The sequence below is a fragment of the Agelaius phoeniceus genome, chromosome 4 (genome assembly GCF_051311805.1).
Source record: "Agelaius phoeniceus isolate bAgePho1 chromosome 4, bAgePho1.hap1, whole genome shotgun sequence".
NCBI classification, from domain to species: Eukaryota; Metazoa; Chordata; class Aves; order Passeriformes; family Icteridae; genus Agelaius; species Agelaius phoeniceus.
In genome coordinates this window covers 3,378,826-3,500,721 of record NC_135268.1, presented here as the reverse complement: position 1 = coordinate 3,500,721, position 121,896 = coordinate 3,378,826, and the positions used below count along the sequence as shown (strand labels likewise).

At 42.6% G+C, this 121,896-nt stretch overlaps 6 protein-coding genes across 9 annotated transcripts; 5 read left to right on the top strand and 1 right to left on the bottom strand.

Annotated features, from left to right (window-relative positions):
- Nucleotides 1–4,324: 4,324 nt before the first annotated feature.
- Nucleotides 4,325–37,997, top strand: TRPC3 (transient receptor potential cation channel subfamily C member 3). Of its 3 annotated transcripts, XM_054632579.2 has the most exons (13): nucleotides 4,811–5,453; nucleotides 13,342–14,113; nucleotides 22,254–22,439; nucleotides 26,848–27,012; nucleotides 29,090–29,306; nucleotides 30,353–30,586; nucleotides 31,757–32,021; nucleotides 32,534–32,729; nucleotides 33,810–34,019; nucleotides 34,511–34,594; nucleotides 35,083–35,158; nucleotides 36,963–36,998; nucleotides 37,418–37,542. In XM_054632579.2, exons 1-12 carry the CDS (start codon nucleotides 5,230–5,232, stop codon nucleotides 36,971–36,973), a joined length of 2,640 nt encoding a protein of 879 aa, XP_054488554.2. In that variant the 5' UTR covers nucleotides 4,811–5,229; the 3' UTR covers nucleotides 36,974–36,998; nucleotides 37,418–37,542. The 3 variants fall into 3 exon arrangements, with proteins under 3 accessions (XP_077032854.1, XP_054488554.2, XP_054488553.2); XM_077176739.1 differs by lacking the exons at nucleotides 4,811–5,453; nucleotides 36,963–36,998 and adding an exon at nucleotides 4,325–4,398 and having other exon boundaries at nucleotides 37,418–37,997; XM_054632578.2 differs by lacking the exon at nucleotides 36,963–36,998 and having other exon boundaries at nucleotides 4,812–5,453; nucleotides 37,418–37,997.
- Nucleotides 37,998–38,141: 144 nt separating this feature from the next.
- BBS7 (Bardet-Biedl syndrome 7) lies at nucleotides 38,142–54,764 on the top strand. The gene is made up of 19 exons (XM_054632580.2): nucleotides 38,142–38,546; nucleotides 38,704–38,769; nucleotides 40,000–40,062; nucleotides 40,886–41,061; nucleotides 41,601–41,787; nucleotides 42,445–42,517; nucleotides 43,442–43,558; nucleotides 44,382–44,512; nucleotides 45,093–45,177; nucleotides 46,588–46,690; nucleotides 47,264–47,456; nucleotides 48,435–48,509; nucleotides 49,578–49,643; nucleotides 50,551–50,690; nucleotides 51,653–51,817; nucleotides 51,894–52,003; nucleotides 52,111–52,214; nucleotides 53,669–53,792; nucleotides 54,091–54,764. Exons 1-19 carry the CDS (start codon nucleotides 38,511–38,513, stop codon nucleotides 54,222–54,224), a joined length of 2,148 nt encoding a protein of 715 aa, XP_054488555.2. The 5' UTR covers nucleotides 38,142–38,510; the 3' UTR covers nucleotides 54,225–54,764.
- Nucleotides 54,765–55,452: 688 nt separating this feature from the next.
- On the top strand, nucleotides 55,453–63,164 carry CCNA2 (cyclin A2). The gene is made up of 8 exons (XM_054633492.2): nucleotides 55,453–55,903; nucleotides 55,994–56,228; nucleotides 57,051–57,166; nucleotides 57,499–57,722; nucleotides 58,242–58,446; nucleotides 59,141–59,254; nucleotides 59,532–59,665; nucleotides 60,082–63,164. The coding sequence occupies exons 1-8, from the start codon at nucleotides 55,763–55,765 to the stop codon at nucleotides 60,131–60,133; spliced, it is 1,221 nt and encodes a 406-aa protein (XP_054489467.1). The 5' UTR covers nucleotides 55,453–55,762; the 3' UTR covers nucleotides 60,134–63,164.
- Nucleotides 63,165–63,359: 195 nt separating this feature from the next.
- EXOSC9 (exosome component 9) lies at nucleotides 63,360–68,251 on the bottom strand. Its single transcript, XM_054633209.2, has 12 exons — nucleotides 68,103–68,251; nucleotides 67,847–67,941; nucleotides 67,119–67,238; nucleotides 66,930–67,032; nucleotides 66,393–66,530; nucleotides 66,197–66,279; nucleotides 65,897–66,029; nucleotides 65,346–65,434; nucleotides 65,020–65,166; nucleotides 64,513–64,703; nucleotides 64,136–64,214; nucleotides 63,360–63,617 (listed from the first exon to the last, which is right to left on the bottom strand). The coding sequence occupies exons 1-12, from the start codon at nucleotides 68,166–68,168 to the stop codon at nucleotides 63,536–63,538; spliced, it is 1,326 nt and encodes a 441-aa protein (XP_054489184.2). The 5' UTR covers nucleotides 68,169–68,251; the 3' UTR covers nucleotides 63,360–63,535.
- A 5,289-nt stretch (nucleotides 68,252–73,540) lies between these two features.
- On the top strand, nucleotides 73,541–87,598 carry SMIM43 (small integral membrane protein 43). The gene is made up of 2 exons (XM_077176572.1): nucleotides 73,541–73,791; nucleotides 87,496–87,598. Exons 1-2 carry the CDS (start codon nucleotides 73,580–73,582, stop codon nucleotides 87,596–87,598), a joined length of 315 nt encoding a protein of 104 aa, XP_077032687.1. The 5' UTR covers nucleotides 73,541–73,579.
- Nucleotides 87,599–90,441: 2,843 nt separating this feature from the next.
- ANXA5 (annexin A5) lies at nucleotides 90,442–110,364 on the top strand. 2 transcript variants are annotated; one of them, XM_054633066.2, is made up of 13 exons: nucleotides 90,442–90,702; nucleotides 90,787–90,829; nucleotides 97,285–97,369; nucleotides 98,392–98,486; nucleotides 98,863–98,976; nucleotides 101,569–101,659; nucleotides 102,577–102,656; nucleotides 103,079–103,135; nucleotides 105,571–105,664; nucleotides 106,040–106,135; nucleotides 106,586–106,644; nucleotides 108,664–108,786; nucleotides 109,832–110,364. In XM_054633066.2, the coding sequence occupies exons 2-13, from the start codon at nucleotides 90,821–90,823 to the stop codon at nucleotides 109,892–109,894; spliced, it is 966 nt and encodes a 321-aa protein (XP_054489041.1). In that variant the 5' UTR covers nucleotides 90,442–90,702; nucleotides 90,787–90,820; the 3' UTR covers nucleotides 109,895–110,364. The 2 variants fall into 2 exon arrangements, with proteins under 2 accessions (XP_054489041.1, XP_077032853.1); XM_077176738.1 differs by having other exon boundaries at nucleotides 90,488–90,656.
- Nucleotides 110,365–121,896: the final 11,532 nt, after the last annotated feature.

The window sequence follows — 121,896 nt, the reverse complement described above, 5'->3', positions numbered from 1 at the left end:
ATAAGGGAAATTGATTCTGCAGTACCTTTCCAAGTGGCAGGTTTGCTAACTTCTAATTTCTACTAGCAGGACTGAAAAGAGAAGAATGAAACTTAATTGGCACAGGCTCAGGATCCTGTGGATTTGTTCAAAAGTGGATTGTATTTGTCTACAGACATACCTGGCTTGACTTAGGAAAAAAGGAACTAGTAGGTGCAAATATGTAAATGTACATAGAGTTGCCACTTAATGCCAAAAAAAGAAAGAGTATTTGTCCATTTTCTCTTTGAAAATGTAGCCAGTGTCTATCTCATGGTACCACTGGCACTTCATTAGCCTTTTATTATTATAAAGTAGACCACATAGCACCATTGCCACGCAGAGCTCTGAGGGCCAGGTTTGCAGTAGGTGATTTGACAGCATTTTATACCCACTCACTTCCCATGGGCCTGAATGGCTGCACAGGGTGCCTGAAATTACAGGCTCAAGTCTCAGGAATGTGTCTTTTCATCTCATGTAAAAAGCCTTAAACCATAATATTAGTTCTGAGGTTGAGATCTGCTTACAGATCAGTGACATCACATCACTGCTTCTTTTCCCTTCACGCTGATTGAACCTGTTTAGACTTTCATAGAAGTCCTTGATGTAGGAGCTAAATGTCCTTGAAAACACTGGGTTCTTGGCAAGTAGGCAAATTCCCAGTATGAGGCAAAGAAGGCCAATTTTGCTTTCATTACACTGCTGCTATTCCCACCAACTTCCCAATTTTTGTAAAAGTAGTACACACACGTTAGAGAAGGGTTCAATGTACTGCACGACCTGGATTCTATTTCTAGCAGTACCATGAGTGTCTTTTTGCTTCTCTTCACCTGTCACTTCAAGCAAATAAAAACCAGTTTTGTATCTTGAGGGAAGTTACTCTTCCTTTTTTTTTTTAATAAAGCAAAATAATAATAATTTGGCAGGTAACATACAAGTTGTTCCACAAGGGAAAGGGTTACTAGAAGTTTCTTGCACGTTGCTGGTTCTTAACTCTAAATCACTTGGTTTCAACAAGGAGATCTTAGGGTCTACAACACAATTCCCAACAAACAGGTTAGATTTGTTTTCAAATTAACAGTGTCAATGTACCTGGCAGAGAAGTTCTGGTAAGGATAACCCCAGGGCATAATTCCCTAAATGATCTTTTTCCTCATCACTTTTCCCAATCTTACTTAAGTGATTATCTGCTGATTTAGGCACCTCACAGACCTGCAAGGTCTTATTGCTATGGTAGTTTAGTCTAAGAAGCTGAATATATTTCCTGCTATTTTATTATAATAAATTCTAGCTGTGCTAGCTGTTTTCATATTTCAGGTGTTTACTTCATTCATTTAGTTGAAAGAAGCTGAAAAAGAATGGGAGATAGAAATACAGAACTTGTGTTGCTGACCATATTTGAAGGAAAGGTGTTGCTGAGGGTTCTAAGGAGACACTTGGCTTCCATTTAGAAAAGCTATCTCTTGATCATTCCCTTCCAGCTGAAGAACATTGCCAAGGGAAATTTTGAGATCTGAGTTGTATATATCTCATAATTTTGAAGAGGACACAAAAATTCTGCCAGAGAGTAATGTATCCATATAAACAATGCTCTGTCCCACTCCAATTCCACCTTGGCTTCATCAAGTCAGTTTGGTGAAAAGAATGAGGGATTGTATTTTGACTGCAATTCCAAACCAAACATGAAACAGTTATGGCATTAAATCCATGTTCTAAAAGAAAATGATGAATAATCTAGCACCTTGAGTAATAAAATACCACACCTGTTCTATTTCCCTGTTAACTGTAACTCTTTGGGGCTTTTCTGCCCCTGCTCTGTTCTCAGGGTAGCATTCCTTTCATTACTTCACTCTTGTCTAAGCAACTTCCAGGAAGCATTTTTCTAGATTAAAACAACATCCCTTCCAAACTCTGTAAATTCAACTCAGCATTCACAAAATGTACTGGATTGACAGCCTTTGACTGTAAAGTCTTTGCCCAGCTGAATCTACAGCCAGCACAAGCTTGCCTGCCTTGCTCTGCCTGGTATTTCAAATTTATTCATCTTTTCTCCCTCACTTTCTTCAACTTGGCTATGTTAACATCTATTTGATACTGTAATAACATAAAATATTTTTAAGAATAAACATTCAGAACACTGGCATTAATGAAATTATAAATGTTTCCAAAAACACGAGCCATGAAGAGAAATCAGTTTTCTGGGACATTCAGCCCTGACCAGGATTTTGTAGGTATAATTTCAGTACTCAGATTTCTCACTTGTTCTGCTGTTTCAGAAGTGCAGCTTCATGCATTTTCTTTGTCTGAATTTGGAACTTCAGAGCCTCAACCATAGCACAGCAATGATTATTAAATTCTTACTGTCAGGTAAGGCAGTGATGGCTGAAGTTTAATCATGACAGGATTCTCACATCCCGGTTCCAATGGTAACAGCCTGACACTTCCAACTGGGGTAAATTTCCTATAAAGCCCTTGACTGTGACCAAGGTATTTACCCTACACATTCCAATGAGAAATATGCATTATTTCTAACACTGTAACCATACAAAGTACATTGGAGATTTGCAGTGGAATCTCTTGTTGCCATGCTGGCTGGTTTTAGGCTGGATCTCATGGAAAGAAACAAAGGGGAGTATTACACTTAATCTAAACACATCTTAGGAACTGTGTATTTCAGCTTGGTGGCTCTGTGACAGTATGGGGAGAAAGAAAAAAGGATTTGGTAAATTGTTTTGACACCACCCTTGCCCTTCAGTATTAAGATTACTCAGGGAGTTATCATCTTACCCCTTGAAATGGAGAGACATATCATGAAGGTTTCTACAAGGATGATTTCCAAGTCATCCTTCCAAGGATGAATTCCAGGGTATTATCAGTGATAATATCTGGATAAAAAAAGAGTGGACATTACCTTTCACTATAGGGACAACAAACCAATCTCTATTACACAATACTCAAATTATGAAAAAACACAGCCCAGAGAACACAATTCAAGTTATTCATAAGAGATGCAATGGAGAAAGCAAGAATAAAACTTCCTTAAAACTAAGAACTAATATCAAAACAATTTCCTATCTATTTCTGAAAAAAAAAAAAAACCAAAAAAACCTCCAAAAAACCAAACATACCTTGATATGTGAAAGCCTTGCTCTGAGCATAGATTTGTGAGGCAAGAGCATTTCTCATTGACTTTCAGCTGTACTTTTATGTCTTGTTCTCAAGGGAAATAATCAAGACAATTGAAAGTCCATTCCTGTAGCCCCCCCGTAATAACAGAGAACATTTTTTGATAAAAAGAACACAATATGGGCAGTACCATTTTTTGAGTCAAAGGATCCCTGCAAGAAGACAAGGTTTGATGCAGACAGATTGCTGCATGGCTGTGCTTTAAAATGTATAACACTAATACAGATGCATAATTAGGTTAAACACCTCAACTGCCTAAAATTAATAACCCCAATCACTTCAGAGCTACAGTAGCTACATTATATATTAGCTTCTTAGAAAGCAAAATTTGCTCTGTTATGCACATAATTCCACTGAAGGTCAAAGGGCTTCTGCATGTGATGAAAGACATAAAAAACCACTTCCCTAAACACTTCAAGATGCAAGTTAATTAAACTGATGAAAACAAAGCCTTCTTCTTCCTTCATGGCCACAGGGAAAGTTATCTCTGTGAAACTCTTGGTTGGCTTTTCCTGTGCTTCACAAGGATAAACTTTGTACATACAGAAAACAACAAAGGCAAAACCAGGACAGTACTGAAAACAGTGGGAGTTAATAAGTACTTTACACTAATACTATCTGATGATGCTCACAAATGAGAATTTCATCCTAGTGGCGATAAGTGGAAAAAAAAGTCCACTTTCTCTGAAGTAATAGGAAAGCTTAAATAAATTTCAACTTCAGCAGCACCTGAATGCAGATCTGGAATATGGTTTCATGGAAATTTATACCCATACTGCTCAAAAAAGCTTTAAGCAAGAGAAAATTGGCATCTCAGCAGGATGCAGACAAAGTAAAGGCTTTACTATACATAAATTAACACACGCACTCCATATGTACCTACCATTCTGAATGTTGTGCATGAAAAAAGTACACAGGGTCTGCCTTGATTGTAAAGGGGCTTGCCTCACAAAATAACTTTCCTTGTGAAATAAGGCACCAAAAAAAAAAATCTCCTAATAAGGGAAGAGGTAATATGTCTCTACAGCAGGAATCTTTGTGACTGGGCTCTATAGAGCATAATTTGCTCTGATTATATGCCATGGGCGTCTCAGCATCCTCCCACTGTTTTCCAGCTTGGCACCACACAGAAATAAAATAGTCAAGCCTAAGGCAGAGACATCTGAAACACTCTGGGGAACCTCAGCTCGCTCGGTAAGTCAGTGAAAAGCGCCTCTTTTTTACCTCCAAATTTCAACTCCACCTGTTTCCAATGTGGAGCTGCATATTTCTCTAAACACCTGCCGAACTTAGCGCAGCTTTGGCCGGGCTGTTGACCGCTTTTGGGCCGCTTTGGCCAGAACTACCTTGCTACTGGCAGACCCCCGCCTCACGGCTCCGGGCTCCCTCAAGACTCGGTGGGCACCTCCCGAGGGCTTCCTCTCACGCCCGGCTCGGCAGGCACCTCTCGAGGGCTTCCCCTCACGCCCGGCTCGGCGGGAGTAGGGTTCACCTCAAGCCAGCAACAGCGGCGGGCGGCTGAGGGGCATTTGTAGCGCTCCTGTGGCAGCGCACCGCCCCCTCACGCCCCCCCGCTCCGGGCCTTGAGGGGCGGAGGTGGGACGGGCGCGTCTCCTCCTCTCCGGAGCGCTCGCTGCGGGAGGCGGGTGCGCACTCCGTAGCCCCGCTGTCTCCGTGATGATGCCGTCCTAGCGAGGGATGATGACAGGCAGAAGAGGAGGAGGAGGAGGAGGAGGAAGAGGGGGGCAGAGTCGCCGCCACCGCTGGGAACCCTGTCTTTTGCTCGCCTTGCCGGCAGTTCCCGGCTCCCGCTGCCGGGCTGCGCATCGCGGCGGCTTGCACCGTGGGGTGGCCGTGGGTTTGTGGTGAAGGATTTGTCCTCGCTAGGTGCTCTATCTCCCGCCGAGCAGGGCTTGTGTCTTCTTTCTCCACCTCTTGCTTCCTTTCCCGCCGCACACCCTGCCGGACGAGGCCGGCCGGGAGTGGGAGCAGCGGCGCTCGCCGCCTCCTAAGGGGACCCTGACCATGTCGAGCAAGGGCAGGAAGAGCAAGGAGCAGGGGAGAGTGACCTTCCCCCCGCAGCAGGAGGAGGAGGAGGAAGGGGCAGAGGAAGAGGAGCAGCAGCGCCGGCGCCGCGGCTGGAGAGGTGTCAATGGGGGGCCGGAGCCCCCTCCGCCGCCGCAAAGAGCTGTCAAAACCCTCCGGGAGCCCTACGGATACTACCCGCCCCCCCCTTTTGCCAGCACCATGTAAGTGGGGCCCGGGGGCGTGTTCGCAGGGGCAACTTCCCCGGAGCAGGGCTGCGGCTCCCGGCGAGTTTTGGGCCCGGGGGTGCGGCCCCGTCCCGGCCGGCCCCGGGAGCGGCCGCTCGGCTCCCAGCGCCCCGAGGGGCTCCAAGTGCCGCCGTCCGGCCCCGGCCTGGCTGCGGCCCCCTCACCAGCCCCCGGCTCCGCTTCCTCGGCGTTAGGCGGGCACAGGTGTGTGCCGGGGCAGGGAAGAGTCCATGCCTTCCTTGTTTTCCCCCTGGATACAAGTGCAGCTGCCGGGGAATTGACTAATTGTTGGCTTGGTTAAGGTTTAAAGAACCCGTTGCTAATGCTGCTTCTTTATTCTTACATATTTTTAAAAGCTATGTACAGATAAAAATGAATTCCCCACAGAAATCTAGGACACGTGTGTAGAAAAGCCTTAGCTCTGGAGAGGTACCTTATCCTGCTTGGATGTGCTTTTCCAAAATATCTGTTTATTTTCAAAGGTGCAATCCTAAATATGTGTCTATGTAGATATATAAAGAGATGCTACCCATGCAACTAGACTTACTGCAAAATAAATGCATTCAATTTTACTAGTAGGGATGTTAACTTTCTTTTCCCTGACTTGTAAAATGTAGGTTGTCCATGAATAATTCACTAATTTTTATAACATGCTGCAGTTTAGGTAGACTTAACCTCAGAGGATTGCTTGACTATTTTATGTTTTCATGACAACATTTAGTTCTTAATTAAATATTTTAATTACCAGATAGCAAACACTGAATTTTAAGATAATATATTCAGTATTTGTAGAAGCCTTAATTAAAATCACCCCAGAGAAAACTGTAAAATACAGAAGTAATTAGGGTAGTGCTTAGAATGGGATAACCACAAATAAAAGTGGAGTTTACCATCCCTGTGCAGAAATTCTTCACAAATACCCTGTGCCCAGCAATTTGCACTTGGAGTGAATTGGTCTTTCGCATGTCTTCAGCTGTCAGAAAGTTAGTTGTGCTTGAGTTACTTGTCTAGACTCCCATGTAGATGATGGAATGGGAGCAGAAATAGCAGTGGGAAAAGCAGCATAGCCATTTATCTTCTTTTTTGGAGGTGTCTGTCTTTATCTGCCATAAAAAGAGGCTTGGACACATTATTTTTAGACAGTTGAAGCTGGCTCAGATGAATTGTAAGCTATGAGTCCTCAACTTCTGGGTCCCAAGTGTCCTTCTAGAGAGATTGACATATTCCTGTGTTGAAGAAATGGATACTGCACCACGGGGGGGATCAAACTGGAGTGCAGTTTACACAGCTGTAGGTGTTTGAGCCTGCAGTGAGCTCTGTCTCATGGAATTGTTTCTGGTAGATAATTCTTGATATCCTGGGAATCTGTTAGCCCAATGAAAAAAGAATTGACATGGGTTAATGTAGTGAGAGTGTGTTGAACTGTTGGGGCATAGAGGCAAAAGACACAGAACTAGATTTTCCCTGTTATGTCACTGTGGTCATCCTTGGTGTAGCAGTGGGATTTTTCTCCTGGGGTAACATTCTGGGCTTGGTGCTAGTGCCTAAAATCATTGAGCATGTTAATGAGATAAAGGTGAGCATCAGCTTGCTCCTGATGTGCTCAGATTGACACATGTCAGGCTTTAGCAGGCCCAGGGTGAGAGTCCTTGGCTGGAAGGGTTTGTAGTGTAAATATTCAGCACAAGGTGTAAGGGAAGGAGGCAGGGAGATGTGAAGTAGTTTGCCCATGAAGGCAGACATGGCTGGGTTCTGAAATCTCTGGAAGCAGCAGCCTGTGCAAAGTGCCTGTCAGTGTACAGCCGGCTCCCTCCTGTGCCAAATATTGCTGGGAAAAAAAGTAATTAACCTAGGATTCCCACTAAGATTGCAGGCTGGAGGTAATACTTGGTTCACAGGGTATTCTATGCCTTAGTGGGAAAAAGGTGGACAAGACCTGTAAATTAAATGTAGTAGGCATCAGATACCTGACTTCCTGAGTCTCTCTGAAAATCACAGTGTAGTTTTCTGGCTGGAGAGACAGAACACAAAGAATGGACTAAGTTTCAAAGGAGCTTTACAGTTCTTTGTTGGTACAAAGAATTAACTTGGCTCTTTCCTGGTGAGATGTTTGCCTTGTTCTGTGCGTGTATAGATGCCCTCCTGCCATCAATATATGGTCCTTTTTTCCCACAGGAATTCAGATGCTTGGTATTTTCCTTTGAGGAGTTATTGAAGGGTAATGGTCAGAAAAAGCTCTGCATAGTTTTATGGGGCAGGAGTTTGTTCCATCCCCTAAGTGCATGTACACCTCCTCCTGATATTTCACTGTAATTTTTTTTCCATTTTTTTGGACTAAATCTTTCCAGTTTGGAGCCAGCACTTCTGTGAGATGACATGAGGGCATTTTGGATGATGGATTATGTCGTTTCAGACCAGTGGGAGAGTATAGACCTCAGTCAGATCTTGCAGCTGGCCTGATTTATGTTCTGCTGTACAGCTGAATTAGCCTCCCTCTTCTGGAAAGCCCAGGCAGTAGCTCACAGAAAGGAAAAGGAAGCTCTCATTTCATGCCTTTTTGGATTTGGTGCAGGGACTCCCAGATTTTTTGGAACATGAGCCAGCGTGCATGAAGGCAACGCCAGTGTTAGTAGTGAAGAAACAAATTTACCAGTGGCCCGTTCTGACACATGGGAAGCAGAGAATGGAGAGATGGGAAATCCTTCCTTTGGGAAAGGCAGTGAGGATGGGGGATCGCCCCTCCAGCCCTGCTTGTGGTCCTGCTCTGAGCCAGGAGCTGCTTCCTCCCATGGAAGAGCTGTTTGGTTCTGTTGCAGTAGCAAATAAAACACTTGAGATGGCTTACTTTGAGGAATTTCAGGAGACATTAGCTACAACTGCTCTTGTGTGTGTGTGCATGTCTGAGCACTTTTGTAAGGTAATTATGGGTCTTCAATTTTAAAACTGGGACCTCAGAGGTGACTTTTGGCAGAGCAAGAGGCACGATCTGCATCTCCTGCTCGGCTGACTCGGGTGTTGTTTCTTTTAAGAGCTGTTGGCATTATGTGCTTATCAGATCTGTCTGTTACCACTGGGCTGTGTTTCCTTTTCAGGGCTAGAAGGGACTCATGATCACTCCTGTACTGTAGTTTAGCAGGGGGGTAAACTGCTTGTGAATTGTTGATGCCATCTTTTATTGCATGTGATAGTTCAGGGAGAGTAGCAGCCTGTTCTTCGGCACAAGTTGCTCTATGGATCTGGGAAGACCCAGGATAAAATCTCTGTTTCTCCAGCTACTCTCTTTTCCTTTAAAATTGCTTATGCTGTGTGCAGTGTTAAAAAGCAGACTTAGAAACAAGACTATTAATCTTTTGGATTGCTGTAGATAACAAGCAGGATAAGGAAAAAGGAATTCTCAGGTCAACTCTTCATCCCACATTTCTTTTCTGCTGCAGTTCTAGATTGAACATGAAAAGGGATAGGTAGAGTAACACAGTAGAAATCTGTAATTGAAGCAGCCCATGGCAGAAGCAGAGAGAATGTTGTGCTTTTTTCTAGCCCTTTGCAGTTGCTCTGCTGCTCAAATGTCTTGCTTTGTACATTCCTTGTAGGAATAACTGTGACCAGGCAAGGATATGAGGCAATGTAAGGTCATAGTAAAACAGGAGACAAGTGGGCATTGATTGTTCCATGGAAAATCTTTTTTCAAGTAATTTTTTATTTCCCGTATGAAGGTCATACATTTTAAATGAAAATACTTGAGGTAAGCATAAACATGTTAGAATGTAGGAGAGGTTTTTGTATGTCTTATTTACCAGGTCTGTAATGAACCAATGAATTGTTCAGAGTGCACACAACATTGCTGTGTCTGACAGCTTGTGATGCTTGTCATTAGGTAAAGGTCTGGAAAGGTGATGTGCTCCTTTAGGAGCCTTGGCCTCACTCGTGTGGGAGTTCTGCTGCAAAGCAGAGCTGAGGAATACCTGATCCTGAAGGTTGCTTCACAGTTCCTGACGTTCTTCCTTCTTTCCAGTCAAGTTTTTCAGTTCCTCAAAGCAGCTGCTTCACTGCTGCAGGCTCAGGGCCAAGTGGAACGTGTCCAGATGTGGTGGGACAGGTGTGCTTCGTTCAGTTAACATGACTGATCTCCAATTCCATCCTTATTTATCTCTACTGGCTAATACAGAATGATTGGGCATTTTTCTTACTTGGTTCTTTTGTGGTTTTATTGCCATGCATTCTACAGATATCTTGATGTTTTTGTCTATGTGTTCTTTCAACTATTTGGAACAGTTGGGAGGAGGAGTATCACGATTCCCATCTCTTTTTCCCTCTTTTTTAAATTAGATTGTCAGTACCTTACAGAGACAAGGCTGAGTACTTGAACTTTAAAGGCTTTGCAAATAGAACACAAGTAATTAATGCACACTTAGTTCTATTTTAATCATATTTTTAAGCCAGTCTAATGATGTTGAGAGATGCAAATTGAGATTTTGCTGGTTTGATTATTTCAGATGGCAAATAATACATATAAAATATGCTGAAAATGGAAACTAAAATCCTAACTATTTTATTCATAGTTTGGGATAGCTAAAATATTAGATATAAGAAAAAGAAAGCAGAAAATGGAATAGGAGACCTTGTACCCGATTGTTGCATGCATTGCTCTGACCAGAGCTATGCTGGCTTCAAGGTCCTTGAATTTGTTGAGGGAAAAGTGGAAAAAAAGAGGGGAAAAGTGTGGATGAACACAGCAGCCTTGTGGCCCTGTAGTGCTGCACAAGATTTTTTGCTTTAAGTTTTTTTGGGGATGTCTTGACAATATTTTAGTCATTAAAATACCAAGCATCGTCCGTCTTTATTTTGAGAAGGTATTGCAGTCACTTCAGATCCATCATTTCTGTCACAAGGTTTCCAGTTAAGGATATCTTCCTTCCTAGGAAGCCACTCTTGAGAGGACACTTTTGAAAGGATGCGTGTGTCTCTGCAGAGGTCAGATGAATCACCTCAGTGATCACCCAGATAGTGGGGTTTAAAAGGAAGGTAGATAAAATGAAAATAAATGTCATATTTCAAATTATGCTGAAAAATTAAACTGAATATATAAGAATAAATGTATTGTGTATTTCATAAAAGATAAATGAGATTTCAAGTGGCAGTTTAGAGTCTTCTTAAAGCAAGAAGTCAGCATGAGTCAATTTGTTTTGTCTTTGTTACATTTTTAATAGCTATAACTTTTTTTTCTTCATAGCATTAAACACTACATTTCTGTTTCTGTGTGATTTTGGATGTGGAGGATAAGTGTAACAGCAAAGACAACAAGATCTTGTTTAAAAAGAAACTCTGAGAAGACAATGTATCTGGTTTTAATTCTGATTTTGCTGGGGAGTAAGATAGCGGCGCACTGTGGCTGTTCATAATGTGCACTCTGGGCTCAAGTCTTTATTTCTGAGTACTCCTAAGTGGGAAATATGCCTGAGGTTTAAGACATTAAATCAATTCTCTGTTTAAAGAGTTAGAAATCCTCTCTGTTATGCAGCTTTTTTTATAGATTTAAAGAAAGTGGTATGGAACTGGGGAAAAAAAAGAAAGAAAGAATGGATCATGTCATGTTTGCCTGAGCAGTTTTGCCACATATTTCAAAAAGTGAATAGCAGTTAACATTGTTTATTCTATGGTGCCACTCAGGCTATTTCAGGTAGTCCAGAAATGCCAGCCACAGATAACAGGGTAAAAAGATCAAATGCTTCATCCCAGGAGAGACCTGCCCTTGCTAATGAGTTTCACAGTCTCTTTGCTTGATGTGCAACTGAGCTGCCCGTTTGTGTTCACTGAAATGCTCAGGGCTTGGTCTGGGTTTTAGGGTGTTTGTAGCTGTGATCAAGTGATTAAGATGGTACATTTTGATGTAGATAGCTGGAAGGGCAGGCCTGTCCTTACAACCTGGGTGGAATTAGTTCTGCCCAGTGAGAACTCCTGGGGCCGGCAGTGCTGCATCCAGAGATGGCCACGGGCGTATTTTGTGCAGTGTCAACAGAGCTCGTTGTCGAGAGACCACACCCACAAAAATCAACCCCCACAGCACTTAGGAGGCTGTTTCTCTGTCTGTGGATTTGAACCTGCATCAGTTTGGATGTTTGCCCATGCAGATGCTACTGTGTCCACTTTAACGCAGAGCCCTTGTGTGTCCAAAGGTGTGTGTGGCATTTTTCCCTTGGTTCTTTTTTGCAGACTGACAGTGTTTGCTTAAAAAGGGCTGTTTAATATTTTGGTTTGCCCTTGGCATTCATTACATGGACTCACATCTCTTCTAATGCACTGAGGGTAGAAGGATTAATTTCCTTTTCAGTTTTTCTGTCTGGCTTTGTACTCCTGTGTCTGAGTTTTTCAGCAAAGTGAAGAAAAAAATTAATTTTCACAATGCTCCTGTAAGATGGGAGCCAACTGTTATTTTTTCTAAAGATGAGGAACAGAGGCACGTAGGGCCTAAGAAACAAATTTGGAACTTGAAAGATTTCTTTAGGTATTGTGTGTGTATATATATATAGTGCATTGTATGTATTCCAAGCACACCCTTCATGAAGTCATGTTGTTTATCAGCAGCACTTGGTGTCTCCATGCCCATGAAATCATCCCAAGTGATCTCTGTCTCTTGAGCTACTGGATGAACTGATAGCAGCTGGAGGCTGCCTTCCTCACTGTTGAGCTGGACTAGAAAAGGCAAGGGAGATTGCTGACCTTGCCAGGCACTTGTCTCCTGCTCCTGTTTTCTCCAGCTGGGCCATGTCTGCTCCTCAGCCTCTCATTCCTCTTTGCACTTTCTATCCAAGGTCCCTTCTCTGTGCAATTTCTATCCAGTCTCACTGCTCTGAACCTCCCTACCCCTCTCGTTTCCTTGCCTTGCTAGATTCAGCTCAGCATCCAATCTGCCTGTTCTCTGAGCACATTCACTGGTTCATAATTCCAGTTTCTGTCTTTGCCAAATTAGCTTGCTCACCCATTCTTTTCACTTGTTACCCTTCTCTTTCCTCCCTCTTTCTTCTTTTGCAACTGGTTTCTGTGGAGAGTTCACACGTTCCCTGGTTCTCATTTTCCTTTAAAACATTTCACTTTCCTACACCCAGGCTTCCTCTTTCTAGTGCAGCAGTTATCCTAATTTTCATTCACAGACCCTCTCAGCTCCTGAAATGTGTGATGTAGAAACAGGCCCAGCACAGTCCACAGCATTGCAGGAGTCCACTGGAGTGAGATCTGATCCCAGTCTGTACTGGATGACTCCTGGTGCCTGGAACCTGTGAACAGTTTACTTGTAGAAAGTCTGCTGAATGTGTATGTAGTATTGTTGTCCAAAAATCTGTAATTTGACCAAAGTGACTTGTGAGTAGAAGCTTCCAGGTTTAACATTTCTAGTAGTAACACAAGAAGCTATGATCAGGCTTCATCATGTGTTGCTTGGCAGGACATCCTGAGGAAAATGTGTTTTCACCTCACTTTTATGTGATCTACAACATGGTAAGCATTAAGTATTGCCTTACTTATACCATCAGCTTGAATGCCTGTGATGGATAATATTAGTTACTACTGAAAGCAGTAGATGAGTTACCATTTTATATATGGGAGGGATTTCTGAAGAGGAGCGATGTCTTAAAAGGAATGAAAAATGTTAATACATCTTGACCATGCTAAGAGAACAGCAACAGCCTAAGGCATTGAGCCTGTGAGTGCCTTTAGATTGCAGACAAGCAAGAGCAATCCCAATTCAGGATACTGCTTGTCAGGAAATGAGCAGAGAAGGCACAAAATAAGTTGTTGCAGCTGCAGGATTGGAAGTTACAAATGACCACCAGAGTGAAAATTTGTTACCTCTGGCTCGTTTTCTCCTTAGGTACATCGAAGAGAGCCCGTCCCTGAGGCGCATGACCATGATGAGGGAGAAGGGAAGGCGACAGGCCATCCGGGGCCCGGCCTTCATGTTCAACAACAGGGGCACGAGCCTGACGGCCGAGGAGGAGCGATTCCTGGACGCTGCCGAGTACGGCAACATCCCCGTGGTGCGCAAAATGCTCGAGGAGTCCAAGACGCTGAATGTCAACTGCGTTGACTACATGGGCCAGAACGCCTTGCAGCTTGCTGTGGGGAATGAGCATTTGGAGGTGACAGAACTTCTGTTAAAAAAAGAGAACTTGGCACGGATTGGAGATGCCCTGCTGCTCGCAATCAGCAAGGGTTACATTAGGATAGTGGAAGCAATTTTGAATCATCCTGGGTTTTCGGTAAACAAGCGACTGACTCTGAGCCCTTGTGAGCAGGAGCTCCAGGATGATGATTTTTATTCCTATGACGAAGACGGTACCCGCTTTTCTCCAGACATCACTCCCATCATTTTAGCCGCCCACTGCCAAAAATACGAAGTCGTACACATGCTGTTGATGAAAGGAGCGAGGATAGAAAGACCTCATGATTATTTCTGCAAATGTAATGACTGTACAGAGAAGCAAAAACATGATTCTTTCAGTCACTCTAGGTCAAGAATAAATGCGTACAAAGGACTGGCCAGTCCGGCTTATCTGTCCCTCTCCAGCGAAGATCCAGTGCTCACTGCTCTCGAACTCAGCAATGAACTTGCCAAGTTGGCCAACATTGAAAAAGAATTCAAGGTAATGTATTTGTGTTTCTCTGTCTTTGTTATTGTTTTATAGTTGCTGCTACTTCACGTTGTCCTTAGATGCTGAAATGATTCCCTGTGCTTTTACTTTTTCAATTACAAATATTCTCATGCATTTACTCTTTTGTTCTTGATACATAAGCCTTTAGAAGGAATTTTTAATGGAATGAAATTGCTCTTGCACCTGCTGTGTTTGGAGAAATTTGATAAAATTGGAAACTGGAAAAAGTGTGCGTTCTGATAACCTTGCAGCAGACAGGAAACAATTCTGGTTGCTGCAGCACACAAGGACTGTTCTTAGTTACAAATGCTGAGTAATATAAGTACAAAAAGCAGAAACATTTGGCTTTTCTTGCGGGCACTGCAGCACTGACCTTATTCCTTCTTCTTAATTTGTACTGATTTTGATGTCTCCAAATTGTTAAAAATAACCAAACTGGTTGTTTTTTGGATGCACCTTTTAGGAATGTCACATGTTCAAAACCAGCTGTTAGTCTGCTTACAGATGTTGGTCGTCTTAGCTGGTTTTGTATGTCAGTGCCCTGACTTCTTTATATATTTCAATTAATGGCTAAGTTAACTGTTGCCCAGTGCTTTTTTTAATGCTTTTTCTGTTCAGTTGGATACCTTGAGAAGGACCTTTCCTCTTGTTCTCTGTTCTCCCCCTGCAGCCAAACCCCACCAAAAATCAAACCCCAGCAGACTGCTTGTAATGAGAAAAGCTTGGCTCAGGGAATGACAGACTGCTCTCCATGGGTGGAGATATTCACAGCATTGTCTCTTGGTGTAGCAGCAACTTTATTGGGGTTCTGCAAGGCCAGTGTTGGGTACCACTTGCTCATTTACTATCTTGAAAGATGATCTGAGAGAAACAAAAGATGCATTAACCTCTCCACACTGCTTACCCTGTGGAGTACTCAGAAAGAATATACAGCAACCCAGAGAAGGACAAGCAGAAATCAACCAAGTGAAATTTAACAGAAGAGGAAAAAAAATCCTGAGAAAGAATAGGTCCATATTCAGCTGAGTTAAAATAGAATTTAAAAAGTAAATTTTCACTGGTGAGAAGGATTAATGTATTATCACACACACTGATGAAATGTAAAATTCAGCTTTAACCCTTCCTCTCCTTTCTTTGCTGAAGGAACTCGCTCATACCATGCTGTGTATTGTGTAACCTGGCAAATTAATGGAATACTTCCTCAATGTATTTATTCAGGGAAAAATGTCAGATTTTTCTTTTTCCTCAGATGAAAAAGTACCCTGCCACCAAAAGCTAAATTAGGGCAAGCTGCATTGTGGTTTTGTTAGGCAAGGATGTAAGTGATTAGAATTGCATAGAAAAATTACAGTGGAAAGAAATTCATGGGAGACTCCCATCTCACAGGTACTAATACCATGCATACAAATTTCATCAGAAAAACAAGTAGCTTGAAATTTTGCAGGAGAAAAGGTCAAGTTTTTTGATTGAGCTTTTCATTTCAAACCAGAGCTTTAAAAAATTATTTCAGTTTGTAAAACGCTAATTCCCTGCTATTTTGGGATGCCTAAAACCCCAAGAAATCCACTGTTTTCACAGATTTCAGTATTTCTGGATAGCACTTTCATGGCTACTAAGCTTGCCAGGTGTATCAGATGATTCAGTTTTGGCACCTACAGTAAAAATTGTCCCAGACTCCTTGCTGGCATGGAAATTCAGGCTTCTCATCAACGTCAAAACATTCCACTGAAGTAATTACTGTCCTCATTGACGTCATATCTCTTTTTTTCCCTTCTGTTTCTATCAAGCCTGATGGGAGAACTGAGTGTTTCCCTGGAGTTCCTCCCATCTGCACCTCCCTTTTCAGTGCTTTCTTCCCTACAGATCTATCATCTGAAGGTGTTTGGCTGATAACTTGTGTGCTTTGTCACATCCCAGAGGAGAAGGCTTCTAATCCAGCATTTGCATTCCTGCAGACTTCTGCTGCACTCTCCTCTAGGATCATCACTGCAAATTCTCCAGTATTCCACTCAAATTCAATCTGTAGCACAGCACTGAGCAGAACTGTTTCAGGGTGGAGAAAAATGGGCAAAGTACTTCATCTCTCTCACAACAAAAAAATGGACAAATCTGTTCAAGTCATGATTTATTCTCAATATCTATGGAATATTAAGGGCCATGATGTTTCCTGTGCGTGCTCCACTTCCAGGATGCAGAGCAGTCCTACAGAAAATACTGTTCTGGGTGGTTTTCCCACAGAGAAAGAGCATAGGTTCAACCTGTTTAAAAACACCTGAGGGCCAAGTTTCCTGGTGAATGCTTGTTAAATTGAACCTAACCTCCATTGCATATGCAAAGCCCAGTCTGCCCCTCTTGCTTATCATTTACACTAAGAAATTCTAATGCACAAACCAGTGTTGGCACAAGTGAATTAAAAATGTGGGAAGGTGACTTAGGACATTGTTTCATGGCAGTCAGTTCCTCAAGAAAACCTGATTGATCACATTGATTTTTAGGTTTTGTTTTATTTTCCTTTTAGGAGAAAGGATTCAAAGAAACCACAGAGCCCTGATTTTTCTTGGAAGATGCATGACACTTAGCAAAAAAAAAAAAAAATGTACTGAAAATGAAAAAAAATAGATGAGGAAACCGGAGCCTTAAAGACCCTTTCATTCTACTCCTTTCATCTCCAAGCTTCCTCACTTCCAATTGTGAAATCTTTGTTTCAAGCTGCTGTTTGTCCTTTTGCTCTTCATCTATTATATTTATTTCTTCTTGACACTTTTGATCCTTTCTGATCTTTGTGTCCACTTGTCTTCTTCCCATGTATTCTTCTATTCAATTCTCTGATGGCCAGGGCAGGGAGTACAGTATTTCTCTCACTTGACTTGGTGTTCCTAGTCCCCCTGGTCTCCTAATTCCAGGGATTGCCTGCAGGATTTCAGATGACATCAGGAATTCCAGTTTGATCTTGGTCAGGAATGCTACCAAATTGTGAGAAATGGAACTGTTTCTTGTCTTAATGTAAAAAAGTGACCATTACCATAGTTGGAGAATTATCTTTTCCTTTCCAGTAGCACCACAAAGTACTTTGCAGTGCAAATATTCCCGATTTTAATCTTTTCCTGTTCTCCCGTTTTTAGCAGACTGTGGCCACTGCAGCTTGGCTTGGGGAGTGTTGGGGTTGGTTTACTGAAGTTAATTGATATTCACCCTCCTCCCTGAGAGCTTTAAAGCTGTTATTGCCCAGGGAAGAGAGGATTTCTGGCACTCAGAACAGCTGATGGAACTTTCCTTTGGAGTCACCATAGGAAGAGAGAGGACAAGGTAGCTAAAAAGCCCCGTGGTTATCTCTTTATACCAGCTTTCAACTAAATACTGTCCTGTGTAAGCAAGCTCAATTCTCCCAGCTGAAATTGCTCTGGCAAGGATAAAAAAGGTTGTAGTCCTGCTTTCTATAGGATAAAAAAAATCCCTGTTCCCAGTTTTGCTAAAAGCTCCTACTGAACCAAGGGAAGATGTGGATGTGCATCTAAAAGCAGAATTTGTCAGTGTTCCAAGTAAATTTACATAGTGTTGTTTCAGCTGAACTAACAAAGAGTGTGCAAGCTTGATCTAGGTTTAGGCTCAGCTTTTGAAAGGACAGGGCCCAGATCCATAACCATTGGTGCAGTTATGTGCTTTCTTTGCATATACAGTTACACGTGCAAACTCACCATGTATGTAATATCCAAGTGGCCCTTTACCAGATAACATAAATTTATGATTCAGTGTAATGGCTGTGAATTAGTTGTGCATTGCTTGTGAGCTTTGGTGCTTGCAGGAGTGTAACAGAACACAGATCCCTACATTTTGTTTGACTGCCTGTGATGGCTCAGTATAAATTTCCTTTGCAGTGGTTACAAATCTTGAGTGGAATCAGCTGAAGGTTTTGCGTTTGTGTGCTTTGTCCTTTGCACACAGACTGATACTTTATTTGTCAAGACTCCAGATGAATTCACGGGGCAGTTCTTGATGTTAGGAGGGAGAACAGAACACACAAATTTGGGCAAGCTGAGATCCAGCTTTTGATGTGTGTCAGAGTCCTCTGAAACTGCTTGTGAGACACAGCCTTGCAATTCCAGTCATTGTCAGTTGGCCTGAATGTCCCAGAGTCACCTGGGAACCTGGAAACACGCGGTGCAGGCTGACTTTTTTTTGATGTTACCAAGATATTTGTGCAACTGTTAGTGTTGATCTGGTGGCTTAATTTGTATGCTCTCAGGAGTGAGCAGAGGTGATTTGGATGACTGGGACCATAGATTAAAATTTCTGATATTCACACAACACCCTAGAGGTAGAAGGTTGTTTGAGAATCAGGTACTGTTTGTCTGTTTAATTCTGTAAAGCAATCAGATAGACTGGGATAAATTTGATTTGCTAATACATAGGTAAATAAAGACCTGGAGAGGGAAATCTGACAAGTTTTCCTGCTATAAGATTCAAATCCAGAGTGGGATATTAAGAATGCATGTACTGGTTTGCAGTTCTCATAACAGCATTTGTGAATAATGTAGGCTGTATTTATTCCTTAAATGTGGCAGAATTAAACCTCATCCATGATATCGTTAATCTTATCTGGCAATAAGCATAATTTTTTTAAGCAAGTGGTGTATCTACCAATGAAGAAACATGTCATTTGTGTTTCCACTGTTTTTCTACTGCTATTAGAAGAAATCTGGGTAACTCTCGTGGTAGGCAAACATGCAAAGCGTGGAAATAACTGTTGTTATTTCCTAACTACTAGAAATACACCATTTCTTCTTCCATTTCTTCACACTTAGCAAAATAATGAGAAAACACTTTGTAATTGAAGCCTCTCCCTGCAACTGGACAGCACATGTTTATTCATACAAGGACAAAATTTGGGTCGTGTTATGTCATAAAGCACTTGAGTAATACAAAACCTGTATTCTAGCAGTTTGTACTTAGAGTTTTGGCCTCTGTGATGAAGCTCTTTCTTGACTAGGCTGTCATCAAAGACTGTTCCTCTTTGTTGTTTTCCTTTTTTCTTTTTGACTGCTGCTATTTTCTAGCCACCATCCTGGAGTCTTCTTTTGCAGGGTTTTTATCTTGGTAGTGTGTGAGATCTAATCACATTTCATGTAAAAACTCTATCTGCATTCAGACCTCCATGCAGGCAAGTATATTTCTCTCCCTTGATTAGCTTTTTTATGACACTTTGCTGTAGGGGGATACAGTATGGGTAAATGAAGGTGGTATAGAATGTAATTGTATCCCCTAAAGAGTTGCAGCTGAACCAATTACTGAAGATCAGGAGCAGGTGTGATGTTAACAGGCCACACCTGTAGCCAATAAGAGCAGTGGTATAAAAGAGTGGATTGGTGGGCTCTGGAGCCACACCTGTAGCCAATAAGAGCAGTGGTATAAAAGAGTGGATTGGTGGGAGCTGGAGCCACACCTGTAGCCAATAAGAGCAGTGGTATAAAAGAGTGGATTGGTGGGAGCTGGAGCCACACCTGCAGCCAATAAGAGCAGTGGCATAAAAGAGTGGGTTGGTGGGCTCTGGAGTAAGTTGGCTGCTGCAAGGAGCAGGAACAGTCAGTGCTTAGAGGAGCTGCCTGTGAGAAACATGGAGGAGGTATGGAACTCTGAGGATATGGATTCCTTGCACTATAATGATAATACAACTCCTGATATATGAGACAACACCTTGCCTTTTTCTAAATCCTAAATCTTGGTCGTACATTAGCTTGCTTATCCCTTCACTGAATTTAATCACACATCCCAGTATTATTTTTATAATTGGGTCTTCTGGCCTGTTTCTCTTGGTTACCAAAAACAAATCTAAAATAACCTTACATCCTGTTGCTTCACTGACAACTAAATTAATTTGTCCTCTATGACCAAAGGAAATAACAGGATCCTGTTTAAGGTCTATGATTAGAACTGGTTGTTTCCAAGTCTGTATCAGGGATGTTAGTCTTGTGTAATATCACAACTTGTAGGAGTACTTGTTTGTCTCCAGTAGTGTTTCATTTTGATACATATCTGAATCTGACCTATGGGATTGATGGCTGATTCTTGCACTTACCCTATGCAGCCTCTTTTCCTGTCATTTCCCAAAATAATTTGAAACTACTGAAAGCACATGAGTTTCTCTGCCTCATTGTATAGATGCTAAGTTGAAAATTTAGCAAAACTACTGGTAGGTAGTTTTGGAGGAGGTAAAATTACATAGGAAAGGAGGAAGAAGTGAGGGTTTCAGGAAAAAAAAAAAAGTTTGAGTGAGAAAATTGAGGGCAGCAGCAGTAAGGAAACATTTTTGAGAAGACAGGCACCTCTAAGGGAAAATCTACACCCTCAAAAAGTGATTTTGAAAAGGCAATACCTGGAAATGAACAGTAAAACACAAAAAATGGAGAGGCAGAGGGCTCAAATGAGTGTTTTGGTGGTCTGGCAGAGGAAAAAAAACCTGAAGCTATGGAGTAATTGAAAAAGGTAGTTGTGCTGTTTCTAGTTGGGCACTGAAGGTAAAATTGGCAGATTCAGTCAAGGTTCCTCCTCCAGCTGTAGTGTCATGTGAGGAAATCAGAGGCCACATCTCAGGTATGGAATTTCTAGGAATCTGTCTGAGAGGACATGGACACAAAAATGAAGACTGAGGTTTGTGCTGAAGCAGAGATCAAGATAAGACTTCATACGTAATGTCACAGAGGTGGTGGGAGACATTTATAAGTATAAACAACAGTACAAGCAAAATTTCAGATGTGCATGTTTTACAGAGTTAGCTAAAAATTCTGAAATGCAGCCACAAATGTTTTGTCAGAGGAGGAGGAGGAAGATTAGAGAGAAGCAAATATTTGATGTTGATATGATAGTCCTTGGAAAGACTGAACAGGTGTGGAAGATGAATTCTCCTGTTCTTTCCAGAGCACTCTCACAGGAAATTCGGGGTATTTTGCCCACAACGCTGGTGTCCAAGCTTGTCCTGCAGTTACTCTGTAACCCACTGTGCCAGTTGTTGGGTGGGAGACGTTCCAAGGGAAGGTAGGAAAGGAAAAAGGGGGAAATGTACTTGATGTACATTAGAGTAATGAGCAATCGGCCACTTTAGCAGTGTAGAAAGAGCTAAAAGGTATTGGTAGCCTCACAGGCAATTACTTCATTAGTTGTCAGCAAAGTTTTTGCAGCAATGAGGTTACTTTTTTAATAGTCCTGGTCCTGCTTTGTTTGTGAAATTGTTATATTTTCAGCTGCCCTTGGTTGCCCATCCAGGTTATTTTTATGTAGTGTATATGCTCCCATGCTCTGTTATACATCTGCTGTTAGGCATTCACCTTGTGTCAGAGAATGAATGATTCTCCCTCGAGATCTTTTAGTGGTCGCTGTGACCCCAAGAGATGTTGAAAGTCTCTTTTCCCAGGCCGAGCGCTTGAAGAATGAGTCAGAGCTCTTCAGTTCTTGGTCTCAAGGTTGTTTGTTGTTCCTTATCTATAAAAAATTTTCTCCTGCCCTGCTGAGGTCCATCCAGCAGGACAGTTCCAGGCACACTACCTGCCCCCAGGGCGGTGTTATGTCTTTATACTAAAAATTACTTTGTTCGTTACAATGTTCACAATTACTTCCCAATACCCATCACCTATGTTAGACAGTGAGCTGCTACTCTAAACCAATCTGGAAATGCCAACATCACAGCAGAAGATGGAGGCCAAGAAGGACAAAGGCTGGACACACCCAGATCCCTCCATCTTGCCTCCTGAACCCCCATTCTAAAAACCCTAAAATCTGCTTTTCCACCCTGTGATAACTTCACTATTATTCTACCTAAACTGTTGTGGCTTGCTGATCTTCATCTAAGGTTGGTAATTTGCTCCACGGGTGATAATGAAACCCACAGGTGTTTTGGACTCTGTGCCAGGGCTTCTGAGCCCCCTGGCAGGGGTCTTGGCTGCTCTGGACAGCCAGAGGGATGTCCTGGGTTACCATGATTCTGCTGTACAAAAATTCTCTAATATCTGATACACTCCAAAAGTGACACGGTAAAAATCCAACACTTCATTTTTATCCATTTGTACAGGTCCTTTTCTCCTCACCACTGACTCTTAAGGACATGTGTGATGGGCTGTTTTCTGTCCCCCTCCCATTCCAGAACGACTACCGCAAGCTGTCCATGCAGTGCAAGGACTTCGTGGTGGGCGTCCTGGACCTGTGCCGGGACTCGGAGGAGGTGGAGGCCATTCTGAATGGGGATCTGAACGCGGAGCCGCTGGAGGCGCAGAGGCACCGAGCATCCCTGAGCCGCGTCAAGCTGGCCATTAAGTACGAAGTCAAAAAGGTAACTCCTCACAGCTCTCAGGCACTGTGGCAGCAGGGCAGTGCCACCTCCTCCCTTCTGCAGGTGGTCAGATGCGCAGCTGAGACGTGGGGTGAGTAATCAAGGCTCTCACAGGGCAGAAGGGGACTGTAATGAAGGAGTTCAGTTTAATCTACTTCCCACCGCTGAGAAGTGGCAGGAGATTGTAATGACATAAATGAGGTGTGCTAGCCAGGCTTTGCACAGTTGGTCAGATTGTTTTCCTGAATAACTCAAAAGGTGTTTCAGTAGAGCCAGATTTTCACTCAGTGACACTGAGGCTGTGTCTTCTGTCAGTTAATGCAATAATACCTACTCCAAAGACAAGTCTGTGTTGATTTCAACCCGTAAGTAACTCATCTGCAACTGTGTGTTGTAGTGAGAAATTCCATGTGATTCAACATGGTTGTTCCTTTAAAAATATTTTAAAACTCAGCCCTGGAAATGCATGGAATATGTCTGTGGCTGCTTGGTCAATTCATTTCAGTTCTTCAATTAACACAGGTACAAAGGTGGTATTTTGGCAAGCATTTTCAGTAGATGCCTCTCTCCAAGTAGTTTGTATTTTGTGGATGAATGTAATGCGTTGAAAAAAGGAGCTATGCATCACATATTTGACATAAATACATATACTTTCACTGTAGTTTTTATTGTATTGCTATGTTGTTCTCCTCAAGATGCCGCATTAGGCTAGCACAGAAAATAGTTAATACTGTGTCCTGTTGTGAGAGGAGGCAGGAAGTACAGCAGGCCCCATGTATTATTTACAGCTACCTTTTTGTGTGATTAGCATCACTTCCATTCCTTACAGCCATTATAGTTTCATCATCTCCACAAGAAGCCTTGTGTCTCTCAGAATAAATAACCCTGTGTTCTGTGGCCACCTCTTGAGCCAATCTGCCATATAAAACAAATTGTAAGGACCCTGCCAGAGCAACAGGGGATTGCTGGTGTTTATGACGGCCCCAAAAGATTGATAATAAAAATTGTAAACACATATGCCAAGCAACAAATCATCATTTCCAGTAAAGGGTTGGTCTCCAGCAGATAAATGCGTATTAATTGCCAAAAATCAAGGTAAGTATATACAAGCATTAAATTAGTTTAGAAGACTGGAACTGGGGGAAAAAAAAAATCAAAGTGCATAAGCATGCTTTAGTGTCTAAATATATACTTCTTTATGCTCTTGCAGTGTAATGTGTACCAAAACTTTGTTGATGCTCATTTCTCAGCTTTCACACTGAAGGCTGTGATTTTCTTTTATGAGTGTGTTGTCACTGATGAAATTCACTGCTGAGCAAAGGGCCACACTGATCTGTTAAGAATAGCAGAAGTCTAAATAATACCAAAAAAAAAAAGAGAATTCCTCATAGCAAACTTGTTGATCTTGTTGGGAGGAAATAGATGGTGCAGAGTTGTTACCATACATGTGCAGTTTGCTGTAAGTGGCCATTACATAGGGCATGGCAAGGAGGGGAATGTCTCTGCCATGGTGGTCCTTTCATGCTGGGAATTGCTCTGTCAGAGCTGTGGTGGATTCTAGTGATATCCTGACTGGAACAGATTCAGATGTGGGAGCTCCACATGGGAATACTTCAACCCTCTCACCATAGGGAGCAGACAAGGGTGTGGTGGGTTTCCTTAGTTTTCTGTATTTCTAGCTGTGCTTCCAGGTCAGGTCCATCAAGGTCAGTTCCCTGTTGCCAGCAGTGCAGCCAAACAGAGCAGCAGGTCCACGAAATAGGTAATGAGCCTATGCCCTGTCCAGAGGGATGAGAGGCAGGAAAAAACACGTGACAAGTAGCAAATGTGCTCAGAACCTCACTGCTAGGGGAAGGGAGTTTTTAATTCTATTAGTAGTGAAACTCTTACACTTAATGCCCTGGGTACTGCACCCAAGTGGAGCCCACCTTTTAAACATGATGTGATTTTGAAGCTAAGGTTCAGACTGAAACTGCAGCCCCAATAGGGAAGGACTAAGGGAATTACGAGGGGAAAATAAAAAAAAGAGAACAAGTTAATCTTGCTCTGTATGCTGATTTACTGCCATAGTAGTGCTTTTAGTTTTGTGTCTCAACTCTGTCTTTACATTGCCAACAGAATTCCAGAGAAGAGCTGCAACTGGCCCAACTAATCTGCAGTTCTTGCTGAGACAAAAATCAGGATGGAGTTTCCAAGTGAAATCAATAAGAGCTGGAATAAAATCACAGGAGTTAATTTTCAAACCCTGAAGTGTTGAACAGATAGATAAAGAAGATGCGAAGTTCTCTTTGTGTTGTGTGTGTTAGTGTATCGGAGTGTGCCAGGATTTGTTCTTGCTCCGTCTAAACCCAGCCATTATGATGACAGAAATAAATAACATAATCACTCTGAGTCATACAGAAAAATATTTACATACTGATGACTTGGTTCACGGTCATGAAACTGAAAACATCAGAAGTGTTACTGTCAATTATGCTTGGAAAAGCAGCTGCATTAAAATTGGGATATTTTTTTCTTTTAGTGACCAGATACTGTTCTCATGCATCATTTTTGTTCACTGAGGTTCTGCTTGGAGCTGAGAGTATTAGATACATGCGATAATAAGCTCAACACATGTAATGAAAAGTGAGAAACTGCATGGAAAATAGAGTGAGAGAGGAAATGCAGGAAGAACAAGGTTGTAGGATGCTGTGAGCAGTAGGTAAAATGGGATGTGAACCTACTGTCCTTGGAGGAGATGAAGCTGCAGGCAAATACAGGTAATACAGACACACACGCAGCAGGGGTGGGCATAGTTTAAAGTTGCTGAAAAGAAAACAAACATAATCATAAGTTGAAGTACTTCAATAAAGACTGAGAGAGGAGGGATGAATTTCAGAGCTTTTATGGATGAGAAGTGACACAACTTGCTCCGAGGGCTTGGAAGTGGTGTGCATTGTGCAGTTGCCAGCAGTTAAATAAGTCACTAAGATCCTCTCAAGAGCCTTTAGAGTCACTGCCAGAGAAGATCTTGCCCATAACTCTTGGCATCTTATTCACTAAGTCTTCTCTTTTTTTTTTTTAAATTTTTTTGGAAATGGTAGCAGATCTCCTCTTAGTGTCAGATGAAAATGTTGATAGATCAGGAGAATAAACCAGCCCAGAGCTCTGGATGAGGTGCCACAGGGCCCATGGGCTGATTCCCAGCCCTGGGTAAACTTCCTTAAAGCTCCTTTAATGTTTCTTCCCATTCCCCGTGGTAACAGAAGGAATGATGTGGGTGTTTCTTCCCTCCTCTTCCCTACAGTTTTAAGCCTGATTTTTCCAATGTCTTTGTAATTTGAAATAATTATTTACTTTCCTGCCTTTGTCCACAGTTAATCTGCTGTGGGATTTGTCCCTTTGATGTCCTGAGTTGACAATGAAATTTATCTTAGCAAAAGAAGAGGCTGGGGGCATATGTCAGAATGCACAAACACACAAAAACCCAATCTCTTCTTCTCAAATGGGCCAGGCTGGCAGTTTTTATGGTGCATAAGCTTCAAAAGTGACAGCCTAATAAAAAGAACAGAAGCAGTTGGATTCGACATGAATTTCTTAAAGAACTTCTTTACAATCTCTTTATTTATTTCTCTTGGCCACTCCACTTTACGTACAAACTGCATTAATATGTGAAGTAACTGCTTAATGCATCACATACTAAAATGCTTAGGGACTTTAATTTTACAGCAAAGTAGATTAAAGTATGAAGATTGCCTTCCTTTTTAAAGTTCATGCAGCAGTTTCAGATTGCTCTTCTTGAGAGGTTTAAGGCTCCCTGTTTTCATTGCCAATGATTTAATTTGATTTTCTTTAGGAAGTCTGTCCTGTTGTACTACTACTCTATGCACTTTTTAATGAGATTTGGAATATTAATAGAGTTTTGCAAGCAGGACCTGGCAAACAACAGTCTATGTAGTACATAATGATCTCTGCAGAGTACAAGGGATAAAAAAATGGGTATCCAAGGTTTACAGTATTTTCATTCTTTTTTCCAGAGTATAACCAACTGACATCAAATCTCACTCTTAATCCAACACAAATTATCAGTTATCAGATTTATTTTCAAACCTTTTTTTGTGAAACACCTAGCCTTCTTTATTCTCATTCACTAGTTATTGGTAAGTGTATTACCAGGTTTCTTCAAACTGCTGTGAAAACCAGGCTGCTCAACCTTGTGCATAACTGGTGTCCCACGTGCTCTTAGGAGTGGCAGCTTCTTCTTTATTAACCTTTGTTCAAAAGGGAATGAGAGAAAAGCTACGGTTCTTAAATAACTGGTGTTAATTTAGATCTTAGGTGGTTGCAATTGTGCATGTGGCAGTTATGTAACTCCTCTTATTAATGACAGCATGTCTTGGTTTTTCTTTCTTTTTCCTTTTCTTTGCAGTTTGTGGCCCATCCAAACTGTCAGCAGCAGCTGCTGACAATCTGGTATGAGAATCTCTCAGGATTACGGGAGCAGACCATAGCCATCAAGTGTCTGGTGGTGCTGGTTGTGGCACTGGGCCTTCCCTTTCTAGCCATTGGTTATTGGATTGCGCCATGTAGCAGGGTACTGAATTTTATAAATTATCTGTCTTGTGCTGTTCTCAGAGCTGCTTTTCCTTTCCTGGCAGTCAACATGCAACTTCTGCTGCTTCCAAATTCTAACTAATTAATGATATTTTTAGCAATCCCTAAACTCGTGCCAAAAGATGCTAAGGGGGCTTTTGTTACTTGCACTGTAAAGAGGGGACCACAGTGATGAAGTATGAATATAAATTAACATTAAACTGAAGGAGAGAAAAATAACCTTCTCTGAGAGCTTTTTTGTTTTTTAAGTTTCCCTAGGTTATGCTCACCTCACAGTATCTGCTGTGTAATTTATTATATGAGTAACATGGATTTTTTGAAAGTCACCACTCAGATTCTTTATTAAGTCTCCTCTGGTGGCATCCTAAGGTCTCATGCTGTTCCCATATAAACCATTAGCAGAACATCTGTTGACTTTACTGATGCAGAACTTAATCTTAAGTAAAATATTTGTTATCCCAGCCCTAGGAGGTCTGTTTGCCAGCTGAACCATGGAGCAGAAATTAAATTAAATCCATCATTCTGACCATGTAGTGGGGTATATTTGTAAAAAAGCACAGCTGTAAACTCTTACTTTTAAAAAATATGTGAACACATAAGGGTGCTCCCACCTTTCCTGCTGATCTCACAAGGAAAGGAACAGCAGTTTCTTTGAAATCCTCATGGTCTGTAGCACATGAATTGTTTGCAAATCAGTGTGTTCAGTGATCTTTGGTATATCAGATGAAGGAAGATTTCTCTGTTGCATTAACATTTAAAAAAATTTTAAGTACCTTTACTCGTGTGCTGAATGTGCTCTTTCAATTTTATTTCCTAAGCAAGTGTAAAGCAAAGAAATGTGAGTTTATTTTATATTTCATTCTTTCAGTTCATCTTGAAGAGGGTAAGGTTTTTCTCATCTACATATTTGAAGAGAACCTGATATTTTCTCTGGGTTAAATATTTATTTACTTTGAAGATAAGCCTTTATGAAAATAATGTAATTGTTACTCTCATTATTCTCTGAAATGTCACTTTCTATTAATATCTTTAGTAAATATATTGCTCACAGCTTCATATAATAGGAACATCTTAATGTATTTTTAGCTGGTGTCTAATATGGAAAAGTGACATTTGTCCTTGAGCTCTAATTCCCAATAGCAGAAACATCTGATGTATTTCCTCAGTGCTCATGTCAAATACAAGTGCTATACATTCAGGTCAGTGGTTGGATATTGCAATTACAAAATGCCTTCTAAAGGTCAGGAGCAGGAAGGGAACCTGAGATTGTTTGCCCAGGTAGTAAGTGCAGTTTAATGTGTGTTGGTTTGCTTAGTTCATAGTAGCTGACCCAAATTTCAAGGAAAAGAATTCCTTGAAATAAGAAAGCTCATGTGGTCTTCTGTAAGATGCTGGTCCCCTCTTCTGGTGCAGACAGACTTCCCCTACTGCTGCTGTTCTGTTCTTTTACTAGGTGCAGAGATGAATTAAACCTGCTTAATTTATTTATAAAGCCACTAATATTTCTGATCTTATCTTCCTTAGTCCTTTTTGTGGAACAGTCATTAGTTTTGATAGACACATATACTTATTTTGGCACTTAGAGCTCTGAACATGTGTTCTGTGAATGAAATATAGTGACAAGACATAAGAAAACAACTAATTCTTCCTATAGCTGTAGTTATAGAAAAATTAATAATACACTCTTGTTGTTAGGGAAAATATTTTGCTGGAGTTGGAGATTAAAATAATTTATCTTTCCCTGGGCTTGCTTTACAAACTTCCTGGTCATGGCCATGGTACATTTGCAGCTCCTTGGAGTGTTTCCCCTCAAACATTGCCATCTAGAGCTTGTGGAATATCATGAGCACTCACTAACAGAACAACGTACTCTGTGAAGCTCCCTGTGGGAGCCTTTTGTCGGAAATGGCAAAGCACCACAGCTGAGTGCTCTTGGAAGAATATCCTTTAAGAATGAGGTTTCTGGCTGTCCTGAGCTCTGAGTGCCCATTTATGCTTCTGGAATGCCTGGTGTTTCTTTGAGAAAATTGAGTGACTGCTTTCATTCTGCCTTGCAGCTTGGAAGAATTCTTCGAAGCCCATTTATGAAATTTGTGGCACATGCAGCGTCCTTCATTATTTTCTTAGGCCTGCTGGTGTTCAATGCTTCAGACAGATTTGAGGGCATAACCACGCTGCCCAATGTCACTGTCACTGATTACCCCAAGCAGATCTTTAGGGTGAAGACCACCCAGTTCACCTGGACAGAAATGCTGATCATGGTGTGGGTTCTTGGTAGGTATATTGCCCCTTCATCTTCCTCTTTTCCTGCAAATAGAGATTCTGAAAGGGAGGAGAGAAGCCCAGGTCCCAAAGCTTTGATCCAGCTGCTGTGTGCAGCAACTAATAAACCCTTAGGGCAGGTAAGAGGTCATTAGAACAGATTTTGAGTAATTTCATCCTAAACTGTGTCAGGGTAGACAGGTGAGTATCACTTGCATGCTGCCTTTTGGGAGTTCCAGTGTATTTTCTTGATTTGACAGAAGGCAAGGACTGCCATGTTACAGTCCAATGTGTGGCTGCTCTGAGTGTAGTTGGGATGGCAGCAGCAGCAGCCCCTTTGAATTACACAGCCAGGGAAACAAGAAAAAATTTGCAGGGTTGTGATTTTACTTTTTGTTGTGTTTTTATTTTCCCTAAGAAGCCTCTTTGGATCAAGCAAAAGGTCTTGATTCACAACAACTGCATCTCATGGTTATGGTGAGGCTGTGATCTGGATTAAATCCACACAAATTAATTTCTGGGAAGAAGTTGAAGTGAGAAAGCTGAATTACACATAGCCAAATTCCACTTTCTATACTGAAAATAATCTTATTCTGTGAAGTGGAAAAACAGTAGTATAATTGTGCCCCTTATATTTGGTCATCTGTGTTGTTGGGTAGTTGTGTTCTTGTGGAAAAATTAAACCCTCTGATTCAGAAGTGGCTGAGAGATGTAAACGGTAGGAAATTAAGAGGACATTTTTTCCCCACACTTTATTTTTTCCTCCTTTGGAATTACAAAGGTTTTGTTGTTTGGCCACAATACTTGTGCTGCAAAGTCAAGGCTCTACTCTACCCTCTGTGGGGTCATGTCTGAACTACATTTCCATTAATTAATCTCAATTAATACCTTGCTATTTAACCCTGTTGAAACCAAGAGAGCATAACCTTGGTGATACTGCAAATAAGGGAATCTCTGCTCCACTGGTATCATCCCCTTCCATGAAATGGGAGAAGGCAGGGAATTTAAATTACAACAGTTGGGCGAACATTGCTGTGCTTTTTCATTTCTTGTTGCAGGTATGATGTGGTCAGAATGCAAAGAGCTGTGGCTGGAAGGACCCAGGGAATACATCTTGCAGTTATGGAATGTTCTGGATTTCGGGATGCTGTCCATTTTTATTGCTGCTTTCACAGCCAGGCTGCTGGCATTCCTTCAGGCCACAAAAGCACAACAGTATGTGGACAACTACATTGAGGAGAACGACCTCTCCGAGGTCACACTTCCTCCAGAAATTGAATATTTTACTTATGGTGAGCTTAGTTTTTCTGCCAAACAGATCTGAACATAGCAAAGCTTGAAGGATGCGTTTAGAAGCCTCTCTTTACCCTAGAGCTAAATTTGAACCCCTTGATTTTAAACATTTGGAAGTTAGATTTTATTCTTGGCTAATTGCACAACAGGTGAAATGTTGATGTGATTAATTTCTCTGTTTTTTGGTTCAGTTGTTTGAGAGTTATTCATGTTCATAAACATCTATCAGCATTTCCTCCTGTCTATTTAAATAGAATAAAACTACAAAATACTTACTGCAGTGCAGAAATTGTCAATAAAGGTGTGATTCATCTGTATTTACAATGCAAGAAAATGCTGCTGACAGTGTATTTTAGGATGGGCTTCAATATATTGTAAGAGCAGACTTGGTTGTGTTAATTACCTTAATTGCAGTATAACCAATCTGAATATTGTGTACTGAATATAATATCTGAATATAACTGTTGTGCATATGTAAATACACATTTAGAAACACAGGGCATTTTGATAGTCACATTTTAATATTTTGATAGTCACATTTTTGATAAACACATTTTAATTCAGTGTTGCTGCTAAGATGGTGTGTGAATTCACATAGGAATTTATGTATAACTCAATTTATGTATAACTGAATTTCTGTGTAACTCAATTGTTTCTGTGCACATTGTGTATAAAACCCACAATCCTATTTCTTTTGAGGTAATTGGCAAAAATCTTTATGGTCACTATGGGAGCTAGGTGATATCCTGCAAAAAGAAAAGGCTTGGTGTGACTAATAAATGAAATGGTTCATCAAGCAGCACTTATCTGCCCATCAATAAAACACCAAATATAGGAATAAATTTCCCAGCTTTAGCATAGTGCTTGTTAAGATAGCTAATACAGACAAGTTTCAAAATGCAGTAAAAAAATAATTATTGTCTAGTTCAGGTTAAAATGCAAACTGCAGAAGCTGTCATGTTTCTTCAAGTCTCTTTTCTTCTAACAGAAGGTAATGTAACTTATACTCCTAATTTGTGACTTAAATGAAAAAGGAATAGAGCAGCAACTATTAGACTCTTCAAATATTTGTCTCAACTAAATTCAGACATGTTAATGGAAAAATCCTATCAAGGTTTATTCCTTAAGATTGTGATAAATGAGTAACCCCTGTATTTCATATCTTCCAGCTAGAGATAAATGGCTCCCATCTGATCCTCAGATAATATCTGAAGGCCTTTATGCAATTGCTGTTGTTCTCAGCTTTTCTCGGATCGCCTACATCCTGCCTGCAAATGAGAGTTTTGGGCCCTTGCAGATCTCCCTTGGAAGGACTGTTAAGGACATCTTCAAGTTTATGGTCCTTTTTATTATGGTATTTCTTGCATTTATGATTGGAATGTTCATACTGTACTCCTACTACCTTGGAGCTAAACTGAACCCAGCCTTTACGACGTAAGTATGAGGTTTCAGTGTAAGTAAAAAGCCAATCAAAACTTGCAGGTTTTTCATTAAGATGACAAAGTCTGTGAGACATTGTGTGCTCTCTGTTAGCATTAAAATAAAACTGAAGGCCTCAGAAAGCGGAACACAAAAGACCAATTGTTCCCTGTTTGTATAATGGAAGCTTTCATTTCAACCTGAAATTATTTCACCTGTATATATTTCAGTCACATAGACTTGTGGGCAACCAATAGGAAGAAAATATTATTTGATAGAAAATACCTTTCTAGTTCCTGTTGTTCTGCAGGTATTGTTACAGCTCTATTAGCTGTGATGGATAGGTGGAGCACAGAGGACAAATGGAAAGTGCTGTGGAAAGTGCTTCTCCCTGCATGTTTGTTGTTTTGATCAGTGCTCTGATTCACAGAGAAATTAATGGAGGTTGTTTATCAGTCACTGGAAACACAACTTTTATATTTTTTTGCGTAGTTAGTAATAATGCCTTCCTCTTTTTTTCCCTACAGAGTGGAAGAAAGTTTCAAGACCTTATTTTGGTCGATATTTGGCTTGTCTGAAGTAACCTCTGTTGTCCTCAAATACGATCACAAGTTCATTGAGAACATTGGTTATGTTCTTTATGGTATATACAATGTCACAATGGTGGTGGTTCTGCTCAACATGCTGATTGCTATGATCAACAGTTCATATCAAGAAATTGAGGTGGGTTCTCTTCTCAAGTTGTTCTCTTCTGTTATGCTGTAAAAAGGACACAATTAATAGGAATTATTTCAGTGGTATGTAAAAAGTACAAAGAGATTACCACAGGAAAAGATATCACAAAATGTATAAAAGAAGGCTGACTTTATCTAATAACTCAGCCAAGCTGCAGAACCTCACAGGATCTAAACAAGTTTATCTCACGTTGTGTACACGTTATATTTGGCATCCAACTGCAATTAAAAAACAAATCAGAAAATGTATATCATCCAAGATCCTTGGGTTTCAAAAATAAATCTCAGGTTGCTGAAATGAAAGTAAAAGTGTATTTATAGTGCAAGCTTACCAGACCATGAGTTCAGAGAGTACTACATTCACACAGATGCAGGCACACGCCCACACAAACAGGAAGAACAATTAACTAAGACATGGTGTACAAATGGATATGTCATTCCCAGTCTTTTCAATGAGTTATGGGAAATGTTAGGGAATTCAGCAGAGAAAACTAGTTAGAATCCAGCCTTGGAATACTTGAGTAAGAATGTATGAGGACAAAACAGATTTTTTAGTATTTAACACAATTTCTTCAGTACCACCAAGTTGGCATTTTCTGTACTCCATTATAAATCAGAGTTTCTTGTCCTGGTTATGTAAAAAGCTCTGAGCACTACCGTTTTAAGCCATTTTTTGCCATGAGTCTAATACTTCAACACTTGTGCAAGTACCAAGCCCAGGTGACCACTTTAATAAGAAAAGCAAGGCTTGAAAAACCCCTGGAAGCTCCACTTGAAATAGCAGGGAGTTTATCTGTTGGCTTTCACTTGATGCAAAAATTATGCTTGCTTAAATACTTCATGTACTTGAACTAAGTATTCTCAATGAAATGTTGCATAAAGAGACAACTGAAATTTGGTTAAAATAGACTAAGTAAAATGGTTGCCTTTTTGCAGAACTGCTGGAAGTCTTACTAGAAAGAAAATAATATTTTATCTCAAACCAGAAAGGTATTTCAAAGCAGCCGCATTTGAAAGCTTTGCATTTCCTAAAAACCAACAGTATCATCTGTTTTATTTCCTAACACAGGATGACAGTGATGTAGAGTGGAAGTTTGCTCGTTCTAAGCTTTGGCTGTCATATTTTGATGATGGAAAAACATTACCTCCACCCTTCAGTCTTGTACCCAGCCCCAAATCCTTTTTCTATTTTATCATGAGGATCATTAACTTTTCCAAGTGCAGGAGGAGACGGTTACAGAAGGACATTGAAACGGGAATGGGAAACTCCAAATCAAGGGTAGGTTCAAAAATCTTTTCATTGCAGGGAAGAATTGTGTGTCTGTTCCAGCAGTCTTCTTTTCTTTTTAGTTTTAGCCTATAATCTATGCTTCTGATGGTAGTAATTAATCATTTATAGCAATAAATGTCTATTTCAGACTGCCTAAACATAGTGCGTAAAACAAGAAATAGAATTAAATTTTGTTAGAACAACCAAATCTGGGGAAACACAGTTAAAAGAAAAGTTGATGAGTATTCAAAGATGAAAATAATTCCTACAAGGAGTTACTTGAATATTGATTAGAGATACTTTAAGCCTATTTCCTCAGAACAGGATGGCCAAAATTATCAGCATTAAAAAACCAAAACCAACATATAATTCAAGGCAATCTGATTTTTTAAAAAACAATACTCTGATACAGTAAAAGATGGAACAACATGTCTTAAATAATAATGAATCCTAACTTGGTATTTCATAATTTGTTTTAATTTTGTCTTATTTCTTCCTAGTTAAACCTTTTCACTCAGTCCAATTCCAGAGTTTTTGAATCCCACAGTTTTAACAGCATTCTCAATCAGCCGACACGCTATCAGGTAAGTACATATAGTGACAACTGTCCTGAGTAATACAACTGTGAGAAGGTTCTAGCAGAATTTGGGTGTTTCAAGTACAGTTTGCCTTCACCAGAGAAAGAAAACCTCCTGTAGAAATTAAACTCTAGGATGCTCCTTGAAAAAAAAAGATAGGTACTGTCCAAGCCCATCATTTGAAGCATTTCAAAACTAGTTCATGCAGTACTTAAAATTGGTCTTTGGTGTCCCCCTTGAGGAGCAAACATCTGAAACTGGTGAAGGAATATATGAAATGGGTTTTTGGGTAAGGGATGTGAAAGCTGACTAGGTTGGCTGCTCCCTTCCTTTCTCAGCATGTCCCCCAGAAAAGCCCATTTGAGGCAAGTACTTTGTCTGGGACTGTTCATGCTTTCTCTTAGGCTGATGTGACAGAGAGAGCTAAGAAAGAAAAATGAACAATGTTTAATTATATAATCTCAGCTGATTATGTAACTGTTTTAATCTGGCAGCAAATAATGAAGAGACTGATAAAACGTTATGTTCTGAAAGCACAAGTGGACAAAGAAAATGATGAAGTCAATGAAGGTAAGAAAGAGACTGCAATATTCAGAGGCAGTTTTTTTCATGTTGTATTAGGAGCCAGTATTACACCGATGCATGGGGGTTTTGAGTGAAAAGAGGCATTGTTTCTATTTCACATGCACTCAGGCTCAGATAGTAATGGAAAGTATGCCCATGTCATCAAAAAAATGGAAAAGTAGGACTAAAGAAGTAGAACAGAGAAATATTATGGCTCTGATTTTACAGATGGAAAATGAGAGCACAGACAATGCACAGAGGAAATCTGTGAAGGAGCCATTAACTGTATTCACACTTCCAGAGTCCTAATCAAAGCTGCAGGATCTTCCTCTCTGTTTCATTCAACTGAACACACAATTGAACACAATTTACCACTTTACACCATGAGCTATTTGTCCTCCCTTCAAAAAGCTGTGAGGAATAATCACCTGTGAAGCTGCCCATCATTAAACAAAGCTCTACAGTCAGCTGCATGGTGATAAAAAATGACAAATGTAACCTCTATTTTAGTGGGAGACCTTTTGAGAAACGGTGGATCTGAACTCCCTGGCAGATGTGAGAGGTGCTTGCTCCAGTTGCACACCCTAACTCACCACTGGGGTGAGATTTTGGCAAAGGTTGTCCTCCTCCCTTCAACCTTCCAGGAATGAAACACAGGCCTGCAGTCCAACAAGGAAACTCCTCTGCTCTGGGCAGATCCCCCCCAAAAAAACTCTGGCTAGAATGTTATCAAGCAATACAGTGATGCAGTGATGGACAGCCTGGGGTCAGAAAATGTTTTACTGGCATGGCAGCACCAGGCAGCTGTGTGCATGTGTGATGTGAGGGGCCTGAAAGGGCTGCTCAGCTCTCAGCTAGGCAGCAAAGCTTCTGTTTTGCTCCTTAGTTGCTCTCTGCTTACCTAAAACTCTCCTCGGCAAGAAGCAGGGAGCAAAAAAGATTAAATTAAATCCCTCTCAGTGCCTTCAAAAAGCAAGCATTGTGCACTGACTGTTATCCTGACACTTCCCCATCCTGTGTGGCTGTACAGAGCTGTGATTGTCAGTGACAAAAGCAGAAAGGCTCCTAAAAGTGAATCCTCTCAGTGTGCTGCTCTCCTGAATTCCCACTGCTTTCCTCATGTTCCTGCTCTGTGATGTAGGACATCATCTACCTAGTGACTGATGAAAAGACTCTTCTGTAACCAGCAGTGCCAGCCCTTTCCAGGTCCCTGATGCCACTTTGGTGTTGGCAGAGATGTGTTTAAATTAGAAAGCACAGAAGAATCAGGGTTTACTGACATCATGGTTCTGACTTTGGCACCAGGTTTTGTAGAGGGCAAGTAACCCCTGAGTTCTTGAGTTCGACTCTTCAGCTGCACAGCCAAGTGCTCTGTGTCCTGAGGATCTCATTGGTACCCAAAGCCAAGACCCAGCCTCTGAAGACAGAATTCTTGAAGTCTGTTGTACCCTAAACAGAAAACATTGGCATTTCTGTACTAGAACTACTTTAACAAAAGTCTAGAGATATTCCCTGTTCTTCACTAGAGAATTGAGATGTCTCTTCATACTCTTTTATTTCATACATGACAAATCATTTCCCGAGGCAGGTGCTGTGTGGGAATTCACATCCCTCACACTTGCTGGAAGAACAGATTGGAACACTTTGAAAAGCTTTTGCTCTTGAACTGAATATCCTACAAGGGCCAACATGCTGCTGATTATTATGAGCCTGGCTTTGACAGCTGTCTTTGTTTAAATGGTTTTTTTTTTTTGTATTTGTGTCAAATTATAACATCATGCTAAATTGGTTGACTTTTTCTAATTCCAAGGATGTTGGTAAGGAAGAGGAGAGAGACTCAGAAGCTGTGAGTTTTACTGCCAGCTCTGCCACACTTTTCCTTGTTATTTTGGCACACCTCTTCAGAAAAAAAAAACTCTTTTCCTTTTCTCTCTAAAAAGGGGATACTAATATTTACCAGCTGTTCAGCAGTGTTGGTGTGATTAATTCATTAACCTTTGTACAGCCCTTTGGGAATCTGGTGCTGTGTATACACGTGGAGCACAGTGCGAGACCCCAAGGGACTGTTCAAATTCCTTTGGTGCTATTTAGGGCTGGAGACACATCTTGCTGAGAATGAAGATGAGGTAAATCCTCCTGACCCATCCTGTACCTGCTCTCATGAACATTTTGGGATGATAATCTGAAATAAGCACTGATGTGATTTAAGAGATTCACTGAATGTCAAAGTTGGCTACTGAGTGCTTCTTTCTGTTATTAATGCAGGTGAATTAAAGGAAATCAAACAGGACATCTCCAGTCTTCGCTATGAACTGTTGGAGGATAAGTCCCAAGCAACAGAAGAGTTGGCAATTTTAATACATAAACTCAGTGAGAAACTAAATCCCAACATGCTGAGATGTGAATGATTCAACAAAGGAACCGTGGCTTCGACTACAGCACAACTATTTATTGGCAATAATATTTCAGTATCTTATACTTGAAAAAAATGTATTGTAGATTTTTAGCACTAAATAACTTTATGTACAGCTTCTCTGGAATTTAGTCTTAGGAACTTTTATTAACTCACCACAAAAAGATTGCTCTCTTCATTTTAATTGTCTAAAAGCAAGAACTATCGTAACATTTTTTTTTGCATTTATGCATTAAAAAGGTATAACGGTATCGATTGCTGATATTTTAACAGGTTTATGATTACGTATGGAGAATTCTTTGCACTAAATTTACAAGACAAAAAATTAACAGATACAGCATAATACTCTGTTCCTTGCAGTGTCCAGGTACAAAATAGGATTTTTCATACTACAATAAACCAACCTAGAGATGAGTGGAGGATTACTTGAAATCTTTGTTCTTTATTAGTGGTGCTAGTAACGCGTGTAAGCCCAGAACTCATGGTTATGAATACAAGGACTTGTTGAGAACCAGGTAAGTGGCAATGCGATGGCAGCAGCGCTATTTAACATGTCTGTGTATTCACGTACCCGCACCGACCCTTTCTTAATTCAGTGTATTTACTCTGCGGAGAGTAAGGCCTTAGACCTGCCCTGCACAGGGTCTGAGTTAAAAAAAATTTTGGCTTCGTTGTTAAACAAACCCTTCCTCCCGCACGGTTCGGCACCGAGCCCAGCATCTCCCTCGGGGCCGTTCCCGCGGGAGCCGCCTTGGGGCGCTCCCGGCTCTGCCCGCCCCTTGCCCCGCCCCGGTGAATTCCAGCCAATCGCAGCGCCCATCTGGCCGAGTCCCCGCCCCCGTCCGCCCGCCCAGCCAATGGGAGGCGGGCCCCGCGCGGACGTTGCCGCGGTGACGGGCGGCGGGCGCACCGTGCCCGCGGGAGGGACGCGCGTCCCGCGGAGCGATGGAGCCGAGCCTGGCACGCGTGGATTACCTGCAGGTGGGCACGGCAGCGCCCCCGACAGTGCCCCGGCACGGGGACGACGCGGTACGGCCCGCCCGGGGCCGAGGGGCCGCCGTGCCACGGGGCCTGCGAGCGGCCCGAGGCGCGTCCCGGCGCTCCGGGCCCCGCTGTGCAGCGTCTCTTGCATCCACAGGTGGGAGTCACGGCGCAGAAGACGATGAGGCTGCTGCCCGCCTCCGGGAAGAAGGCCACGCAGAAGGTACCGAGCGCCCCGTGCTTCTCTGTCTCTCATGTTCTCTGGTTCAGCCTAGCGTTAATCAATTCCAGATTTCCTTAGGTATAGGACGTCATAGGGAAAGACGGTGCAACCCCATGTTGGGGGGTTTGGAAAACCTTTTTTTTGGAGAAAAATAGAAAAAAACCCTAAATTTGTGATTGGAAAACTTCAGAACCAGGAGGGCATTTCTGTAGTTTACAGCATTGCTGAAGTCACGAGGGAGTTCTTCCATATTTCTCTCGTTTGGTTTTACTAACACTTAAGACTAGAGGAAATGGCCTGAAGCTGAGATGTAATAACGTTGCTGGTATACCTGATAAATTACCTGAAATAATAACATTCCTGTTAGGAGGGTCAAGCATTGGAATAGGCTGCCTAGGGAGCTGGTGGAGTCGCCATCCCTGGAGGTGTTTAAGAGGTGTCTGGATCTGGCACTGGGTGAGTGCCATGGTTTAGGGCTTACAGTAATAATGACAACTTGATGATTGAACTTTGTGATCTTAAAGGTCTTTTCCAACTTTGATGATTCTATAAAATTATTTTTAAGTATTTCTTAATTTAATTAAGGAGACCTTGTTAGGGAAACTCAATATAAATTGCTGCATTATTTTTTCCCTCGGTAATAACGTCGTAGTGTGAAAACGCAACTTTTCCCAAATACGTCTTCACCTCATGGTTGCTGAGTTTACAAGTAGAAGCAGGAAAAGGGTTGTAAATGCCTGTACTTGGAGTGCTGTTCAACATCCTATTTCTAGAGTTTTTAAAGGTCTTTAAAGTATGTAATTAAATAGTCTAGAATTTTGAGTCCTTAAATATTTAAAAATAGGATTAATTTTATAATAGAGGGACTATTTAGAATAGCGTGTAGTGACCAGACAAGGGGGAATGGCTTCAAACTGACAAGAGAATAGGTTTAGATTAGGTATTAGGAAAAAATTATTCCCTGTAAGGGTGGTGAGGTACTGGCACGGGTTACCCACAGAAGCTGTGGCTGCTCCATCCCTGGAAGAGTTCAGAGTCAGGTTGGATGGAGCTTGAGCAACTTGGGATAGTGTAAGGTGTCCCTGTCCCTGGCAGGGGCTGGAGCTGAGAGATCTTTAAGGTCCCTTCCAGCCCAAACCATTCTGTGATTCTATTAAATATAGGAAGAGCATGATGTAAAACCATTGTTGTGTGTGTAATAAAAAATAACAATGTATTATACTTTTGAAGGTGGTTGTTGGAGATCAGGATGGGGTCGTTACGTGCTTTGGCATAAAAAAGGGCGAAGCTGTGGTAAGTGGAAATGTTCCATTTAAAATTTTGCTTTTGGAATGTTTTTCCCAGTGAACTTGGGAAGTCCATTATTGATTCATGTGGCAAATAAGATGCCAGTGGGAGGTGTCTAGGTTGAGCTGTGGACTGATGTCTAACTGTGGTGAGGGCATGCTGATCTCAAGCCTGGTCAAGCACAGGATTCTCTGCTGTTATAGTCAAAAACTAATGTGGAAAAAAAAGTAATTTCTACACATTTTGCACTTCAGTTAAGTTGGGCTTAAGCCTGGGCAAGTACACCCTTATTGTAACGGGACAAAAACCTGAAGAGATTTATTGAATCACCTTAGGGATTTGGACAAACTGATTGCTTTTTATGCCCAGCTCAATAACAAATTATTTTCTTTCATGGGTTTTCTTCTCCAGGAAGTTGATGGTTAGCTCGTAAGTGTTCTATAGCAATACAAATAAATCAATGTAGACTTTTGGAATAAGAATGTAACGTGTGAGAGGGAGTGAGTGTGTGTGTGTTGTTCTTTAAAATAAAAAACAAACCACAAAAAAAGCCAGCTGACAGCAGTGCTTAATTTTTCCTATGGATGACTTAATAACAAGTAATGAAGTCATAATTTATTATGTTTTAAAGCTTTTTTGTATTTATTTACTCATAAAATGCTTGGTTACTCTGTGATTCTGAAATAAATATACAGATTATTTTTGTCTGTGTACAACCCATTGCATTTTAGTTTTGCCAGAAATTGGAAGTAAATTTCTTATCCTTTATGTTAAAAGATTACCAGAAATATGATATTGTGATTGATGAAAATTGCTTTTCTGTTGCCAGCCAGTGTTCAAGACACTACCAGGACAAAAGATCTCCAGACTGGAGCTGGGAGGAGCTCTTAATACACCACAAGAGAAAATTTTTGTGGCTATAGGATCTGAAGTCAGAGGTTTCACAAAAAGAGGAAAGCAGTTTCTTTCCTTTGAAACTAACCTTACTGAAAGCATCAAAGCTATGTATGTATGATACTTGGCGTTTTTGAGAGCTGTAGCAGATTGTTAGTTTATGATTTTATGCAGTAATTTTGAGCATATTGTGTAGGTGACACTAAGTGCCGGTCCAGCTTCAGCTTGTGCTGCAACCTGTGGGAGGAATTTGGAATATCTTGGAAGTGTGGGGGGAATTGGGAGTGGTCTGGAGACTCACACTCTGTGTGAGCAGAGCTGGGGTTATTGCCACAGTGTGTCCTGTGCACAGAGCTCCTGGAGCAAAATCTCTTTTGGTTTGTGTTGTAAGATGCTGCCATAGACAAATCAGCATAAAAAATAGAGTAATCAAATTTCTAAAAAGGTATTCTTAGGGATTTACCTGAAGATAGAGTGGAAATGTGAGAGCTGTAGAAACCACGTGGTTTTAGTATTTATAATGAACTCTAAAAGCTGGAAGAGCTTGCAGGGCCCCATAATACCTTGGAGCTGTGAGCACAGTAGGGCATAAAAGCATAAAGGACTCTTGCTGCAGCAGAATGCTACAGGAAGTGTTTTCTTCTCCTCAGGCACATTTCAGGAGCAGATCTCTTTCTCTGTGCAAGCTACATCTATAACCATTACTGTGACTGCAAGGACCAGCACTACTTCCTCTCAGGAGATAAAATCAATGATGTTCTCTGCCTTCCTGTGGACAAAGTGAACTGCATCACACCAGTGCTTGCATGTCAGGACAGAGTGCTTAGGGTGTTACAGGTTCAAATGTCTCCTTCTTTATGTTTTATGTATGGCTTCTATGGAATTGGATTAATTATTAACAGAACAGGGCTTAAACATCATAAGGATCAGTGTATTGTGCCTTACTTGGGAGTGTTGCTGCTGGTGCATTCCCTTTCTGCTGGTCTTGTAAAGGAGAATCATTATCATAAACTTGTAAAAAAATGAGGATTAATGAAACCACTGTGAACAGGCTTTGCAATTCATAGGTGGAAGTTGATGACAAATTGGTGCCTTGTAACTAAAGGTGCTCACATACACATTTAGTTTCCTGAAGCCTTTATCACTTTGGGAATTCTTGCTCTCATCAATTACTGTTGCGACAAGTCTTGAGTGATATTAAGCTGTTTAACAAATTAAATTGCCAGATGAGTTCCTGGATCATTTCTAATGATAATAACATTTTAAGAGTCCTATGTTTTATTTCTACAGATTTCACCCTGTTTTAGGCATAGAAATGCTTTTCTCATAGGAGTTTGAATAAGTAAATCTTACCTTTTAGTATGATCCATAATAATTTTGTCTTTGTGGGACATTGGTTTGGTATGTGGCTGGTGTTTTGGAGTTGTTCCTTTTTTTCTCGTTTTGGGGGATTTTTTTAACAAATAAATTGAAGATTGTTTTCTTGGTCTTCAGGGGTCTAATTTGCTGTATGAAGTAGAACTTCCTGGACCACCTGCTGTTCTTGCTCTGAGCAATGGAAATGGGGGTAACAAAACTTTGGATACACACATAATTAATAATACTATTGTACTGTATTTTAAAGATTTTGTAGCTTGTCTTTGTTAGTTTTTTTATCTTGATTTTTAAGCTGATGCTAAAAATGCAGCATAAAAGTGACTATGCAAGGTAATTTTTTTACATATAAATATACATAGAGATATGACTGTTTTAGAAAGTTCTGAATTATATTCACATTTAATTTAAGGCCTCTTACAATGCTAGTGAGGTCTGAGGGGTCTCATTGTGTAAAAGCAAACTGGTCTTCTGGGGGCCATGTTCAGATTTTGGGTTTGTGTTTCCCTTACACATGGATTTCCATAACTGGAATACATGGATGGATGAGAGCATTGAGTAGAGCTAACATAAACTGAGCTTGGAAGGTTCAAACTTAAAATAGTTTTGATCGTCCTTCCTGCTAATCTGCTCTAACCTCATAGAAATCTCTTTAGGGTGTTAATCTGGTGCTTAATTTAGTTTCAGTTAGGTTGTGTGACAAACATCCAGAGCTGGTTTGGAACAGTAGTTGTTAATTGCTGAAATTTTGGCACATCATTCACTGCTGGGTGCTTGTTGTTAAAGGACTTCTCTGGCTTTCTTCTGTCAAGTCCATTGAATGGCCTTTTACTTCAGCCTAACTTTGCTGAAATACATAGTAATAAATACTGACTGGTTTTTAGGCAGAACTCCAGTGCAGGGGTGCAGCCAAACACAGAATGGAGATAACCACAAGGAAATTATCAGGATGGGTGCAGTTGTCATGGATTTGTTTTCAGGTTTGAAGCCTGACAGTTCCATTGTACGTCACTAATTCAGTGTTTTCTTTTCCCATGGGCTGCAGAGTGTAAGTACACAACATTGTGAAGTTGGTGTCCTTGATTTTATCAATTCTAAATTCAGTTTCTATGTTCAGGTGATTCTGGGGAAGAAATTGTGTATGGGACTTCCGATGGGAAATTGGGTGTCATCCAGATTACTGGTACCAAGGCAATACCAAGGTGGGAAATTGGAAATGAAAAGAAGAGAGGAGGTATGTGATGTGTCTGAATTTCTCACTCTTTAGCTTCCCAGCATACCTGAGGCTTTGTTAAGAGTAGGGTAATCAGGAATCTTATTCATAGATAACTCTGGAGGCATATTGTGATTATGTCAGTATGTGATATTAATATGACTGAGGTCTCTTTAATTCTTCTGATTTTCTGACAAATAATTTGATTCAGATTGTCTTGCTTTGGATTTTGTGTTCATATCATTTCCAGTATTCTAGCAAGCTTTTATTTTTACACTATTTTTAAAGTGATGTTTGTAAAACAGTGTTGATTCAAACATGATTGATTGAGATCTTTTTCATTTTTCTAAGTGTGCATGTATTTGGCAAATACACCTGCCCAACTTATGAGATATTCAGTGGTTTTAAGGTCTCTAGAGTCATAATAAGGGGTTTTGTCTGAAGATGGAATTTGTCTCCACAATAACTGATCAAAACTTTGCCAGTTTTAGCCCTGGTGTGCTGCTTCTGGAACATCTATTAGCCCCTACTGCTTTGTAAAGGACAAGATCAGGAATGGAATGTATAAATACATTTTTATTTAATTATAATAGTTATCTCCACATTATTTTCTTAAAATGCTTCTTACTATGTCCCTAGTCTTTCTGTGAAATATGGAGTCAAAAAAGTTAACCTTGAGTCTGAAGCACAGGGGAGGGACTTCATCTTTGAGGACTCACCCAGAAATCTCATTAAAAGAGTCCTGGCCAGGACTCTCTTTCCCTATAACTGAGTGTGGCCTGTGTATTATTGTATCAGAAACTAATAAAGATGAAGCAAATGGCTTTGTTTTCTTCTTCATTAGGTGTTCTGTGCATTGATAGCTTTGACATTCTGGGAGATGGAGTTAAGGCATTACTTGTTGGACGGGATGATGGCATGATAGAGATTTATAACTTTGAGAGTGCTGATGATCCTGTCCTTCGACATGATTATGTAAGTCCTCATTCTTCATATTCTGCTGGGAAAAAACCCATGAATTAAAAATAAAAATCTCTATTTCAAAACTTACAGGATTGTTACTCCTAAAATACGTGGTTTGGTTTTTATTTAAGAGGTTTGTAACATTGACAATATGAACTTGAAATCAGTATGGTGACATGTAAGAACCAGGAAGCGAAGTAGTTGTGATTTGAGCAAAAATCAAAATAATGTGGAGAGTGTGTATTGAAGTTTTGGCTTAGTTGACTGCTGGGTGAAACCTAATCCAGAGTTGCTCCCTGAGTGAAAAACCCAAGACTGTTGTGTTTAGTCTGTGATTTACAGGTTAATAAATGGAAGCTGCCAGGGCTTCATTGAACATAATTACTTTGGTTATCAGTTGTTTAAAATAGTAATTGGATCTGGAGGGATCATTTCACTTGAGTCAGATTGCTATTTTCTGCTGGAAAAACAATGTCTATCAGTGTTTTGCTTTCAACTTCTCAATATGTTTGGTATGTGGAGTAGAATCTTCTATAAGCTTCTAAAATGAGTGCAGTGATATTTGTCTCTGCTTGAATGTGTTTATTTGAAGGCTTTGTCAGAGAGCATTTCATCAATCCAGGGTGGCTGTGTGGGAAAAGATGGCTATGATGAAATTCTAGCAGCAACATACTCAGGTAAGCTTCATATCGTTGACACAATAAATGCCATGTGTGGTGAGGTGATAAAATGAAGCAGGTTATGTTGTTAATGCAACTCACACCTCTTAAAAATCCATGTTGAAAAGATCTCTTCTGGTTTAATATTTACACTTGAAAAATTTTTCCTACACTTAAGCTGTGGGGATTCTATATCTTAAGATATTCATCATGTGTTATGCATGGGCTGACTATATTTTGGTGTAAACTGCTGCCTTAATGTGATGAATTAATGAATATGTCTGAAGGAATTATTTATGATTTTTTAATATATATGAAAAATGTTGGTATACAAGCATGTTTTTAATTTATTTCTCTATCTTTGGTGTAATTTCATTCCTTTTCAGCTTCACGGTGCTTTAAATGTGGTTGATTTTGATTTTAGTAGGAAATGAAGCTCCCCTGTGTGAGGCATCCCAGCAGCTCTTCTGTAAGCCTTGAGCTATTGGCCTGTCTGTGACAGAGGCCATGATAAACATGCTGCATTTGTTAGCTGCTGGGAACTAAAATATTACTAATTCTCTCCCTTTAATTACCTTCAGTGCTAAAAGTTAACCTATTGAAATTTCTTGTAATGAAAATCGTGTCATTTGGCAAGATACAATCCTCAGTCAGTTACTGAGAAATAATGGTGTTCCAAGTACCTCTTTTAAACATTTTTGAGTCATCAAAAGTCCCTTGCACCTGACCTCACATCAGTTGTGTTGGTATGATTGGCAGTACTTGGTACTGTTGCACCCTAAGTCCTTTGTGGCTTCTTTTGGTTGGAATGTTGTAAAGATCCTGGATCACAGAAGGAAGGGAGGAAATGAAAGCCCATGTTTCCCTGTGGGCTTTCAAAGGTGAATTCTGGTAGGATGTGCACTAGACTGGTTTTGGCAGAGAACTAGAGCTATAAGCACCCTTTCATCTCTGCATATCATGCCTGAGGTATCAGAATATAATCAATTAGTATTTGCTTTTAGAAATAAACGTAACTTAGTAAGCAAAAGTATAACTTTTTTCAAGCAGCAACATGCAACCTCTAAGCCCACTGAGCAGCATCCAGTTTGCTATAAACAGATTGCACAGTTTTTGTTTTGTTTTCAGTTCTGCCAGTAATTCAAGGTTTTGTGAGAAAAAAATCCAACTGCTCAATTAAAAACCGTTAAAGAGGAATTTATTGCTCAAAGTACTTAATGAAAAAAAAAGTAATGTTTTTCAATTTAAGCATGAAACCCATAAAAAATGATGCTCAGTGTCTAGGATTAATCCTACAAAAAAGGATGAAATTGGGCTCAATTCTCTCTACCCAGTGTGTGGAACAAACATCACTCCACACATAAAATAGCTGAGTGTAGGATTTTCTTTTTAGCTTATAAGGAATATAAACTTCATATATTGGTTTAGGCTGGCTGACAGGACTGACTACAGAACCTGTCCATAGAGAAGGTGGATCAGGTGAAGAACTTAAATTAAGTCAAGAAATGCAGAACAAGATTTCATCCTTAAGGTAATTGTGCTAGAAAGAAATTTGAATGGAAGAATGAAAATGTTAAAAGCTGAAATGTCATCTCTCCTTCCTATCTCACTGGATTTTCTTTATCACTAATATATCTAGAAGTAGAATCAAACCTTTTCAAAGTAGAAATGAATAGCAGCCTCATTTCACAGCTTTTTTCTATCTTGCCTTCACAGAATGATGTCTTAATGCTTTCTGCCTCAGTATCAGCAAGATGAAATTCCTTTCTTCCTTGCTGCTCTATAGCTTCTAAATGATGGCAGGAAGGAAGTCACTACCATATTATTCAAAATGCATTGTACTCTTGAAGGAAAAAGTTTGTCCTTTCCTGTGTCTCAAAAACCTCTTTTGGCAAGGAACATGTAAAATCCATGTGTCCATGTGATAGAGTTTATATTTTATTTTTGCTAAGTACATCTAAGGGGAGCCATCAGTCACTTCTGGCTGAAAAGCAGAGGACAGGAGATAAACACGATTGCCTTGCAAGTTTAAACTATTTAATTTCTAGTGTAGCTCTGTAGTTGCCTCTTTTTGAAGACATGATGAGTGGTTTCCCTTTTCTAGGAATGAGTTGGAACAATTGCAGATAAAAGTCCTTCAGGAACGGGAGAAATACCAGCAGTCCTCTCACTCCAGCACTGCAGTTTCCTCAGTACCTGCCTTCAGTGTCAATGACAAGTTCACACTGAACAGGGATGATGCCAGCTACAGCCTCATCTTGGAGGTGCAGACAGCCATAGATAACGTCCTGGTGCAGGTCAGTGGGGCTTTGTTCTTGGTGCATTTCTTGATGCATCTCTTTCTAGAGACTTTCTAGTTCAGAAAGCCAAGTTACAGCATCTTAAGGACACGCTTGTTAGGGAGCAAATACAACAAATTCATATTGAGCAGAGCAGCTTTACATTACCAAAATAGACCAAAGTGGCTGCTGTAACAGAAGATTTCTTTGTAACTTTGTGTTTGCTTTTGCATGTCCTAATTTAAACACCAATTAAACGGGGTGCACATCCTCACTCGCTGGTTAAGTGCCCTCTGTAGTGGAAAATTAATATCAGAATGTTATGGGCCACCTGTTCCCTTCCAGTGTGGAACAGTGTCTGATTTGTGTGCAGCTGGGGAGAAATAGTCCTGCCCATTACAGCCACCTTAATTAATTATTCCTCCTACTGTATCAGTTGAGATTAGTGCCATCTTTGGTAGTCAGAAAGAGTAGCAGTACTGAATTACCTATTTTGGGAAATGCATGAGGAGAAAAATGTGACAAGGAGGAATTTATGAGGTGATTTTTCTATAACAAATGGGAAAGAAGTATTCTAGGAATTTATTTTTCACTTCTTAATAAAAATCCTGTTTTTATTAAGGATGTTACAGAGCAATGCTAAGCTACAGCTAATTTGCCACAGTATAGTATCAGATGTTTCCATAGCTAAATGAGAAATAAAACTGTTTAATCAACCTTTCATGTCTGAAAGACAGTTAAAGATTTTACACCGAGGTTGTGGTAAAGCAGCCCCCCAGGAGTTCAGGATTCTGTGAAGGGAATAAGAGAAAGATCATCATGCTACTCCAGGATTAAGTAGTAAGCTGCATGTCTGTTAGGCTTTTGCTTCTGAGATGAAGCAATCTCCTTGCCTCTCTCTCCTTCCAAAGCTTGATGACAGTTAGAGGATAAATGCACTTGGAGCTACTCAGCAATGTAAGCTCTTGCTTTTTTCCCTCCTCCTGTGTTCTGCAGAGTGATGTCCCACTGGACTTGCTGGATGTGGATAAAAATTCTGCCGTTGTTAGTTTTAGCAGCTGTGATTCTGAGGTGAGTGAAACTGAAGAGGGGATGTCTGGAGAGATGGCATGATGGAAACTCTTAATATTGTGTAGCAAAAATAGAACTTGGATGCATATATCTCTGATTTAAAATACATTCAGTTAAACTGCTCATCTGGTAATTGTGGAGAGCACAGCTTCTTCAGAGGTACTGCAGAATTAGGAGCTAAATGCAGGTCCTGATGTAAGGCAAACCTAAATATGCACAAATATTCCCTCTCTCCCTTTTTTTTGTTCCTGAGGAGGATTGTGAGAGACACAGTCAGTATTGCTCTCTTCTCTGGATTTCATAGACTCATCTACATTTACTTCCAAGTAATTTAGGTGAAAAGTGTTACATTTTTTAGTTAATTCCTAAAAATTATCTTTAGGATGTGACAGTTCTGCTGTGTGGGGAGTCAAATGTTTGCATGCCTTTTTTTATATGTTATAACTACAGACTTAAATAGTTACAGAATTCCTATTGACACTGAGGCTGGGGAGAAAATCCTGAAACCACCTTAGGATTTATTAAAATCTTCTGTAAAATCTTCTCCCTTCTAACAGTCTTTTATTTTAGTTTTAAGAACTGAATTTGCACATAATTGTTCTGCCCTGGAGCTCCCAGAAATCAGCTTTTTATTTTCAGTTTTGTGCCATTTGTGATGATTAACTTAGTACTTTTTGGGGTGTACTTTTTACTGATCCTGCTTTAGCTTTTGCAAGTTGAACTAATTTTGCAGATGAGTGGGGTGGGCTGACATGCATTTTTCAGATGACAAGTAATAATCTATGTAATCTTTGTAGAGATATTAAAGAGTGTAAGAGGCTTTGGTTGTATTCTTCTTAGAGAATTTTTTTTTAACTCTATCATAATTAAAACTAATTGGAACCTTCAAGGGAACCAAGGATTGCTTTTTGTATTTAACTCTTGTAAATAGCTGTGCATGCATAGCAAAAACTTCACTGTAACATAGCTACAGTTAAAAAATACTAGTAGTGTATTTGTGACTCCAGAGGCCTATTTTGTATTATTTTCTTGTTTAGTTCTTTTTTTTTTTCCTTTTCCTTTTTTCAGCCAAATAGCAACTTTCTTCTTGCAACTTACAGATGCCAAGCAAATACTACAAGACTTGAACTTAAGGTAAAATGCTCAAAAATATGTTCCATAAAATTAATGGTTAGTCCTGCTTTGGAATGAAGAGTTCTCCATGTGGATCAGTCAAATTTCTACTGCTGTTTTTTTTCCTGAGACCTTCTAACCTCGGGCTTGTGTTCCTTTTTATCTGTCTTTAGGATTTCTAAGGGCTTCTAAAAATATGTCAGAGGAGAGCCTGGGATCTTTCTGAGTGTCCCTAAGATGAAAGCAGTGGGGACACCACAGATTGGGGAAACACAGGATTCTGAAGGCAATGTGTGGAACTTAAAACTCAGGGAGGTGTGGGAGAGAAAGCTCTGGCACTGTTTATACTCTGAAGTGTTTGAAGGAAGTTACATTGGGAACTAACAAGAGAATATAGGCTCAATTTGTATTTTGGAGAGGAAGCAAATCCTATCATCCCATGCTTATTATAGTTAAAGGCATGTAGGTGTTTTGGAATTTATTTTTAAGGATCCACCAAATTCATACATTTTATGGCAACCACCACAGGAAATAATGAAGGAAATCCTGATTAGGAAAATCCTCAGCATGCCCACAGGCATGAGGTTTTCTCTTTTTTACTGCAGCCTTCTAATCTGATACATGTTTACGTAAAACTCTCAATTTTTGAGGCTTTTTATTTTAACTGATCAGAAAATGAGTTACAGGGTGTTACTTTATTAATATTCATCTAATACAGCAGCACTTCACTGGACTATGTTCCATTTAGTTTTAAACTCATCTTCTTTATTTATAGTGGCACTATCAAGTAAATATAGTACTATAAAAATTCGTGGAATACTAGTGGCTTTCTCTAACACACTTTGAATATTCAGTAAATTTCCAAACAGTGGTAAAATTATCTTTTCCCTTTGTTTCTTCTCTGTGGGTTCTTCTTTGCTCTCTGCAGGTTCGCTCGATTGAAGGACAGTACGGGACACTTCAAGCGTATGTAACTCCAAGAATCCAACCAAAAACCTGTCAAGTTCTTCAATATCAAATTAAGCCACTTTCACTTCACCAGAGAACTCATTCTATTGACCAGGACAGGTACGTGCAAAGGAAAATCAATACCTTTTTTCACTTGGAAAAAATGACACAAGGCAGCTGAAACGTTTGCTCAGTAAACTTCTGGATGGAATTTCTAAGCCCTAACCTACACTTTTGAGCCTGTAGTTCCATTTCATGGATTTCCTAATAGAAATAATGGATTAAATGGGTTCCTTGCCACTCTTGTTTTGGGGCTATTTTTCATTTTTCTGCCCTGGGTTACAGTTCAGCGCCATGTGTTAGTAAAGCTGAGGGTGTGGTAGAAAGGAAGCTTTCCTCTGTAGGTAACTGTGTGTTTTCAGTTTCAGCCTCATCCTCTGCTCCACCCTTTTCCTCTATTTTTTTTCTCACAGCTAACTTGGCCCCAAAACTAAGCCAAGACTTTTTTACCTTTATCTCTCTGTTATAGGAGTTTTGTATTTTACACAATTTCTGATGGATTTTTGCCCACCTTGCTAGCATCTCGGATTGCCTCCAAGGATCTGCTTGTTCAAACCAAAACTGAAAGACTGAAGGGAGGGATACCAAAGGCTTCAGTGTGCAAATGAGCTCCACCATGCCTTGTTCTTGATAAAAATGCTACATCTGTTTACAGCATGGGAGGCTCTCGAGGCTCTGTCTTAGTCATATTTGCTCTTGTCAGTTATTTACCTTTGTCCCAAATTTCAGGTTTAGCAACTTGCAGTGGGACATGAAAAACTTCCAACTTGTTTTTTTTGCTTAGATCTGACATGCCTAGTGGGAGGTAAAACTTGAATATGCATGTAGCTTTGCATTTTGATGTACAGAAAAATAGCTGTAATCTGCAATATGTATCTGTGCTTAGGGAGACACCTGATTTTCTACAGGGTGCTGATGAAAAGGAAACCACCACATGGAACTGAACTTGTTTTACATGGACAGTGTCCCTCCTTCTTAACTATTACCTGTCCTTTTTCTCTTCTCATTTCACAATGCCACAGGCCCATGAATACACTGATGCTCAAAGGCCAGTTCAGTTTTGCTGAAATTCACTCCTGGGTTGTGTTTTGCTTGCCTGAGGTACCTGAAAAGACTCCTGCTGGAGAGTGCATCACCTTTTATTTTCAGAACACTTTCCTGGGAACACAGCTTGAAAGTACCTACAGGTAAGATAGAATTACTAAACCTAATGCATGCATGTGTGTTCAAGTTCATATATTTTAAACTGTTCTTCTTTTATAGAAAAGGTGAGGGATATTTTAAATCTGACAACATCTCTACAATATCCATCCTCAAAGATGTGCTTTCCAAAGAGGCTACTAAAAGGAAGATTAATCTCAACATATCATATGGTAAAAATTCTTCTCTATTTTGTTGTCCTTCAGTTCATCTGTTATTCCCATAAATGGAATATGTAGTACTCATTTGCTTGTTGGCGTTCTTTTTTACTCCCTGCTAGATGTAAATGAAGAATCTGTAAGGCACACATTAAAGCTTATCCACCCTAAATTAGAGTATCAGCAGCTGCTGGCCAAGAAGGTGCACTTAATAGATGCTTTGAGAGTAAGTACCTGCGATCTTGGGGTTTGATCTTTATGGGGGTTATGCTGTCAGATAAACTAAACCATGGCTCAAGTCAGGTGTGTGTCATTTGGGGTCTGTTCCCTTAAATTAAATTCAAGCATGTATTGCAAGTGTCTAGGAGAGAAATTTCTTCAATGAAAATTCTCTTTTTTACTGTATAACTAGTGAATAACGTGTAGGATTATTGAAGATGCTTAAATTGGATGGTAGGAGGGCAGCCAGCTTTATCATCTAATGTTCTCTCCTAGCCTGCTGTTATTTTCCAGCTCTTTCTGTCCCTCTTCCCACTAACATTTATAGTTTTTTAGGTCACCCAGGCCAGATGCAACTTCTTTGCTTTGGAACTTCATCCCAGTGTCTCATAATGTCTAAATCATCTGCTTTTGAATCTTTTGCTTAATACCTTCCTCAATAGCCTTTGGGAGGTACCAGTTAGGCAGCTCATCTCAGCTCTTAGACTTTTTTCCCCAACAACCAGGATTTTCCTGTCAAAAGGTCACTATCATCGAGTTGGCATTTATTATTTAAGGGGAGGGGAGGTGAAAATGTTCAGCCAGTTCTCTTTTGTCCTTTTGGGGGACTCAAATACTTGTCAGAGCTCTTAAGATAGCAGAAAAGCTGGCTACCAGTGAGAACAGTGTGAATCTTTATTATCACTGAAAGGGTTTTACTTGGGCTTGGTTTGGGATTTAAGCAATATTTTTTGGGCAAACCAGGGATTTAAACAATAATAGAGAATTAATTCTTATTGCACATTGTCTTTGTGCAATAATAATGGTGTTGTGCATCTTGCTTGTTTTAGACATCAAATCTTTGACGAATTTTTCAGTCATTCATTTTTTGAATGGTAACTTATTGACAGGCAGTAAAATCATCTAATGATGGATGAAAGCTGTTTTCCCAGCAGACTCACAGTGCACAACATCATTACCTCTTGTCTAGAAGAGAAGTGCCTTTCTCTGGAGGATAAAAAGATCTGTACTATCAACCATCCCAGACTGGTGTGCTGATAGACTGAGGCTTTTTAGAAGAGGCATTCAAAACTTTTTGCTGTCACAAGTTGAGTGATACTTTCAGAGTTTACTTTGACCTTCAGACTTCACTGAATGCTAGACTTTTTTAAGAATTCACTTATTCTAAAAATGAAGGTATGGTCAAGGCTTGAGTCTGCATGGTGTGATCCTGTTCTGGCTCAGAGCTGGAAGCTGAAATAAAGCAGGATTTTGAGAATCCAGTCTATGAAGTGACACCAGGCATTTCATTAGCAGACTAGAAAATGAGGCACTCTGAAAATAACACTTGCTAGTTTAGAAGGGGATTGTCTTCCCTTTGAAGTACTTTGTTTGACATATCTAAGCTTCATTTCTTCTGCCTTAGCTGCTCTTATGATACTTACCTGCTGTTAGTTCTTACCATTTTAAACTGTCTTTGAGGAATTACAAGTCCATGAAGGCAATGTGGACTTCCTGCTCCCAAAATACCGCAGCATTTTGGAAGAGGCAGATCAGCTGCTGGAGGAATACAAGAGACAACCTGCACATCTCGAGAGACTTTATGGTTTGTTGACAATTCAGCTTTATTTAAATGGGGCTTATCATCCAGAGACATGGCTGAAATAGCTGCTTATATTTAGATGATTCTTGTCTTTATGGACATGGTTAAAGATGGTGTTCAAATTCAGGATGGCACTTAAGAATGTATACAAGTTAAGTGGCTTGGATTTGTTTACAATTAAACCATTGTTTAAAATGTCAACTTTAAAAACTCTTCTAACTGGAATATTTGGTACATAATCATGAGTTAAAAGTAGAGATACCTCCTACTGAAAATAATTCCTGGAATTTTACCTTTACAGGTATGATCACAGACCTCTTCATAGATAAATTTAAATTTAAAGGCACCAATGTGAAAACCAAAGTTCCTCTCCTTCTGGAAATTCTGGATGGCTGTGATCAAGATGGATTGATCGCTTTTTTTGATGCTGCCTGACAAGGAAAAAGCAGAGTAATTTTTCTGGTTTTAACCAAGGCATTTCGGTATCAAGTCAAAACCACTTTTACTCTTTTGTTGTACTGTCAGTTCTTAGGTTTTATTCATATTTATTACCATATTGGATACAGTAGGAAACTTCATATAAACTGTTGTGCATGTTAACTGTGTGCAGAGGTTTTATGTATGTACAGTGTTAATAGCTCAAGAAAGATCAGATGTAAATACCAAACATCCTTTTGGCAAAAATGTTTTCACTACTGTTTAGGATGACTTGGAGTAGCCTGTCCCCCAGCTGCAAGAATGGATGAAGAAACTGGTTTCCAGAAACTTGGATGGATTTGGAAGAAATCTGTGTATTTAAGCTGTACCTAACTTAGTTTTTCCTGTCGTGTTGAGAATGTGGTGTGAGAATCTCACCAGACTTGATGTAGCTGGTGTGTACAGAGGGGGGAGAACTCTGAATTTTAGACTGATGACAGCTCCATTTAAAGCCACATTTGTTTAGGAATGGATGGCATTAAACTTTCTCAGTGCTTCTCCAGCCTCCCTGTGCTTCATTTCAAAACCCCACCTGCTTTCTCACTTGGTTTTATTTAAAATTAGAAGAAATGAAGCAGCCAGCGGAGACAGAGATCTGTTTGCAAGTCAAAAAGATCAACTCCATTTAAAATGACATAGAATCACTAAGGGTGGAAGAGACCTTTGAGGTCATCAAGTCCAACCACCAACTTGTCATTATCACTGAAACCCCTAGACCACATCCCCCAGCCCCATATCCAGACACCTCTGAAACACCTCCAGGGCTGGTGCCTCATCCTAACAGTGGTCATTTTTTTTCCTAATTGTCTCGTCTGAGGATGAGACAGGTTACCTGGAGAAGCTATGGATCCCCCATCCCTGGAAGTGTTCAAGGCCAGATTCAATGGGGCTCTGAGCAGCCTGGTCTAAGATGAAAGGTGTCCCTGCCCAGAGCAGTAGAACACGAGTACCTTTGTGGTCTGCGATTCTTTGATAATCGAAAGATTATTATGGTCTCATCCTGAGGCCATTTCCTCTTGTCGCCGCGCTGCGGGCACCTCACTCTCATCGCGTTTCAGAGAGCTGGAGAGAGCGAGGAGGTCTCGCCCTGAGCCTCCCTTTATCCCGGCCACCCCCCCCCCCGCCCCCCCCATCTCCCGGCACACGTTCAGGAGCCCGGCTGGGCAAGCTCCAGCTCGCTTCCCACACACGTTTCCCGGCGGGAACGCCCGAGACTCTTCTCTCCCTCCCTTGGGCAGGCGCGGGGCCTGCTGTCCCCGGCAGCCGCGTTCCCTCCCCGTGGGCTCCCCGCCCTCCGCGTCCGCCCGTGTCTGTCTGTCCGTCCCTCTGTCCGCCCCATCCGGCGCGGCCGTGACGCCGCGCTCGCCCATTGGGCGGTTCAAGAGTCGCGGGCTACTTGAACGGCGCGGGCGGCTCCAGGCGCGCCCGTCCCCGGCCCCGCCGCTCCGGCCCCGCCGTCCCCTCCGCCGCGCTCCCCCCCGGCTCCTGCTGCGGCCATGCTGGCGGAGCAGGAGAACCAGGAGAACGTGCCCCCGCCGGCGGCCGGCAAAGCCGCGGCGCCGCCGCCCGCCGCCGGCACCCGCGTGGCGCTGGGGCTGCTGCGGGGGGCGCAGCAGCGCGCCGGGATCCCGCTGCAGGTGAGGGGGGAGCGGCGGGAGCGGGGCGGTGTGGAAGGGGCGGCGGCGGGAGCTGTCAGGGCCCGGCGCTGACGGCCGCTCTCCCCACAGGCGGCGCGGGGCGGCTGCGAGGGCCATGGAGCGGCGGCGGGGCTGCAGCAGCACCAACACCAGCCCTTCTCCGTCCATGTGGACGAGCCCGACGGGGAACGGGAGCCGCGGCGGCAGCGGGGCGTCCCGGCCGGGCAGAAGGAGGAGGCGGCGCTGGGGCTGCGTGCGGCCGTGTGTACCCTGGGCGAGCGGCGGCCCCTGGCTCCCCTGGGCAACGCCATGGAGCTGAGCTTCGGTACGTGAGAGCTCGGCCCCGGGGCGCCGTGCAGGCCGCGTCCCACCTGCTCCCCTCAGGGCCCTGCCTGCCCCCGGGCAGCGAGGAGGAGCTCGCCCAGGGAAGGGCTCCCAGAGCCAGCTGCAGGGCTGTGGCCTGGGACGCGGGCTGGCTTGGTTCCTTTGAGCTTGCCACCAGGATGCAACAGCTCTTCCATGCAGCTGAGCCTCTGCGTTCTTATCCCCTGCTGTTTTAGGCCGTTTTGTAATTTATAGCTTTAGCTATCAGTACTTCATGAGAGAAGCCAGATTACAGACAAAATCAACCCATAAAGCCTTGCCCTTTGCTACCACTACAGAGTTAGAAAGGGACTTTACCCAGATCCCAGGATGTAAAAGGTTTTTCTGCCAGTTAGTGGTGCAAGTGTTTTGAGCTCTTTCCAGTATGTGAAAAATGGGAACTGCCAGATCCATCTTCTGTAGCACGTGTCTGAATATCTGGGGGCTGGTTTTTCTCCGATCCGCTTAGGGAGGCTACAAAGAGCTCCGGCACCCCTGCCCTGTTTTAAGACACAATCTAAGCTTGCAGGATCCACATCTATGTTACAAGGTAACACAGGGTGCACTGAGCACTACATAATTGCAAGAGAGTTTTCCATCTCTTTATTCTTAGCGGGAAGAGGAGAAAGGGGAAGGGGAAAACTTCCCTGTTGCCCCAACATTTCACTTTCGTAGAGCCTCCCCAACTCCCAGTCCAGCTGAGTGAGCCTGCACAAGGTTCCCTGTGCTGTGAGGAAATGATGTGATGGTGCCCATTTTAACATGGCTGTTATCCTCTGCTTAGATTCTCCAAGTATTATGGATATGTCAATAACCTCAGAAACAGAAGAGAAAGCACCAAACGTTAATAACGTGCCAGACTATATCAGTGAAATCCATTCATACCTGAGGGAAATGGAGGTGAGCTGCTGTCCTGTTTCTTATTTGCATACAGCCCATGGGGGAAGAGTTTGGGGTGGAGAAATGTATCTGAACATGAGTTACCAAGACAGTGACTAAATTAGAGTTTGCTAGAAAGGGAGAAATAAGAGCACGGGACTGGTTTATTGTGATAAAGTTTATTGTGCCACGCACAAGCTGGGAAGCAAGATTACAGAAATAGAACTTACTGATCCTAAACTCACCAGTGTTTACTTCTGATTTGTTAAACTGTGATAAATGGAGTTTAAACAGTTGCTTCCCTACCAGCACGTGGTCCAGCCTCAACTCTTATCTGTCATCTAAACCTACAGGTGAAGTGCAAGCCCAAAATAGGTTACATGAGGAAGCAACCTGATATCACAAACAACATGCGGGCTATTCTTGTGGACTGGCTGGTGGAAGTTGGAGAAGAATACAAATTACAGAACGAAACCCTGCACTTAGCTGTGAATTACATTGATAGGTTTCTTTCTTCCATGTCTGTTTTGAGAGGGAAACTTCAGCTTGTGGGTACTGCAGCTATGCTGCTCGCATCGTAAGTGAAATTGCTTCATTTCAAGTTCCACCTGCTGGTTTCATAGAGATGAAAATCTTGTGGCTGTTCTGTTGCCTAGAGCAGGACTGACTTGGGAGGGCTTCACAGTAGGATAAAAATCAGGAGTTATCCACCTAAAAGCTTGGCAGTTATCTTTGAAGTTTACCCCTGAAGTGAGGTTCTGTTATTTCCATCTGCAGCTGTTGGCATCTAAAACAGTATTTGAGGGAATATGCCTAAGGCATGTGAAAAGCAAGTTGTGCTTGCCCCCTTTGCTAACTCAGTGGGTTACTCTGGAGTTTCAGTGACTCCAGGTACTAAATTCCTTAGTCCTGAATTTTGCTGTTGTAGGTCTAATTTCAAATCCTGGTGATTCAAGAGCTACTGAACCAACTGCAGCAAACTTGTTTGGCACCAGTGCCCAGCTCCTTCCCAAGTCAGAATTTAAATGAGCATTTCATTGAATGTTGGTGGTTTTCTAGTACTCAATTATTTACTCATAAACATTTCTCCTGGCAGAAAGTTTGAAGAGATCTACCCTCCTGAAGTAGCCGAGTTTGTCTACATCACAGATGATACCTACACCAAGAAGCAGGTCCTAAGGATGGAGCACTTAATTCTGAAGGTTTTGTCATTTGACTTGGCGGCTCCAACAATCAACCAGTTCCTCACCCAGTACTTCCTACACCAACAGACGGATGCTAAAGTGGAGAGCCTGTCCATGGTAAGTAGGAATTCCTAGCTCAGCTCATGTAATTAGAGAGTTTTATTGCAGATACTTATTGCACATGTATGTATATATGTATAACACTCCTATTGCCACTTTTTGCTTGGGATACTCCATTCTTATCAGAGGCTGGCACTTGGCCTGGCTCAAGCATGCACCCTTATTCAGAGGAGGCAGAGATTAATGAACTTGAAATTGGGGCTTGTTGCACTGCTAGATAGATGTTTCCCTCTCTCTTATCTACAGCTGCCACACCTACCCACACACACTTTGGCAAAAAAGGACTTTTGGTTTGGTTTTCTCCTCAACCAGCAGCAAGCTCTAAATCCAGAGAGTAATTTCTAGAGCAGAGCACAGATAACCTTTCAGCTGAAGTTATAGTAAATCCAAGCTCTCTGGTAGGTACCAGAGGTCCTAAACACAAGTCTTTGTCTTTCTGTGCAAAGGTCAGACCTGAATATCACTCTTCCCTCTAGTTCTTTAATGTTTGTAAATATAAAATGTACTGGGAAAGCATGTGTTGGGAATGCTGTTTGGCAGTAGCTAGCAGGAGATGCTTAAAGAGAAAGTAAGTGGAAACTGATAAAAGATGTCCTTCCAGCTGATGGCAGGATTGGAAGCTCAAGTTAGGGTTCTAGAGCAACTGTTAACTCTTGGAAGGAGATGATTCCCTTTTTCATTTCTCTTGCAGTACCTGGGAGAGCTGAGTCTAATTGATGCTGATCCTTACCTGAAATACTTGCCATCAGTTATTGCTGCTGCAGCATTTCATCTGGCAGGTTACACACTCACTGGACAAAGCTGGGTACGTAGCATTCCAGCGTGAGCCTTCACAGGCCTCTGTGTGTGCTCAGTGTATTTGTACTCAGTTCTGAGTGCTGGGCCTGGGCTCCAGGAATTGCAGCCCCTCTGTGCTCCTGGACTCTTAATTAGGGATTGCTCCCTGTGGCATTTGAAAAATGGGGTGGCGGGGGTGAGGTGTAAATATGGTTCAACGGGAAGCTGAAAATTCCACCACTGGCGATCAGCATAAGTGAACAGCAACATTCAAATGTCCCTCACCCTTTCTTTTTTCCCCTCAGCCTGAATCCCTGTGCAAAGTAACGGGCTACACCCTTGAAGACATCAAGCCTTGCCTCATAGACCTACACAACACCTACCTCAAAGCAGCCCAGCACACACAACAGTCCATAAGGGAAAAGTACAAGAGTACCAAGTGAGTACCTGTGGAGGTGTTAATGTCTGATTTGTCCAAGCATGTAAGTGCCTGGCAGGGTGTGGGTGTGGGATATATACATCTTTTGAGTCTTCAGGCAGACTCGATTAACCAAGTTCACCTCTTCAGTGAGAGGGTGACAAGACTCCTTGGGTTTTTTACATGGTGGTTTGTCAGGCAATACTTTCTCTTGCTGCCTGAACTGTCAGGTAGAAACTGGAGGAATTTCCTTGACATTCCTACAGTTGGGTGATACTTAATGCTCCTGAAAATCTGCATGGGGCATGGCAGCCAACAAGCCCCAGAATGTTTCCTGCCTGCCTGGTAGGAAATGTGCTTTGCTGCAGTTATGCTGCTCTTTGTGGCAAAGAGCTCTTGAGCAAGATGACATCCTGCCTCTTTTGTTCCCTCTCTAGGTACCATGGAGTATCTCTCATTGACCCACCAGACACACTAAACTTATTGTAGTAATCAAGAGACTGATCTTTTTAAGAGATGTATATTACCAGGAAATGATGTACAGTTTTAAACATGGTTCAGGATCCTAGATATGATCACTCAGAACATGAATACCGGCTTTGATGACTTCAATTATGAAGTTTAGTTTCATGTGGTTTTAATGTAAATCTTTTGTACATGCAATCTTGTTAAGAGTTTTAGCTGTGTTTTTATCAAAATGTTCTCTTCAGGCACAGAATTAACCATGCAGGCCACGTGAAGTCTGAGACTGCTTATCTAATTATAGACTAAAAGTTAATACTAGCAGTGCGTTATTATAGTAGGGCTTTTTCTCCTTCTGAGTAAGAAAGATTTGGTCCCCACAGAGTATCAGTAGCATTTTTATTCTGTCTAGTTTAAACTGAGACTTAGCATAGATCCAAAACATTGCCTTAATGGCTACAAAACTGGAAGAAACTCTCTGGCCACGAGGAGAGCTCCTTGCTGGAACCGACTCATGAAGATCTTTAGGACGTGCCCCAGTTGCTGTATAATGTAGTGCCAGATGCTTCATCAGGGGAAAGAAAGGCTGAATGCTCTGCTGCAGGGACTGCACAGTTAAAACCCCTGCACCAGTTCATACCTTGTGCTTCCACTACGCAGAAAATGGTCTTGCTGTCAGTATCTTCTGGTCCAAGTGTAAAACTGATACTAATCTAAACCCATGGAGTTCCCACTGATGTGTTGGCTGTCCCAAAAGTCCATTGATGCCTACTGAGAGCATTAGTCCTCAGTCTGCTTGCCTTGTACCTCTTTAGGGGTGATGGAGAGGTGAAGCTGCAGTGGGTGAGCTGCTGCTCTGTGGCCTCAAGAGCAGGGAATGTCTTCTGACATGGATGGGCTGCATGCAGAGCAGCAGGAATTCTGTATGCCCCTCACGCTTGGGAGGAGCCCCTGTCTGGCACACAGCAAAAATGTGCCATGTTGTTCCTTAGTTCTGGAATTGTTACACCAGCAAACTGGCATTCAATCAGCATTAGATCAAGTGGATGTTTACCTTCAGCCTGTGTAAATGGAGTGATGCTGCCCTGTACTGCTGCTGTTGGCATGTAAAGCAGCGAGTGCACGGAAGTGGGCTGAATTGAGCCATTTCCAGGTTGGCTAATAAACAGTTTTTGTATCTGATGTTAGTGGTCTTGCCAAGAGCTTAAAATCACTGAGGGGTACTGCTGTCATCTTAAACTGGCATTCATTTCTAAAGCCTTCTGGCAAGGGCTGCCCTGTGAAACCTGTGCCTCTTCAACTTGGAGTGGGTGCTGTCTCTGGTTATCTGGGCACCCAGCAGTATAAACTCCTCCTCACAGATGTCCAACAGCTGTTTGGGTGTGGGCTATTTGAAATAACTTTTTTCAAAGCGTCATCTCTGTCAGGCTGAGCAGCAGCTGTTAATGAAAAAGAACTCCTTGTCTCATCCCAGCAGCTACAAAGTTACTCCTCTGCCCCCACCCTTGTGCTGCTGCCTGAGCCTTCCCTGAACCACCTCAACTACAAAACCAACGGTGATCAAAATTCTGGTTGAAATAAGCAGCAGGAGTGGCCTTTTTGGCCAATCTGATCTTCTTAGGATGCGCTTGGACTTTTATGCATGTTCTAATGGTTAATGAAGAACCACATTTCATTGGCCAACAGCCTTTGTTTAGATAAATTTCAGTGGGCTGCTACTGAAATGCTAAAATGAATTTGGGACAGCCTGTGCAGTGTATCATGTCTGGTGCTTGGGGTTGGAAACACTTTAACCTTGCAGGACAGGGAGTTTGCAGAGGGAGGAATGTGTTTTTCACTGTGACCTTGGAAAGGCAACTGGCAACGCTGACTGCTAGCAATTACTTGAAGGTTCCAGGCCACGGTGCTCTTCCTGGGAAACAAAGTTCTGCCTTCCCCTTCCTTTCTGTGGTGTATTCCAAGACCACTGAGAAATATCAACATTGGAGGGGTAATTTAAAGGAAGCTTATGAAGTATTTTCTCCAGAAAAGGAGCAAGTAGCAGTACTTTAGGTGAAAAGACTTCAGTGGGTTTTAGTATTAATTTAGTGCTTAATCAAAGAGCTGTGCTCAAGTTTCAATGGAATTTGTTCCCATAGCATGGAGGAAAATTCTTCCATGCTCCCTGAGCTTTATTTTCACCATTAGCAACCCGACTTCCTCTGCAGCCTAACAAAAAATCTCCAGTCAGGGGCTGGCGTATCTGCCCAGCATGACAATGTTCCTTCTTCCTCAGGGCAGCTCTTGCTTCTGCTATTAAGTGCTATCTTTTTCCACCTTCTCATTTTTCAAAGTTAATATGGGACAATTCCAGCTTTTGCTTCTAAGCCATGAACAAAATATCCCAGGTTGTACTGTACTACTGTTAAGCCTATCCAGGTTAACTTCTGATCGTTTCCAACTCAAGGCTCTAAGGAATACAGGGATGTTACGTGTGAAGAAGGGAGAAACAGCAGTGCAAAAAATACTGTTCTTTTTTCTGAAGAAGTTTACAGTCTTGTGGTACTACAGAACTACGAAGGAACTGCATCTTCACCCATTTTTGTACTCAGGACAGTGACTTTGGGTTGGAAGAACTGACACTAAGAAAATGCACTGATTTAGCTCCTGGAGAAAAGAAGTTTTGTGTGTTGGTCCCTTCCTGAAAGAGCACAACTTGATTCAAGCTTTGCCTGGCTGGGAGCAATGTTATATACATATGGTTTGGGTTTTTTTTTTTTTTTTTACATTAAGTTTTTAACCTGATTTGGGGAATGTAAAATCTGCAACAGTAACTTCTCTCCTGTTCACAGCTCATGTAACACTGAGGTCACCTGTAAAATAGCCCTGCTTCACTCTGTAAATATGTGTGTGTTTCCAGGGTCACTTGTTTGCTAACAAAGTGCCCAGATCAGGTATTTTGCAATCCTCCTTGTCTCTTTGTTTTGCCTGATCCTAAACTGAGAGCATAACTCTTCGCCTATAGTTCAAGAAGCATTCCTGTCTGTTGCATGTAATATTTAAGTAAACTTTTAAAGAAACTCCACTGCTGAAGTTCTGTGTTAGTTTGTTAAGTCCATGCATTTCTGCTGATTTTCATACAAAGTGGTCCGGGTACAAGCTAAGATGTGGAGTAGTGGGGGCAAGAAGGTTTGAATCACAGCACATTGATTTTTCCCTGTGAAGAAAGCTGAACTAGGTGAGTTTTTGCTGCAGCTGGATGCCAAACCTAGGATTTCAGTTACAGGCACCATTTTTTTTATTTAAATCTGTGTACAATCATTTAACATATACATAAAAGCAAAACCAGATATTGGGAGGGGAGGAAATAAAATTATCTACAAAAATAAGCTCAGTAATAATACACCAAAATCCATATTATACAGCATTCCTGCAGGAGGGATGATGGCTTTAATGAGTAGTTTTCTTCTTTCTTCTCCTTTTGTTAAATGCTTTCTTACTTGGATTTTCTTGTTTGGAGCTGGTCTGTGTTCTGTCAGCAAACAACAGTTGTATCAGAGAAACATACTGAGTAGTTTTTCAAAATAACACAGGCTGATTATCCATAACTTGGCAACTCCCCACCATGCCTGGGGCCAAGGTGTAAGTTAATCTTTTGAAAGTGCACTAACAACAAGGGTTTCCATGGATACAGCAGCAAATCTCACTTCTTGGAGGTAAAATTCAACATCAGCTCTAGTGCAGTACACAGAATGTCTGCAGCAGCTCTCAGGAGCCTCTCACTGAGATCCACTTGTATGTTCTCACTCCCTCTGGAAGGACTACAATGAGTCAAATGACCAAAACCATCTCAGACAGCTGCAGGCCAGACAGGTTCTGGCCACCCAGGACAAGAGATTTAGCCTGGATTTAAACTTCCTTGCTCTCAGCTATATATGTATTCCCTTTAATCCATTGCAACCTTTCTTGGCCTTACCAAAATCCTGCCCTTCCTGGCAGGAAGGAAACTCCTTACAAACTTTTACCCTCCTAATTTCACTTGCTGGTTACCTGGTCTTCCTTGGTAGTTCCTGTGGTTCCAGAATGACAACTTCTTCCTCCTCACTGTCAGACACAAGAATGGGTTCATCTAAAAAACACACAACCCCACCAACCCCAAAGTGCTGGTCAGTTTTGTACAAACAACCCCTGTAAATAATAACCACAGCATTTTTAAAGAAACATCCAGAGGGGCTACTGATTCATTTGGAGCCCTCCCCATACTACAGAAATCAACTTTTGAAAAGAACCGACTGGGTCAAGTGGAATTAGCTAATGTGTAAAGTGGCTACAATGGTTCTTTGTTCCTACAGACCTTTCACATTTTAATTATGAACTGTTAATAAAGTGATATAATAAGATCTGATATTAAGAAAACAAATACTTACCACTCTTAGTTTCCTTCAGTGTACTTGTATCCTCAGTCTCCACCTTCTCACATTCAAAAGCAGCTGCCTCACTTTCACCTTCCTCTTCTTCTCCTTCTTCCTTCTCAGATTCTTCAAGGTCTCCCCAGGAGCTCTCTAGTCCTTCCCCAATTTGGGCTGTCCCAGGAGTGTGCACTACTGGACTGGCAGAACTGCAGGAGTTAAGAAAAACCTTGGTGCTTGCTGGTCAATTTCTTTGTATTCTGAGAGCAAACCGGGTGGTTTATAAACTGGGGAGAGCAGCCCCAAAGGGGAGTTCAGAGTGCCACTTCTCCAGTCACTGTAATCATCACAGCTCTGACCTCAGCTTTGCACTTAGGGCAAGGAATTAGAATTACACTGAACCAAGACCAGGATGATGATGATGAGGATGTTTCCTCTCAAGGTTATATGGCTACCTAAGCTATGAGGAATCTTAGCTGTGTGTTTAGCCTGGTTTTCCCCTGAGTAATACCCGGGAAAAGATACACTTCTGAGGGAGGGTCAGCTTTAGCAATGATTTCTCCAGCCTGCTCTTCCACATCGTTGGTGTCCACAGCAGCACTCTCCATTTTGAAGGCAGTGATCCTTCGGTTGGGGATGGATTCTGCAAAGCCGAACTTCCCGCCTTCTTTCCTGGTCATTCAGCAACAGACATTATTTCAGGATAACTAAAAATTGCTTCTCTTTTCAAGTTCAAAAATACAAATGCTTGCTATTTAAAGCAAATACAAGTGAAGACAATTTGCTGCTGAAGCCACAATCTGACATTATTCCCTAAAAACCCCATTTCCAGCCCTTCCCAAAACACTCACCTGGCTTTCTGGTCATTTTCCAAGGCTTTCTGAATCAGTTCTGTTATTTCTGCAACCTTAACAGCTGTTATTTTACTGCACCTCAGAATCTGTTACACATACAAAAAGCAGCTTACAACCAGGAAATGAAGAGGTTTTTAACTGAAACTACAGAGCATCATAAGCAACACAGACATTTAAATCACAGGAATTACAAACACAATACGGCACCTTAGCATGAGGGACTGGATTCGCTGAGACTTATGCAAAAAGTTAACAGCTTCAGAGTGCAACTGGAAGTAATTTGCAGGGGTTTTTTTTCAGCCAAATCTCAGGGAAAATAAAAAGATGCATATCTGAGCAAAACCAATGCATTTTCTACATCCCTTCTGCAGCATGGTACACAGTACTATGCTCTTCCACTAAGACAAAAAATACATAATCTTTTCCAATAACATCAGAAGTTAATTGACTTCTCAGCTTCCAAATGTCATGGATATTTCCACAGGAAAGCAGGAAGCACAGGAAGCAGTCTGTACACCACAGGAGGACTGGTCAGAGCAAAGGTTCACCTGATCCTGCACCAGCATGACCACTCCACTGGACTGGATGGTACAAATTTCATGGTGTTTATTCATGGCAATTACCAGGAGCCCATCCATCACCCGCTCCTCACGTTCAGTTGGATCCACCAGCAAATAGGTCCTAGAATCAAGGTTTGAAATATGAGGCAACAGTAGGAATTCGAGGTATCTTACTACCCTTAAATATATTAAACAAAGGAGCTGGTTTGCATATTAATAACTATGGTATACAAGGGGTATACAAGGTTTATACCCCTTATATGGGTATATAAGACCTCAAAATCTTACCCTTGATGGAAGAAGGCAAAACTGACACAAATGGGCATGTGGTGGATACTCAAGGGGACAGGATCACGTTCCTCAGGAGTGTACTTTGAAAGGAATTGGCCCAGAACACAGTTATTTATGAAACTTGTTTGATTTTAAAGTGACAAAGAAATTTCAGGAAATTAAAAAAAAACACCAAAACCCAAAAACAACTTACCACAGTTACTTCCTCTCCTTGCACAGACACATCTGGCCTGCGAAAATGGCACAGAGCTACAATCCCTGCTATGCTGGCAGCATCAGTGATGTTGCCATCATGGTTTAACAGGTGCATGTCCAGCCGAATTTGCCAAACCTGACAAAAACACAAAAAATACAAAACTGCTGGATTCTGCAGAAGCTTTTTTTTTGTTTTAAACTAGCTCATTTTTTTTTGAACTAGTATATTTTCCTTAGGTCTTTGGCTAAGAAGATGAGAGATCTTGGTATATTTGAAGATACCCAGATTTAATTATGACAAAGTATGCAGCACTTCAGCACAATTTAAACATCATTCTGTAGGGTCCCTCAGAAAGCTAGTTCAGAAAGCCTATGCAGACAGGCAAAGTTAAAAATACCTCTCAAATCAGACGACTGGATCTTTACACCAACCTAAAATCAGTACTTCTACTATCCAACACAAGACAGAGGCCAGCTTAAAATTGGACTACACCTATCTTTTAGTTTGAACCCACCAGAAGTGAAGTTTTCCTACCTTTTCACCAGCAACAACGCAGAGAGATTCGGTCTCAATGCACTTGGAATCTCTGAGGCATCGCTCCAGTAGTCTGTTCAGTGACACCAGCAACTCAGATTGTCTATTGGAACAAAATTAACCCAAACTCAACACGATTACAGTGGCTTTTGTACCATCCCTGTTTAGTCCTCTTGAGACATTCATTACCTGCCAGGCTCCAGCCCAGGTGCAGCCATGGGTGAGAGCTCCAGGTTAAAGAAGAGCACGCCTTCCGTGGGCCGACTGGGCTTTGGGGGAACGAGTTCACACGAGACCTGGGCAAGAACCCTGCCAAGGCAAAGAAAGCACCAAGTCACAGAGCGTACCAGGGAAAATCTAGAAACAAAACACATACTTGGGGAAAAAGCACGTGGTTAGGGTTTTAGTTTGTAATTCTCACTCCTGACAGTTTCTTGTTCAATGCCTGTCATACATATTTAAACTTTAGTCAACAACTGAAAGAACCAAATGTTAAGAACTAGAACATACTCCTGTCTTTTAAGACTAAAAATTGACTCGAACACATGAGAAAATGTAATGAAATATTGTGCATAAATTCATAATGCAGTAATTCATATTGTGCATATTCATATGCATAAAGTGCTTATATTTCATTTTTGCACAGGCAAAAAAGGGTCGTTTGGTTTGGGGAAGAATGCAAAATGCGAGATATAGGGAAACTAGGGAACATTGCATTTTATAAATTAGCTGTAACTACAATAACCACGGAAACACCATCCCTTTCCCGCTTACTTAATTCCCATCTTCTCCTCTTTGCTCCTACCCTTGAAACACTACGGCATTAAGGCCTGAAAGGTTAAAATCTGTTTACAGAGATCCCTGGGAACCTCAGGCTCTAGCTGAGCCGCGGCCCGCAGCCGAGCCCCCGCTCCCACCTGGTCCTGCCCAGCTCCACGATGCAGCAGCCGCGGTCGGCGCCGAAGGAGATGCGGATGTTGCGGTAGTCGTAGCATTGCCTCCCGTCCAGACGCTGCGGGAACACACGGACACACACACGGAGAGGGTCAGCGCGCCATGCCCGGCACGCCACGGCACCACGCGGGGGCGGATCCCGGGGACAGCCGGGCAGCGGGGAAGGAGATCGGGGAAGGGATGGAGAAAGGGGCAGGGAGGGGGATGCCGGCGCCGCACCTTCTTCTCCTGGATGGCTCGCAGGAGGAAGCGCCGCTCGCAGTTGGAGAGCGGCGTCGCCTTCATGGCCGCGCCGTGAGGGTGACGGGGCTGGGGGGGGAGAAGGAGGGGGAGCGCGCGCGCGTCATCGCCGCGCGCCGCGCGTGCCCAGCCCGCACGCGCCGCGCTCCAGCCCTCGCGCGCGTTCCCTCAGGACGGGCACGGCCCTGAGAATCCCTTACGGGGTGCGAACGCGCTCTGCTTGGAAGAATTTTCCCTGCTCTCCAAGCTAAACGTGCCCCAACTCGGCTTCATGCTGTTTCCTCGAGTCCTGTCCCTGGTCATCAGGGTGCAGAGATCCGCATCTGCCCCTCCGCCCCCCGTCCCGAGGATGCTGAGGTCTCCCCTCAGTCTCCGCCAGCTGGACGGACCAAGTGCCCTCAGCCGCCCCTCACACGGCTTCCCCTCCAAGCCCTTCAGCATCCTCGTGCTGTCCAACAGCTCCCTGTATTTTCCATATTGTTTCCATTTTAGTGCCTAAAATTGCGTACAGCACCCGAGGGGAAGCCGCAGCAGCGCAGGGTGTGCGCCTCAGCCGTGAGGTGGCACACGAGGGACAGAGGCAGCGTGAGCTGATGCCGGAGTGCCGGTCGTCGGGAAAACCATCTAGAATTTAGAAAAAAAAACCCACAAAACATGCATGCCAGACATTTGGAGTGGTTAACACTATTGTGATGCCCTGCAGCCCTCAGGAAACAGCCGGGCCGGTGTCGGGAACACGGCGGTCAGTGCTGCAGGCAAAAATGCAGCCAAGACATCCAGGCTGCCCAAGGAACATCCCTCCCTGCTGTTCTGAAATGTTGCCCGTGAGTAAAAAGGCCTTTACGAGCGGCTTTTATGCTTAGTTTGAGCTAAAACGAGAAAATCTGTTATCTTCCCACCAACATTAAACCACAGACACTGGCGTTTTCCACACACAGGTGTTGAAATATCTTAGTTACGCTGTCTTTTCAAACCTTGTTAACACACTACAGTTCTAGTACAAACTAAAATCTAAGTTGTGTTTCTGAAACTCACAAGTTTGTGTTGGTGAGGACAAGTGCTGCCTGATTTTCCCATGTTGGTTTTGTACTTTCAGTTTAGGATAAATATAATCGCAAATATTAAGTGTAAGACAATATCGATGACATTATAGAAAGACACTCCTTCTCCGAGGACAAAAATAAGCAAATAGCCCTTGAGTTTTACTGGCAATCTTTAAGTGGAAATTCTGTCTGATTTTACTTTTTTGTTGTGTGAATTTGGTGACAGTATTCATTAGTGAAGGCTTGGGGTTAAATTCTGTTACTCTTCAAGTTTACTAAGAATAAATTCAGAAGGGTTTTTATTGTTTGTGGGAGTCGTCAAAACTACATTACTCTTCGTCAATTACAAAAAGATGTTAATTTCAGTGTTTACTCTTCCTCAATTACAAAAATATGTTAATTTCACTGTATGTTGAGATTTCTGCTTGGAGTGGGAAAAACTCCTGTTCCTGCTCTCTCAGTGAACTTTTAGGTGCCTCGATCCATCAGGCTGGTGGCAAATCACCCTTTTCAAAGCAGAGAAGGTGGTGGTGGTGATGGTGAACTTCAGGGGGAGCTGGATGTAATTCCAGGGGAAATAAGTCATGTACTGGGGCTGGAAATCAGCTGTGTCCCCTTTGATCCATGCCTGTCTTCTTCACACAAAGACTACTTTACAGAAGGGTGAAGGATTTAATGGGCAAATGAAGGAGGTGTAAAACCACAGCATTGGAAATCCGTAGGAGGAGGGTACACAGAAAGTAAGGTCAGTAGAAATGGTTAATGAAATAGAAGCTGAGAAATTTCTGTGTTTCTGAACACTGAAGGGCAGGGTTACAGTGGTAATGAAAAATGGAAATACTCTGGGTGTTCAGAAGGAGTGAGTGTCACACCCTGCAGAGTGAATAAATGAGCAAATAAATCACAGGTACTTAGGCTAAAGCAGGAATTTTTAGAAAGAAGATCCTGATGATCTACTGTGCCCACATGGAAGCGTTTCTTCCTTTGAGCTGAATGCTCTGTGGGCTGAAATGCTTGAATTGGATTATCTTCCTGAACCGAGCCTGGAGGGAAAATCTCATTTGAGGACTGGAGAAGAAAACCAAACTGCATCAGAATCTCTGCATCTTGACAGCAAGCTGCCAGCAATTTTTATGGCCTAATCCAAATAAATAAGAAATTGACCTTCTCTTTCCATGGCAGCCTTAATGGCAATGTGGCTTTGCTGCTTGGCTGCAAGTCCTGCTCATTTACACATCCATGCATGACATGATGTATGCATTATTCCAGCTGATAAGTTTATTTGGGAAGAAAGGCTCTGCCTAGATGGAATAATGTAATTTATAATTTGTTTCTATGATGAACAGTTCCGGGGGGGGGGGTGGGAGGATGGGCAATCCTTGCAAGCAGCGCTGCTGGCAGAAGTGAGGCAGGAGCCTCCTGCTGAGGTGAGGAACAGGAAATTCTGGCCAGGATCCAGGGAAGCACTCCAACAAGCTCCTTATCTGAAGCACAGATAAGCACCTTTGTCCCTTTCATATTAGAAGGAATGTGTCACAGCTTCCAAGGCTAAAATTTAGGAAAGGGGTTGCCTAGTATATATGCTCAAATAATTTTTATTTAAAAAAACCCAAAACAAACAAACAAACACACCCCAAAAACCACACACCCCCCCCAAAATAACCCCCAAACAACAACAAAACAAACAAACAAAAACCAAACAAACAAAACCCCAAAAGAGAGAGAAAAAACAAAGGGATCCAGAACTGCCAGAAAATCATCCAAACACCAGCTTAAGGCAAATTGGTAATAATATCTTCATCTGCTTGCTGGATGCTTCTTGCTTGATCATCTTCCATAGGCTAGATTTCAGGGTAAACCCCAAAATATTCTTGCTGTTTCCACCTGTACTTTAACCTTCACATCACCTCTTGGGGTTTACTGCTCTCATGAAAGAAGTTTTTTGCTCCAAAGGGTCCTGCCAGAAATTCTGATCCTGCAGACAGTGCTGCATGGAATGAACTCTGGTTCCCAGCCTTCAGCAATCCCTTGAGGAAAGTGGGAAGTGTTTCCAAGGCTGGATGCCAGGCAAGCAACAAAGTCAGAGGAAAATAAGTTACACCTCTCCTTTTTTTGTCTCCACACCCTGCAATTTCCCTGTCTCCAGGCAAACTGTTTCCATGATTTCTATGGATTCCAGTGAAACCAGTTGCTGAGTTAAGTGTCATGCTAAGCCAGAATTGTTACAGCTTGAGTTGAGGGCTCTGAATATACAAAACCAATGTCTGAGTTCAGATTTTAATGTGGTTTAAGATTTTCAAATCTTTTAGAAGCATCTTGAAATTCTCTTAAGAACCAACAGGTGTCTATGTTAAAGTAGAAACTGTAATTTCCTTTCATGGGGAGTAGGCAGAAATAGAACAAAATTGTTGCCTGAAAAAAAAGCACTTTCTCATATCCTAATCTTAAATATTACTTGAGAAGTAGGTTAAATACTGGCTTGATGCAAGAGCTCAGGAGTGTGAAAATTAAGTGAATATCTATTTGGAATCTAGCTTTTTTTTTTTTTTTCTGTTGGAAAGGTGTCAGAAAATGTTTGCTGGTACCAGATATTGATAGTCCTACAATACAGAGGAAATCCAGAGTACTGACAAGCTTATGAGCCCCATCTGATCCCTGAGAGATGACAGCACATTTAATAACATTGGGGATAATCAGATAATCAAGTTAAACCATTAAATCAAAATGGCTTTTTTTTTTTTTTCAATTATTTCTCCTGCTTATTCAGCTTCCAAGTATCTGTTACAGACCAGAAATTAATTTTGACTGCCTTGAAATGCTGGAAGTCATAATCTTTCTCAATCAAGTGGTTTTGTTGTTCTGCATGGACAGCCTCTCTTAAATGCATTGGATTTTTTAAATGCTCCATTTAAAACAGGGGACGCATCTTTTTGTTGATTTGGCTGATTTTACACGAAATTTCACATTTACAGTTGTATCTTAGAATGCAGGTGTTGTTGAAAGATAGAAGTGCGGTTGAGAAGTGTCCCCTTGTTGTGTAGAGCATCCACTCACCAGGGTCTCAAGCACAAGAGCAGGCTGTCTCACATGAAGTATTCTCTATGCCACATGTGTTAATCTCTCCATATTTTCCAAAGATCCCAAGTCTTCATTCCCTGCCCAGAAATGCTTACAGGAAAACTGTTGTGAGTAGTTGAATTCCTCGTAATAATACAAGCAAAAGGGGAAAGTGTCCAATTATTGTGTCCAAGACCACAGAGCCAGGATGAGCACTAGAGCATGATGGATGCTGGTCTTGCCTTTTTCCACCAGGTAATGTTTTCTACAGTGTGGATGAAGTTGTCAGAATCATGTTTTGTTACTTCAAGAAAAGGTAAGTGATCATTTTCCCAAGTTGCCTCAAATTATTATATGGAGCTTTATTGTGAAGCATTATTCAGAGGTCCAACAAGGATAGAAGATTTGGTGTAAAATCATAACTCAGTACATATTTGTCTCCTTAGCTCAGACTTGGGGTGATGCTATACTTATGTTAAGAGTTTGGGAGGCTTGGTGAAGTAGAATTTATGAAGTAGTATTTTTTTAAATACATAATTCTTCAGAAAACAATACACTTTCTCAGGCCCTCACAAAATTTTCAGTATATGCAGCCGCGCTAATGCTCCCTCTCTGAAATTTCACTTCCCTGGCTTATAAATCCTTGGAAGCTTTGGGAATGTGACTTGAGCCCAGACAAATCATGCAGGGAAGTGGACAGATGGTACCATGAAAAGCAGAACTCATGGTGGGTCCATCACAACTGCATCATTCACCAAAATCTGAGTCAAGTGGCCAAAACTCGGAATAACTTTCCCACTGCCACGGCAATACCTGACGAGTGTTTTTGCTTTGGGCTACGGGCAGGGTTCTCAAATGTCTTCAAGGGGAGAGACATTTCCTGGTGCCGCGGGCCTTCGGAGCTGTTTGGCCTGTGCCGGTGTAAGGTGACACGGGCTGGGGAGGCAGGGAGGATAGGTGCACATGTGGGCATTTCAGTCTGCATGGGAGGCTCCGACTCGAAGTGAGCCACCCCAGGAGCTTCTCCTGCCGGTGACAGGTGGTCTCGGAGCATCGTTTGTGTGACAGGGGACCTGTGCCCAAGGAGCAGGGACAACACGCGCCCGCTCGGAGCAGCGGCGCGGCGCAGCCCCGGTGCCCCCTGCACCCACCGCCCCCGTCCCGGTGCCCTCCTGCCGCCAGGGCTGCCCCGCCGGGAGGTGCCGCAGAGGCGGGGGGTGAAGGCAGGACGGGCTCCGCGGCCCCTCCGCCCGGTGCCCCTCTCCTGCCGCAGGGGAGGAGGCTCGGCCGCCGCCGGCACCGGCACCGGCACCGAGCGGTCCGCGGGGAGCCGAGCCGAGCCGCGCCGCGGGCGGCATGGAGTGGGAGCTCAACCTGCTCCTCTACCTGGCGCTGTTCTTGCTGCTGCTGCTGCTGCTGCTGCTCCTGCTGTGCCTGCTCCTCCGGCAGCTGCGGGGCTCGGCGGGAGCAGCCCCGCGCCGCCTCCCGCCACCCCGGCAGCCCTGGGCTGAGCGCCGGGAGCCGGGAGCTGGGAGCTGCCCGCCACCGCCGCCTCGGGCCGCCCCCAGGTGAGTCCGCGACACGCAGGGAGGGTTGGGGGCCGCCCCCGGGGCCGCCTCCGCCTCTCCGCGTCCCCCGGGGAGGCACGGGCTGAGTGCTGCTCCGCCGATGCAGCATCCCCTGCCCTCGACCGCCCTCCGAGCCCGCGCTCTCTAGAGTAGCTATGTCTGCCATGTAAAATTCAGGGGAAATTTGAAGGTGCGCCCACCCTGCAGCTTTTACTCTGTAAGAAAGTATTATAAAACTCCCCTCAGGCTCTCTTTGCGGGGGAGGTTATGTTGGCTTTCATTTGGCGTGCAGAGATCCCAATTTGACCCCATTACAGAATTTTAAAATGTAGGGTTTTCTAGTGCGGGAGACACCTTTTAAAACTTCTGCCCCCCGCCCCCAGCTTCAACCACATCTAATTCAGTTTTCCTCGTTTTACTCCACAGGAGCTCCCCAGGTAATGCCTGGGGCAGGTGTCGATGTAGTGAGGCTGAGCAGCTGCCGACTGCCCCCATCCTGTGCAGGGCATCAGGGGCTGCACCGACAATGAAGCAATTCTGCTGCTGGGCCTTTAGGAAATTTGTGCAGACCTTTGGCTGCAGACCTTTCCCAGCACGCTTTTTTGATAGCTCTCTGGAACCAGGGTGTCTTTCAGAGTGTGAGTTTAAGTGAACGTGAGTGCTGACCTGCGCTCACTCTGGTGAGTTTCTGCACCATGGCAAAAGATGGACAGACACCAGTTTGTCCCTACAGGAAGGGCCTGTAGAGAAGCTAAGAATAGGTGCTATCAGCTGTGCAGTGAGATTGGCAAAAAGAAATTATTTTAGTGCTATAGAGCCGGTGTTCTTGTTTAAAAGTGTGGGGTTTAGGGGCTCTTCTTTAAGCCACATTTAGATGGCAGCTGCTGGGGCGGTGTGGCTGCAGGCAGCCTGGTCTCCAGCATTGCTGTGGGGTGTGTTTTTACAGGGCAGGTTGCTGCTAATTCAACAAGTGCCTCTCAGTGCACGATCTGCCTGCTCCGCTCCTGCTGTGCATTGCTCTGTTAGAAGGCAGCGTGCTGAGAGCACGAGGACGCGGTTGGAGGGAACACAGCATATTCCAGCTCTCCAGCCCTTGCTGCAGTGATCTGAGCTCTCTTCTCCTGCTCGCTGCTGGGTGACTTGGCATGGGGGAAGAGTCTGCTAATGGTGCAGGGGTAGTTACAATCAAGTTGGAGAGGCCCTCCTCCAGAGGGTGTTGGGATTGCTCTGGCCCTTCTTTCAGCTGGCTCACTATGGCTTTTTATTTCAAGCTTTTAAAATTGTTGCACACTCTGGGATTTAGAACAGGTCTTTTATTTGCATCATTACAGGTCCATCATCTCTTATGCAGGCTGTCCCAACGTGCAGTCCTGCTTGGCAGGGGCTTTGCAAGACACAGGACGTGCTCTTTGGGGCGCTAGTCCTGGAGCTGATGCCATGCTGCCTCCCACACCTCCGGCCATAAGGATTTGCTGTCTGTAGCCCCTCCTAATGCCTGGTGCCTCAGCTGCCCTTCTCCACTCTTGGCTGGTTTTTTCAGTCATGGGAAAATGATGAGAGAACAATCCAGTGTAGGTTTCCCTGCCAGTGACTCATCAGCCTCGTATCTCTGCAGTTTTCTTGTTCTTCCTCTGTGAAAATGGTGGGAATGATTTTGGCCTCACATCAGTGATTAAAAAGAAGGTGACTAATGGTTTTGCTCAATTAATATGAGTAGCCATAAAACTGCAACACATATTCTGCATGAGCACCAAGAGATTACCTTCAGAATGTGACTTCACAGATAAGTGAAGTGTTTAAAATCTCGACAATGGTTGGGGCACTTCTAATAACTTGTGTTGCAGAAGCCCTTCATACTTACTGTATTGCATGGAGCAGAGAGATTGTGATTTTTGTAATGACTCTTTACAAGCATGACTGACAGGGCACAGTTGCTGTTCTCTAGAAAATGAAAACTAGTACATGATTTTTCTGACATATAAGCATTTTACACCAACAGTGCAGGAGAAATGTTTATGGGGGCTACTCAGTGAATCCTCTGCAGGTCAGAAGATTATAATCTCTTTGCTTTGTCTTGTTTTGCTACTAGTGCTGCATCTCAAATGTTGTCATTTCACAAATACCTGCAGTGCAGCAATAAATACATCAAATTCACAAGATGAGTGCTTCTTTTAAGTAAGCTCCATGTTCCAGTGCTGTCATCTGCAGTGTAATTTGGAAGGACAAGCAGGGGAGTTGTTTGGCATCACACACCCAAGTGGCATCAAACATCTGCTCCATTCAAATAATTTTCCATTTCTTGATGTGCGTTTTAGGGCACAGCTGTGGAGGCAGCAGTTTCCCCTCTGCTGGTGGAAGGTGGATGGTTATAGCTCTTCAGTGCTGGTGTTATAGGTGATTTGTTTTCCCAGAGATTGATGCTGCCAATCCTTTGATTGATCCTTTGCTCAGGAAGGAGGGCAGGCTGCCCCTGGTGCAAAGAGTCTGTCCCACTGTCCCGAGATCTTCTAGGAAGTTTCTAAATTCCCAGTGTCCAACCTCTCAAGAGAAGGTGTACGCCCTTTTGTTTAATCAGTGATGAGAGGCAGAAGTGAGCCAAAGGCTCTAAAACATTAGCCCGATGAATCATCGAGGGAAGATGTAAACAAGCCACAGGGTGAGAGAAATACAAGATGGAATCGTGGAATCGTCAGTAGGAAATGACTCCGGAGCCCTGCATGTTGCTGAAGTGCAGGGACACAGGTATCCTGTCCTGGGAGGGGGCAAGGCTTCCCTTCTGTCCAGCACCGAGGTATTGGGACACCTCATCACTGGGCCATTGCCGACAACACCAGAGGGCAGTCAGATAAGAGCCGTGAAAAGCCCTTGGGGAATCCAGAAGGAAAGAGTAAAACAGTTCAATATGTATGCTTTTGTTAGCTGGCAGCTATAGGGCAACCAAATCATCTGCAAGTATTTGAAAGATACAAACTCTGAGGAAGAAGATAATTTATTTAACAAGATCTGTAACAGGGCACAAGAGAGTACAGATGGGGACTGCTAACACTACAGGCAGGAGAAAGTACTTGACAACAAGGTGTGTCAACTTGATCTCCCAGGGAAGACACACAAAGCTCGATGTTTACCCCTTGAAAATTAGACTGTCACTAGAGGGAATAACGCTGCTCCTCTCTTATGAAGAGGCACTAACCATGCTGTCACCTCTCTTCCTATCTGCAGATTAAAAGACACAAAGGCTCATTGGACCAGAACAGTTCCCAGTGAGGCCTGAGGAATTATGCCAGAAATGTCCTAATTTGGGTAATTACAAATACTCTAAAGCAAACACAGCAATCTGTTCCTTTTTCTGATGATTAATCTGGTGTGTTTTCACAGTGACAGGTAGTGGCATAGCTCCACTCAGAGCCACAGCTGTGCAAGGCCTCCTCAGTATCTTTCATTTTTTGGCATTCCTGAGAAACTCTCTACTGTGTTGCTTCCTTTCAAATGTCGTTACATCTCTCAAATTTCACTTTGAAAATCCACCTCTGTGAAGGGCTGTCAAAATTCTGACAGTCATTTAAGATCTGTTTTGAGGTGCCTTGGGGGGACTTCAGCCAAAGCAGGTTTTCTGTTCAGGTGTATGAGCACATCTGAGCTGACAAAACTTTCAATACAGAATATGATGGTCCATCTTCTTTGGACTTACAAAAGAGATTATTATTATTATTACTACTACTACTACTACTACTATTATTACTACTGTTACTTTGATATTTTACCACGCAGCAATGACTGCAAGTTTTAGAGAAAGGGGAATATATTGTTTCATGTAGTTACAAAAATTGAAGTATTAATCAGTTCTGTGAGAAATCTATATATTATTGGAGGAAATTTATGGAAAGCCTGACACATCCAAATGTTACATGTTTTCAGTGTGACTTTCAGTGAAATTCAACAGCATGTGCTTCAGGTGATTTGTCTCTGAAAATGCATATCCTATTTTTGATTCCAGAAAAATTATCATCAGAACAGATCTTGTCAATAGTAATGGTATTAAAATGGTATTTTGCATTTCCTGGATAACTTTTTAATAATTAGGGATAAAATGTATATCCTCAGTCTGCTTAGTTTATTATTTCTGTCTTTATGGGTGGGTTTTTTTTTAAATTTAATTTTGTACTTTTTTTGGATCTGTGTTGACAGAAATGGCACTCTGCAAAAATGGTTAAAAGACAAGTCCCTGCTTGCTGAAGAATGCAGTTGATAGAGAAAAACAAATTAATTTTCATTCTAGCCTTTGTGCACAAGACTTTACTTAATCTCCGTGTTAGCAAATGGCTCTTTTGCTTTTTCGAGATTTAATATCTTTAAAAGCTGAGATCACAGCCAGTGTGCTGCACTCACCAGGGCACACTCACACCTATTTAACACCTGGGAAGTGCTGTGTGCTGGCTTATTAAAATTTATGCCGCATTAAGGAGCCTGTCAAGAGGCTCACGCATGGTAATGAAGTTTTCAGAGGAATCTGGTCTTTCGCAAAGATCACCTGCCTTTGGTAGAACAGGTTTTGCTGGAGCTTTGATTGATAGCTGCGCACAAGTTTAACTGCTCTGCTTGGAGAAAGGATCGCTGGTGTATACTTTCCCTCTGTTGGTTTCTCTTCCTTTGGGGTGATTGATGTACTCAAACCAGCCCTTTCTACACAACCTGAATGCCAGGTAACACCAGACGTGGCATGAAACCTTGATGTTCCCGTCCTGAAAATGAGAAAAGCCTCCCAAAAACTCCTGGAACTTCAGGTCATGACAGCGTCGTTGACTCCTTGGGACAGCCTAGGGCTGCAGCTGTGAGCCCGGGGGATTCTGATGGCCGGGGGAACCACGGGGGGAGTGAGGACTGGCAGGACACAGGTGTGGCCAATAGAGAGGGGGGGGGGGATCAGGCTCGATTACTTGCAGCTGAGGGTGGACACAGAGAGGTTAAAAGCACTGGGACAGGCACCTGTTGGGTCTGCTGGAGAGAGAGGAGAGCTAGGAAGTGCTGTCCTGGGTTTTGGCTGCTGCCTGGGCAGTAGTGATGCCTTCTGGAGCAGCTTGGTGGGTGTCTGTCTGTCAAGAGGAGCCAGTGAGGATGGAGGGGCCCAGGGCAGAGGAGATCCAGGAACAGCAGGTGAGGTGTTTATGTGTTTCACTATGCTTGGGTTATTGTGTAGGAAAGAGCAGGGCACCTTTGAGGGTGAAGGGAAATGTGTGTGTGAGGCTTTTTTGTCTTCTTCAGCCAAACAGTTCCCAGGAGAACAGTGAGGCCTTACAAAGCAGGCGATGATGTGGTGTCTCCTGCTTTGCCAAATCTCCCCAGCAGTTCCATAGCAGTTTTGGTGTCTGCATAGAGTATTTTCTGTCTGTCCTGTGACCACAGCTTAGCACCCTTTTCCTAGACAGAGGGGTACCATGTGTTGGCTTGATGTGCCCTCCTTTACTTAAAAATTGTGGAAATTAGACAGTATATTTTCTTGGTCTTTTCATAAGTCCCTAATGAAATAATTTTGTTAAGAGTGCTAGTAATTGAAGTGATGTCAACCATTTCTTTGTTAAAATGCGCAGTTTGGTTGAAGTAGAAGTCTATGAATTTTATAATTCTGCTTTAGTAAAGTCTCCTTTAAGGGACTTGTCTGTGTCTGTTGCCCTGATTCACATACAAACCCTTGTCAGAAAATTACGGATGTTTAGCAGAGGAATTAGAGGTGTGCAATATGTTGTTGAGCAAAGAATAAGTATGGAGGAAAAGAAGTTCATTGCTGCTCTGCCCCAGCCCTGTATTCACATACCTCATTCAAACCTGCCTGAATTCAATCACTTTATCCATGGCTCAAAAAAACTGGGAGGGAAATGTGTGCCACAGGCCTGTGTGTGCCCTGCTCATCCTATCCTGGCTGCTGGTTACCCTGATTCCTCAGGTGGGGAAACAGAGGCATAAAGTGGTTCTGAGCAGGGATACAGTGCAAGCCTCTGGTGGGGATCACCTGAGTTTGTGTGCCTCTCGAAACCTGGGTGTCGGGTCCGGCTGTCTGTCTCTGCCCCGACACGGGTAGAGTGGTTCTTTGGTGGGCGCGATGCAAAGGACGAGTCTGGACTCTTCAGCTTTCGGTCTTCAGGTTGTTTATTATTTCTTATCTACAAAATTTTTCTGTCTGCCCAACAGAGGTCTGATCTGCAAGCAGTCACAGGCACTCTCTGACCACCCACGGGGCGGTCATGTCTTTTTATACTAAAACCTACGTATACAATATTTACCTTTATTTCCCAATGCTTTTCGCCCATGTTAGCAAGTGCACCTTCACCATAAACCAATCTCTAAGTGCCAACATCATCACAGGAGATGGAGGACAAGAAGAAGAAAGAAGAAGGACAAGACACGCCCTGATCCCTCCATCTTGTCTCCATAACCCCCCTGTACCAAAAACCTTAAAGTCTATATCTCACCCTCTAAATGTGTCTCTTTTACACCTTTTACTCTAAAGTGATTCTCTTGTCCTCAGACTCTTGTTACTTCTGTGGATGGATCAAAATCAAGCCACCAAACACTCTTGGCAACATTCCAGGGTTTTTGAGACCCCCAAGGGTTCTCCTGGCATCTCTGGACATCGGGAACAATGTGCTGAGATCCCACACCTGGGTGTGGGCAGTCACCCTCCTGCCTCAAGGCCCCTGGTGGCTGAAGCCAAACGTTTGGGTTCCTGGAGCTGAATACAAATGGATTCAGAGCTGCTCCTGTGTGTACTGTTGCCTGCCACTTTAATGCAGGTCAGAAAGCCAGAAGACTGCCAGAGAGTGTGTTATAATCCCAGCTAAGAAAGCTTGCAATCTGGCCTTCAGCTCAGGGACAAGAGCACTTTCCCCTGGTCCTGTTGTGGTATGGAAGGCAGGTGAATGTACTTTAGGAAAAAGAGTTTGTTTTGCCCTCTGGGTGGCTGGTTACTGGGAGTGCAGTGAGGAAACTTATTTAATGAACCCACAAAGATCCCCTCCACCCTGTGATAGCAGCTTGGTGGCCTTTACATGGGGCCCTAAGCCCCCAAACAAACTTTCTTTTCAACTTCCTGTTTCTGCCACCAGTTCTGTAAGTAACAGCAGGCTCCATGGAAAACAGAAAGGTTTGATAACATTTTAGGAATAAAAGACCTCAAGAATCAGCTAATGCTTGTGACAGGGCAGAGCTGTGTGACCTGTAACAAACTCATTTGTCTGTTTGTCTTAGCCTGCAGCTCTGGGAGTTTCTGTAGAAATAATTTAACTTTTAAAGGCAATGCTTGGTCATGGAGCTGTGCAATATTAATTTAAACAGAAATTAAATTAAAAAGTGATCTTTTTTTTAAATCTTGTTCCTCCACTTTAGTCTGGTCTTTTGAGCATAGTCAAGGCATGGCTGGATTTCTCATTGACTGTTTGAAAGCTGTTTGCTTGATGTCATTTATGAATATAAAATTTAAAAAAAAAGCTTGCTTGGCCAAAGTCTGCCTTGTCTGCAGAGATATCTCACTGTTGTAAAATGTTTCCCCTTTCAGTTTTCCTTTAAGGGGAATTATTTGAACACTGGGAAGTGCTGCTAGTGCTAGTACAGAGGAAGGCATGAAATGCTTTTGTGAATTGTGGTGATTTTGGTTGCGGTCTCCATTGAAGTAAGCTGACTAATCAAGGGGGTTTACTATTTTCTCTTTTGTTCATCACAACTGTTGGGTTAGTTTGCAGTCTTTTGGGCATTAACTATTTCCTTAATGTGTAACATAAAACCCCAAATTAAATGCAAAGTCTTAATAAGGGTTGATGACAAAAAATTTTTAAAAACCCAAACCAGGACCTTTTATTTTTTCTGCTATTGATCCTATTGCATCTGTATTGGATGTATTTTGAGCTCAGCAGAGTTTTCCTGTGTTAAAGACAAGCTCTTAGCATGAGCTTATCTATTCCTGTGGAAAATTTGGCTGACAGAAACCTGCTCAGTTTGATACTACAGAAAGCAGAGCTGGTGGAGGACCTGCCTGGAGCTGCTGGGAATGTTTAGTAAGCAGAAATATTCTGGGATCAAATATTAGGGTGTGTGGGTAAAAAAACCCTCCCTCTTTTCTCCCGTAGTGCCGCAATTCCCGAGCAGTGCCACGAGATGGCGCGCGTTCTGTAAGGTTCAGCCCTTCTTCAAACCCCTGGGACTATTGGATATATAGAAAGGGATTTCAGCAAGTCAGCGTTTACATTATTCATCTCTTCACTGCCCCTTTGACTATTACCATACCTATTTTTGAAAAAATTGCTGCTGAGCATGGCTTAAGGTGCTTCAACTGAAGTTCCTACAGTGACTGAGACGGGGAGCCTGACAAAAAGCAGGCATCCATCCTTCTCTGCCACTGTGCTCAGGAGAGGAACTTGTGGTCATTTGTATTAAGCTGCTTACAGCAATTGTATATATCCCTACACTGGGATGTAGATCCTGGTGTGGATGGAGGCTGGGCTTGCTGACAAGTTGGTGTTTCCTGGTTTCTCCCTCTGGTTGGAGGCACAGCAGCTGCTCCCTGTTCCTAGGCCCTATGGCATGGCCTCTTGTTCAGTCAGGTGCACCTCCCAACCCTGAGAGGCAATTCCTAATTAGCCATAAATATTTATTTATTTTGGCTGAAGGCAAAAAGGTAGTTTAAGTCCACAGCTGTCTTCAGCAAATAATAGCACACCAGGAAGGAAATAGGTTAGCCATTAAAAGAATAAAATGCATCTGCTCCTGCTTGGTAGTTTGGATGCAGAGTTTAAATGTGCTGGTTTGCCAGGTGCCATGGCACAGATGGGATTGCACCACCTTTTCCTGCAGCTCCCTGCCTAATGCTGCAAGTCCTGCACTGTTGTGCCTAAGGGCTTTAGAGGTGTTGGAAGGATCAGGGCAGGAATTTCTTCCCTCTTAGCAGTCCAGAGTTAGGAGTTGTGCAGTTAGAGAGGAACAAGATTTGCTGTGTTGGAAAATTTGTGTGACAAAACCTCAGTTTCACCATGCCAGGGAATAACAAGGTCTGGATGCTTCTCTCTTCTCATTCTGGGAAGATGATTTGACTGGCTCAGTTATGACATCTCTTTCCTTCTTAACTCCACTCTTGGATCTGGGCATTTGCTTTTTTGAGCAGTGACCTCCAGACCTGGAATGGAATAGCAATTTCCTTTTTAGGATTTTGATTACCTGGGGTGTGGTCAAGCAGGTGGTGTTGCAGGGAGCTCATGAGAAGTCAGCCAAACCACTGACTGAAAATAGATACAACAAAATGAGGAGCTCAGGAGAGAGGAGAAGGCAGGGAATGACATTTAACATCAGGTATCTGTGGTTCCCCTGGCAAATGGGGTTATCCTGTAGCATCTGAATGCCAAAAGCCCACTCTGGTCCTTGGTCTGGTGAGGGGTCAGGATATGTGGCAGGAGTTGCATGAACACATCAAAACCAATTTTAATCTATAGTTTAGGGTTTAGTGCTTGCTACTAGTTCTTGACTAGAGATTTGCATCAAGGCACTTTTATTAAGAATAAATACTGGTTTAACCATATCACTCCTGGACAAAGAGGCTTGAGGTTTCATAGGAGCCTAAGAGTGGATCTTGAAAAGACTTGCAGCCCCTGACTTTGAATTCATCCTCTAATCTGACAAAACTAGCATTAAAAATGCTATCAGTAGAAGCAAGAAAACCAAGTTTTCCTTTGTGAATACCTGAGTAATGACTATTATTGCAAAGTTATTGCTGGGGATGGGAGGGGGAACACATTTCAGTAAACAGAGCTGCAGTTTGCAGCAGGATGTTATTTGTTTCTGGACTTTAACCTGGCTCTGGTTTACCTACAGCTCTGCTGTCATTAACACTGGAAGTTGTTGGTATGCTATATTAATTGTTTTAACCTTGAAAATGCAAATTCAAGTGACAAAAACTCCACTAAAAGAGGAGATGCAGAGGCCCTGAGGTTTTTTAGAGGAGCAGTACCATGGGCATTTCTCCTAAACTTGTAGTTTATTCCCAGGCAAAAAGCTAGTTTAGGTAGAGTAAAAATATTCTGTCATACAGCCAACTCTTAAAAAATATAATGGAGGTGAGAAATTTAAACTACTGATAGTGTCCTATTTTTAACAGTAGGGCCAGTAATCCATGGAGGAAAAAACCTCTTTGTGCCTGGCAATTATCAGGGTGGGATTAGTAGAATGCTAAGAAATGCCAGTTTGAATTGTCTTTTAATATTTTTATTGAGGATGGGGTTTATACAGTGACAAACCCTTCAGCCTTGATCTTTGTGGGTCCCTTCCAACTCACAATATTGGTTCTGTTGATGGTGAATGACAGTGAGCAAGAGGAGGTTTATGGACTTTTGTCCTATCCATGGTTATGCCCAAAGCCCCATGTTTGAATGGCTTTGTTCATGCATAGTCCTTTGAGTGGCCTGCTTGCTTTTAAAGTTTAAAAATTAAGAAATTAAGATAGGGAGCATTTTACTCTAGAGTGTCTGTGTGTGTGTTGGCAATGAGCAATTAAAACATACTTATGTGCTGACAGTTTAGGCAGGTTTGTCTCAGTTCAGGTGTCAAAATGTATTGTAGAAACCAGGAGTGTGGCTTTACAAGTCTTGAGCTAAGTGCTAAAAATATTTCTTGTCTTTTTGAGTACTAAACACGAAGTGTTGAGGATTATATCGAAAGTTATAGACAGAATGAAATTAAGTTCCAAACAAATCATTAAAGCTCTGTGGGGCACAAATGCCTCCTGATAAAACTGTTGGGTTATTTGGGTTTGATGTGGGCTCCCTGCAGTTTGAAATGAAATGAGACTCTTAGTCAGGGTTTTGGTGAATAGCCACTTGGAAGGTTGAGATAAGCATGTTTTAGACACTTAATGAAAGGCTGAAAAGAAGTTGATGTAGGCTTTGGTTTTGTCTCCAGGCTTACTTCTTGATAATCAAAGCAGAAATCTGTGGGCCTGGTTCTGCTCTTCCTTATGGGAGCCAAGGCTTTTGCTGTGTCAGGTGAGAACAGCCACACAGAGGTGGGAGGGTGCTTCTTATCCTGGCACCTTCAGAATAATTTATGCATTCTTTTCTTCTTCGTGAGTCAATAGGTAAATCAAGGAGGCAGTTCTCAGTGACACAGAGGTCCTTTGGCAAGTAGAGAGAGAAAGAACAAAGCAGAGCCAAGTCAGTAGCTTGTGACTTGAAACCTGGGCTCAGTTATCTGTTCCCAGCAGTGACCTTGGGGACACCACTGAGCCTCAGCTTGCCTTTATTCTCCGTTTGAAAATGAAGATAATGCTGTTCCTGTATCCCAGGACTCTTGTGTGGCTTCTAGTGGAAAAGAAAGAGGCCTTGTTACAAGACCTCACTTAGAAGTGTTTTAGGGAACAGTAAATGCAAAGCCCACGCTCATTTAGTGACCTTAGGCCAGTTCATTTCAGCTAGACTTATTTCTCTTCTCCACAGAGAGGCAAACAACCTCGCATGGGTGGTTTTTACTTTTGTGCCTCAGATTTCTTGAATTTCCATTAAGCTAAGAGAACTCAATTCTTTTTCTCTCTTCTCTCCTAAGTAGAACTAATGGCCTTAATTCTTAAGGGAAATAGCTTTCTGAACTTGGATTGGTTGCTCTGGATAGTTACTTAGTTCTATCCCAAAGTTCCTGCATGGGGGACAAGAGAAGTGTTTGCTGTTGTAGATGCGCTGTGCCCTCATACACCATTTGTGTGTGCAAGTGTAGAGCACAAAGCCCAAGTGATCTTGGGCTCATGATAAGCTGTAGCTTGGAACAACTAGAAATGCAGGGATACAGCCTGAGCATCTGGCTCCTTTTCTCCCTCCCTTCTCCAGAGGAGGAGTCCTTATCATGAGTAATGAGGGATGTAAGCTGTGTTCCTCATGAAGAATTAGCCTGGAAATCAATGCCTTAGTACAGGGCTGTAGAGCTGTCCTAGTAACCAAGAGTAGCATCAAGGACTAGACTCTGGCTCGAGTGATTTGTCTTTGCTTCAATTGAGACTATTGCACTGATGGCAACCTTGTGATGCGTCTTACTCTAAAGACAATTTCAAAGAAACCTGCACCTCCTCTGAGTAAATGAAAATAACATTGTTTTCCAGTAAGAGAGATTCAGCTGCCTGCTGCTGTAATTGGTATGAATGCCTGTACTTCCCATTAACCTCTTCACATTGTGCTGGTGTCCCCAGAGAAATCAGGAATCTGTCAGAGTGCTGCTCTGTAATGGCTTGTGGATTAGAAGTAATGAATCACTTGCAGGAAGTTGTCTTTGCTGGAATATAAAACAACATTGAGTCTCCAAAGCAACTCTCCAAGTGCTTTAAGAAACAACAAAATCTTGTACTTTGTACTCTTAGCCTGTCCTTCAGCAGCCCCCTGATGCCAGCACATGCAGCAAGGAACGCATTTTATCAACTTTCTGTCAGTGGTAAACTTTGAAGTTTTTTTCCCCTGCCTGTAAACCAGTACAACTCTCTTCTTGTCCCTTATTTTAGTGGTGTTACTGCTTAGTGTTTGCCTCACACCTTCCACCCACAAGGTGCTGGAGTGCAGCACAAAGCTCTCTCCAACTGTGCTGAGCTGTCCTCAAGTAGGAGCTCAGGGAAAGGAGGCACTGGGAAATTTCTATCCTCTGGCACCAAGTCTGGAACAAAACAGATTGCTCTCTGTCAGTGTTAATCAAATAATGAACTTGAAACTGCTCTATTTTTCCCACCCTCACCTTTGCTTCTGACAGTGGTTCATCAAGGATTTTGGACTCTGACTTCCATAGAGACATTCAAGTGTGGAAAAGCATTAAGGGTTGATCTTAATTTATAATTCCATAAGGAAATGGTCTGCTCCATGGGATTTCCAAAGCTTGAAATCTCCCTTGGTAAGCCTATTGCCCCTCAGTACCCCTACAATAGGCTTTTAAAATATTTTGCAATGAGATTTTATTTTTAGGAGGAAATATTTTAACTAGGACAATAACAGGCCTTGGCCTTTCTATCCTGTGTGAGAAATGCTTTAATGTGATTCCTATGCTCCAACTCTGTTTGATAAATTGAAGGACCTTTCCATTTTCAGCAGCTTCTGGATACATAGCAGAACAAACTCTGCTTTAAGGAGGGCCTTGCTCTTTTGTTCTCTTCTGTGATGCACTTAAAGGTAGTTACATAGGATCGCATAACAGCTCAGGAATAGCATTGGTAGCAAAATGAGACACAATGCTTTTGGGCAGGAGGTGAGGACCTGCTGGGAGACTGTCTTGATACAGCAAACCATCCATCTTGCTGCTTATTTATTGTTTACTAACTCCTTAAAGCAACTTCAGGGGGCTGTGCTTCTGAAATGAGCTGCTTTTGTGCTAGCTTTTCATCCCCCTGGACTTTTCCATTGTTTCCAGAAAAACACACAGATGTGTTTTAGTGCTGCAACAGACTCTGCAAACTTTTTCAAGTCCCTTAATAGAAACCCCATATCAAATTAATTATTTCTCATATCTGATGACTCCTGCATGCCCTCTTGCCTTCCTGTGCAGCTACAAGCCCAGGATGTCACTCTGTGTGGACAAGTCTTGTGCCTGGAAATGGATTGGGAACTGACAGGGCCCTGCTTGCCAAGTCTCAATGTGTGCCAGAGCTAAATATACTATTAAGGCAATGCCACTCTTTATCTGATATTTTACTGCTGGTTTTTGTTCCAGGTGTTTGCAGCTCTGTGTTAAGGAAGAACTGGAAGTGCACTGTGCCAGCAGCAGCCCTGGGAAGCAGACTGTTACATCCTGGTATGATTTTACTGGTGATTGAAGATGCAAAGAGCAGGGAGGGGCTTGGAAGGTGAAAAGATTATGACCTCATGTGGTTTCTTAACCTGTGTGAAAATTTGTCTTCATTTTTAAAAAATGAGAAGAAGAATTACACTATATCTAAAGGCCTTCATTTGTGACTTGTGGGTGGGTGCTATTGACTGTTACAGCTGCTGTCAGGTGAAACACCTGCCCAGGGTGGCCATGAAGGTCTTGCAGCTTGTGAGTAACCATCTCCAACTGTTTTAGCCTAACTTGAATTGTTTCTGCTGAAGTGCAATCAGTGCATTTCTCTCCAGGCATTTTTTCATCTCTTCAGGTTCATCCTGGATTTGCTCATAGGGCTATTCCTACCTTTTCCTTTTGTGTTCAAATTGATGCAAAGGCTGGAATTCTGTGATGATCAGATTTATTTTCTTTTCAAACATGAGCTCTTTCCAAATGGCCTGGTGAATCTTTCCCATGGTTTTACTCTAACATTTCCCCCTGCTCCCCCAGGCCTATTTGCTTAATGAAGTTATGTAAATATTCCCTTGCTTAAACACACATTGATAACATTTTAGATTGACTGGAGTGAGTTTTACTTCCAGTGTCCGTTGGCAAGAAGATCCATTCTGTTTAACCTTTTCCTACCATTGCAGTTCATAATGCATTACAGACCTTTTCCAGAGCAGAAAAATTTTCTGTGTTCTCAGTCCCAAGATTCTTTTCCTTGTTATTCACTGATTAGAAATCCAGTGGTAGCCTCCCATTGACTGAATGTTACCTCATGTTTGTTCACAAAGAACAGAATAGTGAGCTGGTTGATGGTGTTTTGATTTTGATTGGAATAGATTTTGAATGGAATGTTTTGATTTTGAGTGGAATAGACTTTTGCCTCTGGAAATGAGAAGCAAAGTGTATGCAGAGACATTTACTGCAGAATAAAAGGTATTTGTTAATTTGATTCCAAATCCACAGCCCCCAACACCAAGTTTAAAGGGCACAATGGAATTCAATGCATACATTGGATCATTTCTTAGAGTCTGAGAGTTGCTATAAAGTAGTAAGTATACCATATAAGGCATAGGAAACAAAAATCCTATAATCCACAAAAATCCATTCTCCTAAATTGAAAGGTAAAAAGCCAAGCTCTCCCCCCTTGCCTCTTAATGTGCTATTATACACATGACACACTTGGAACAGATTTTTTAGGACAGCAGGAATTGTGTGTCACTGTGCCTGCATTAAACTATACCCAGCATTTCAGGGAGCCAAGGATTCAAACCTTGGATTGTGGCACTGGGAGCTGGGATGGGCTTGCTGCAGCAAGGAGAGGGAGGTAGAGCAGATGCATTCCAGGTGGTCCCATGCTAACTGCTAAATAATTTGTCAGACAAACAGACACATTTTTCCAAGTTATGCAAGGATCTGTTTTATTTGTGAAGTTTAGTAGATTTTTTTGTGTCAATGAAAGTAACTTGCTGACCTTTGTGTGATATTTACTCTGGTAGAGATTCTATTACCATATTTCACAGTAATGATGATTACAGATTTATTAGTTCCTGGAGTCTCATTAGTTGTTCACATGATACTGATACAGCTTTTTTCAAATTTCTGCCTCACCCAATAATTTTTTCTTTATCGCACATATGATTCACTAATGAGGTTTGACTTCCATGTGGCACTCAAGGAGCCTTTACTGCAGTGTTCCCATGCCTCATTCTGATGGACAGAATTTTGGAGTGTGTTAAACACAGTGGGTTTAGCTCCCACTGCATTTCTGTATGTCTGCACTCTATGGATGGTACAGCTTGAAGCATGATTCAGTGTGGCCTGTGTCTCCTCTGGGTGTGATGTGTAAGGAGAAAGGGACTTAATTGTGCACAAAGGGGTGGATGTCTAAGCAAGGTTGTGCTTAAATAAAAAGTAACCAATTTGAGTATCAACTACCCTTTTTTAAAACAATCTATAATGTTTTCTTTCATACTGTAATTCTACATCTAATCCAATTTCCACGTGCATGCTGTGAGCAGCTCTCAATTCCCTTCATGCATCTTTGGGCATGTGTGGAATGCCACTTCAATGGATTAGATTGAAATCACAGTTTAATAAGTAAATCAGGGCATTTTAGCAAACAGTTTGTTCCTTGGTCCTGCAGAGGAAGCCAGATGGGTGGATCCCATGTTTTTGCTGAACTCTATGTGCACTGCTGGGGCAACAAGAAATGCTGGACAAAATATTTAAATTTATGTAATGATCTGTTTCTCTTGCTGTTTGTGAGTTAAATGCAACTTACTTTCAGACAGAAGTGACTGTTATGTGTTAAAATGCTCACACAGCGGGATTATATTCATGTTTTATTTTGGCAGAGACAGTGAATTCCATTTGCATTGCAGCCACTTTTCCTCCTTGTGCCTCAAGGCTGTGTGGTGAGGCAGTCTGTCTGCAGCTTAGATGGAGCAGCTCTTCGAGTAGCCCTGCAGACTGCATCCTCCTTGCCTCCTAAACTGGATGTATCTTCCCTATTCCTGGGCTAGGGAAATGGTCCTGAGGGAAGACATGAAGGAAAAAAATTGTCATCACCTGAAATCCTTGCAATTTCTGAAGTACAGCCCTAACGTTCTGTTCAACACTGTGCTTGTTGTGCTAACCTGGCTTACTTGGAAGCCAGGCTAGGCGGGCTGATGAAGTGTCTGCTTTTTACCGAATTCAGTTCAGACTTGCCCTTTAGTGCTGGGATAGGATCCCCTTCAGTTTAATGGGAACCGATTTTATACCGACTTTGTCCGGAGGGCGCTTGAGCACCTTCTGGAGGCTGTCTATCGGCAAATGTAATTTTTCTTTTAAAAGGTTCACGATGGCTAAGGAACAAAGCACTAATGCCACCCTCCCAGGGCACGGCAGGGATGGAGGGGGAAGCCGGGACGCGGGCGGCGGTGCCCGGCCTGCAGGCAGCGCCGGGAGGCGGCCGAGGCTCGCTGCCCGCCCCGGGTGGGGCCGGCCCGGCCCCCGGGTGAGGCAAGAGCGGCGGGACCTCCTCCTCCTTCTTCTCTCCTGCCTCGCTCCAGCGTCTCTCGGTGCCTCGCTCGGTGCTCCCGGTGGCTCAGGGCGGCGCGGCGGGAGGTCAGGGGCGCGGGCAGCCGAGGCGGCCGGGCGCTGTCGCTTTCTGCTCCTCGCTGTCCCTCACTGTCGCATCTCTCTTTGCAGACTCGGACTCGGCCCCACCCGGAGGATCGCAGAGATGGCGAAGGTGAGGAAGGCGGCGGCGGCTCCGGGAGGACACGGCCTGACAGCCCGTGCCCGGCCGCTCCCGGGGACGTCCTCGTATTATCCCTCTCCTGACTTTGACTCCTCACCGATTTCTTTTCGGGCTCCCCTAAACCAGCCCGTCCACAAGCCCGGGCGGACGGCAGGGGAACGGGGATCATGTGAGGGACACGTCAGGCAGAACTTTTTTCTTTTTTTCCACCAGTTTCCACTAATTTGGCCAAGTTTTCGGTACCCTGTGTTTATATTGCGCATGGGTGGAGGCTCCTTCCACTCAAAGGAAGGAGAAAAAAAAATATCGCCGTGGCACTGCCTAGTGGGGGCTCGGTATTTCTATTCCCAGTTTTCCCACAGCTAACATGAGTTTTTCTGGGAGCTTTGGAGCTATTGTGCAGTTCTTAGTTTAGGGGGGGGACTTTGTTTTGCAGCCCTTTGGTTGCTGTGGTTTGAGCCTGGATGAAAGTGGGGAAAATGGGGTGGACTCCAGCATTTGTTTCTATAACTGCGCCAAATGCATACACTCTGAAAAGTAAAATAGGAGTTTAATGGCTTATTTGTAGAGGTTTGTAATGGCTTTATGGGGTTTGTACTGCTGTGGAAAGTGAAAGCAATCGAGGTCTGTTAGGGCTTTCACAAAGGTCAGAATAATTGCACTTAATGAGTGAAGTGATTACTAGTTTTAATACCCTTGTGAATATTTACTTATGTCTGGATTTAGTTATAAAAGAAAGAAAGACAACTTCTTGCAAAGAAAAAAGTTTTTAATAGTGTTTTTCTAAATTCTTGAAGTTGTGGTTTTTTGGGGGCTTTTCTTTTGAGTGACAAAGAAGGGGTATTTCTTTCTCTAAATATCAGGCCTGGATTGTAGGATGCATGTTAGGAGAACAGGAGCCCTTACACATGCCAGTGCAGGACACCTGGCCAGAGGTGCTTATTGTCCAAGATATACTTGGACAATAAGCATTTTATTTCAGTGTGTGCAGCATTGCTTATAGGCTTAAGGGTAACTTCCTTTTAGTAAAAGCATGGAAATTGACAATATTCTCATCTGTCCCACAGAGACAAACTTTAATTCATCTTGTTAACAGGAATGTTTCATTCTTCACTAGTGCAAACCAGTTACTCTTGGCTTCAGGTGCTAAATTTTGTACTGCCTAAGGTGACACTTGGAGATGGCTTTTTATCTGTGGTGAATGTTGGTAGATGGAAGTCATGGGAACAATGGGGGTTTTTATTAGGGAGGCCTTGTTCTCCAGTTTCCGCAGTCAGAGGGCTGCTTTCTACGTAAGCAGTATTCTTTGCCTGTGCAGTCACAAAAGACTGGGAGTGTTAAAGCATTGTAGCCTGTAACTCATTTTATGAAAATAAAAAAAGCCAAGTTGAAGAAGCTCTACTTCTCACGACAGCTGCCTGTTCGATATGTTGCATTATGAAATGGAGGTAAGAGTGAAAATGCCTATGAAATGCTGACTGTCAGTTGACAGAAACTCCTTGTGTACTGCTAAAGCTGCAGAGTTCACAAAGGCTGCACAGCACAGTGTACTGGAGTTCAATTTAGCCTGGGTACATCACTGAAGAATAAAACCTTTGAAGAAGGTAAGCTATATTTGGCGTCTTGGTCACTGAAATGCCTGTCCTTGGCCTTTTTTTTTTCCTTTGCCCAAAGGCCTGGGGAACTTTGTGTGTTCACTGTCCAGAAGAGAAAGGTTCATTCATTTTGTAGGAAAACTACAGCATGTGCTTCACAGGCTGGTGTCTGTCTGCCTGTGTTTATCTGCTTGCTTTGAGGGAGCACTGCTGCCCTGACAAGCCACCCTTGTCTCCCAGCTGTGTGTGCAGTGGTCTTTGTTACTGCAGCAATGCCCAGGGCACCATCTCCTCCTCAGTGAACAGGCTGAGATGCTGCCCTGTGCTTGCTGGCTCAGAAATCTGCAAAGAAAGCAGCAGGTGCTGTGGACTAGTCTGTTTTGGTCTTCTACTCCTATTTTTTTTCCTGAATAAAGCTTTGGGAGTATTTGGTGTGACCATATTTAAACTGCCAGGAAAGGATCGCTTGCTGCTGCTGAAGGTGTGGCTGCTCTGCACTACATCTGGAGTTCTGGTTCTGCCCATGTGCGTGTGTGACTTGGAGCACAGGGATAGTATCCATAGTGCTCCAGAAGCCTGTCTCACATTCCAAAGTACAAGCACCCCTTCAGAATTGGGCTCTGAGCAGCCCCCTCTGGCTCTGTTGAGTTTACTCCTGAGGATGAGTTTCTCCAATGTCTCGCTGTTGGTTCCTACATGGCTGTTGCTGGGTGTTCTCCTTCTCTTCCACCCCTTCTCTTCCTTTTTTTTTTCCATCCCTCCTCCCTATCTTTGATATCTCTGTGGTGTACTGACTCAGAGTTCACCACAGACGTTGTGTAATTGTTTTTTCTCAAGAGTTTAAATTTAGTGGGGCAGATGTGAGTAGTCTGCTGAGCTGAGCTTACTCCTCCTGTTTAAGGAGACAGTCTGAAGCACTGTTAAACTTGGAGAGGTGTTTTGCAGACGTGTTTCTTTAGCTTTACATTTGCATAAGCTGTGCCTGTATCCATCCACTCACAATGCCATTTGCACTGTACTGCCCTTGAAATGTCAGGAATTCATGGCATATTTCTTGTAACATGTTGGTTTTAGACCACAGTTTGAACTGGCATCTCTGTGTGGACTCCAATGGCTCTGGAGGCTTTCAGGTCAGCAGTGAGCACTGTGTTGTATTTATCTGTGAGATGGGTCTTGTGTAAGACATCTTACAGCAGTCTATCATTTATTCAAGCACATGACCTTCTGGGCTGTCCTCAGTCTGCTGGAAATAGCATACCTTCTCTCTTTGCTGCTAAATATTCCCCATTTCCAGTTTTACCACTCCACAGTTTTCCTGTGCAATCTTGTAAACAAATAGCTGCTTAAAAAAAGAAAAAACAAAAAGTCTCACAGCACCTTCTTTACACTAAATACCAGGTTTTCCAGCAGCACATTTTTGAGACTCTGCTTCTGTTGCTTTAGAGCAAGGGGGTGGCTCTTCATCTGTGGAACTCTGACTGAGAAGAAGGTGCTGTAGGTGGTACAGAGCCATGGTATTGGGGAAGGAGTCTCAGTCAGTTCAAGTATGGTCTGTTGTTTGCTGATATCAATGCTCTGCATTCAACAGTGGCTAAACACAGGGCCTTGTGGGTGGGAAATATTTTGTGTCTTGGTGAGGAAAATGAAAAGGAACCTCGTTAAGTGGCTCTTGTTACCGTTGCCAGGATATGTGGCACTGTTAGTTTGTGATGCTAAATAAATTGTCTTTTGGGAGACATTCACTTGGAGGTGCTGGTTAGAAACATTTCACCTGAGGTTTCATCTTGTCCTGGAAACCTTTGCTAGCATGGAATTAGACAAAAATACCAGAGAATGTGCATTTGCTCATTTGGAGCAGCATAAATTCTAAAGCAGTATTACCTCTTGCTTTGTAGTTGTTTTATTTTTTTTCCCCTCTGCCTTTTCATGCTAATTTTGAGTTTCTAGGAGCTTCATTGGTCTCATTGGAAAGTGTCTGGAGAAAATGAAAGCTGCTGTTTATTTCTAGTGTGTAATCACAAATTGCACTTGCAGTACACATGACTCCTTAAAAACAATCACTGTACTGGGGAACATAGACAGAAAAGAATGTGTGTAGGTTTGGGGTGTTCTAATCTTGTGATACACAATATTGTGAGGTTTTTTTTGTGTTGTGCTTATCTTTTTATTTTACTGCCTGGTGTAAGGTGTGGTGATTGAGTAAAGGATAACTCCAGATTACAAAAGGATTTATATCAAAGACTGTTTGTCTTTTTCATTCATGTGCTACTGGGTGGGGAGCTTACTATCCAAAGAAAGAAGGACCTGTGAGGCTGTAGTGTTACTGTGTATCTGCTTACTTAAACAAGGAATGTTTCTAGTGGTACTAAAGATATCTCTTCATAGAGGTAAATAAATAATGAAGTTTGTCTGGTTCATAGATCCTTTTCAGATTTGCTGTGACAGCAGGTTTGGGTCAGGCTGTGGTGGTGGTTCAGAAGAGGTGCTGCCCTCTCTTTATTTGGCAAAATGTGCCATGTTTGGGACGGGGGAGACAGCTTTTCCCTCCGTGGACTGAGTCTCACTGCTGCAGAGCTTTCTGCTCTTGCTCATTGATTTCACAAACGAGAAATCTGAACTGGAGTAACTAAAAGGGCACTTGTGAGTAGTGGTGTTGTAGATGGATTGTGGCTGTTGAACACAGTGTGCCTGAGTAATCTCTGCTGTACCCCAGTTGTCAGGCCACACTGCAGTGCTCTAAAAAGCACTAGGTTGAGTTGTGCTCTTATGGGAAGTTAAGGGTAAGTTTCACCCTTTCCCAGTACTATTGGGAGTGTCACATCTGCCCACATCTGTGGCTCCTAGAGGCAGGTGTGAGTCAGGTTCTGGTGGAGGGTGGTTGTGGCAGATGGGGAGCCAAAATCCACTGAGTGCTGTGTTCCACATGGGAATGCCTGGAATGCAAACGGTGCTCAGACAGCAGGAAAAGTCTTTTAGGTTTCAGCTGCACCAGATTTTCAGGAACTGCTCATCAAGCTTAGTGTGTGTTCAGGCTTTCTATGCAGTGCTTTGGAAAAGAGAGTTTTGAAGGATTCCTGTCAGTTAACAAAAATGAGAAGGGCCATGCAGAGAGATTTCATCTGGCATTTAGTGTTCACACATACTTGGTCTATAACAGCCACATAGGAATGTTGGGCTGTTGTCACAAGACTTAAGAATTGTGGAGGGGAATTCCACTTGCTTATAACAAGATAAGCAAAAGAAAGCACAAGATCAATATCTGCTTCCTCTGTGATTTGTTGACATTGGTCATTTCCAAAGGAGAGTTGTGGTACTTGTGTAATATTCATTATGTTGACATGATATGGAACAAAAATAAAATAAATAACCCCTGGCTGGAGTCGTAGTAAGGGAGGAAGAAGGAAAGACTTTTCAGTCTTTATCTGTTTGACCAAATTTAATTCAGTGCATAAAAGTGAGTCCCAAATCCTTGGGATTGTTTTCATGGTAGCCTTTGGAATTAGCTAGGAAGATAATAAATACCTTCCAAGTACTACCTGAAAAAATGGCTTATAATGGGACAAGCAGAGTGTTCCAGTGAGATTGTCACACCTCTGAACTCTCCTGGCTATTGGAAACCACGTCCCACTAAGAAATTTGTTGTTGCCATTTAGCACTGTGACGCTTTTGTTCTGATCTGTCAGAATGTGAGAAGTGAGCCTGACTCCTGGCTGCCGCTGCAGTGGGAGCCTGGGGAGTCTCTGCTGGTAGGAGCACAAGGGAGCCCTGTGGCACTTTCTGATTACTGCTCTTTTCTCCCTGCCCTTCTGGCTGACCTGTCTCTGATGAGTACATTGACTGGAGACCAGAGTGGCTGAAATTCCTCACTCCAGGGAAGGCCAGATGGCTGTGCTGCCTCTGGAGTAATCCCGTGCCAATCTCAGTAGGTGTCTTGGCACTTGCTATCGTGCTCTTTGTTGAGAGTGGAAAAATGCCCTGCCTCTTCTGATTGCTGTGTTTTTATGGCTGTGCCTACAGGAAATTTCCTCTCTTCAGCTGTTGGAAACACCTTCCTGTTCCCCAAACACAGCTATTTCCCCTCTTGGCCACTTCCATAGTTAACTACTGTGCTAAACACGTATAGGTTCTTGAGCTATCCTATTTAAATAAAGGCAAAACTTTTCCACAGAGATGATGAATGTCCTTTTGTGTTTGATCCAAAGAGAAATTCCCTCAAGAGCCGTGTTCCATGGAAACCTAGTGGAATTGTTTTTGTGTTTGGACAAACTGATCTCTTACCCTTATGTTTGAACTGTTTTTTTTTTTTTTTTTAGTTATAAATTAATGTAGCTGAATCACTTTTTAAGAAGTTGCTTATGTCAAAAGCACTATGATGAAATATTGAAAGCCATTGTACAATTCAGCGGGTTGCAGGGTTGTGGAAAATATTGGCTTGAGAGTTCCAATAGGGTTTTCCTTGAGAAGTTCTTATTTCCATATGTGTCTTTGTGCCATTTGCCTAGCATACATGGTTTGTGCAATTAATTTTTCAAATTACTTTAGCAAATGATAAATTCTTAGTCATTTTCCTGCGTTCAGGTTCCAGTGTTGGAGATAACAGTAGTTTGCAGCATTGGTATGTAAATACACCCAAGTTTAGCTGCACTGCTAAGGGAATCCATAGTAGTGCCTCTGGAGTGAGCTGTGTTTAAACACCCACAGACTGCTCTTTAGCCAGACAATTTCAAGAAAAAGACAGTCAGCTTTTGGATTGTGAATTCAAATTTAACCTAAGCTCATGTATGAACTGAAAGATGCCAAATTCTATTTAATGGCTTTTTCCCTCTCCCCCGGCCCCTTTTTCCCCTCCAGTACACGAGAGGCACCGTGACAGCCTTTGCTCCTTTTGATGCCAGAGCTGATGCAGAAGCCCTTCGTAAGGCCATGAAGGGACTGGGTAAGGATCATTTTTATTTTACAGCCAAGAAAAGGCTCTTCCTCCTTTACAAACCTCCTTTCTTTTCTTTTTTGTCTCCGTAGATGAGGGTAGGGCATGTGTTTACAAGCCATGGAATGACAGCCCTGGGACTGCACCGGTCTGGGCGTGTCCTGGTTGTGACTGTGCAGCTCTCAAGGGTATTTATTTTTGGGTTAGCATGAGGGAAAAGGGAAGGGGTTTGCACATTCCCCATTAAGAAATGGATGTTCCATGTGCTGTTCTGGGCACACTGAAGTTTTACAGTGCAGTAGCTCTGGATTTACAGGGACAGCTGTGGAGAATTACAGCAGCATGGTAGGAGCTCTGCACGGAAAATCCGCAGCAGCTTCCTGGCCCGGGAATTATGTGAGCACAGTGCAGTTACTGGGGCAAGGAATGCGAGCACACAGTGTGAATGCAGACTAAGAAGTGGTCTGTAAACCCACATGGGAGCTTTCTGCCCCAGAATTTCCTGAGAGAACAAATCCTTATTTGCTGCTTTCTCTGAAGTGGAAGGAAGCAGAAGGAGGGGCAGGAGTGATGTGTGATACACCTCAGCCTACAGGCAAACTCAGTAGGGCTGAGAGGACCTACCTTGCAAGCTTTGTGTATAAAATGGATAATAGCTCCACACTGCTGCCCTCTGAGGTGTTTGGGTTTGCTGGACTGAGTTTTGCTGGGAGTTGGCAGTTTGCTGGTGAGCCCAAAGGCAAGGCCTTTCTGTGGAAAACAGACTGACTAAATGTTATAGCTGGTGCTCGGAGCAGAGTCTGGATGAGAGCACTGATGGAGAACAAACAACACGTTTGGTTCTCCAGTCGTGTTGTTGCACCAAACTTGATGGCTCAGCTTGGGGTACGGTGACATTTGTTATTTGAATGATTCTGCTGTTGGCCAGTAGGCTTTTGTTGTCCAAGCATCTTTCACTGCCTTTTGAGTTTGTGCCACTGCAGTTGGTTTTTCAGAGTGTGTTTGTAACTTCTTGTTCTTTCTACCTTCAGGGACTGATGAAGAAACTGTGCTGACAATCCTCACCACCAGAAACAATGCTCAGCGTCAAGAAATCGCTTCTGCCTTTAAAACCTTATTTGGCAGGGTAAGAAGAAGAAGAAATACCTCTGGAAATGAGCTGGTTCTGGTTAACAATGTTTACTTTAAAATATGAGGCACATTGACCATATTCCTTGTAAAACATTCCTTGCAAGAAGATCTACTTTTGCTTTTGCCTCCCCCTGTCCTCCACCCTGCCTTATCCTAAAAAAAAATCAGAATATGTTTCAGGTTTTCCAAATGCCAGTTTATCCTTTTCTCCTGTCTTATTTGCTTCAGCTGAAGTACCAATTATAACAAAAAGACAGGTGTCCCTTGTCTTTTTTGCTGTGTCCCCAGAGCCTTTCATCTTGCAGACTCATGTGTCTCCTTTTAAAAATGCTTAGTCCTTGTTCATCACAGCACTGTTTGTTCTGCACTAGGATCTTGTGGATGACCTGAAATCAGAACTTACTGGCAAGTTTGAAACCTTGATGGTGTCTCTGATGAGACCAGCGTATATTTTTGATGCTCATGCACTGAAACATGCCATCAAGGTAAGAGGAGAGAGACTTCATGTGTTACATGAAAGGATTGGTGCTTTTGGTTGATATGGTTTTTTTTTTTTTGAATGAACTTTGATTGCTAAAGGGAGTGCTAATAGAAGTAGGCTTTAAAAAACTAAGATTAGCCAAGTTATGCTGACTGATGCCAGTGCCATGGTTTTGCCTGGGTGTTTTTTCATCCTAATAACTGAGAGGCAGTTTAGAAATCTACACAGCATAAGACTTGTTCCTTCTGGTTTAAAGACAATGAGTAGATGTGTAGTTGCTTTCATAATCTTTTTGCTGTTCAAGTGCAGTGCTGAAGTTCAGAGGGCTCTGCATTTTTGTGCTGTGAGCAGCTGAGGTTTTATAACTACTCAGCTGTGTGAAAATTAGTTCAGAGCATTTAACAGAAATGTGGTGCTCTTTGTTTCTTCCTGACTGTTATTTAAGCTACAGAGTGTGTACCCCTGATGGATTGCAGTGCAAGTCCAAAATTGATGAGCTTGTGTAAACTGGTGTCCACCAAAATTATGAGCAGGTATTGTCTGTAGTATTGAATGACCTCTAAAAAACTGCCTTCAGTAACACAGAGGGAATAATTGATGAGCCTGTCAGTGTCCCCCCTCTTAATTTTCTCTTTAGTGAATGCGTTTAGTGCCTTTCTGGGCAGGCTAGGTAAAGAAACAATTTACAATGTGGATGTGTAGAAATTTCAGTGTCTCTTCCGTGTGCTCTATTTTTCTGTCTCTGTCGCATCTATGGAATTTCAGGAATTGCATGTCCCTGGACTATTTACAGTATTGATGAAAATAGAGGACACTGACCTTGACTCTAGTGTGAGGTAGTGCTTTGTGGAATGACACTGCCATGCAAACTCCCAAGATCCTGGATGAGCAGCTGGTTAATATGTAGGCTTTAGTCAACTGTGCAAGTGCTCATGACTCAGTTGACTCATGCACACCTCATGCTCCCAGCAAATAGTCCCTCAGGCAACAGAAACTTCATTCCTGGAGGTTTTCTGTGATGCCTTTGTGTGCACTGGGGGAAGGGATGGTGGTACCTGACAGAGAAACTGATAAAGGCCTTGTTGATGAATAAAAAATTGTATTCCCAAGTTCCTCTTATTGATTTAGGAGTCAAAGACTGACAGGGAAATGACAGAACAGATGGCTGTAGGCAGGAAAGTAGAGGTAGTGAAACAGGAGAGGTTTTGTTCTTGTCACTGGAAAAAAAAAGTTAAACCCAACACCATGGGATTTTAGAGAATGTGTTGGCACAGGAAAGGATGTCAGTACTGGCTGCAGCTCAGCCAAGGGGGTAGCAGTAAAGCAGATGTGATAGTAGGGACTTCACTGCAAGGTAACTCAGCCAAGAGCACTAGCTCTGTGCTGAGGGCTGTCCCATCCATTTTCACTGCTGCTGCTTGGATTAGAGCGAGTTTAACTGTGCCTGCCTCCCTTGTTGAGTAGGCACGTTCATGAAACAATCTGGATTTTGGAAATGATTGCCTGAAACCTGGCAGGTTTGTGTTCTGGATGGCTTTGTGTGCAGTTGCATATGTTTGTATGCATTTAGTATTCAGTGTTTTCCTCCCAGGAAAGGTTGTAAATACCATGTTGAAGCAAAAAATGGTCAGTATTGCATTGCAGTGTTGCTTTTGTGACTCCTTTGTATGAGTAAAGAGCAGTGGATTGTTCTTGCAAACAAAGGATTAGACTTGTGGAAACAAGATATTGGCCTGGCTTTTGTAAGTTCTATCCTTGTAAAAATGAAAGAGTGGCTGTTGTTTCTGCTGTCATTAAGAACTGTGGAATTGCTGGAACTATCTGGGTTAGCAATTGTGTTGTACAGTGTTTCCAGTGGAAGCAGGGGTTTGTTTAATAGTACAGTTCACAGCAGGCTGCAGATCTGTGCTGGGTGGCTCTATGCTTATCTGTGTCTTGGCTGGTGGCAGACACTGTATGAATTAGAGCTAAGATGGAAACTTATTCCATTCACTTCTCTTCATGTCCTTGATGGTAATAGCAAGGAACTGAGGTGTAGGCACAGAGTTTGTGGTGCTTGGGAGTGGGGCTGCAGCTGAGCCCATCCCCAATGGGCTGCAGGTGAGCAGCATTGAAGGTAAGGAGTGCCCAGGGGTGCTGACCAAGCACCAAAGGGAGCAGAGGGCACACAGGTGCAGGGCATCAACAGGAGGGGATCAAAGGCTGGGCTGAAGGACAAGAAGGGCAGATCCTTGCAGCCTTCTGGAGTGGTGTGGTGTTACTCTGTGTGGGTTGAAGCTTCTGGAGTGGTATGGTAACACTCTATTATGGCTGTCTCAGCTGTGACATGAGGCACACCTGGCTGTGCTTGGGTGTGGAAGGGCCCCTCTGAATCCTGCAGCACTGGGCTTTTATAAATTGTTGGATTGGTTTTGAAAACAATCAAGACAAACTGGGAGAAATTAGCTTGAAAACCCCCACAGGGTATCAGAAAGAAGAAAATATTTTTGTTTATTTGATCCAAATATATACGCTTATGTTTGGTTTTGATTGTCAAAGGGATTTCTTGTTTTCTGTTTGTTATTCCATCAACTGATTCATACTTGCACCCCTGCAGGGAGCAGGAACCAATGAGAAAGTGTTGACTGAAATTCTTGCCTCCAGAACACCTGCTGAAGTGCAGAATATTAAACAGGTTTATCAGCAAGGTAATTTTCTGTATGAAATAAGGGTCTCTGTTCAGTTCCTTTAATATGGTGTTAGCTCATCTTTCAAATAAGGTCTATCTCTGAACTGATGGATGTGTCCAGTACAAAGGAATTCTTTCTGCTGTGTTTCATAATTTCATATTCAAAGGAACTAGAATTTGAATTGTAAATTGAAATAGTTTATTTCAGGGTTGTGACTGCAGGTTGTGGTGCTTTATAGTTAGAGTTCTTTCAAAAGCATTTATTTCCTCTACCTATTGTTTTCATCCTTTGAACTGAGGCCATTTTCAGTAATTGGAAACAAGAGAACAGTCACATAAAAAACCACAAATGTGGGGGTTTTTTTGCCTTATGCTCTGTGTTGTGTTCAAGTGCACTTATGCTAAAGCAGGTGCAGCTTTTGGCTGTCCACAGGAGTAGATGCTTTTACCCTGTGATTGTGGGCTTGTTTTTCAGGGCAATGTTTAATTCAACAGATGCCTTTTAGTTCTGTGCAGATTCCTGCCACACAAGAAATTGTCATGTTTTAACAAGTTGTGAGCCCAAAGACCGTCTCTAGGGGCAAAATTTATTAGTAGCAAACTTCTCTGGGCTCATGATTTCTGTACAGTGAGACTGCCATATTTTAGCATGACTCCATATCTGTATCCTCTGTAGTTCCTTAAGGAGCTGAATGCATGCTTGTCGCCTTGTACTTCAAAATATTGTGGGTAATCTGTTCCTGACAGGAGGTGTGAGGTGCTTTATTTTCCAGTTTTGGAGTAGTGCAATGTAAGTGAAAGCAGAATGTCCTGAGTGTTAAAGGTGTTTGTGATAGATGTTTCTACAAATTGTGAGTCAAGTGGGCTTTTTGCCTTTCCTTGCTCAGAACAGCCAGGGAACCTGCAAAGTGGTGAGTGGATGTTGCTCTTTTGCAGAGTATGAAGCTGACCTGGAGGATAAGATCACAGGGGAGACCTCAGGCCATTTCCAGAGGCTGCTGGTGGTGCTGCTGCAGGTTGGTGTCCTGTTGTGGGGTGACTTTCACTGCTGGGTGCACTTAGCCCTTCCTGCTGACTAAGCTGGGTTCTGGATGGGCCTGTGCTGGGCAGGACTGGCTCTGGAGCTCAGGCACTTGCTCTGACATGCAGGGTCAGCCTTGGGCTCTTCTGAGTCACTTCCATATCACTGAAGCAAAACACTTGTGTGATGCCCATGGGTGTAGCAGGTGCTGCTACATGGCGTTTGGAGGGCAAAAGGAGAAGAGGACCCTTATTTCAAACAGACACATGAAAGTAAAAGGGAAAAACAAGGTGGTTTTGGACAAGATGCCTTAGGGGGTGACTTGTCGCAGTAACTTACAGAATCAATGTAACAGATAACTGCTTTTTGACCTATCTGCTAATTTTTCAGTTTAACAACTTCTGAATTTGTGTTTAGGGGAACAGAGATCCTGATGTTGGAGTTGATGAGGCTCTTGTTGAGCAGGATGCTCAGGTGGGTGACTGACTTGCAGTTTGGGGTATTTTGAGTTAGCTCACAAAGATGGCTGGAATTCAAATGTGAAAGTGATAGTTAAGGTTCTCTATGTTTTTATGTTTTCATGTGCTTTTGTATGTTCTGGACAAAAGTGTCAAAACCTGAAATACCGGGATCAAAATGTTTTGCACTTTGATGCTTCAGTTTTGCTTATTACTTAATGAGGGACCTGAATAAAACAGTGAGTAGATGATTGCAAGAGGCTGAGCCTTGGTGATGCTGAGGGACCCACTGCTGGGGGATATCAACTCAGATGTTAACAGTTCATTCCTTCATACCTGACTTGGACTTCTCTCTGAATTGAATCCCTTGTCCATGACTGCTCCCTAACCCTGTGCTCTGGATGGAAAGCAATGCTAGCAGTTAGCCCATGTCCTTGCCTGTCTCTAGCTGGTGCCATTTCCTTTGTTGGAGTGATGGTTGATATTTCAGTGATTTGATTACAACTCATTTAATACATGTTTCTTCTCAGTTATTTCAGGCAACTCTGCATGAGACATCTTCTTCGCATAAATTGTCTGTTGAGATGAAAGAAATACAGGGATTGTTTCAAGGTGACACAGAGTAAACACAGAATATTAGATCAATAAAACATTCTCCTGAAAGCACAGCGAGATGGAGAGACAGATTGGCAAAATATATTTTACTGGTACAAGCCTATCCTTTGTCACTTAAATGCAGAAAGCATTGTTGCTCTGCTGTCCAGATTAATTTCCTGTGACAATTACAGCTGGAAAATTAGAGGAGCAAATGTTTGAATTGTGCACTAGAGTGTTCCATGAAATTTTCAGTCTTGCTTTTAGCTGGGCCTGTGTAATTCAGGAAACATGAAGCACTGGCCCTGGTAGGCAGATAGATTCCTTTTGCCCTCTTTAATAGGGTTTAAATGAGCAGCTAAATTTAGGAGGCACTAAAACCCAGCTCTTGAGAAGGTCCTGGTTTTCCAAACACTCTGTGGTTTGCTGCATACATTTAAATTGGGCTGGGACCTTGAGTCAATGGACTTTTCCATTCACCACCCAACACAGCTGGAACAGGTTCAGTCATTTTCTAATTGCTGTTAGCAGGTACAGATGGTCAGAACTGGGGTACATGACTGTGCAGATGTAGGACTATTTTTGGCTTCCCAATGTTTTTCTTGAGTCATATATTCTGGAAGGGACTTGATACATTAGAAGGCAAACTTTTTGCTCAGTGGTGATTTTTAAATTTTTTGTTTATGATTACTAAATATTAATTCAAAGCAATTGTGAGACTTTGCTGAGAATGCCTGAAGGAGCAAGTCTGTCTTTTTGGAAAAGCTTTTGTGAATATCACTTCTTTCAAGTTAGACATTTGAGTTATGTTTTGTGTATTGCCCAGTGGCAAGGCAGGTACAAACTTAAAGCTGACATGAAGTTCTATTTGCAAATTGTAGTATCTCTAAATCAATCTTTTGCTAGTGTTTTTCTAAATGCTGTACTGGGACTTCTCATTTGCTACTGGATGGAGAGTGCTGGTATTCATTTGGAGGGCTTAGCATAGGTTGTTTGTAAAAAATATCCTGTCAGTGAGTGCCTTGAGAGCTTTCTCCTCTCCACCTTTTTTTCACTCTGTACCATGAATATTAAAAAGATCATATATACTACAGTATGTGCAACCTTTCTCCTTACAGAGGAGCTTAGCACACAGTTTGGAAAAGGGCAAAGTTTTCCAGGTGTCAGGAAAAAGAACTTGTTTCATTTTCCAAATTTCTTTTTCTTTCTTGTTTTCTCCTGGCTGTTGCTCAGTCCAACTTCTTGAAGTGCTTTACTTTGCTGGTGCTGAAAATGCACCCAGGTCTTTGCAGCAAATACAGACGTGCCTGAAAAGCCATGGATGTGCTAAAACCATGATTAAAATTGGGTTTCAAACAGCTAAGAATATATCAGCCTGAAAGTCCTCTTTCTGAGAGCTTCTAGATCCATCTTCCCCTCCTCCTTGGAGAACTTCCGCTTGGGCCAAGTTGGTGTGGTTTTGCTGTTGAAGCCAATCATGTAACAAATTTTTGCCATACTGTTTGACAAAGGGAAGGGGAAAAAAGGGCAGAAAAGGCAGTACTGGGAATAGATTTTATCTGTTGTATTATCACAGCTTCAGCAAACTTCAGTCCTTATGAAGAGGACTATGCACAGTCAGTTTCAGGGCCTGAAGCTGCATTACTCATGGAAATGCCTTCACAGTCAATTTCAGATTTTTTTTCTTTTATTTCTAAGATGTATTCAGTACTTGACAATTTAATTTCATTTTTTTCCTTCCAGCTATGGCTTGTTAGTGAATTTAATGCTCCTTAGAGTGACACAAATGGAGCTTTTCAACAGGAGGTGTGGACACAAAACAAATGCTGATGCTTTGATATCTTGAATTTGTAACAGGTTTTGTTCAGAGCTGGGGAGCTGAAGTGGGGAACAGATGAAGAAAAGTTCATCACTATCTTGGGAACCCGCAGCGTTTCCCACTTGAGGAGGGGTAGGTAGTGTGGCTACTGATGGGCTGAGAACCTCTGCCTGAAATCCAGCCTGGAAAAGCTCAGCCCATATTGAGGTGCCTACTTTGAGCTGATAATAGAGGGACAATACCTTTTTCCCTACTCCTTGCCCATCCAGAAGTCTCTTTTACCCATCTGTTTAGGCCATTGGGAATAATGCATGGAGCTGTTCCTTCCAGGTGCAGGGGAGGGGCTGTACAGGGGGCATCTGATGGGAAATGGGTGCTCAGAACAAGACAGAGAGTGGCCAATAGCACCTGAACTTGTAGGTTCACACACAGGTGGGGTTGTCCTGAGCTGAGGGGCACTGGCAGGAATGTTGGCTGTTCCCTGACTGAGCACACTTTGTTTTGCAGTGTTTGACAAGTACATGACCATTTCTGGCTTCCAGATTGAGGAGACCATTGACCGGGAGACGTCTGGAGACTTGGAGAAGCTGCTCCTGGCAGTGGGTAATTGAGTCCTGGTGTGCCTAGCCCTAGGCTGCCTTTGCTTACTCCCAGGCCTCCTGCAATTGCAGGTGTCACAGAGGCTGGTGGGACAACAGGGTTCCTTTAGGAACATCATCACCTGGGGATCTATTTTTATTTCTGGAGAAGAGGTGGTGAACTGCATTCTGTTTGGTCATGTGCACCTCTGCCAGAGCTGAGACAGAGCTCTGCCTTCACCTGCATTCCTGGCAGCTTATCTAGGACAGTGTTGGAGAGTTTGACTAGTAAAGTCTCTCTGCTATCAGAAACAAATGTTTGTTCAAAATCCCAGAACCCAAAGAGTTCTTAAAGAGGAAGAGACCAGGTGACACCACTGGAGAGAATAACCCAGTGACACACACCTTGTCTTGGAAATCAGAGATTGCCCTGTATTTAATAGCAGTCAATAATTCAATCATTTGTCTTTTCCAGTGAAATGCATCCGAAGTGTGCCTGCCTATTTTGCTGAGACGCTGTATTATTCCATGAAGGTATGTAAATCTTTTCCCTAGGTCACTTTCCATCTCCTCCAGCTACAATTCCTCTCCATTTAGCTTGTTCTTAATTTCTTCTGCCACTGTAAATGCTGACAGTATCACTAACTATCTGCAAAAGGTTCAGGGAGTGCAGGGCTGGGAGGGGATACAAATAATTCATGGCTTCCTTGGGGTAGGTTATGGATTTCTCAGACCACAGACCTTTTAGTCTCATCAGCTGTTTTTTGGTTTGCTGTGGCTACACTGGAAAATGTCTGGCAATATCCACTGGGCACTTCCCAGCTGATTCAACGCCAGTTGTCTTTAGGTGGTGCATGTACTGAGGAAGGGAAGAATTTTAGGTTGTGCAAATTAGTACTCTTTGATTTGGATGTGACTGTTTACAGACTGAGGGCTTTGGGTGGCTTTGGAACACATTTTAGTTACTATCCATCCTGTTTGGAGAAGCAAAAGAAACTCAGCAGAGAAAAGGAAAGGTGTAAACAGCTGCAAAAGATTACATGTGGGAATTGCATTAGCAGTGCATCCATGTTTCTGTTGGCTTCACCTTCCCTTGGATGGGAAGAGATAAGCAGGGCAAGCTATGATTTTTAACTCCCAGGGGGTAATATTAATTAAACCAGAGGCAGGTACTCTATTGTTTTCAGGCAAGTTAGCAGCTTCCTTGAGGAGTTCCTCCCTTGCCCTTGCTGGAGAGCCCTGAAGCACTTTTGTTAGAAGATGAGGTGGCAGCTTGAGAGTTAGTGATGAAACACAAAATGATACCTTAATTTTTAAAAGTACTTTACTGCTTCTGTGGATACCAATGTAGAATTAGGTTCAGGTGAAAAATAGAATTGTATCAGTAGGGTGAGCTGTCTGAGGAGGATTACTTTGCTCTTAATTATTTTGATTTTTTAAAGACTGTAAGTTTCCTGTAGGCTTTAGATTCTTGTACACTTCTGTTGTGAGGAGCCTGACCAATGTGTGCTGGTGAGATCCCCCAAGTTTTTTTTGAAAATAAATAAAAAAATCATTCAACACTTCAGATAAGAAAGCTTTTTGTCAATTAATACTTTGACAGAGGAGTTTTTACTTCTAATTTATCGGTTTGGCATAACAAAGTTCTGCACTGGGCAGAGCTGGCTTTCATGATTAGGTCGGGCAGAGCTTGGCTTTTATTCCCCAGAAACCACTGGACTCATGGCATAACTTTTGAGCAGCTTCAGGGCATTTTTAGGTGTAATCCAGGATTATTGCACCCAGAAGGACTGAGTGGCCCTGGACGTTAGGCTGAAGATGACCGTGGGGGCTCTGCCAAGTCCTTCCCTGAGGTGCATCTGCAGGTCAGCACATCCAAGTTTGTACGGCTTCAGCTTGTGTGGAGTCTGCCTGGTCTGAGCAGAGGGTCAGGGCCTCGGTCTGCACAGGAAGGTGAAATGTTTCAAGCACTGAGCATGGCAAACAGAGTGGGGCATGTTTGTGTGCTTGGAAAAGGTTTGTGAAGCTGTGCCCCCATAATGAACAGCTGGAGAGTTGGTGAGATGAGTTGCTCTGCCTGTGTCCTGCTGTATGATGTTGCTTTGTCCTGGTCACCGCTGGGACTGAGGTGCCCAGTTCCAGAACTGAGTGCAGTTCTGCAGCCTCAGGGTGCCCTGCAGGGGGGGTTACACATGGTTCTGATTGTGGTGAGCAGCTGTGCTACTGTGTAAGCTTGGAACTGGGGTCTTTGACATTTATGTGGGTATTCACAGCTGAAGCCTGAGATGAAACAGGAAATAAGAGGCCTGAGCATCTGGCACTTGATAGAGGTCCAGGGATCAGAGCTTCTCTGTTCCCCACATTTCAGTGTGAATGTCTCATGATGCTGTCCCAAATATTCTCTGTTTTGGAGCTGAACCGTAATGCAGGAGTGGTTTGAGATGCCACTTGTTGCTTTCATGTTGTACAATACTTGTTTGTATTTCATGTTTTGTTGCAGCATCTGTCCAGAACAGACTCATATTTGAAAGTTATTTGGTCTTTTCCCTTTAGGGGGCTGGCACTGATGATGACACCCTGATCAGAGTCATGGTTTCAAGAAGTGAAGTTGATCTGCTGGATATTAGACAAGAATTCAGAAAGAATTTTGCCAAGTCCTTGTATCAAATGATTCAGGTAAAATTGCTGTTCTGTTCTCAGGGAACGCAGGGGTGATTGAGATGTCACTGTTCTCGCTGCTGTTTTTCTTGGCACAGGATGGGTGTGGGTAGAGCTCAGTGACCTGGACTCTGAGATTGAGTTCCTCTGCAGTTTTGACATGGCATTGTTGCAGAGGGGGACACTTCCTATGGAAAAATGTTTCCTTCCAGTGTTCACTAGGGCAGATGATGTGGTTTTCTGAAATGGCAATTACTCATACACCATATTTAGCTACTGCATCATTTCCTTGTTCTTGTCTGGGTTCCTTATTGTGCAGTGCTTCAGAGAGGGTGCTGGCTCCAGAGAAAACTCTTGGGTTGGGAGTCTGAGGTTGAAGTTTAGATTTTGGGTTGTGATGTGGAACCCTTGGCAACATTTCCAAGTGAAAAGGGTTTCACTGAGGAACCACTCTGAGTCATAATTTCCTTTGAGTGGATGGGAAGGAACAGGAAGGGAAAGAGCCAGCAAGAAATCCGGAGCCAGCTGCTGCTGCAAAGTTAAGCCAAAAGACTTTTATTTTTCTCCTCTTGTTTTATACTGAAAATCCTGGGTTTTTATTATTTTTCTGTTGACATTCCTGACATTATGCTCCCTTAACTAGCCTGGGTGGAGTTTTTTTGGCACTGCCTGCCAGGCCCATACAGATTTCATATCAGAGCTTCCCATTGATTACAGGGAGCAGAGCTGGTGCCTTTCTAGGCAGTGGCAGGTGCACTTTGCCCATGTGTTCCTTTTGGTGCTGCTTTGGGCTTCTCCTTTGGGCTTTCCCCTGCAGACAAATGTGTCAAATGTGCAACAGGCAGCTCTGTTTTCTAGTAAAGCTTTTGGAGCTTTTTTGTCTCTGGCAGCCTGTCTGTGTAAATAGAGCTGTCATGTAAGAGGCAGAGAATTTCCTTGCGTCGTTCCTGAGCAGACAGTCATCCATGTGGATTTCCTGTGGGTGGGATGAGTGTGTCACAGGCTGGGGCCCTCCTTGGCAGCTGCCCTGGTGACTCACGGTGCTGCTGTGCTGCCTTGACAGAAAGACACTTCCGGGGACTACAGGAAAGCGCTGCTGCTCCTCTGCGGCGGAGACGACGACTGACGGGCGGGGACACGCAGCTCTCCTTGTTCTCCAGCTTTGCAGCCCTTCATTAGCATGTCTGCCTGAGGTTTTGTATCTTAATGCTTTGTGGCTGCTTGAATTTGTACTAGGATTGCACTTAGTAGAAAGGAGTGCATTGCTATCCCTTCTCTTCCCCACATCCCAACTTCCAGGAATTTCAAGTGCCTTCTGTGATCTGCGAGAGTCACCTTTGTGGGAGGTGGGTGCTGAGCACAGAACCCAGTTCTTTATAGGTATTTTGCTGAAATAGGAAAAAATAATCATGTATTTCACAATAAATTCAAGATTATCCTTTTTGCTTTTTATTTCTTATGTTTCCACTGAGTGTTAGGCTAGTTCTAACATGGCAAGCAAGGAAATCCTTTGTATGTAATATTGGAATGAATTTGCTGAACATATTACAAGCAATCATTGGAAATCTAAAGGACCAATAAATTTTTCCCCTCTCATCACAGTTGTATGTGGTTTTTAATCTAAAGTTTTTGATACGTTTTCCCTTTGATATGATTTCACTGCCTCAGACTGTTGGTCTATATTTCCTCCCATTATTGAGGTTTTGTGGTATCCGTGGTGCTTTGCAGCTCTCCATCCTCATGTCTAGGATATGGGTGCTGTGATGATGCTATTGTTCAGTACAGTTGGAAAACCAAAATATTGGTGCTTGCTTGGGCATTGCATTCTCATTTTGTGCTGCTTTGTGTTTTTCTTCTCTAAAGCTGGGGCAGGGAAGGAAGGAGAGTTGCTGTGCAGGGCCAATGTAGAGCAGATGTGCTGTACTCTAGGACTGGTCAAGGATGTCTGGGATGGAAGCAGGTGAGGAAGAGATGGGATCTGTTCTGCAGATCAGAAAGCTCTTTGTCGATTATTGCTTTGACAGAGGAGTTTGTACTTTGATTTATTGGTTTGGGATAACAAGGTTCTGCACTGGGCAGAGATGGCAGGGGTTTTGTGATAAAGGAGGATGGCTGCAGCATCCCTCCCCTCAGGTGATCAGGGAGCAGAGTGTAGGGTGAACGAAACATCAGCCCCTTTTGTGGGCTGCCTTGAGTTCTCTGCTTTGGTTCAGCATTTATGACTGGATCTGAGAATGAAATTGACGTGTAGGAAGGAGAATAAAGAGGCTTCTCTTTCATGCCTTGCTAAGGTCTGAACACCATGGCTCTAAACTTGACTTATCAATCAGTCACACCAGCTGCAGAAACTGCACTTTTTAATAGTTCTTCTGAAACTGAGTCTTTACAGGTTATTAAGAGCTTTAAAACTTTCATGTTGAATGAATGTAAAGGTTAAATTTTCTGTTTTGTAATTCTGAATTAGTACTGTCATGATCTCTTGCTACTAAGTGCTTTGTTTTCAGTGTAAAATATGCAGAAGAAAAAATTATCTTCAGATATCTATATATATATGTTCGGATGTTGTTTACTTCCTTTTGCTGAAATGAGTTGTCAGTGTTTGTCAGTTTTGCTGTTTGTGGAACCTTTACAAATGTGTTAGCAAGGATTGTTGATTTACAGCTCCTCATCCTGGAATGACGTAGCCAGCTGCACACACTGCCAGCTTGGCATGACGACTGCCCTGGAAATACCTTGGGATGGATAGCAGGAGGTTTTGGGGGTTTATGGTAGTTACGGTTTTTATCCTTTTTTTTTAATGACTTAAAATTTCCCAAGGCAAAATCATATACAAAAATCTTGAAGGCACTGCTTTCTACTCCTTTAGAGATTAGACTATACGTAACTTTGCAGCTTCCTGCAGTTTCTTTACAATTCTTAGGAAAGCACCATCTGATCTTCATGATCTGTTTTCAGTTCTTTGGTAGATATTTGGTTCACATGTGAAGCTATTGCAGCAGAGTCTGACCCTTATGATTTAAATGGAATGGTCTGAATTACTTGCAGAATTTTTAAGTAGCAGCTCTGACCTGGAGTTGTTAGGGGCCAGTATGGTATCAGTCATCTGCAGCAAGTTTTAAGATGCAAGTGGACAAAAGCATTTGAATTTCCCTTTTGAAGAAATTAAACAGAGAAAACAAAATATGAGACCATTTCTTACTCTAAGAAGTCTAATTAACATGTAAAGGAGTTAATTGAATTGCAATATTTGTAGTATTTACTGTGTAACATCCCTCTAGGAATACAAGATTTGGAATCTTCAGTACAGTGCATTCCTAAGAGATCTTTCAATTACAGCTGCCAGTGAATTAATTACTTCCTCTGTGGCAATAGTTAATCATTTGTGTGTTTGGCTTTTTCTCTCCATCTTCTCATTTTGAGTCATGAAAATTTGTGTTGTGTTCGTTTTGCTGCAATTCAGAAGTGGTGAGAAATCCTATCAATCTCTTTGCAAAGTCAAACTTCAGTAAGTACAATATTGTTGGTTTTCCCTGAAGAGCTACTGTCCCTTCCTGCTTGGTTTCTCTTCCCCCCACAGCATAGTGTTAAGGGGCTCCTATTTTACTGCCAGAAGTATGATATTCTTTATTTGCTTTCATCACAGTATGTTGGTCTTTGCATTATTGAACACAGTGTAGGGGGGGAAAGGAGCTTATGAGCTTCTTTACTTGATTTCTTTTCCTTCAGTTTTCTTAGTCATGCATAATCAAGTTATGATTTTGCTTGCTTTAGATTCATAAGTGCTATTCATATTGCTTCTTTATCCCACTTCAGCTCCCTGACAGCTGGAATTGCTGTGGGCATCCAGTTTCTCCAATATGTGCTGAAAGCAGTAATTTATGAAAAAGGCAATGTTATGCATGAAAAGCCTGAGCAATAACTCTTCTTTTTGATTTAGTGTAGAATTCATCTGGAAGTCAGACAATTGGTGAGTCACTACAGTGAGGAGTGGTGGGTCACAGCTTTGGTGGTGTTGGGGTATTTCTGGTGTCCTCTAGAAATGCCACTCGATGTTTTACCTGGAAGTAGGTACATGGAATGTGCCTGAACAGCACTTGGTAGCAAACTCAGCTGCCCACTGTCTGGAATTCATCCTGACATGGCACTTCTGACATGGAAATGAGAAGGTTTCAGCTCTTTATTTCAGCAAAGCTTTTGGCATGTGGTTATTTTGTTCCTGTCCCAACAAAGCATCTGCAGAAACACTGAAACCTCATGGAGTGGCAGCACACCAACCACACAAGGCTTTTTCTAGCTGTGCCTTCAAGAAGCGTTGCTCTAATCAGCAAACAGAGCTAAGTGGAAAGCCTTGTTTCAGCTCCTAGTGCCTCTGGTCACAGCTCCAGTTGCTCTGGGTGTCAGTGCAGTGAGTTGAATTCCCATTTCCCAATTGGGACAGGAGTGTCATTTTCCCCAGGCCTGTGCCATTTGCCATGTGGGCAGGGGATGGTGCTGTTGTTCCAGCTAATCTCATTCAGGCTGTAGTGGTGCTCAAATTCTCTCATTCTCTCTTCAATCGCTTCCTGATGGTTATTTTGGGTTTTTGGTGCCTTTTTCAGGTTGCTTTATCTAGTTTCCTTTACCTAAAGCATGAGTCAGAAAATGGAATTTTCTGTAATGTTTTCAGAATCTTTTAATGTAATCTTGTGTCCACTGTGAAATGAGAGACAGCAGTGAACAAAATACTTCATTGGAAATAGAAGCTGTGTTTATACACATGACATTATTCATGTTAAGTGTTTGCCTGCTGCAGTCTGAGCATAGACCATGTCCACTCTAACTCCCCAATTATGGGAAATGAGAAAATGTTTTTGTTCAGCTCACACATTCACAATTGGGAATTTAGTGGAACAGATTTTCCTGTGCAGTATTATTTGATTCAGAGCCATTTCTAACCTGTAATACCTGAATTAGTGCTGGGTGTGAGGGTGAGCCTAAGGTTATTTCATATCATTCAAGCACTAGCATAAGTGCCCTGCACTCTCTGAAGAAATAGGAAGGCTGTGCAGGATCTGATATTTTAGAAAGTAACAGTGTAATGAGCAGGAAAAACTTGTGGGGTGGAAAGGATAGCAAAGATCATGTTTTGGGTTTTTGGTTTGTTTTATTTCTACTTTCAAACGGTGGTCGTAACAGATGTGGCATTTGTAGGATGTCATGAAAAATTCTGAAAGCAGGAGAAGGGAAGAATGTTTTAAGACACAAACTAATCTGGTTTGCTACCACAAGAAAAAATGGCCAAAGTAATCATCCACTCATCTGTGGGAAATGGGCTCATAAATCTTCCTGGATCTAGAGCACATGTGAATAGAATTTCATCCACAGAATCATCTGATAGCTTTAACTTTTTGGCTCATTCTAGCCTTTATTTCAATAGGTAGCAGAATGGTATAACAAAAGGTCCAAGTCTTGGTCATTCTTAGACACATCTATGAAATGTGTAATGACATTGAGGGAACCAGAAGCAAGGAAATGGAGAGAAAAGCCAAATGGTGTAGGTGAATATTTCCACACACTTGGCAGTAAATGTGCTTTCCTCTTACCTTTGCTGTTCCCAAAGCCTCCTTCCATAAGAGAAGGCTACAGGTTGCGTATAATGAGGCATGGTAGTATTTCACTGAAATCCAGTGAAAATGTCATTAGAAGTCTTGCTCTGTATCAGTTGCCAAATATTAATGACACGTCCTGTTCTTTCACACTGATTGCTTTGTCTTTGTATGCAGAAATAGTAAATCAGGGAAGTTACCCTGTGGATGCCTCTTCAATAACTACTTTACCTATTTATCTCTGCTCACCCTTCTGCCATTTTATGTTTACTTTCAGAAAACAATCTTCTGATGATAAGGATAACTGGAGGAAATTGAGTTTATAGATCCTGACTGTGCTGGCACCACAAAGTGACAGTGATAAAACAAGAAAAAAAAAAAGGACCCATTTGTTTTTGAGGGCTTGGATCAGTGGCAGCTTAGCAAGAGAACTGACTTTACACCATGGCCACCCACTGCTCCTAACAAATAAATTTAGTAAGGCAGTGTTTTGTCACTGCTTGCACTTGATCATATTCACTGTCTCAGCAGCTCTGCTTGCAGCATGGGCAGTCCCACATGTGCGCCTCACTTGAAATGGTCTGTGAGGTTGTTCCTTAATGGACACAACCAAAATTTGCCTTAGCAATGGTACAGGTATGGCTCACATGACCTGTGAAGGGAAGAATGAAGCTGGGGTTTTTTAGTTCTATTTTTTGGGTTGTTCCCCCCCCTTTACCCCCTCCCCTTTTCCTTCCTGCTATATGCTTTTATGCTTAGATGTTAAAACGTTTTATAGAGGCTGCCATCTGCAGGTAATCTGACTTGCTGCTTCATGAGTGATTCTCCCATGCAGCTGGGTATAAAGCATCTGTTAACCTTAAGGGCATAACAGAGCAATCACCTCTTAATGCCGTTTACATTGAGTAAAAATACACTGTGATCTGTCAAAGGCATCCCCTGGCTAGAGGAAACAAAACCCAGTCAGAATGGTTGCCTAATTATTTAACCTGTTTATGTTGTGTTTTGCCTTGGCTCAGCACCTACTGTGTCACCTTCACTCCACACTGATGTATCATCATGTGGATTTGTTTAGAGCCTCCTTGTTTGTTTCATCTGTCTTACCAGGCTCTTGTGTTGCAGATGAGGATGCAAGCAGGCATGGCTTGAGTGAACACTGAATTTAAACAAAAGATCACTTGTCACACTTGGCTTCAGTCCATGTGCAGGTAGAGCCTTGATGGTATGGTGACTTATAGACTGTATACATTGCCTGGAGTCTGAAAATGACTGGTGGGAAGGAAGGATAAGAGAAGACTGCAAACTGATGAGTGGCCAGGAGAAGAGGAGTCATTATTTACTGTCCTCAGACTAGAAGAACCAGGGCACCCCAGCAATATTGCCAGGTAGGAAGTTTAGAAACAAAATGAAAGGAAAAAAGCGTTGTGTCATGATTAAGTTACAGAACTCGCTGTTACATGGCACTGAGGAGACCATGGCTATAAATTACTCTTAGGAGCTAACAAGACAAGTTCATGCAGAGGTCCATGGGTAAGTTTTAAACCAGATGCAGAGTGTAGCTCCCACTGTTCCCTGCTGCTTTTCCTGGGAGGCAGCTGGGAGCCCTGTTGGTGATGGATTTGTGACTGTCACTGCTGGCAGCCAGTTATTGGATTAAATTGCCCATCCCCTACCTGGTGCCAGTTTATTTCCCCTCCTTACCTCCCTGGCCAGCAGGGTAGTTTGTCTTCCCCATGGCTGCCTGCTGAGTCAGGTTAAAACTGCAAACTCTTCCTATAAGACTTGCTCTACACAAGAAAATGCCAATTTAATCAGGAGGTTAATTAATGGCCTTTTGGGACTCACCTTGATGAGCTGGACCTCAGCCAAGATGAGCTGAAACCTTTCAGTGGAGAACCTTTTCAGTCTGTCTGGAGTGTTGTTGATCTGGCTGGTCCTGCCTTAGGGAGAGAAGATGAGGCAGTATTTTTCATCCTGCTTTGGTTGAAGACTCACCTAAACATTTTGGAAAAACAAAGAAAAGTCAACACAAATTAAAGTAAGCTTTGGACATGCATCTGTCCCTCCCTAATTCCCTCTACTTTTATTCATTTGCACAGGATATGTGTTGTGTGTGGGGGTGAACAAGACCTTTCTGGTCAATATTTGCAGTGGTTTGTAGGGCTGTGTGCCCAAGTTTTGTTTTAAGCAGACTAGGGCCATTTCCTCATCTTGCAAACAGTGGAGGAGGAGAGGTATCCCACCTCACTGCTCTCCAGGTTGTGTATGCCTGCAGCAATGCCAAACTGATGGACAGCAAGGATCTGACACCAACAGAAGCAGGTCTGTCTCTTTCTTCTTGTTCTGTATTTTAGGGTTCCCACAGCTCTCAGTGCAGGACACTGGACCTGGCCTGTAGCAACCACCCCAGCTCTAAATGAACAGACACTAAGTTCTATTGATAACTGCCAGTGGGAACAGCCACACTTGTTTGTCCACAGGTGCTAGAAACTGCCACTGTTCCTTTCCAGCTGCATTCCCTTCTTTGTGCACACACTGCTTGCTCAGGGCAAATTTACTTTTGAAGGCCTGACAATTGAACAGTTGGGTTTTGAAGTCCCTTCCACAAGCTGGTCAACTTAGCCTCCCCAGTAACAGCAAGGGAAAGGTCAAATAGTCAATAGCACAAAGCTTTCCAGGCATCCCAAGGCAAGGGACTTGTTATTTTTAAAATGAGAACATGCAACTCATAGATGTGAGACTTGTGTAGACAAAAATGTTGTATTTCAGCATTGGCTGGATTTGCTTTAGGGTATCTTTCATGGTATTAGTAACACTTAGAGCTGTCATTGCAGCAGAGTGGTGTAATATGGTCAAATTGATACCTGACCACATCAAAGTCTGATTTCTTTCACTCTATAGCCACGTTTTTGAGCATACAGTCTATGTTTTCAGTCTGAAATACTTAGTGGTTAGAAAGGACAGAGGCATGATTATGTTGTAGAGCTCAATCTTTCTCTACTGGACTGCAAGTCCCCTGTTGCTTCTGACAGTGATTGCCCTCCAGCTGCAGTGTTCAGCTCTATAAAATTTTGTGCTGCTGTACAAAACCTGCTCCCTGGAGCAGTGGGCTTTGCTCTATGGTAGGATCACTTCAGCAGGTCTGTTTCACCAACAAGGCTCTGCAGACTGGGACTGCCCTGAGATCTCTTGGCAGATGTTCTGAAGGTCATGTCTGTTCCCGGGGGGTGGTGGGAAACCAATCCTTTCAAAGATTCCATTCCAATGCAGTGGCTGATATTTCCCTGGCAGTCCTGTGGCCCTGGCAAGCCAGGGGCAGGAAGGGGCTCCTGCCTGAGTGTCTTGGGCCAGTGACCCAGGAAGGGGGTGCATGGGCTTGTATCAGTTACCCAAAATTATTGAGAATCCTGCATGTGTCGATTGCAACAGAGCAGAAGCTTTTACAAAACTTGTTCTTAAAGTGTCTTGTCCTTGTGGATTGAAGCACACAAGAGCTCTGTTGGAAGATGTGGATGCAGTTTGGGCTTTAAGGTGCTTTTTACAGGGTCCAATGTTGGAAATAGCAGTCAGGCTGCAACATGGATTAAAGAAATGGAATTAAAGTTTCACCTTTGGTTAGAGCTCTGCCAGAGGGGCTCTGAGGACTTCATGGCTGAGTGCATTTTTGATGGATTGACAACCTCTACAGAATCTGTCTGTAATTGTCAAATTTTTTCCATTTGGACAGGTCTGGATGGTTTTTCTGTGGGAGCTGTAATCTCAGCATTCTGAGTGCAAGTGTAACAGGCTCTCACAGCAGAGGTCCAAGAGGCAAGTTGGAAAAGAAGTGACCTTACTGCTTTGCTGGTCAGAAGTTTTGTTCTTTGCTTCTCTGGTAAAGTCTAAACCTTTTCTGCAAGTTCAAAATTGGCCATTGTCCATAAAAAGACTTGTGAATCTGCTTAGCTGCGTTCTTCTTTCCCCTAAAATTTCTTGCAAGATTACGGGGTTTTGTCTATAAAAAGAATGTAATTTCTGATACTGTCAGTGCTGGTCCACTATTACTGAGAAGTGGCATGAACAGAGCAATATTGAGCAAAGAATTATTCCTCCCTGAATTCTGGAAGTATGATTTGATTTTGGCCGTAGATCACAGCAGTAAGGGTCTAAGGGATATTATGTCACCCTGAAGTTATCCTAGGAAACACTGACCTGGTGATATCATTCCTTCCTCCAAGGAGCAGTGTGTTCATTTGTTGCTGGCTCACGCAGAGAAATGGGACAGATGGGGGGGAGGTGGTTTTAATTCCATAAATGTGCTGTCAGTCCTCGAGAAAGCAGTGTGGCAAAGGGCTTTCAGGGAGAGAGAGCTGTGATTAGGGTTAAGCGGTGTCAAGTCAAACCACTAAAAGCTGCAATGTGGGCAAGTTTCTAGAGGATAGAGTAACGGGAAGAAATCAAGGTTTTATGGCACTTTGAGAACAATTTTTGATTGCCTTTCAGTCTCATTTGATGCTCACATAATGAAAACCTTGCAGAACACCGTGGCTGGCCTGAAAAAATTGCTTTCTGATGCCAGACTGTGTAAGCTTATTTTTTTCCTCATCGTTTTTCTAGCAAGTGCTACAGTAACAAAAGTACATGATAGAAACTAGTGGAAGAGAGCAGGGAGAAACAGAATCCCTTCTGAGCCACCAGCTACTCAGCTACTGGTTTGGTTTGGTACCTAGAAAACAGAACCTCATGGAGCCTTTTGCACTGAGAGCCTGTTACCACATTATTTCTAACACAGTGCTTAGCTATCAGAACTTTTAATAGCTGTAGTCATACCTGCTTTAGAGATGCACTGCCAACTTCAGAACATGATGTCACTCAAGATTTGGCTGCAAATGCCATTTGGGACAGTTGACTGAGCTCCCATAAACTTGGTGCACTTCTGGGCATGCCCCAAATCAGACATTAGGTGTTTAAGCAGCTTCAGTGTAGCTTTGCAGTACTTAGGTTTTTTTCTGTGTCTGCCTAAGAATGACAGACTGATAATTTCTGAATGTGAGTCTCTCTATCTCCCACCAAAGCCCAAAGGGAATAAGCAACAAGGATGTTCTTTCTCTGTCTGCTTAACCCATGAGAGAGCCTTTCACAAATGAAGATTGAGTTTTGTAATTTTTTGGGGTAGTGGAAATGGAAGCAAAAGCACAAGTATTTGTCCAGGTTCAACACAGCAAGTCAGTGATGGCTCCCTCTTTGCTGGGATCACTGTTTTGAAATCAACAAAATGCTCAGAAAGCTACAGAAATGGTAGTTGATGACTCCTGGGGTGGTGATGGTGGCATGCCATTTAGGAGCTCTGATTGGATGTACAGGAGATAGGCAACAAAACTTTGATATCCATCGTTTTAACAGCATCAGAATTAGGCGTAGATGAGGAGAAAAATATCTACTGAGCTGGAAAATATACTGAACTGGTACTTTTTCTGCATCAAGCCCAATTCAGCTGTTGACTCACTTTTGTTATTAGTTGATCTGGCTTTATGAAGAGATGTAATTTAGTTCCCTCCATCAACATACTTGATAGAACTTGATAAAGCTAAATAGATATTCTATTTTATGGATCTCTGCTGAGTAGATCTGGAAAAGGTTTTAGTTAAGTGTTGAATAAACTCATAAATCCCCCAAGAGAGAATTCAGTAGATGCTCACATTTTGTCATGTTTTTCCCAGCAGAAAGGGGTATTGAAAACAGCGCACTGGCATAACATTTCCTTAGGAAATTCCTTGTAGAAGTCACTCTGTTCTTAATGTGGGAAAATAGCAGAGAGGCAGAGAAGAGCTTTCATTTTCCACCTCTGCCAGAGACCTGTACCTTTGCAGATTGACTGCACTGAGGTTAAAAATCTCTTGCATTTGGCATTGATGGTGAGCTCTGAAGCTGTGAAGACAGATGTGCTCCACCAAGAAATCATGCACCTTAATGTCTTCATGTGGAGGGATAGAATGTAAGAATGTAAAGACAGTGCAGAAGGTAGTCTCACACCTGACGAGTTGGAGCTGTACCAATCACCAAAGATTAGGAACAGCTCTGCCTGTAATAAGCTGCAGGTGTGTCCAGTAAGATGAGTGCTACAAAAGAGTGGGTTAGTTAAGTGAAAAGAGAGTTAAGAGTTGGTTAGTTGTGCTGTGAAGCAGAAAGAGCCAGTGCTGCAAAGAGCTGCCCATGAAAAAATCACCAAGTATGAGAGCTTTGCCATAACATGACAACATCTTCAGGCTTCAAAAACTGCCAGAATATCTTATATAGGGGATTTAAATAGATGCAAATCAGACCTTAACAGAGTACCAGGTGCCTCACATAAGCACTGTCTTACACAGCTGTGGGTAGATGTGGTAGATCACATCTAGCAAGATTATGCAGCCTTTTAATGACATGGAGATGACTGAGACCTTGGCATCAAGTGCTTTTAACATGTTTGAATAGGCCACTTCAGTAAAGCCTTTTTGCAAGGGGTCTTAAAATGACTGTGTCATTACATCTGTTACCTTTGGTCAATAATTTTTGAAACTCAAACTTACCTGCTGTTTTCCTTCCACTTCCTATGGGCAGGCCCAGAGGGGCTCCTACCTCTTGGCTCCTTCCTTAGGGCTGCACTGAGTCCACCAGCCTTGTCCTTCCCATCTCTGCTCTGAGGCAGTTACCTGGGCTGTCAGGATACCTGGGATCTTCCCCTCTGCCCAGAATTGTGTTTTACTTTGCTTACTGTGAGTTTAGGGATGGCTCTTTCTGCCTCATATGGGTTTTGGCATCAGAGCACTCAACAGCCAGACAAAATGCGCTCAAATCTGATGATGACTTTGAAAATGTCTAAGAGTCTGTGGCTGTCTGGAACAGTGGCTTTCTCACAGTGACTGATGGCAGAAATTCAGCCTGAGAGACCCCGTCATGGGGACTTCACACTTAAAGAATGACATGAGATAAAGAGGTGGCTTTCTGTGGAAGGTAAGTGAAGATAATCAATAATGCCTTTCCTGGCTGATGGTTGAATTCGATCTCCTTCTTATGGCTTCTGATATGCAGTCACAAGTCATAGTTTGAGAGTTCAGGCTGTAACAGAATGTTCTTGTTCAGATATATCACTACTTCCAGGACGTGCAGAAAGGAAAGAGGGAAGGGAATTAGGGAAGAGATGGGAAATTATCTAAATGGTGAAGGAGGAGGGAACCTGGAACACCTTCCATTTCCCATGGAGTTAATGGTGACAAAAGCAGAAGTGTCCCCCTTGGGAGGCTGGTGAGGAGCCTGGGGAAGAGAAGTGCCAGGGAGAGAAGAGCTCTGCCTTCCTAAAGCAGAGCTGAGAAAGCTAAGCAGGAAGAAGGGAGCTTGCCATGACCATCTCACATTATTTTATGCCTGTTCTGCTTTGGAAATGTGTTTTCTGATGCCGGCATTGAACAGTTGCTTTATTTTGGGAGGTAAAATGTTTTCTGGGCAGAGGGTAGAAAAAAACTTAATGCATGCTTTTACACAAAGTCTGAAAAATGGTGGCTGAATAATAAATCAGATTTGTCTT

Coding starts and splice junctions, on each gene's coding strand:
- CCNA2 (XM_054633492.2), top strand. CDS start 55,763: ATGCTGGCGGAGCAGGAGAACCAGGAGAACGTGCCCCCGCCGGCGGCC. Junction 58,447..59,140: donor AAGTGGAGAGCCTGTCCATG/GTAAGTAGGAAT, acceptor TTTCTCTTGCAG/TACCTGGGAGAGCTGAGTCT. Junction 59,255..59,531: donor CACTCACTGGACAAAGCTGG/GTACGTAGCATT, acceptor TTTTCCCCTCAG/CCTGAATCCCTGTGCAAAGT.
- SMIM43 (XM_077176572.1), top strand. CDS start 73,580: ATGGAGTGGGAGCTCAACCTGCTCCTCTACCTGGCGCTGTTCTTGCTG. Junction 73,792..87,495: donor CCGCCTCGGGCCGCCCCCAG/GTGAGTCCGCGA, acceptor TTTTTGTTCCAG/GTGTTTGCAGCTCTGTGTTA.
- TRPC3 (XM_054632578.2), top strand. CDS start 5,230: ATGTCGAGCAAGGGCAGGAAGAGCAAGGAGCAGGGGAGAGTGACCTTC. Junction 22,440..26,847: donor TTAAGTACGAAGTCAAAAAG/GTAACTCCTCAC, acceptor TTTTCTTTGCAG/TTTGTGGCCCATCCAAACTG. Junction 32,022..32,533: donor CTGAACCCAGCCTTTACGAC/GTAAGTATGAGG, acceptor TTTTCCCTACAG/AGTGGAAGAAAGTTTCAAGA.
- EXOSC9 (XM_054633209.2), bottom strand. CDS start 68,168: ATGAAGGCGACGCCGCTCTCCAACTGCGAGCGGCGCTTCCTCCTGCGA. Junction 65,167..65,345: donor GAAAATGACCAGAAAGCCAG/GTGAGTGTTTTG, acceptor CTGAATGACCAG/GAAAGAAGGCGGGAAGTTCG. Junction 63,618..64,135: donor GAACTACCAAGGAAGACCAG/GTAACCAGCAAG, acceptor GTTTGCTGACAG/AACACAGACCAGCTCCAAAC.
- BBS7 (XM_054632580.2), top strand. CDS start 38,511: ATGGAGCCGAGCCTGGCACGCGTGGATTACCTGCAG. Junction 48,510..49,577: donor TTAGCAGCTGTGATTCTGAG/GTGAGTGAAACT, acceptor TCCTTTTTTCAG/CCAAATAGCAACTTTCTTCT. Junction 52,004..52,110: donor TAATCTCAACATATCATATG/GTAAAAATTCTT, acceptor ACTCCCTGCTAG/ATGTAAATGAAGAATCTGTA.
- ANXA5 (XM_054633066.2), top strand. Junction 98,977..101,568: donor CACTGAAACATGCCATCAAG/GTAAGAGGAGAG, acceptor GCACCCCTGCAG/GGAGCAGGAACCAATGAGAA. Junction 101,660..102,576: donor TAAACAGGTTTATCAGCAAG/GTAATTTTCTGT, acceptor GCTCTTTTGCAG/AGTATGAAGCTGACCTGGAG.